The 122,172-nt window shown below is 48.4% G+C and overlaps 1 protein-coding gene across 1 annotated transcript; it reads right to left on the minus strand.

Annotated features, from left to right (window-relative positions):
* Positions 1–5,068: 5,068 nt before the first annotated feature.
* On the minus strand, positions 5,069–101,955 carry MARCHF4 (membrane associated ring-CH-type finger 4; the record flags this gene model as incomplete). Its single annotated transcript, XM_084265177.1, has 4 exons — positions 5,069–5,430; positions 25,627–25,819; positions 34,576–34,731; positions 101,482–101,955. The coding sequence occupies 4 exons, from the start codon at positions 101,953–101,955 to the stop codon at positions 5,069–5,071; spliced, it is 1,185 nt and encodes a 394-aa protein (XP_084121303.1).
* Between the last annotated feature and the right edge of the window lie 20,217 nt (positions 101,956–122,172).

The raw sequence follows: 122,172 nt of genomic DNA on the forward strand, positions 1-122,172 counted from the left end.
ACGAACAGAGATAGTTTTTGATGTTTGTGTAAACGGCACCGAAGTGTCAGATTCTGTCCTCCTCCTATCCAACGTGATAGATGTGAGATCAAAGAGTGCCTCCAGTAACTGCAGCATGTCAGACTTGCATTATTGAGGGAAATATTCCTAGAGTCATCAGCTCACTGCTGTCGAATGGAAACCAATTGACGTGTTCACTGTATCTCCTTCAACATGGAAGAAGAGGTGAAGGTCAGCGCAATAAGCTTCTACTCTTGTTTCTTTTCTCAGCCTTCAAATATGTCATTGTCCTTCAATGAAATGAATTTGCCTGTCTGGATTGATGAAAGATGTAGAAGACTCTAAAACCAGTCTTTGAGGAATCCCATGTCTGCTCAGGAGATCTTCCGGGCTGGAGTCTAGGGACAACACTGGGGATGAGGCATCTGTCAACCCTCATGTGATGGAGTTTTTGTGGCAACCAGTGACCAGCAGGCACTGAGACTGGCAAATGAGTCTCTATGACAGAAAACTGACTGATGGTTACAAAGCCTGACTATTGATACAAACCCTTAACAGTCCCTGCGTTCTCTGATGGCCCCTGGGCTAGTGCATGTGCTTGAGCCAATGCAGGCACAGAGGAAGAGAGTCTGAACTTAGCAGTGGGTATTCAGCAAGAGACTGGATGGCAAGAATTGGATGGCTGTGGGAGCTCGAGCCCAGCACAGATGTTTCAGCAGGCAAGAGTAGTACTGGCAACTGACACAGAGCAGAACACCTCTGAAGAGCATAACCAGAAAAGCATTACTAGAAAGACCTGTCAAAACTGATGGAAAATCAGGGGACTAGCAGAATTCACAAGAATGAGCAGGACCACACACACACACATACAATTTCTGATGATGGCTGAACGCAGCCCTCCACATTGACCACCCCCAACGGTGTTGGAGGACCACAAAGCCCAAGAACTGAGGGGTCTCCACAGTGATAGGACCTGGAATTTTTCTCCACTGGGAGAAACAGCTGCCAAACTTCACAAGCTTTGTTGGTGGAAGCTGATCTGACTTCTTTGTAACAAAATGCAGAGAATATTTCTTCAGGAACCCAGCAGACAAGACTAGAAGAAAGATGTGGAGAAGAGATGCCTTCTGTAGCATAGCTCTTCCCCGTCTCCTCTGTCTGCTACAGTCCCCCAATATGCAACTTATTTCGCATGTCTCAGGAGCGTACTGTCTCCATTTGCACCTTTTAAAGTCCTGCATAGTAGCACAAAGGGGATGACACAAGGAGGTTGTGGGAGAAGAGAGAACTGTGCTATGGAAGGAAGAGACCATCATCAGTATTTCTGCCATTAATAGTTTGGGGAGGAAAGAAAAAGAGAATCCAAAACCCCAAACCCCACACTAAATTTGCACTTGTTCTCTCAGGCTGGCAGCCTTGAAGTTCATAAACTCAGAAGTACCTTGTTCTGGAGTAAACTGTTCTGAAAACAGTTTCCAATGTCTTCCCCAAGTTGGCTTTGCTGGTGGCAGCCCTTCGGCTCCATGCTGGCACATGTGTGAAACTCTTTGAACAAGTTTTGACCTTCCTTTAGCCCCTCTGCCCATCAAGCCAGCTAATGACATGCTTTGTATTGCACAGAACACATACAATTGACAAATTCATAGTGTTTGTTTAAATATTAAACAGTCTAGACAGGCTTTTGAGTCTTATGCCGCTATGAAAAGGCTCAGACCACACCCATCTCTGAAATTGGGCTGCGGGATCATTTGCACAGTAAGACAGACAGTAAGACTTGTATACATTGCCATGCAACAGAAGAGACCCCGAACCGCCAGCCCTAAGTGGAAAGTTTATTTCTAAGCACAATATATGGAAAAACCAAACCAACAAACCCCACAGATATAGAAAACGTTGTAGCAAATCCCTGGTCAAGTAGGACTTCATGTCTGTCACTACCCTGCACCTCACAGCCACTGAAAATGTCATGCAATGGAGGAGAGGGCACTCAGACGACACCCTCCGCTTCGGATCGAGGAGGATCTCCAAGCAGGAGAGGGCCGATGGGACTCCCGCTGAGTGATTCGGACTGTAACAAGCGAAAGGGTAGCACTGCTCACCCCCACCACGTGCTTTGTGACTACCGGCGGTAGACTTAGCACTTCGACAGGCTTTACCCACGTGGATTCTCACAACACCCCTGTGAGGTAGGTACGTATTGTTATTCCCCCTTTGCGCGGAGGGGGGACTGAGCCAAACAGCCCAAGGCTACAGAGTCGGTGGCAGAGCTGGAGTGAGAGTTTGCAGAGTCGTGTGTGCTCGGAGTACTAGGTCACACCACTCCTTCACGGCAAGTTGTGCTTCTGACCTCATAAACTTTTAGCCTTCAGCCAAATTAAAGATTAAAGGAATTTGACACCTACATATTAACTGAGTGGAGGGCAGGGCGGGAAACAACGTAATGTCTGACAGCCATCCCTTCATCTGTGTGTGCTTCCCCCTTCCCAAAACCGCCACAATTACCCATCTCTTGGAATGAGGACGGCTTCTGGGAGAGGCACGGGGGCAAGAGGCTGCTGTGTTTGCTTGCATTGGCCAGGTTTCTCTCTACTGTGATCAGAAGCAGTTCTTCCAGAGACCATTCATTGCAACAGCTTCATTCTGGGGGTAGCTGCTTTCAGAGATGATCTGGATTGCCCCCTCCCTCCTCCCACCAAGATCCTTTCCCTCCCCTCTGCCAAAAGCACTCTTTGGTAGATAGTAAGATTGGTCAGATAAAGGTAGAGTGGCCTCAGAAACCATGCTGTTTCACATGGGTCCTCAGTAAGTCAGCTTTCTTGGCCAGTGTTTCACCTCCCACGTTCTCTGCCAGAGAAGTACCTGTTCTGTTGCATTCTGATATTCAAAGGGACACTGTCAAGTAATTGAGGTGAAAAATACAACCTGCCTTAAGATGCCAACCTCAGTCTTCCGCATTGCAGAATGGCTGGTGTGCTCAAACCCAGAGGCTGAATTTTGACAACCTCCCCAGTGCAGAAACACCCGGCCCATGATGGCCTAGCCGTGGAAGGAGCTGGTGGCTTGCCCTGACTCCAGTAAAAGCTGCAAGAGGTGCTGGTACAATGATGGAGGGCAGCTGGACACAGCCATTGTGCAACACTGCTCAGCACTTCCACAAAACGGATGCAGTTTGGCTGAAGTCCTTATCTTAATTTGAGGGGGAGATGGGTTCGAGCTTTGTCGCTAGGGGCTCATTGTTTTGGGATTGCTGAGCTGTCGTTCCTCAGTTTGCTAATTTTTGCATTTTTAGGGTTCCTGCTCTTACACTTTCGTTGTGGCAGGTGCACCAGCAAAAGGAGCTCAACCCTGCAGAGCTGGGACAGACCCTCCATGGAGCGAGGACAGCCAGCAGGAAACCAGTAACACGGATTTCCTCCTGTTGCAGAAGGACGGTGGGGAGAAGGAGGACGGGGTCGGTGAAAGGAACGGGGTGGGTGGAGAGAACGGTACGTGCCCAAATGGAAAAGGACAAAATCGGTAGGGAAAGAAATTTTATTTTCAAGCTTGTAAGAGAATATTACAAACAATGGAGAGTAAAAAAAGCCCAAACCCTAAAAACTATTTAAAAAGTACTTGACAGTGTCCCTTTAATATCCACAAATGATTCAGCCATTGTGCATTGAAAGAGAATGTTCCTGAAGAGCAACCGGTACCTTCGAGGATATATCCCAGAGAAGGAGACTTATTAGAAGTGTTACATATTTGATCAGCAACTGTGCTCCCTCTTCAGACTAACTCTCTCTTGAATGATTGAATGGAATACACTCTGTAATAAACTAACAGACTGGATGTGAAAGGCTCAGCCTACAAGACTGAGTGAGACTGTTGCAAATTGAGCAGCAGGGATACAGACACCAAAAAAAAAAAAAAAAGAAAAAAAGAAAAAAAGATGTACATCTGTAATGCATGAGTGCCTGAATCAGCAAGGTAGCAGGAACCCCCCAAGATGGGTCAGCTTCCTGTGATTTGAGTAAAGTGGAAGGAAATTAACCTGGAATGTCTGCATGGAAAATGAGGTGTGTGAGTGGCAAGATTTGGATGCTGGATTTGGGGTTATGAAGGCATAAATCACACCAGTACTTGTGCTTGAAACACCCGCGGAGCGTTTGTACAAAATTTGCCAAAAATGCCTATATGTTGAATAAAGGTCATGGAGCACCCACCCCCTCCCCCCCCCCCTCCCCCATATTCCACCCTCACAAACCCTTTGTCAGGAACATTATGAAAAAAAAAAAACCAACAGGATATTTGTTTTGATGAAATTTGGGCATGCCTGGGTTCCGTTAGATTTTTCTTGGAGGGACGATTCCACCTCCCTTTCTGTGAATCAATACTGAAAAACCCCAGACATTTCACTTCAGGTATCCTATGGTAAATCGAACAAAGCTCCAGAGTGACTCATGAAACAAAACGACCCATAGCCCTGGTTAATCACAGTCTGGAAAACAAAAATACTCCAAATATTTCATTCCCTTCCTTGTTTTTATAAATCTCACGCTGTGTGCGTGTGTGTTTGTGTGTGCGTGCGTGCGTGTGTGCGTGTGTGTGTACGGGGGGTGCGTACAGAGCGTTACCTACGCCAGGTAACAGGATTTGTAAGACATGCTAAACCGTCTGTTCCTCTGCTTCCCCAGAACTCTGCCTACTCAGTTTGTAGTCTGTATTGCACTTGTTTTGTTGGGTTTTTTTGTGATTTGTGTTGTTGGTTGTTTGTTTTTTTTTCTTTTCTTTTTGTTGTGGTTTTTTTTTGTTTGTTTGTTTGTTTTTTTGTTGTTTAAACTGGCTGGAAAACATTAACCTCTTTAGCATGAGTGTGCAGCTCTCCCTCCACCTGCTTTTTCTCCTCAGCTGGCCAGGTGCCGCCTCTTATATCTTGTGCAGTTACCGAAAAAGAAAAAAAAAAAGAGGAAAAAGAAAGAAAACAGAAAAAAAAAAGGGGAAAGAGAAAGAAAAAGGCACACCATGCTCCTCTGCTTTATGAGTTCTTTGTCTCCTCCGCTTCGTGTTAAGGCCTCCTGAATTCCTCGTCTCAGACCGTCGTGACCCTCATGACGAGCTCTCTGTTACTACTAGACTGACTCCTCTGTTCGTGAGGCCTCAGGTGGCTGAGTATATGCAGGATGGTGTAAGCACAGTGGTGGTCAGAGAGGGTGCCTGTGGCATGGCCGGCAGCCCGTGCCCCGCTGTCGGCTGGAGCGGAGTTAGTGGCTGTACCACCAGTGGAGGACGAGTGGGTGGTTTGGGAGGAGGGGCGCTGATTTGTCCTGGTCCCTGTTTTTTGTTCCTCCATGTCCTTTGTTTTGTCATAGTTCAGCACTTTCCACTGCTGATTGACCGCCTGCCACCGTTTAAAAATCCGGTAAACCGAGGGCCCTTCGTGTATTATTAGACCTGGAGGGAAGGGGGAAAGAAATAAACATAAAACAGAAACAAAACTTTAGAAAGAACCATAAACCTACCCCAGCATCCTGCCCTCAGCTCTCTGGATAGCTCAGGTCTCCTTTGGCCGGTGTTTATTCAATGATAAATCGCGTATTTTAATCACCGATGGGCAGAGCACTGGTGCTCCTGCTCTGCTGGATCCCTTTTCCCCTGAATTAAAAGGATTACAGCTTTATCTCAGCAATCAATAAACGGATTGTAAATGCAGCAGAGTGAGTTATGCTCTTACAGCAAAACAGTATCTGTTTACCAATAAATGCCCGAGGTTTTTCTATCGCTGGACTAGTTTTGCATGCTGCATAGGCATGATTCACCGAGCTAGCGGCATGTTTGGAGGGGGTGTAGCTGGATCTGACGTGCTGGTGACGTCTGCTGCACCAGCATCATGTGCGTGCACAGCCCAAGTCTCTCCCCACACACGCAGCAGCAGAGCAGACGTGTACGTGGAGGCCAGAGGCGACAATCGAGCCAAAAAAAGGGTCTGTCTGTACCTGTAAATGGTTTGTCATCCTGGGCAAAGTTTTGCTCATCTGCAGAGCAGGTACCTCATCATACGTCATTGCTCCTTTCCGAGGGAGAAAACAACTTGCTTGAAAGAAAGGGCAGATGAGCCTACACTGTGAGTGCTCCAAGGATGTCCCGCTACCCATCTACATCTGCTGATGTCCAGGGGAAGGCACTGGGCTGTGGGCCACCTGAATTCTAATGGTCTCCACATTTGAGCAGCTCAGGCCTTTCCACCCAGCAGCTACCTCACTCCCCACTGGTCTCCGTCATCCTCCCCACCCTTACAAGAAGACTGGGGATTAAATGACGTTAGAAGTTGTTTAGATGATGGCAGTACTTGAGCACAAAGCTCTGTAATCAAGCTTCCAGGCTTTGGCTAGACCCTCTGGAAGCTCTAGGACCAGCAGTGACTGCACACTGTGGTGTTCTTCCCTGCTGCGGCTGGAGGAAGCTGCAGCATCTCATGCAGACTGACAGCTGACAGACTGTAATATAATCAACAAGCTTTGTTAGAGAGTGGGATGTATGCAGAATGAGGGGTCTGAGTCTCCTTGTTTTGCAGCAATCTGTTAGGAAAGTGCCTTTGCGTCCCATGTAACTGAAGTCAGACCAGCAGCAGGACTGAGTTACCGCATTAATAGCTTCATTGTTCTCAGAAACAATGGCTTTACCATTCTTGGTCAGGGTAAGATCATCAGAAACACATCTAGGATGAGCAGCTCTCTTGCCAGACAGTTGGGAGCACATAAAAACAAGAGCAAAGAACAAAAGGCCAACAAGAATTAGAAAGCAAAACCATGCCTAAACAAGGAGGTTGCCTTGACCAGCAACGTGTGGAGAGATGATGGTCACCACAGAATAAAGTGGTTTATGGCTGTTCCTGCTGAATCAAACACTATGGCTTTACCCTCCACCCACTTTCTCCAGACCATTCTAGTTTCTGATGACAGATAATTACTTCAGTAAACCTGTGCTGTATCAAACCCAAAAGTATCTGAAGATCATCCTACCCTTAGGGCTGACCTCCCTGTTACTCACTGATGGGATGGGATGCAGCCAACTGGTTTCTTAGGGTCTGCATCTGGCTTTACAGAGTTTAAACCTTAGTTTTAGTACAGATTGAGTCTCTAGCTTTGCTGGCTTTAAGTGTAACCAGAAGCCCTGCTGACTCGACCACAGATTAGCTTCAAGGGAACCCTTATGGTCATTACAACGGGATGCTGAGCTTGTCTATTGGCTGTAGGAGAAACACCAGAGTTTAAATATGCAGATCTGGCTATTTGGGGGGAGGGAATGGCATTGGGCACAGCAGCACAAGAGAGGCCTTCCCTCTGGTTCCCACAGACCACTGAGATTGCGCAGCTTAAATCCTGTAGTGATGCCGACTTCTCATAACCAAACCCCATAATGCCACAATAGCAAAATGTGGGTTTTCCTCTCTGGTTTGAAACATGGTTGAGAATTCTGACATCTTCTGATCAAAGCCTCAATCATAAAAGGTGGGATTTAGGGAAAGCCTGCAGATCCAGCCAAGGAGACAGAGCTTTGAAGCAGGCCTGAAGTGGATCAGGCCACAACTAGGGACATTAGACATGTATTTAAATGAGCTTTCTGATCTGTAATGAATGGAATTCCACTCTGATCAATGATAGAGCCAATGTTTCCCTGAGACCACTTTAAGCCTTGGATAAAAGAGCCAAAATCGAATGTTTTCTCCTTGGCTGTAGAACATTCTCCATAGAATCAAATCCATTCTCCGAAGTATTAAACACTGAGCCAGGATTGTAAATCTATTCTTAATTACCTTATCACAAATATTTAATGCGCAGCCTGATTCAAGAGGGCTGTTTATAAAATTCTTGTTTGTTTGCCTTCTAATTATAAATGTTTATGATCTTATGCAATTAACTGTGTGATGCTGATGGATGGGTTGCTGAGTCAACTGAGCACCTGTTTTCTTAGATAATTTTGGTTTCCAAATATTTATAAAAGTACAAAATAACTTGTTTTCCTCTGTATTTACCAGGCTCTAAATTACTTATCGATTTCCCAGTGTCAAGCTCAGGAAGCTGTAAAATTAAAAAGGAACCAAGTGGAGGGGTGGGCAGGGAGGCGGAAGTAACAGTGATTCATTTGTGAGAGTAAATGCCAAGAGTAAGCAAGAGTCCATCAGTTTATATCAAGCTGCAGGACACTTAATGCTCCCATCGAAACAAATTTTGTCTGCCTGAGATAAATTAGGACTGGACTTCCTATGTTCAGGTCTGTGCGCACCCTTCCAGAAACACCCCTCCCTCGAGCATCATTCTTGTTTACAGAGGTGAAACTTTCCAATTAAAGGCCAGACTTTAATGGGAAATCCTTCAGGAAGAACTGTGTTTAACTAGAAGTGTCCAGCTAGAAGCAATTATTCTGTAAACCAAATCCTGTGTATGTGGGGAAGGCAACAGGTTGGTGCGAACTTCTCTCTTTGTACACTTCTCTCTTTCCCATGCAGAAATGTCTATATGAGAATTTCAGTTGGATTCTGATCATGGCCTAGTCCTTTTCCAGTGCTCCCAATTCTATCTCGCCCTCTTCTGCTTCATAAAATCTGTTCTCAATGGATCCTCTGTGAAAACCCTACCTTTTGGATGGAAAATCTCAGTGAGTTTCATGCAAAACATGTTGGCCCAATTGTTGCCTGTTCCATGAAATCCCTTGCTTGTCATGCTGGTGAAATGAAGCTCCTGTGGAACATGAACACTGAAGGTGTGTTGTTGTCGCTCCCATTTTGACATATAGCAGCCTGGCTGGACCAACATTAAAAGGCATTCCTTGAGCTGAAAATTGTTGAGGTCTGGGGGAAGTATTTGGGTAAGATGCATCATGTAGACTTGTATTGTTCTTATTCCACTCTTACATCTTTTTCTGGCTGTAGATGGAAACAGGGAAGCTGGATAGATGGAGCCATGGTGATTCCTATATTCTTAGTCATTTCTCCTTGCACTGGCTGTGCCATGAAAAGGTCTCCCAGATGGCTCTGGAGCGGTAGACAGCCCATATTATGTGATGGGGTCATTAACCTGACAGCAAAGTCTACAACAACAGCTTGTAATGCCTCTGCTTGCACAGCCGCATTGATGTGGCTGTGCTGCTCCCAGGACAAGTCACAGAATCTCTGGGGTAACATGGTAGGCCTAACCCAGTGCAGTGCTCCAAACAAATGCTGCTGAATATGGAACAGTACGTACAGGAAACCATCTTGACCTCTCTTCACTGTGTTCACTCTCTCCATATGTTAGCCTTTTCTGCTCTTTCTCTTGCAGCTTTGTTATTACTGAGTCCATGCAGAGGGTCAGATCATGGTCACCCATGTGCAGCTCTGTAGAGTCCAGGCAGGAGAGTCTAGTGATTGAGCTGGATGCAGGGATTACTTCCATGAGCTGAGAAGCTGCTTTCTGCTTCACAGCACAGGCAAACACCTTGGCAACAGGTTATACCAAAACTGTACACATTGCCTATGCTTATGCATATCTTATGCTTCCTTTCACTTTAGGTGCTGGGAGTGTACCCAGCACCTAACCACTGCTCTGAGGCAGAAGTACCACGGGAAGTGACTGAGCCCCAAGAAGCACAGAGCTTGGTTCCACACTGGATTTAAAGCAACAGGTAAGCAACATGAATACAGGTTGGCTAGACAAGGGCTGTGTCAGTGCAGCTGTATACCCAAGGGTGCATGCCCACAGCACCTGGGAGTGCAGGCTGACAGCTGCTAGCTCTGGGTAAAGACTTACCTCTTCCATTTACCTCCCACCCTCACTCTCATTTTCATTTCCAGAACAAGAATAACTCAATTGTTTCTTTTCCAGAAGATCAAGATGCAGTCTGCAACAGAGCTAGCAGTGGTGAAAGCAGTTTCATCTCCATGTCCTACTGATTTCCACAGATAACCCTGAGCTTCTGGACTCTCAAAATGCCAGAGCTGGAAAGGAGAGCATGACCAAAGGTGAGCATCATGGCCCAGAGGTAAGGCTCGTGTCACTGTAGGATTTCTCTGGGCCTTGCAACACCTGCCCACACATCAAGACCCATGTGGGCAGTCTCTGTGCAAGGAGCTGTTCTTGGTTCTGAGGGTGGACATGTACAGGCTGCGTGCAGGTGGCTCTTTGTCTTTTGGCAATAGTTGGGACAGAGTTGCACTGCCATCAGTGGGTATGTAGCAAGACTGGTCAAGAGAGAGGTCCTTGCTCAGCCCAATGGCTAGTAGGGCTGTTGGAAGAACATGGGCAAAACCCAGATGTAACAAGGGCAACTGCATTTGTGGCTCCGGATGGTGGGTCAGCTGGTGCACCACCATCCTGGGAGAAGTGGCTGTGAGCCTTCAATTTAAGGCAACTTTGGAGCAGCAGTTTCCCAGAAATGACAAGCAGTCACCTTCTGCACATTGTCAGCCTCTGCATCAAGTAATCTTTTCACCCAGACTCAGTCTCTAATTAACCTTCCTCTATCCCAATACTTGCCACACATTTTCTTGAAAGAGACAGGTAAATTCTTGGGGCAGTAACTGTTTTTCTTGTTTGCCAGTAAAAAGAAACCACCAAAACAAGGCTTCTGCTGACAGTGAGTGGTACATCACCCCTGCTCTGTCACTCTCATTATCTACAGGAGGAAAAATCAGAGTCCATTCCAGCCAGTTACTCTGTCCCTCTTCTCATAAAGCCCCTGTCCTGTCACCTGAGCTGTCACCTCCTGCTTCCACCCTCAGAAGCACTTTACCCTTCGATTTCCTTTCAGAACATAGTGTCACCTCAGCCAGACAGCTGCCATGCTTTAGCTTGTTTCTACTGCTTTCATTGCTGGGTGTCAGGGGAAGATTATGGCAGCTGTGATCAAAGCTTAATGCTTGCATCCACAGCAGCAGTGGCTCAGGCCAAGGCAAACCAATCCTCCTGGGAGAAAACACTTTCATTGCCGAGCTTTCCCTCTATTGACATCACTGCACACACAACCAACTGTACTGCTTCAGACAAGGGAGGGGTCTGTTTATCACAGCACCTTGCCTCCTCCAGCAGTGGCCAAAAGCATAAGGAAAAGTGTTAAAACAAATCCAGAAGAGTGAGCATATGGTACAGGACATACCTAGCTGTAGAGGGTCTCTTTAGGCTTGGCTGTGTTCCCCAACCTTGGGTTTCCAGTGTAATACAATAAAGTGTACTGACTTCTGCTCCATGCTTTGCGTTTGCTCAAGTTAGGCTGCCCCACACCCTCCTAGTCCTTCATGAGATCACTCCACTTCAAAATGCCCTTTAGAAACAACCATGGGCCTCTGCCCCACACCAGCTTCACAAGTATGTGGGAGATGACTAACTGAGCTCCCACTGGACCCTCCCAACCCACACTGTACTTTATCCTTCATCTATGATGCAGGATAATCCTTGGTGATAAACTGGGAAAAGAGAGCCAGAGGGGACCTTTTCATGCAAATATGGGCTGGAAGAGGGACACCTAGTATCTAGCATCCTCTGGTGTTGTGGCAGGGTCAGTTCCAGCTGAATACAAGAAGTTCTTTAAACAACCTAGTGTCTTTAAATCCTCCAGTGGCTGAGACTCATGGCTGCAGAGCTGTGCTCTGCAGACAATGGGGAAGAGAGTGGTCCAGGGAGTAGGGAGAGGTAGAGTCATCATTGAAAAGTTATGTTGTGGTACCAGTGGGACCACCACCAATGAGCTGGTTTGGGCGGGGAGATGTGAACATCAGAGATGATCAGGTGGGGAATCAGGTAATGCCCTCCCTCTCCTCACTTCTGTCCATCACCTCCAGCTCCTCTTCTTTTCATACCCCTCTTTCTGCAAGTGGACTCCCAGGAGGGTGCAGTCCCCAGAGCAGAGGTGCAAAATCAGCACTGTATATCCCACTTTGCTTTCGATACCCTGATGAAGGAAACTGTTATGTCACAGAATCGCTGTCTTCAGCAGTGTGACTGCTTGGCCCAGCTTGTGTTTGAGATTCTGATTTCTCCTTCCTAAGAGCAGCGCTTCGCACTTCTCTTCATTCAACTCCATCTTGCTGATTTCTCCAATTTGCCAAGATCATTTCAAATGCTGATCTGATCCTCCACAGTGTTTGCAGCCTTTCCAAGCCTGGTATCATCTGTGAATTTTCTAGCAGCACTTCCTATTTCATTATCTCAGCCATTAATAAAAATATTGAGGAGAGCAGAGTCCAAAACTTGAAATGTGTTTCCAGTTTACAGTATATCACTGACAACCACTGAGAAAGCAGTTCTCTGATTGGCTGTACACCTGCATTACAGTTATTTAATCCAGAACACTCTTCTCTGGTTTAGGAGAATCTTAAGGCAAGGCACTGAGAGCATTGCCCAAGTCATGGCCTGTCAAACTGACTGCTTACTCCTCAGCCACCAGGATAATTGTCCTTCCAAATCCGATACAGTTATACTCTCATGCTCATCAATTGCTAAAAAATTTATTCTAATATCTTTCTATGAATCAGTTAAGCTGATTTGCCCTTCATTTCCTTGATCCTCAGTTCCTACCTTCTTTAATGAGAGATTATATTTAAAGTTAGGTAGTCTGGTTGCATTTCCCCAGCTGCCTGGCGCCTCCTGCATCCTCCCCAAGTTCCTGATGATGAAATGCTCATGGGTCAGAGACTGCTCCTGCAGCTTCCTCTGAAGTTCATTAGGACATGCTGACAAGGACAGAGCTAACTCGTTTGAATATTTTTGAGTCTGTTCTTTTCTGATTCTGCCCTGGGCTCCGTTCTCCTCATTAAAATTATTTTAGTTAAGTTTTGAAGACTGAAACAAAGGCAACATTTAACTCTTGGACCCTTTTGGTATCAATTATTATTTGAGCTCGTAGACTTGCCTAGTTCTTCTCCTTACTTTGCATATGCTTACAGACACATTTCTTATTGCCTTTTGTATCTCTGGATGGCCATCCTGGGGTTCAGCTCTGACAGCTCCCAATGCCTGTGTGACTTCTAGAGACTTTTCATTATTTGCTGGCTCTTCTTTCTGCCTTTTGTGTGATTGCAGCTTCTGATTTTGCAGCCTCAGTGCTCTCTTCCCACGCTTCTGAGCTTTCCCCTGCACAGGCACAGTTTGCTGTTGTGCCTTTGGTATCATCCCCTTTGGCAGCCGTGAGCTGCTCGTGGCTCTTTTATCCTTCAGATTCCCTTCCCAAGAGACACTCCCTGCTCTGCTCCCCTGAGGCTGCTGCTGCTTTTCTGGAGTCCATTATCCTCACATCATACTTTCCTTCAGCTCAGGAATGCTTTCATCACACAGTCACTTTTCATACAAACTACTGCTACATACAGATTTTCAGGGATCCTTTGCTTTCAGATGGAATCAAATGGGAAGCACAGACTCCTTCATAACTGTTACCTCTGCTTTCCAAACCATAATGTTTGTCCTCAAGATGTTTCAAGAGCTTAGTGGACAGTCTGTTCTGCACACAGGAGAAGTAAGGGTAGGTAATGGATAACCTGGGATGTCTGGTGATGTCTTTTAGACATTTCCAGTAGGTGCAAGACACTGAAGCAGTGAGCAGGATGTCTCCAGTTCACAAGCCATCTAGAAAAGGTTTCATCGGAATAGTGCTGGAACTGCACAAGGAGGGCATGCAAGCCATGTCCAGCATTGAGTGACAAACAGCATAAACTGAAAATATATTCCTAATGATTACAGCTCAAGAGAATGTTTAGCATGTGGAAAACATAATTAGCTGATTAGAATTGGCACTTTCGTATCAACCATTCTCCATGCACATTTTTTAATATCGAAAGACTTGATTAAATAGGTACAAATGTGGGCTGTGTTTTGGCTTGGCAGAACTGGGGTGGCTGCTGTTGACCTCTGTTGACCACGGGATGACATGTGCTGTCACGGAGCCCATGGGTCTGGGGAAGGCAAAGCTCTTCTGCTCATCACCCTTTAAGTGCATGTGCTGTAATGGGGCTGCACTGGCAGGCGGCTTTCCCACGCTGTGCATGCCATACTTGACTTTCCTCAGGCCACAGGGGCCACGACTCCAGCAAAACTGAGTCTGAGCCCCTCAGGGAGTGAGACGCTGCTCAGAAAAGCTGCTCCCAGCTGTCTTGGGGAGGTATTGTATTGAAGTGTGGACGCTTCCATTTTGGGTCATTAACAGCACAAACAGGCTGGTCCCCAAGCCTTCACCTGCTGACTAACAGGCAAGCCCTGTCCTTATTGCAGCGTGTCTCTCTCTCATGCAAGGTAAGGTTCAAGGATGGCTCTGCCTCAAAGCTTCCTCAGCCTCAGGTGGGCCAGGACCACACCCGCCTCCCCCACCTCCCCAAGGCAAAAAGAGCCCTTCTCCTTCCCTGCCTCCTCCGCTCCATCTGGCAGAGCAACAGAGCAGCAGGTCCCATCTGGGCGGGTGGTTACACTACGCCCCAGGCTCTCTGCAGCCATTAACACCCGCCCCCAGACTCAGCAAGAGCCTTGCCAGGTGGGAGATGGATCCAGCACACCAGCTTCTCAGAGGGTCCCCATAGTTGCTGCCCCACCAGGCAAGTGATCATGGCAGACCACCTGCCCTGCCCCCCTGGGGCTGAGTGTGGGGAGCTGGGGAAAGAAGGGAGCTCATTTATTACTGATGGGAGTGCTTGGCCTGACAGCTGACAGTGTCTCTCTCTTCCAGGCAGCACTGTGATTTTTCAGGATGCTGCTGAGCTCTACGGCGAGAGACAATCTCCAGGTTGTGACACTGCAGCACATCAGGAGTTCATGTCACACTAGTATGTGTCGGTGATCCCTGTGTACACAGGGTGCTGCTATAGGTTCCTCTCTGAAGCAGCAGCAGCCCATCCCACATGCACAGCACTTGAAGCTGCGGGAGGAGGGATGCTTTACGCAGTGGGATGAACTGAGAAGACACGTAGGGCTGCCTATCACTGGGCTTGGGGAGCCGGTGGAAGCTGGGCACGATATGTTGTAGGACCATTTGGAGAACTTTTATGGCTGCCAGGTAGATGCCAGCTTTTCTGCGAGGTGCTACCTTCATCCCAGGGCACCTATACTCATTCATGTCTCCTGCCCACCCTGCTGTTCCTCGACAGCACATGGGCTGGACCCTGTAGAGCTGAGCTGATAAGATTCCAAATGAGGAAAGACTGGCAGTATTAAGGAGCTGACAGGAGGTGTCTAAGGGACAGGGAATTCCTTTTCATTCATCACTGTAATAGGAAAATAGCATCAGTTGTCTGCAGGATGCTGTCTGTGACAGAGGAGCTGGCCTGACCCCAGGAACCACACAAAGCAACACCATCGAGCTGGAAATGCCAGAGTATTTTCAGCTGTAAGTGTAGGAACTGCCAACCACCACAACTTTCTTCTGCCCTGCCCAGACCAGCACTTTTACATCCTGCCTCAAAACCAGGACAAAAAACCCAACCAACCAAACAGAAATCCCACAAAACAAACAAGAAATAACAGCAAAAATAGGTAAGATAAAACCCAGGGAAATCTTTGCTCAGGCAATAGATAACCTACAAACCAGAGCACTCCTGTAAACTCAGCTGGCTGTGGACAGCTACAGCAAAATGGATGTTGGGCCCTTAAGGGCTCTTGTACTCCTGTGGTATTTAATTCACGGAGCACAATAAAGCAGAGGATTAAAGGGCAGTCTCTGGCTATGCAGGCAGCAATAAATGAGACTCTTTCTGGAAAAAACAAATAAATAAATAAGGACTGGAGCTCCCCTGGCAGTCAGGCCTGGCTTCTGAGTCATACATCTCCAGCACCAATCTCCACTTGTGAGACTACCCATAACTGTGCCAGTACAGGGAGACAGGGCTTGGAGGCATTACCCATATGACCCCATGCTCTCTAAAGCTTCCCCACCTTGTTTTGTAGCTGGGATTGTATAGATCCTCCTGGTGCATTTTTCCCCAAATGTAAAACGGGGATGAGAACAGCACCCCACATCTTGAAAGGACTCGGTGCACAAGAGGTGAAAGTCACTCGTTGACTGCATGGCAGATACTCTTATGTCATTAAAGGAAGGAGTAGAAAATAATTTAAAACTGGGCTGAGCAGAGCACTGGCCAAATGCACACCCTGGTCTCTGTGTCTCTGCTTCCAGATGTTCTGTCCCAGAAGTTCACAGAGACAGAGATTCATGGGGAAGAGAGAAGCAGCACCGTTTCACTAAGCTCGTACCACTGCAGTCGGTCTTCCAAGTCCAGGTCCTGAATCTTGTTATCCTGAAGCTGATGGTACTTTGACAAAACCACTGTCAGTGCAGTGCTGCACCCTCAGCCATTTCTGGGGTATTTCTTAAAAGGCAAAGCTGGGCAACAGCTCTGTTTTTGTAGGGCTTGGAAATATGGCTTCACACTTGCTTGGAGTGAGACTTGAAGAAGTCACACTGTCCCCCAGAATGGAAGAATACATATATATTTTCAGACAGGTGAGAATGTTTCATTTGGACTTGATTTTTTTTTTTTAATGTTGTATTCCAATTCTGACACTGAATTTAAAATACTCAGCGTGAGCAGTCATCTCTAAATGCTAAATCAGAATGCTTTGTTCAATAATGATCAAAACATGACATTTGCTTATTGAAGGTAGAACTAGTGCCTCCCTCTCAGCTTTTATTAGAAAATGAAATTCTGTAAGAAAAAATGGGTACAGTTTCACAGTTTTTCATTTTCTAAGGGATGTGAATCCTGTCTGAGCCCAATCCCTCCAGACTGCTCCAGCCACCCAAGCACTCTTCTCTAACAGGAATTGGAACCTTTGGGCTTTTGTTGGTATAAAGGTATCCCTAGGACACATCACAGTGCAATGTTTGGCTGCTTTGTCCTCTACAAAGTGGACAAAATCTTTCATTGCAGACTCCAAGATATCTGTGAGACTACCAAGAGCCTTCCACCTTGGGTGCTGTAGCCTCTCCTCTCCACTCCCCCCACAGTGTCCCAGCAGGTCTCACCACACCTGAAAAGGTCTTAATCTCTCACACAGGGACACTGTTCAAAATCAAGCCAACAGGACAGGAGTCTATCATTTTTGATCCATCACTAGCTAGGATCCCTGGACAGCAAAACTTTTGCCTTCCTTCTCTGGTATAGAAGGTTCTTCCACAAGAGCTGAAGATTTTTACACATCAACACAAGAAGGACATGGACCTGTTGTAGCATGTCCAGAGGAGAGCCACAAAACTGGTCAAAGGGCTGGAGCATCATTCCTGTGAAGACAGGCTGACAGTTGGGCTTGTTCAGCTTGGAGATGAGAAGGCTCCTGGGAGACCTTATAGTGGCCTTCCAGTACCTGAAAGGTGCCAATAAGAAAGCTGGGGAAGAACTGTTCATGAGGGCATGCAGCAGTAGGACCAAAGGGTAATGGTTTTAAACTTGAAAAGGGGGGATTTAGGTTGGATATTAGGAAAAGTTTCTTCATTATAAGGGTGGTGGATCACTGAAGCAGATTGCCTAGAGATGTAGTGGAGGCCCTGCCCCTGGAGATATTCAAGGTCAGGCTTGATGGGGCTCTGAGTGATCTGATCTGGTGAAGATGCCCCTGCTTACTGCAGGGGGGTTGGACTAGATGGCCTCTAAAGGTCCCTTCCAACCTTACACATTCTGTGATTCTATGTTCTTTAGGGTCTGTGATACCCAGCTGAGTGAATGTGGATGCAGGCTGAAAGGGGCAAGTAAGAGTTCACATGTACCTACGGGCGCTATCAATGCTGAGCAAAGAGTGAAAGCAATGAAAGGAACTGAGAGTGGCTAAGTCTGCAGTAAAGGTCTGAGTAAGACCTGAGCCTTGTAGGACACAGAGAGGTCTGTGATGTGGCCATGGCTGAGCAGAGTGAATTGGCTCACAGTAAATGCCCAGCCCTTCATCTCTTCAGCACTCAGCAGGTAGTGATGGCTGACCTCTCCTCACTGTCCCCAACTGATTGTCATTCCTACGAGTTTGCTGACTGGAACTCTTCAAGAAGGCAAAGTGCTGTCTGGACTACAGGGTACTGGATCCCTGATGTTATTTAATCTTATCAAACAACTTCTGCCAAACACTGTGTGGTCATAGGGGTGTTGTGGATCCAGCTTTGCCATGGGGCAGAGCGACTCAGGCTGTGGCTGCCATCAGTGAGTCTTGGTTCAGGAAGAAAAGCACTGCTTCAAGGAATACTTGTAAGGCAAAATAAGTTTAGTAAAGCCAAGCCTTACTCCAACTGGTGAGGGAAACTGGTACTACTTGACCTGAGATCACCCATGGGCCTGTTCTCTGTACTCTTGTTTACAGACTGTTGTATCTGGGTCTGAAAGATGTCTCTGTCAGTAGGCAGCCATCCCTCCAGGACAAGAACCATCAGTCACTACTCCAAGAAGTGACTCCAGAGCTGGATTAATGTGGCCTCATGCTGATCTCTTCTTACCTCTGGCTCCCTACAGAGTTGGGACACCGTACACACCAAAAGCAGCCCCATTCAGTGGGGGATGACCCCACTGTGGCCTCACCTTGGCTAAAGAATTGTCTTCTCTTGCTGCTGCCACAATGGCGTGCCATGGACCACAGCTTCCCTCCTCCAGGAGTAACGTGTCTGCGGGGATGGCGGCTGTAGTAGGAGGAGTGACAGGACAGAAGGCAGTTGGAAAAACACAGCCTGGCACAGAGCTGAGGGCTTTTTCCATCCTTACTAGACAGCACAATTTATGCAGCTGGTGCGGGAGGTCCTACCAGCTGTCTACAAGGGAATCTCCTGCTGTGGTGTAGAAGCTGTGACAGGCAGGTGAGCACTCCTGCCTCTGCCCATGGATAGGAACTTAACCCAGGGACACCAGGCACTTGATTGCAGCATGGGATTTAGTGGCAGAGAAGCATCATCCTGATTATAATGTATCACCCGCAAAAGCACAAGATGCAGTTCACAAAGCAAAAGAATTTCTTTTCCCCCTCAGAAAATGTTAATTATGTTGCCCTCATTAAATGCTAAACACATTGATCCACTGGAGCAGAGAGAGCCATATGGTTATTCATGACAAAATACATCTCTCGAGTCCTGCTGCAACAGTGGGAAACTGTATGGAGATGGGTGTAGAGAAGGAGTGTGGAGTTGAAAGGACATGTGTGAAAGGCCAGGTGCTGCTCTGACTGTGCTGGAAGCCGAGCTCCTTCCCTGCAGAAAGGGAGGGGGGCTCAGAGCCAGGTCCAAACCCCGCAGCTCTTTGTTCAGCAGCGACGTGCTCGTTCTGCGGGAGCCGCCGGAGCCGCACTGGAGTCTCGTAGGCACGTGGAGCCTCTGCAGAAATGCCCGCTGGTGGAAGCAGCACACACGCATGCACGCCGGCTGGCCCACTCTGCTCTCTGATTGAATAATCAATGCAGCATTAGACAAAAATAGGTCCCATCTTTCAGGAACGGAGGAGCGGCGTGTCTTGGCTGTGCAGAGATCCGCTGGCCCTGGATGGCGGCCAAGAAGTCAGTCAGCAGATCAGCTGTGTGGTGCCACTGCTCCTGCCGCTGGCCCAGGTACAGGACCCTCAGTGACTGCTCCTGAGGGGCGGTCCCTGCCCAGCTGGATTGAGAGCCCCACAACACACCTTGTGGGGACGGTGCCTGGCTCCACACCCCCATTACAGCTGATCAATCAGTGATTTGCTCACTGATTTTTTTAAGCATGTGTGTTGTGGCTGAATGTATGCAAACAGGATTCAGTGGGCAAACAAAGGGAAATGGCTCTTTGTCTTTATTCCAACAGCCTGCTCCAACAACAGGGCCTGGATCTGGTTGCTCAGTTAGCTCCCAGTAGCTCCATTTGCAGGCAAAGAAAGAAGCACAAGAACAGCATTAAGCTGAAGGGCACAGGAAGACTTCTGCATACTCCTATAGGTCTCTTCCAGGTATGCCAAAGCCATACACATTTGCTGTCTGGGCTGGTCTTAGGTTTCTCTTCTGAAGACATCTGCTGAACTTCTCTGCCTTCAGAGTGTCACCGAGCAACACACGGGCTTGGTGCTTCCCCAAACTACTTCCCTAATGCTGCAGCAGTTCTTCCTGCTTTGTATCTTGGGGTCTACACAGACCTGAATGAAAACATTTGCCTCCTCTTAAGTATCAGACCCATACAGTTGAAGACCTTGAAGATACTGAATTTCTCAGTTTCTCCTTATTTTACTGGGACTTTGACTCCTAAATCCTTTGAACGCTGAGAGTCCGAGTGACCAGGCTAGAAAACACCCTGAGGCTACCTGAGCCTGGCATTTCTTCTAGGAAGCAAAGCTCATTTAAAATGAAACCACATTAGTCTTGGCAGGAAGCTTGAATTGTGACTGTCTCAAGGAAGCTCCATTAATTACTGTTCCTATTGCACTGTGAAAGATCAAATGCTGTGGATCAGTTTTAATTGGCTATTGATTTCTTATGTTATTACCGATGGTTGTGCCGAGATGCCATCAGACGTACTGGATGCTTTTGATTATTCTTGCTGGCAGCTGGGATTAAAAACAGCGGGCACACACTTCCTGATCTGTAATGGATTGCCCTGGTGTGCCAACAAAAATCGTTTGCAGGATGAATGGTCCTGCTTCGCCTGTCTCTTGTGCTATTGAGCTGCAGTGCAGTTACTGTTGTGAAGGCAAATACCCTGAGGGGCTGGCTGCCAAGGAAAGGGAGGGAAAAGCTTCAAAGAACATGAGGATTTAGTGCTTGGGAAAGTGCATGGCTGTCAGCACCGAGGCAGGGTGAGTCAGGGAGCAAGGGCAGGGTGGACATGGACAGAGAAACAGTCCCCACCAGTCAGCGATCCAAGGAGAGGCAGATCAGATTGCTATTGCTCCTGAATCGTTGGGGATAAGCCCCACATCATGCCAGCCCCTGGGACTGTGTGAACCCAAGCAGGACTGCACACACAGACCATAGCAGTGACAGCCCTGCACACACAGCCTTCCCGAGACATGCTTGGCCCTTGGAGCTGATCTGGTGATGCCTGAGCCTAGACTGTGACATTCTCTCATTAGCTGGCAGAGTTCCTCCTTGTTTAAGAGGAAATGGTTTCCTGTCCTCCTGACCCCAGATGGCACCTTAATCTACAAACGCTGACTTCCCCTAATTGCACCTTAACAGACAGAGGCAAAGCCCTCCTTTCCCTTCAAGGGCTGTCATTTAATTAACAGACAGGTATCTCTCAGGATTTACAGACCAGCTCTAAGCTGCTACTCTCCTTACTCGGTAACTCAGGGCTGTGAAGGCTCACTTCATTTATCTCTGCATTTCGATAACCGCATTGCTGCTAATCCCTCTCTATGCCAGCTTTCTGGATTTACCTCTCACAGATCCATGGAGAGACCAGTTAATCAAATGAACAGTCCTCATCTGACTTTTCATTCACTCCCTGGTTGCTGATCTCAAATGTCTGTGTTGTAGATGGCTTCATAAGACAGCAATACCTATGCTGGCACCATTACCAGTTTCTAGTTTAATCCAAGTCTCCTATCTGTCCTACAGACATGCCCAGAGATAGCACACATGAAAGAAAGAGAGACCAGAATCAAAGACATTGGGGCTGGCTGGATATCAAGAAGCATTTAGTCTGTTCCTCCTTCGCAAACTGGGATCATCTCCTCACAACCTGTTCTTGACATATGTTTTCTAACAGGTTCTTAAAAAAAAAAAAAGCAGTATTGGAGACTCCCACAAATCCCAAACAATCCTTTCCAGAGCTTCCTGCCCTCCTGTTTAAGAGCAAAGGGGAGAACAACATTGAAAGACCATCTTGCCCAGATGGACGTAGCTTCTGGTACTTGGGGCCATACCATCTGTCCTGCTGGTTGTGAGGAGCAGACTCACTCTATACTTTGGTTGTGGTTTTGTTTCCATGGTGGGTGAAGGGGTAGCAAATGGTGTCTGTACCTTACAACTGTTTTTGTGGAGCATGCTAGGACCTAGCAAAGTCCAAAGAAAACTAGTGTATTACTGCATGTGAGTGGCTGAGAGTCAAACCCAAGACCCCTTGGATTTTGATACGTGGATCAATAGTCTCTGAGTTGACATGTATTTTGACAGCTCAGCTTGGAGATGGTCTGACTAGCTCAAATGAACTAACAACAATCAAATGATCTGTGATTAGGGAGCTACATGTGCAAGTCAGCACTCAGAGAGATGTCCTCACCCTTGGCTCCACACTGGAAAGACCAGTTCTGCCATGGGATTGCCCAGGCAAATTTCTCTAGCTATCTCTGTCTTGGCCAAGTGCTACCTAAGTCCATTAATGACTTGGTAGAGAGGAGATCACACAGAACAGCTGAACAGCTGGCCAGAACCAGGACACTGTTTGGGGCTAAACCACCACAGTGTGTATTCTCTGCCTGACGATAGTCAGGATCCCTGCAGATTTGGTGTCTTCTCCAGCTTTGAGAGTCTACGGTGCCAGAGGAAGTGTCCTGCTGAGGACCTCCAGTGACAGGGTGTGTAAAGTGGCCTCCTGCACAAATGTCACTGGTTTCTCAATGGACATGAGACACCCAAGGACAACGGAAGTGGGAAATGGCAGGAACTACATAGAAGCTCTGCTTCAGCACGTCTGCTTTTTAGTAAATACCTTGTCTCTCAAACCTCTGCTCCTCTGACAGTGAAAGTAAAACCTGGGGTCAAACTGGGGGAATGAACAATCAAAATTCATACAATTAGTGTGAATCCTACAGTATAACATTCTCCCAGCTAAGGCTGCCCAGCCTGCTACCAAACAATGCACAACGTGTGTGTTACATTAGCTGGGGGGAAAAAAAGCACTATAGAGCTGAGTACATGTAATGTCCCACTCTTTCCCCATCAATGAGAATTTTTCAGTTCCTAAATCTTTCCTGCCCACCCACAGGTTGGAAAGCAAAAGGAGAAAAGGCTGGACTGTCAAGGAGGAGACACCAAAACCCACAGATAGCACCCTGGTATTTCAAGAACTGTTGCAATTATCCATGAGAAATTTTATCGTGAACTTGCAGACACGGAACTAAAGCCCAGGGAGGAGTAACAAGAGGCTTGGGGCCACACTGGCAGTCAGGAGCAGAATTTAGGCTCTCTAGAGCCAGCTTTGCCCACCTGGGAGAAGGATAGAGGGGGAATAGCTGTTCTACAGCTAGGAATTCACTGTGAGTCTTCTAGGGAGCTGGCATTGCTGCAGCCATCACAGTCAAACAAAGCTGCAGTCAGTGAGGAATTAAACCCAGTCATGGGGTTCCCTTCTGCTGGCCTGACCTGGCCTGGCCTCCCCACGGGACAGAACAACCTTTTGGCTAGCCCTAGCACAGCCCCTGAAGCCAGCAGGGCTGGAGAGAAGTCCCTCAGAGGAGAGACCTCACTGTGTTGACAGCCAGGGAGTTGCAGCTCCCCATGAAGACCTCATTTGTCATTTGGTTCATCTTGGGCAGAGAAAGAAGAGGAGGAGGCGTCAGGGAGGAGTGGGAACACCCCATCTCAGTGAGCACTGCTCAGAGCTCCCCTCTGCTGCAGACTGGCTGGGACTGCAAAGGGTATCAGTGCACAAGTTAAGCAAGGGGTGAGGGCAGAGGGCTGGCTGCACGCACGGGTGAGATTTTCCAAGGAGATGCATGCAAAGGCTCACGTAGTCCAAGACATCATCTCTCCTGGTCAAGCATGGGCAGGCTGCCTGGCAGCAGAGGCAGACACGCTGCACACAGAACAAGAGGAGGCATCTCCGGGTACTCTCTGAGGTGCTGGGCAAGAGAAGCCACCAGCAGACATGTCAACTCATTGCACCTGTAATGCTTCCCACTTGCTTTTCAGCTTGTGGGAAAGCCAGCATGCCTGCCTTGCCAGGACTGCCAGCTGCACAGGGAGGACTGTGAGACAAGGGGCAGCCCCAAGCCACGACTCTGAAACGTCCCCAGGAACAGCAAGGCGGTTTGCTTTTTTGGCTGGGAAAAATCAGAGCTTCCAGCGTAGGGCATTGAGCTTAATGGTGGCATGAGTGGAGATGCAAAGGGGATTTCAACCCTCAGAGGAAGTGGAAAGTAGAAATAGAGGCCAGACCCTTCAAAAAATGAGTAAGAAAGAAACAAAAACCCTCAAATGGGAATCTGTCTGCCCAGTTTCCCTTCAGTTCATGGCTGGCGTGGTTTGTTCTCCACCGTGTAGGAGGATTTAGCTCCTATTGACAGATGAGCTAATCGGTTCCCTCAGCTCTTGAAGCTTTATCAAAGCCAGTTAATCATGTTACTGATGTCCGCCCAGGCCAGGGCTCTCCAATCCTGTCCTCTGCCAACAAGGCAAACAAGCACACAGCACACATGCATGGGGACAATTTTTTTCTGCTCCCAATTCCACCAGCGAGGGGTTGTCACCAGTGGCAATACATGGGTGCTGCCCATCTTCCTTTCATCCCCTTTGCCACCCTCTGCTCCTGTAGAGATGTGGTAGCTCCACCAGCATCTCAAGAAGGAGCAGAGTGATCTCTACAGGCCAGGCTCACATCTCACTGTCAGCACAGTGGTGACAACAGTGGGAGGAACTGGCCTGGCTTTCGGCTGGCCCAAGTCCTATGGGAAGGAAGCTGAAGCCAAGAGTCATTTGAACCTGGATAGCAGGATGTGTGGTCCATTAACTCTGTCCCTGCCATGGGTTTGTTTTACTTCTGTACCACAAATTCACCAAGTGCTGCTGTGTGATATAGTCTGTCCTGCTCCTCCTGAGGGCTGAACTGGGGGCTGTGCTCCTTCCCCCTGCCCACACAAACACGCACCCACCACACAGGAGGACTGCCTTGTCCCATCAAGTTTCTGGGAGGCTCCTTCTGCCTTTATGCCAATGGTGGAAGGACCCAGACATGAGCTCTCTGGGACCCTCTTTGCTTCCTGGAAGGGTCACTTGAACTGATGAGATCTGGTGGCCTCTGCTTGGGTGGACACTGCTCAGGAGCATGTTTGGAGGTGGCTGGCGTTCACTGGACTGTTTTGGTAACCATTGATTTTTCAGTAGCCTGGCTGGTCAATGCCTCTGCCCGTAGGTACCATCAACTACGTCCCCCCCATTCTGCAGACCTGCACTGGGACTACAGCTCAAGCTCTCAGGCTGGGGCCAGGCTTCCAGCATCTGCTTTTCTGTTTGGGCTTGCTCAGTGTGGGGCAGCTTCATCTTCAGAGCTGCTCTGTACCAGCAACCTGACAAGGACACCAGGCTGGGCCATGACCTGGGCTGCTTGGGACTTGCAGCTCCAGGGTGGGCCAAAGAAGGGGCAATCACCTTGCAGAAAAAATGGGCTGGAGGGACAAGGAATTGCATGTGGAGAGATCCTGCCATACCCAATCATGGTACAGCCCTTAAATTAGCTATTCCAGAAAGGAAGGAGTTTCTCAGAAGCCTTACATCCCCCAGCACTCCACCCCAGACCTCCCCACCCTTTTCTTGCTCCAAAGAGAGATTTGTTCCTCTCTGGGGTTGCTGCAGGTCCATCTGCCTGCCCAGCCAAGGAGACACTCTGAGGCTGCCCAGATGAGCAGAAAGGACTGTAAAAAAGGTGCCATGAAAGCAAAGAGGAGGAAAAGCTGGGGAGGCTCAATCTAAGCCAGCTCTCCATGCAATCTCCCACTCCTCTGCACGGGTGAATGGGCAGGTGACCTTGGCCATGCCGTGAGATACGATCACCCACCTATACAGACAATGTCCATGAAGCCATACATTCCATAGCAGATCTGGAAGAGCAGGTCCTGGCGCTGCCATTTGGCTGAAGGACTGAAGGTCGACCAGATGAGCCACGAGATACTGGCGATGAGGAAGAGGGAACCCAGGATGGCCGCTGCTATCTGAACCTTCTCAATGACTGTCAGAGAGATGGCCTGCCACTGCAAGGGGAGGTAACAGGGAGAGGAGAGGGGGCAAGAGGGAAGGGAAGAAGGAAAAAGAAAAAGAGATTGGTTACTTGGGGCACATTGCTGTTTTACATCATCGTGGTGGTTTTGGAGATCTCAAAGAGCACCTATGAGCATAGGTGCTTTTACCTGGTCCACATCTGGGGTGGAGCATGGCCGTTGTTCAACAGTGCATGGCCCCATGTATCCTGATGGCATTGCTGAAGAGGCAATGGGGAGCAATCCTGCATCTCACCAGGAAAGCACAGAGACCTGAGGGAGGCAGGACAGGCTGGGGACAAGACACCAAAAATAACATCCCTTTGAAAGTAAGGTCTGTGATGGTCATCACAGACCAGGACATTCAGTTGCTACCTCAAATAGAGGCCAGGCAGCATCCTCGTCCAGGGTATCCTATTACCATGAGAAGAAGTGTCTCAGAGAGCCAGGCGTTCCTTCGGAGGCCTCCCATGAGCTGGCTCTGTGCCACCTTGTGAGATGTGACGGGATCACAGCACTAGGTAGGATCTCGCAGCAGCAATGCACATCCCACAAAACTTGTTACAAACAACACAAGTTGCTGTGGTCAGGACACCCTGCCTTTTGGTGATGACACGTTCAGGCTGTGTTCCAAGGTAAACGTCAATGCTTCTTCCTCAGAAGAAGGAGAAAATAGAAATAACTCCCCCAAATCCATTCACTGTGTCAAATAGCTTTGTATAAGCTATGGTATAAATACTGTAAGCCTGGACTCCTCTGTCATACCACATAAAACCTCCCCACTCAAATTTACACCGCTGAGAGAACTGCCCTGTGAAAACCAAGGGCAGGGCTTGCTTTCTTTAACAAGACTTGGGGACATGGCCCACAGCCCCTCCTGCAAATCAGAAATCAAACACGTAAACAGGCTGGGGACAGACAGTCTCTTCTGGCATCGAAGTATATAGGCCACCTTTAGCTGTGAGATACATGCCCTTGAAATCTCAGTGGGACTGGCAGAAGGATAAATAAAGGCGGATTGCAACCTCCTGCAGGTACAGAGGATTTGGAGGAATTGAAAAGCCTGGATTCAGCCCAAATTTAGTGTTCCTGTGAAGTGGAATCTCTGGTGAGCCCTTGGCACCGTGCACGTTAGTCAAGCATATCCTGGGACAGTAGGGTCACCCGTCAAACCTTGTCCCATCCTTCTGCAGGGCAAGAAGGGTATTCGGTTGCTGGGTCCCTCTTTAATGCCCAGGCCACCCAGGAGTTACCAGTGGCTTTTGGGAGCTAGGGAGGACTTTGAACCCTGACTAGAAGGGCAAGAAGGACAACAGTTGACTTGTACTGGTACAGGCATGCCATGGCATTGCTACCAGTCCACTCACCAAAACCTTGAACCAACTGTCCTCCCCTGCAAAGGGCTGCCTTTGGAGGGGAGCAGATGAGAGCTTCAGCCTGAGGCTGAGGCCTTCAGGTTGCAACTGGAAGGAGATTGCCTGGCTTGGCTCAGATTTGAGCTGAAGTGTCCGCCTCTGCCAGCCTTGCTCCTTGGCTTACATCCTGTGAGGGCAGACAGCCCTCAAACTGTACATCAGGGACGTGTGGCATCAGTGAGGTGGGTGGTACCAGGCTATTTCTTAGTTGGCCACAGAGTATACGGCCATAAAGCTGTGAGCTTGTTCCCTGCTGAAGCAGGACTGGGCTCAGCTCACCCCAGTCCCCCTCCTGCCACCCGCTCCAGCAGCTGGCCCAGCCAAGGGCAAACACCAATCACTGGGGACATTCACTGATCTCTTCAACAGTCCATTACCATTCTGCCATAGCCCAAACTGCTCCGTGCCTCCACCAGATCCAGCCACACCCATGACCCTTTTGTGCCCTGAAGAAACTGAGGTAGACAATAGCCCTCCTCTTAGGGTCGGACACTTGGTGGTGCCAGTTGCAAAGGGCCAAAGACAGATGTAGGGGTGCTGGAGTCTACAGGAGATGCACACCTGTGCAACGCCCCTCCTGACATAAGGCAGAGCAAAGGCCACCCAGCACCCATTGCCCCCAAGTCTGGGTTCTGAGGGTGGGATCAGCAGCTATGCTGTCCTCCCTCCAGTTTTGTTCTCAACAGCACCACATGCAGCTGTAGGACAAACCTGCAACCAGTTCCATCAGCTCAGCCCTCCAGAACTAGAAGCATGTGGCAAGAAGGGGGCTTGGGTACCTGTGTGAAGTTGCACTTTCACCCCTGCGGCTTTCCCTGGACCTCATCTCCCCTTCCACTAACTGTCAAACGCTGATGGGACAGGAGTGCAGGGCGCACGGCCTGGTGCTGCGTGCGAAGGTTTCACTGCAGGTCCCTCACGCTGACCCACGTGCGCCTGTGCCAGCCAAATCATTCTGCATCATTTCTCTCTCGAGAGGAGGTAATGGACTGGCTCCTCACCATCTGTCTGGCACACTGCAAGGTCTGTGGTGGCAACAGGTCCTTCCAAGGTAGCAATTAAAGACAGAAAAAGAAGAAGTAGCTGTTTTCTACAGCTAGCAGCCGCATACAGCTAGCACCACTGCTTTGCAGAGACACGGAGGCTTTGGTGTAGTACTGAATATACTATCAAAGGGGATGGGGCTCAGAGCACAGAGAAGTTACACCCGAGTGCAAACTTCAAACCCTTCAGTTGGGAACAAGTGAGGCTGAAACACAGGCAGAGATGCTGCCTGATGCTGCTCAGCTGGCAGCAGCTGTCGGAAAGTTCGCTGTGGTGATAATGAAGAGGCTGGAGTCCATCAGCAGTGCCAGGGGGTAGGAGACTCTCCCCTGGCATCTGGCACTAAGTGACAGTGACACACACAGCAGCAGTCCTGACTCTGTTCAGGAGGTGGCACTGGGGTGTGATTACCCTCTGGCAAGGAGGTAAATGGGTCAGGGCTGAACACAGGGGAAAATAACCAGCTTGCAGAAGAATTTAATATTTTCCAGAAGAAAAAAAGAAAAGTAAGTAATAAATGTATTTCCTCTCTGGCAACCCTGAGAACTGCAATTTAGCATCCCACATCTAACCCAAGCCACCAATAACTAGAGTCATTATTTTTCATCTGTTAATTCCATTTTGCTACACATCTTAGGGTATGGGGCTTGCACAGAGAGAAGAAAAGGGGTGAGACAGAGGATAGGGTTACCCAGTGAAAGCACAGACAGAAGGGTCTGAGAGCTGTTCTGAGGAGGAATGTGTTGGTGTATTTCAGCTGCAGCAGCTGGGCCTGAAGCATCCCTGCTCTGGTGGCCTTGGGAGTTCGCCTCAATCACAACATTGTACCCTTCAGGTTTCATAACAGCCCTTCAAACATCACCCGTTTCCCTGACCCCTCTCCACCACCATTACAGCCAGCAGACCAGGGATTTGGTGGGTGACCCTATTGTCCTTGGGTCATTGCTAGAGCTGCAAAGAAAAGTCTCAGCAGTGCTGCAGAGTCCCTTTACATTTGAAACCCCAAAAGCTCTTTGTCTGAATGCCTGGCTGCAGACACAGCCCCATCCCTCCGAATCTCCAGCTCAAATGTTCAAACTCCAGCGAGGTCACAGTGTCACACAATCCCCCCTTGCAGGAAGAGACTAAAACTGAGCCCTTCTTTCCTCCACTGATAATGACTGTAGAGTCCCAGGTAGCCGCTGAGCCGTACTGAAGTGCACCTTTAACAACTGGCAGCACACCTGGGTTGTCAATCAGGATTGTGACCTTTAGGCAAGTAGAAAGCTCTACAGATGCTCTGCCTGCGCTGAACAGGGCAGAACTAAGGGCTTGGTGGTACCAGAAAGCTTTAAAGGTTCCTGTGGGATAACAGGAGCTGCTTTGTGAGCTCTGGGCTTACAATGGCTTCAGAGCATGCCCAAGCAGCTCTCTGCAATGGCTTGCCGCCCACGTTGGAAAAAGCACTCTGTCCCTCCAGACCACTCTGAAGAAATGCCATCGTTCGCTCAGGAACTGCCTGTCTGTCCTCTGCTACCATCCCCCTTGGCCAGCTGCTTTGGCACACCACCTTTATGGGCACGTGCAAAACACCACACGCTCTCAGGCTGATTTCCCCCAGGCCTCTCTCTTTCCCCTGAATCACAAAGCTCTGCGACACAAACGCTTCAGAAACATTCCTTCCTTAGGAGCCCAGGTCTCCCATTTGCAATGACCGTGGCCAGGGGCCAAGCTGGGACCCGTGCCTGCCAGTCATGTCGCTCTTCTCTTGCACTGTTTCATAACCTACTTGGGATAAACACGTTTCCCTGTCTGCTTCAGTGCTTCGGCTCACAGGCTTGCAAGTGACCCCTCCCCGCCCCTGCTAATGCAACACAGGTTAGTTATGTTAGCATAGTATTTAAGGCCTGAGCCATATTTCCTCTTCTTCAGCACCAGCAGTCTCCAAAGTTTCCCAAGCACCACCAGCATGAGGAGATACAAGGCAGATACTTGCCTGCACACGATATCTATGTCTTACTGCAGCAGCTTGCTGGGAAGACTTGCTCACTGGAAAAGCCTTCCTACACTCCTCTGAGAGCTCCCCCATGCCTGCCTCAGGCAGTTCAGTTTATTTTTATTGCTGTATCTGACATGTCCCCTTAGTATGTATCATTAACATCCTGAGCTGTGCTAGTCAGCATTTCATTTTCAGACCCAGGATCACAAACAAGCAGAGGTTTTTCACAGAACGATGGAGTGGACCATTCCCAGCACTGCTTAGGTCTGGTTTTCCCCTTACTGTTGTCCCGAGGCCTTGGCCATCCTCCTCAATTATCTTTTGGAGGATGGCCTTGCTCTTTATAAGTCCACTAAGCAAAGTTATGCTGCTGCTGTGGTAGTTTCCCTGCTGTACATTTACAGACACTGTGGCTTATCCAGATACTGGAAAGGCAGCAGGGAAGAGGGTCCACTGGGACTGTGCAATGGAAACGTGCAGTGATGAAACCCCCTCTCCTCCCTGTGCCACAGCAGCTGGTAAGACTCAGGCTACAGTACTGGCATTCTGGACAGCCCCCATTATATGGACAAGCATGAAATCTCTCTTGCTGTGACTGCACACACTGCTTGCAGGCTGCAGCTGAAGCTCAGCGGGAACCAGCCAAGGCTCATACTCAACACACAACAACAGCAAGTTGGGACAAGCAGAGCACCCCCAGTGAACTTGTCTGAAGTGGTGAGGCACAGATTGCCCCATGAAGCTGTGGCTGACCCCTCCCAGTGTTTCAGGCCAGGTTGGATGGGGCTTTGGGCAGCCTGGGCTGGCAGGGGGTTGGAACTAGAAGATATTTGAGGCCTCTTCCAACCCAACCCATTCTATGTTTTTATGAAAATGAGAGCATCAAAATGAATGTGGATCAGGAGTGGTTACAAAGGAGTTGTATAGACAAGATCCACTGCACAGTCCCATCACAGCAGGTGATACTACTCCACTGTGTATCAGCACCAGAGTGACTGCAGTACTATCAAAGTACTGAGTCTTCAGGGAATTTTTAGTGTCATGGGCTTTGCACAAATATTGCAATGCAGAAGCACATTTAAAGCCTCCATACCCATGACTCCTGTCTTGGTGATTGGCAGACTGGAGAGCAGGAGGATGGATGGATGGATGGATGGATGGATGGATGGATGGATGGATGGATGGATGGATGGAAAAAAGCTCTGGGTCTTCTGTGTGATCACAGCTAGTGGTATATTTTTGCTCATTTTCTCACTGCCTCTTGGCAGGACACTTGCATGTGTTGTCCAACAACTTTAATCCCCCAATCTCAGCAGGTTTGCAGTATTGCTGCTTTAAGTCTTTTGCTCTTAAATTCCTGTGATCCGGAAATGCAGTGGGGGGATACACATGGTAATTTGTAGAGATTTATTCTGCCAAAATACCAGACTAAAGGCCTCTCTGGTATGAGACATCATAACAGCCTGGAGGCTGTAAGGAGTCTGTGTTAATTAGGCATGAACCGTGTTCCCCCAGCTGTAACTTCTCTGCCCACGCCACAAGTCTCCACACACATCTGGACCATGCCATGCTCCTAAGCACTCCAAAAAATGGACAACAGATGTCAAAATGGTCAGAGAAACATGCAGATCCTGTGGAATGTGTGGGTGCCGGGTGCGCTGCTCTGTTCAGACCAATTGGACCTGCTTCAGGGAGCCCAGGGCCAGCCAGCGCTTTGGGTTTGGCTTTCCAGCAGTCTGTCACATGAGAGGACACAGGGATGGGGATAGGTAGGCTATATTGTTGGTTAAAATCTAACCAAGCTCAGAGCATCATCCAAACTGGCTTCATTTGACAAGGAGGTGAGGTTTGTGTGGTCCTTGCCTGTATTACGGTTGGTCTGGAATAAACAGACAACCATGATTTCCTACAGCATTTGCCCTCTAAAACCTCTGCTTGAGAAATTCAGAGTTTTCAAACAAGAATAAAGCTGGGTAGAAGTGCCACCAGACCCTGAGCAAAAAGGCCAGGGACTACTGCTAGTCTTCCCAGCTAGACACACCGTAGCACGTTGGTATGGCACATAGTGTCAGGGCATTGAGCCACTGAGTCCTATCTAACCTCCCTTTCCCAGAATTACAGGATGGTGAGAGGCACTGAGGAATGAGGGGACCCTATTGATGGGCATGGTGGCAGGTCACTTAGTCCTCATGGGAAGTCCAGGCATGGTTCGTCAGCCACTTCCCATGGGTTTTCACATACTAGTGCTAGTGTAGCATCTGCTTCCCAGCAGTGCCTTTGTGCTGGCACCAGGCAGGGCGCCCAGGCACGGAGCTGTAACACCACACACGCTGCATTTATTCCAGACCAAGTGACTTTTCACTCCAGTTGCTTCTTCCCACTCTCCAAATCTCCTGGTGGTTCTGCGAGAAGTGCTGTAAAGTCTAAGCCAGTGATGTGAAACCTCCGAGCCCAGGGTCTGCACAGTCCTCGGGGACCCTCGCTGCTGGAGCTGAGCTCTCTAACTCAATTGCTCCTGCCACTCAGTTTTTGTGTTCATGGCAAAGGCCAGCAGACAAGGCCACTTTCTAACAGAGGAGCCCCAAAAGAGCAATCCTCTGCACAGGCTTTTGAAAGCGTGCATGGGAGGGGATCTTGTCGGTGAACAGCTCCAATAGATTTTAGCCAGGTGAGAAGGAGGAGGAAAGTCACTGACACGTTGCCCTGAGGCCCCTGAAGACACAGAGCATTTAGAGGTCATTCTTTCACACTCGTAAATCTGTACCCACAAACCTTCGACGCTGCTCAGCACTGCACCCCCGATCTGAGACAGAGGAAGCAGTTGGGCACTCATGGATCAGCCTTCCAGAAATAAACAAGCACTGCTTTGTCCACATCTCCCCTCCTGTGCTTCAATCTGCTCTGAGTTATCAGAGCCAAGGAATTAAAACACCCTGGGTCTGGGACTTGGGATGAAACTACTGATCTCTCCAGCCCGTGGAGACAATTCTGAACACGGAAAATTGAATCAGAAGCTGTCAGGACTTGCAGAGTGCTGGCATTCTTTTTCCTTCCCCCCAGCAAAACTTCCCCACGATGCCCTACTAATTTCACTACTTCATTTAAGTCTGGAATCCTGAAGGGCTGTCCCTGTTTCCTCACTGTGGTTGGTGATCTCAGGCCTGGAAAAAGACAGTCAGAGACTGCAGTTTGGAGGGGAGAGCAGGCATTTGAATTCCACCCACCCCTGTACAACCCGGCACCATCAGTCCTGTTAGAGAGCTGAGTGACCAGCAGAGACTGAAAGCCCTCCACCGGGTACTAGACAGAACAGCAGCCGTACAGACATTGCCCTGGTCTCTAAACCACAGCATGCTGCTCTAATGTCTCTCCAGACCAGATGATGCTAATTAAGCCATAGTGCCTCGATGTAATGCGCTTCCTTATGTCCGAGGCTCTAATGGTGCTCAGCAAAGGCATGCAGCAATTAGTCCATCTTCAGGTGTTGCCCCCACAACAAATCAATAGCTATTAAGGATAATTCATCCCATTTTTAACAGTCACATTCTGAATCTTGATTTTAAGTTACCAGCCTGCAGTGGGGCTTATTAATGCCAGTACTTTTGAAGTTGGAAGAGGAAGAAGGTGTGTCCTCCAGTGCCTTTCACAGCCACTTACATCAAGGTGTGCTTTACCTGTTTTGTGTACTTCTGCAAATGTCCAGCACGAAGCAGGACTGGAGAGACCAGACCATCACAGCCAGCACCCTCTGTGCTGTGCTAGGAGGTATTTGATCATGGGGGAGCAGTAAAGTGAAAAGGGTGACAGGATCACAGATGAGAGCTGTAAGAGCCCTCCACCCACCTCCTCCAACACAGAGGAGGCCTAGCAGGAGACTGGGGTTAATGGCACAACTCTAGACATGCAGGGTCTCAAGATACTGCTCTGCCACCAACTACGTGTTCTGTTGTAGCAAATCCCATCTGCCCCTGGGGACAGCGTCATGCCTGCATTCTCCAGTGGCAGAACACATCTGAAGGGCTGTGAGGTGTTACAGTACTATTATGGCAACATGGGTGTGTTCAACAGGAGGAAAACGAATGTGGGAATTGTCAAAGGACAGAAAGAGCAGCCATCCAAAGGACATCCCTGGTACCACTGAGAGAGCAGAACATGGAGCCTCTTGGACCAGCCCCTGACAACCCTTTCTAAGCGTGTCAGATGTACAGATCCTCGCAGGGAAGGAAAAGCCACACAGGTAAAATCCACTGGCTCTCAGAAACAAAAATAGAAATGAGAATAAATAGACTTTGAAATGTCTCTAGTACCTTTACCTGCAGAGGGTTCTTTGTGCTTATGGCAATGACGTGATACTTGTAGTAACACAGCTCACAGCTCCAACAGCCTCTCTCACTAATCCATTTGATCAGACATGGCTGGTGTGTGCACTTCACCGATCCATCGCATCGACATGGGCTCAGCAACTCCCCCTGAAAAAGACAGACAGCATCAGCAAGGTTCCCCTCCCTCCACAGTTCCTGAGCATGGCACGGCATGGGACAGCACGGCACGGCAGAAGCTGGTGCTGGCTAAAGAGCTCCATCCTCCACCTGTTTGCTCTTTGCTCCTTTTCATCCAGTTTGGTCTCCATCTGTTTTCCCTCTAATAATTCATGGCTTACATGAACAGAGCTTGACAGGGTTATAATGATCTCAAATACCTGGATCCTACGATATCTTATGGAAAGAGACAGCTGGGTTGATAAGAAACGTCTAATAACACTGCTGGAGGAAAAGCCAGATGAGCACAGCTCCTATTAGACACCAGAGGACCCCCACTGGACCCCAACAAGTGGACACAGCTCTGTTGGCAACCAGATGCCACTGTTTCCCAGCTCAGGCTGCTGGCTCCCTACTACTTTTTCTAGAAAGAGATGTTGATGGTGGGGATAGCTGCGAGACAGCCTCTGCTGCAGGCTGGAGTCCTGCTGAGCCTAGAGCAGCTTCTTTGAAGCCCACCAGGCAGGAGGGGGAGCACAGACATGGTGGCCCTTAGACCTTCTGTGCAGGCTGGCTCATGCCAGCTGTGGAGGTGCCGCTCCTCTCTGGGAGCTGGACTGAGCCCACCGCCATGCAGTACCTCCCCAGACTTGCCAGGCAGTGGGCATTTGCAGTGCTAGACACAGGGCTCTCCCTCCCAGTACTCCCAGGCTCGGAGGGACAAACCTGACTGTGGGGGTCAGGTGTGTGCTCTGGGTCCAGGTCTTTGTGTGCCCAGCTTCACACACCCCACCCCACCCCCAACCACTTCCTCCAGACAGGAAGGAAAAAGTCCCAAAAGTGAGTCATACTGACAGGCAGCCTGTACGGCTGGCTATTTCCACTCTAGAAGCAAGCAAGATGGAGAACAAATTGTGCCCTGGCTTGTGATACACAGACATTTATGAGTGGTGGCTGAAACACCAAACCTCCTGGCTTGTGCCCTTGTTTCTGATGTAGCTTTAAGCAGGGTATCCAGGAAACACCAATATTATTCAGATCCATCTGCTGTCGTCCTGCTCACCACAGGACTGAATTCCTCTCTGCACACACAAGCTCAGAAGCTCATTTTACAGTCTCTTGCCATTGCTCATTTAGTGAAGGACAGAGCCATTATGTTTTACTCTCCATGTTTTAGTGTTTAAAAGCCACAGCATAGACCCCAATCATGTATTTAGCCGTGCTCCAAATTTTAAAAGCTTTTAAAGGCAGAATAAGAATTCCCTATGGGAAGAGGAAGGCTGGCATTGTACTTTCAGTGTTGGGGAGAGGATATTTCCTCTTACCCCTAGATCAGCCCCATCATTACCTCTGATGGAGCACCACAGTAACAGGCCCTGGTGTCTGAGACTGATGATCATGGTAAAACACATCCATCCCAGTTGCCCTGGGTTCAGAAACCAGATGATTCTCTTGCTATCCCTGGGAGGAAACTGTCTTACCTTTCAGGGTACCACATCGGGTCTCAGGACCTGAGGAATCGAGTACCACACTGGACAAGAGTGATACTTTCTTTATGAACCTAGTGCAAATATGTTAATCATTTCACTTGCTTCAGCTAGGTGACCTAAAAACGTCATCTTCCATGCAATTTTAGCAAAACCGTAAATAACTGTTTATGTTAAAAAAGCAGGCTCAACTCCACCTGCTACTGGTTTCCATTACACACTGGAAGGGATGCAGAGGGAGATGGGGAATGAGGAGGGTTGTAGGATCTGTGAAACTTTTTCACCTGGAAAGGTGCAATAGGACAAGCCTCACCTCAGCCCCTGGCGCTTTATTTTCTCAACAGCTTCACTCCTCAGTGCGTAAGTGTGATCCCAGCACCAGGGAGGTGATGCAGAAACCTACCAGCTCTACAGTGTCCCTGCCTTTCAAACTTGCTGCACATTGGAGTCTCCCTCAGGGCTCACTCAGAAGGGTAAGTGAACAACTCACGTTTAGTCTAAGGAGAAGCTGGAGGCACCAGTCATGAGAGATCAGAAAACAGGGCGGAACAGAGAAGAAACTGAGAGCAACAACCTCCAGGTGAAGACAAAGGAGAAAAGCTGTAGCTGCAGCCTGGAATCACAGAGGTTTCTTGGGCTCAGTAACAAGCAAGTATAAAGGAATCTGAGCTTGTCTCTTCAGAGCCAAGAGATGTCCATAAGCATCTTACACTGCTGTGGGGACCCAGTCCCCTTTCCCTAATTGGGGTGCTCCAACCCAGCCAGCCCTGCTGGCTCCGGCAAGAGCTCAGGACTCAACTTTAGAGATGAATCCCCTTGCCTCTTGATTTTTGCGAATCCGGCAAAAACCTGAGTTATCACATTTTCTCCAGCCGTGTGAAATATTATATCCTTGTGTGTGGCACACAGCTATTTCTGCATACTGTGAAGCCCAATTCTGTCCACAGCAGGCATTCCTAAAACACTGCCACGTGCACACACACGCACACACACACACGCCTGTGCCAGCAGAAAAATAAACATCAGGGGCATATTAAAGGAATAATTCCCATGTACAGCGAAGGAGAAGCCTCACCACTGGCTGTACAATGAGCTCAGAGCAGTCCATCAGCTGCTATACGCACCAAGGGCTCGCTGTGCAGAGACCTCTTTCTGTAGGCTTGCAGAAGATGGCTCCGCACAACATATTCTCCAGTGCTTCAGACAGCAGCATACCCACCAGTTTCCTTTGGGGCCTGCTCTCCAAAGACCCTGAGAAGAGTCTACTTCCCAATGCTTATTTCTTCAGTTTTCCTTTGTAGAGTTACAATCCGTCATTCGGATCAGCCTAAGCAGCAGCTCTGTTTTACCAGCAACTAGCAGAGGAATGCTCCATGGCTGCAAGCTTCATCCTCACCTTGCTCAGTACCATCTTGTGGGCTTATGACTCGGGGCACCTCCAGTTCTTTTGGTTTGGGATTTTTTTTTGTTGTTGTTATTTAAGTCTAAATTAGGGTTCATATCAACAGTGGAACACCAGAGTTAACAAAAAGGGAAGGGTGGATGGTGGGTCTGGCTTCACCCATAATCCTCTCAACATATGGATGAAATGCTCTTCCCTATATATTACTACCCTTCCCTACTTCTGGGAAGATTAATATATTAAGCAAGTATATATAATATTCTTCCCTATTTCTGGCTGTGATGGGGAGCTTGTCCCTAGGAGGAGCAGGGGCAAGGCCAGGCTGAATGGGCTTTACCCCAAGAAGACCAATACTGCTTGAAGCAAACCCGGAGTGTGGGTCTGTCCTCTCCTTACGAATTCCCAATCCATGCCCATTGCAATACGTCAAAGTGGTTAATGATTATCTGGGCCCTGGTATTTTAAGCCTACTGGGAGGAGTTCTGAGAAAGGATGAGGAGAAAATTTATTGCCAGCACATGGTCTAATGCTTGGTGTAATCAGGGAGAAAAGAACGATGTCAGGAGCAGTGTCACCCCTGTTACACGCTGGTGCAGGGCTTTGCCCAGAGATTTTTATCTGTCATTTATCAGTGCTGGGAGCCCATCCACACACTGCTACCAAAGCTGCAGCTGCTCACCCAGCAGCAGGCAGTCATGGGACGTGTTTCCCAGGCCTGTCCTTTTAACTGTAAAAATAACTATGGCAAATTTGCCCACCCAGTCTCCTTTGAAAATAGCAGGGCTGAGGACAATGGTGTCATTGGGCCAGGACATGGTCTTCTGGGATCTCCCAGGTCCAGTTGTGCTGACCTACGTCTGCTTCCTGGGCTGCTCCTCAACACCAGCTCAGATGGAAAGAGCCACATCAGCAACATCCAGCTACCACAACCATTAAAGCAAATAGTCTGAAAACCAGTGCACGCCGGACAGCACACCAGGATGGCTGATGGTGATCTCAACACCTGCAGTTCTTCTTCAGCTGTGTGTTTTCCCTTGTCGGGTGTAAAAAGCAGCATCAGTCATTAGCATCACTGGCAGGACAAATGCCCCAGGTCAGAGCAGGGCAGTGAGAAGAAGCTGAAAGAGTCATCCACACTGCGAGGGCTACCATCTCTCTGTGTGTATGCACATGCAGCTGCCACTGCTCACAGGAGTAGCTGCACACATGCATCTGACTGCTAGCATTTATCTGAGTTTGTCTTGTTTGGAAAAGGAAACCAGGAATATTTAATTTTGGGTCTTCAACTGAGTCTCCTAAATACACTTAAATCTCCACATTGAATTTAAATGCGATGGGAAGTTTTATTATGGCAAATAAATGCCAAATGATTTCTATATTAGGAACATAATTACAGAGGAATTAAGTCCGACGGCAAAGAGAAACCCATTGTTACAGACCTGGAAAACTTCAGTGAACATCACTAATGATCATTCTGTCTTCACACACACAGAATTGCCCCTCCATTCTTTTAAACTAAACACACATGTTACTCTCAGCGTCTGAGATGCTTCCCGTGAGTACCCTCCTGTGTGTGAGCACTGTGCCAGCCAGCAACAGGCAACAAGGACACACAGTAACCACCTATGAACACGGAAGGGAATGAAATTCCCCAGCATTTCAGGAGATTGATTCAAAGTGTAGACCCAGCAAGGAGTGAGTAGGCTTACATCTCCCACAGTGTTGGGAGAGCACAGGACACAGTTATGCATGGGATCTGTGGTGGGGTGGCATCTGTCCCGGTGCTCTAGCAGAGCCATGCACTGGCCCCCATCTCTGTGTCATCAACAACTTGCCAAGAGACTGTCCTTGGGCAGAGGGCAGTTCCCTAAAACCTATGGAACCTGTGGAATTATAAAAAGAAGTCACCCAGACTTCTTGCAGCCCCTTTCCCATGCCCAGGTGCCACCAGTGCTAGCATGCCACCTCCATGATGGGGAATGGCTCATCCCACAGCTCCCCTGCAAGGCCAGCATCCCTGTATCATGCAAAAGCAGTGTGCCCCATGCCAGGAAAGATCCCTGTATCCTGGGGCAGGCCACAAGCACCCTCAACCCCAGCAGCAAGAGAAAACGCAGCCCCATAAAGGACTGGAGAAAAACTCAGCTCTGGACAATTATTTCTGCTGCCCAGCCATGGCTCTAAGGCTGCAGCTGCCTGGCTGGGTTTTGGTGTGTCATCTTGGCCTGGGAGCTCCCTGGGGCAGGACCACATCTCTAAGGGGCTGTGGCATGGTAGAGGTGTGGGTCCCTCTCTGGGGCTCCTCATCCCCATGGCAGTATGAGTTAGCAGCCCTAGCTGCGCTGGAGGCTCTGAGATTGAAGGGTGGGAGGCAGGCTCAGCTCTGCTTTTTCATGGTTTTCTGCCCTTTTCAATGGGTATTAGCTGTTCTGGCAGCCATGCTAACAGGGCACTTACCTATGACAAGGCGATGACTAATCTAGCAACAAAACACTGGCATCCCTCTGCCTACAGCCCGGGTGCAAGCAGAAAGGCGGCTCAGCTTTGATGCACCCAGCGAAACTAGCACACACCCCTCTGGAACCGCCGGTGCTATTTCGGCAGTGTCTGGACATGTGGGTGCTGAGAAGGAGAGGGATACCTCTCACCGGGTCCTGAGCTGAGACCCAATGTTTGTTCCAGAGTGAGCCCTGTCTGAAAAGCCATCACGTCTGCAGAGCTCCCCGTCCTCTGAAAACAGCACAAATTGCCTTTCCGCCCACGGAGGCTGCGGCGGCAGCACCTGTGAGGAGCACCGAGGCTGCCACGCTGCTCAGGCTTTCCTGCACCTCTCTGATTAAAACATGAAATGCTGCAGCCACAGCTGCGGGGAGAGCAGAGCGGGACCTGCTCCTCAGCATCCTTCTGCAGGGCAACTCGTCCCACCACAAGTGATGTGACTTTCTGGCTGAGCAGCTGATGCCCACAGCCTCCGGCTTTACCACGGCCAAGGGGAGTTTTAAGTGGTTTCTGCTCCTTTCCATCTCCAGTGTTCTGTGCTCATCACTGGTGCTGGGAAAGACAGATGGATGGAGAGACAGTGATGATGGTGGCAGCTCAGAATTCAGGAGCAGGATGGAGAAGGGGGAAGGAAGGGAGACTTTCCTGAGCCCTACCAATCCCCACAGGGACTCTGTCATGGCAGAGCTAAGTGACCATCACCCCATCTGGCCTGCTCACCAGGGCATAAGTGAGGTTTGCCCATGTATTAAGCCAAAAGATGTTCTTTTTGTTTAAAGCAGGTGACACAGGAAAGTCAGCCATGTCAGAGGCAGACAGCAGGAAAACCCCTGTGTCCAACAACAGGGCAGGGATTTGAGGGAGAAGCACAGACCCCCACCCACAGTGCTGCCCATGTGCCCCCTGTGGGATCCCCACTGCTTACTAACAGGGGTGGGTGCCATGTCAAAAAAGCCTGAGGTCAACCTTTCCCATAAGGTAAGTGAGGGTGCAATGGACTCAGCCGGGCAGGAGGGATGGGTTTCCTCTGCACTGAGAGAACTGATGTTCTCAGCCCTGTGAGGGAGCAGAAATAAGGATGGCTTTTTTCCCTCCCTTTAATTGCAAAAACCTTCAAGAGCACTGCAGAGCAGGAGGGTGGGCAAGGGACAAGTAAAAACATGGAATAAAAACCTCAGGAAGAAGAGAAGGAAAGAGGCAGATGCTTGCAAAGTCCTCGGTGCAGAAAGCCCAGCGCATTAGAGAGCCTTCGCTGCGGTGACTCATCCTCGGAGCACTCTGGAGCCCTGGCTCTGCCCTTGCTCCTTCCCCGATTTCCAGGGGAAGGTGATTGAATGCAGCTCCACGGAGCTTAATGTGAGCTGTCAGGGAGCTGGGGCACGTTTGCGCAATGCCTCGGAAACAGAAAAGCCAGGCAGGAATGTTGTGGAGTTTAATGTGAAGTAACTGGACGTGGCCCAGCACCATCCCATGGAAAGAGAAAGAAAAAACCAAGGACTTAACCTGGGCTGGGGCTGTTTCAGTATTTAGCTGTGACTTGCCTGTGCATTTGCCCACAGGCCAGCACAACCCACCAGCTCTGGGTGAAGCCTTGCCACCATCGGTAAGGCCAAAGGGAGCTGGTACAGGTAGGACCCTGTGTCCCGTGGCTTAACGTTGTGAGTAACAAAGAACTACAGGGTATTTTTTGTCAGTGGGCCATGGAGGATTTTAACACCTGGTTTCAGGCCAGCGAAAGGTGAAGAACAGAGATCCCTATGATGTAAATCCTACCTGGAGAGAGCATGGAAAGGGATGCTAGGGGTTGGTTGGCTCCCACCTGGGACAGCCACTGCTGGGGGACTGAGAGGGAGGACAGACCTTACGGGTCCCTTTGGCTGAGAGAGGATGCTGAGCTCCATCTCTGCATGTCTGTTTTGCCAACAGATGGGGCCTTCTGGGAAGAGATTGCCCTAAACAGAAATCCTGACCCATCAGTTATCCTGAGAGCTAATAACACAGCAAGCACAGGGACCTGCAAGCACTCCTGCCATGTTGTTGCTGCCACCACTGATCCCAAGAAGCTGGGACTGATCCTGCCCCATGCCCAGCAGACTTCATCTGCAGCATGAAGCATTTTGGTCCCCTCTGCAAGGATGGGAGGAGCCCCTTTACAGCTCTACCATCATGTTCTCTCAGCATCAGCCCTTCTGGGTAACCAAACTCCACCCAAATTGTTTTCCTAAAGCCATAGAACACCTTTCCTAGGGATGAAAAACTGTTCAGTAGAAACAGCAACTGGTGGACTGACGTTGCAAAGGACCACACCAGTGCCCCCACACACCACCATCGAAATGACACCTACAAATAGCCCCATCCCACTTCTCTGATACAGGGGAAGCAGACACCAGGCTTCCCAGCTGCACACAGATGCATTTGCAAAACTCAGCCATGGCACACCTGCACTGCTGCATGCCCTGGCTCCACACTCCCTTGCAAGCTCCTGGCCAGTCTTAGCTTTGTCACCAAGAGACAAGTAGAATCAGTTTTCAAAAACCTGTTCTACCAGAACAAAGTCAAACCTTGTCTGAAACATGGAATAACAAAGGAATTTCAGGAATTACTTACCAACATCCCAAGGAGCAGAGAGCTTACAATATAAAGATGACATTGGGATTTATTTGCTTTTCTCCCTACAGAAAGATTTCCACAAGAAAAATAACTTTGCTTAGGTGTTCTAGAGCCCACTTCATCCTAATGCCATTGAACATGTTTTTGATTAGCTGATTTAAGTAATTCTTACTAAATGTTGCTCAGTTGCAAGGAATCAAAAGGCAAGCATCTCAAATATCACCTGCTGTGCCTCATCAGGTGTGATAATAGCACCGATTAAGTGAAGAGCCTTCAGTGCATAGAAATCATAGTGCTGTGCATGTGAAATCAAGATACCTGAATACTCCTGAGCACTTGGGTGTTAAACCAAGTTCAACTCCAGACTTGTCCTGAATACAGAGCAGGAGCTGTCTCAGCATCCCAGAGAAGTGGTGTCCTAGTCTGTAGCTCTTGGGCTTTTACCCAAAGTACCAAGGCTTTAAACTTCTGGAGATTTACTGTGGACCACATTCATTTTGTGAGCTACAACAGTCTAGTCTCTCCTGAAAGAGAAATCCACTGTTGTTACACTCTTGTTCTTCTTAATTAAAAAAATAAAAGTATTTCAGACACAACTTAGATTTATTCAGTGTGAGATACAAGACTCAGCTCAATTTGGCTCCCTAGGATGCTGAGGTAAATCTGATGCGACTCCATGAAGCCAAACAGCTTTTCAGCACAAATCAAGTGCCTTTAAGTTATGGCTTGTTGTAATAAATAAATTTTCAAGCAATTAAAGAGGTTTTCCATTAGATTTTTTTGCGTACAAATGGCTTTTTCTAATGAAAAAGCCTCAGCTAAATAGAATTCTTCTAAATATACCGCTTCTTTTTCATGAAAAAAAAAAGAAGACAGCAATTATTCCTTATTATCTCTAGTCCTTGGGGACCTTCACCTTTCTACTTCTTCAGTACTCATCAGATCCATCAATATGTATTTTAAAAGTTCAAAGTATAAAGTTAATGCTTTCAGCATGCAAGTACCATATAATGCAATTCTTATCAGAGATGTGCTCATAATTCAGCAAATTGAACTTTGCAGCTACTTCCCTGGGAAGCTGTTCGTAAAGATATTCAGCTAATGGGCATTTCAGAAAACATTATGCCATCAGCTGCTGAGGAGCAGTCATGGAAAATCCACAGAAATGGATGTTGGTTTGACTCTCCAGATGATAGATCCCACTTTTAAAGACAGTGAAACAAACAGAGCAATAGACATTTTTTTTTCCTTTTTTTCCCCCTGAGAAAGCTGAAGAAACCCTTCAACATAAGAGATGAGAAGATCTTTATTCTGTAATATTTGCCTCATCTTCCCACTTCCTTCACAAACAAGAAAATGGCCAGGCACTGCTGGCAGCCTTACAGGAGTGAGATGCTCCTTCCAAAAGTGCAACAACTGCTCAAGAGCTGCTTTGTGCTGGTGCTATCAGCTCATCAGTGCGGGTGAGAGGAAAATAACAGTACTGCAGGATTCGGGGGGGTCCCATTTACCATAAGACCCCCAGCCAGGACCGAGGGCAGCAGGATGGGGAAATGGGGGAGCTGTCTGGATGTTCAATAAGTAGAATCCAGTAAGAAGGTGCAGACAGAAACGTTTCCAGTACTCAAAGGCAGCATCTCCCAGCTGTGTGCCAAGATGGGGGAGTTCAGCAGGAGGGGCCACCCCAAGAGGTCTGGATGGGGATGTTATGCTGTTGCTTTTCCTCCTCCTCTCAGGCTGGTCAGGATCAGCCGCTTGGAGATAGAAACCTTTCAAAGCCATCTGTGTTTCCAAAGCCGTTCCTGTCTCCTGTCTAGTGGAGCATCACTGGGATGGGGGTGGCTGCTGCCCTCAGGTGTGCTGAGGTGAAGGCTGCTGCCGGGGCTGAGGGCAGCCTGGCCTGGGGTTGAAAGCAGAGGCAGAGAAGGAGCAGTGAAGTGTGAGACAGCACATCTCACACAGGGCTGCCACGGCGGCCAGGGAGCTGCGAGGTAAAATAATGAGCGCAGTTTGTTTACTTTTAGCTTCGATAACGCTGCAGGACTTGGATGTTTCATTAAGACGTGGCCTGATCCACTTTTCCTTTCTGCCTCCCAGACTCGAGGAGAAGAATATGCAATTACAAAGTTCACTCATGTAGAGCCCTTCAATTACCGGGTAACTCCGTTACGGCTTTTCCAAACGTTACAAGACTTGTGCAGTAGGACATGACATCTGAAGTAATTCATTTTTCATCTGCCGATTAGCAGAAATTAAAATGGTTCTCAGAACATCCCAATTTATGTGAGATCAAGCTCCTTATTACTACAGAGTGTCTTAGTGGGGAAGGCATTCTTTTTAACGTCTCAGGCAACCCTGCAAGCAGAGATGCTGAACAAAAATCTATGAAGGAGGCGGTGGAGGGGAGAATAGAAGCCCTCGGGGACTGTGGGTGGTAGAGCTCTAGAGCCCTGCCTTCCAATCCTGCCATAAGGTCACTTAAATATTTGGCGGAAAGTCAAAATGCTCGCTGGCACAAGCGTGAGCTGGAGGCAGAGGCACGTCCTTTGGATATGATGCAGTTGCAGAGTGAGGCTGAACTGCCCTTACTGGCAGTGAGCTAAAAACCAGCCATAAATCTAAAGCGTTTCTTCAGCAGGTATCTGCGGAGCTGGCAGCTAGAGGAGCTGCCTGCGGGATGCCTTCGTGCAGTGATGATGGATGCCGTGCAGGAACCCCATCAGGCCCAACCAGCCACCGCTGGCAGCACCTCTGCAATGAAATCTGGGGAAAGACCCCCGGGGTTGTGGTGGGAGATGTCTGCAGGGCCATGTCAGGGGACTGCGCATTCGACGGGAGAACCAGCAGCAGCATGGAGCAGCCAGAGCAAGGGATGGGATAAGGAAGGGGATAAGAGCAGGGAGTCTCAAACCACTTGGCCACGGCAAGAGTGGTCACATCGCCTCTTCACTTTCTTTCTACTTTCAAGGCATCCTGGGTGCTGAAAAAGTACGTGAAGTCTCCCGGGGAAAAGCTGGGATTAGGAGGTGGGTGCACCATCCTCCCCATCACTGCGGGAGTGTGGTCCAGAGCTCATAAACCTATAGGCCCACTTGTCGAAGCGCAGCAAAAATAAACCACGGGAAAGGAGAACAGGCAGCTTAATCCCCAAATCCCTTTGCCTTGCGTGACAACTTTCCAGCCGAGAGCAGCTCAAGAGGCTGGAGCCGAAGGTACCGGCGGCACTGGCTGCACTGTTCCTGGGGGAACTGCACAACATTAATTCTCATTTTCCAATGCTGCCCTGGCCAAAGGCCTCCTGTATAAGAAGCTGCAGGAATCCATGTGTTTCAGTCTTTGCCTGTATATACCTCCCGGTGAAAAGCCTTGTTGTGTTTTCCCACCCAGCTGGGGAATCCAGCTCTCCCTTTTGCAGGCAGAGCATAAAACAGAGAAAAAAAGGCAGAAATAAATGTAGGAATAGCCACAGCATCAGCAAAGTGGGCTACAGAGCCTGTTTTCTGTTTTTTCCTTCAGCCTTCGTCTTGCACATGAGCAGTGTCAGGTTTATTGTCCGTGAGAGTGAAATACACACAGAGAGATGTGTATATATAAACAGGGCCAGGGCTCTGAGGTTTTGGCACTGTCAGCATAAAGATACTAAGCATTACATGGGGCTGATTTATTATCTGACTCTGCAATAACCTTTTGAAGATATACTGATTGGCAATTTGCATATTAACAAATACATCAACGCTGAGGCAATGTCAGATGTTATGCACGGCTATGTTCCACTCCAGAGGCAGCTGAATTTCAAACAGTGGCCAAATCCTTTGTATCCCTCAGGACAAAATATGCCCTACTGAAATAGGAATTGTTACCCTCTCCGCTGTTGGTCTTCAATTCGCTTTGTCAAACTGCTCCACCTGCTCCCTCCCCATGGGATTTCTGTATCAGATACAGAGCTGGTTCCAGCCACACAAAGTTCCTCCTTCACTTCATGCTGCAAGAGGGTCACCAGCTGGGCCATCAGAGTGAGAAGTGAACCGAGGGATGCTGTTCTCATCCCTTTGCCCTGGGTGTCACGGGTGGAAAGTGGCCAGGGCTGGAAGTCCCAAGAGCTGAGACCTTTTAGTACAGCGCTTTGGGGCTTCTGGATGTCCGGAAGATTTTAAGGGGTTTTTGAAAGATCCCGGTTTTTTTTCTTGCCTTTGCAGAACTGGGGTTGATGAGCACAGAAATGATCACTATTCACAGATGTGTATTACCTGGAAGAAGTCCCACTAATTGCTGAGATTTGTGTTCAGGGCAGGGTAGTGTGTAATCAGCTACTCATCTGCTCTTTGGTGCTGAACGCTGAGAAGTTGTGTCTGCAGAGCCGAAGGCATTCAGGCAAGACTAAAGAAACTCATTACCCAGCCATCACCCTTTCACAGAGATGCTCTGGGAATGGGAAATATCTGCAGCAGCTGCTGGCACTCCTCACGGGCTGCAGTGCACTGGGAAGCACATCCATCTGAGATGGGCACAGGCAGAGCCCATCCCCTCCCTGCTCTCCCTCCTGCAACTCTACCAGTGGCGTAATGTTGCGTTTGGGGCAACCTCTGTGCTGACATCATTGCTCTGTGCATTGGGGACTCTCATCCATTGCACATGGCCAATTGGAGACTTCATCTATCTGCACTTGTCAGGGGCTTTGAGATCTTGAACAAACAATGCTATCAAAGTGCAACTGATTAAATGTGGCTGGACACCCGCCTGTGTGGACACTGATCTTTGCTGGCATGCCTTTGCTGCTCTGGCAGTTGGAGCGTGTCCCAGCCTTGAGCACTGGGGCAGCTTATGTCTACTTTGGGGGAAGGTCCCATCCCTCGCTGTAGCCCTGTCCACTGCAGGGGTGCTTAAGTGGAAGGTGTCCTTCAGAGCCCTCTGCCAGCACTCTGTGAAAGCAAACTGAGCCTCTGAGGGAGAAGAAATTACCCCAGTACTACACATCCACCTAGTAGGGGGCTTCTCTTATTCAGTATGTTTACACACTAATCCTCAGCCTGACTTCTGTGTCCTTGCTGAAAGGAATGGACAGAGGAAGATGATTTTTTTTTAAATTAATTTCCAAAACGAGTACCTCCAGCTGCCGTTCAAGCCTCGTGACGTTCTGGTGCTCAGTGAGGTCCCTGGCTCCAGGGATGGCAGAGCAGGGCTGAGGTGCCTTGGCAGAGACACTGTGCCTGCATCCATGGCTCCTGCCCAAGCCACATTTGCCTTCATCTCTTGTATTCACGCATTTCCACAGGCAGGATAATTCACTCTGAGATTTTTTTTGAGGGGCAGTGACCGGGAAATGAAACTGCCGGTGCCTGCTGGCAAGGGTACTCGCAATCACCCTGAGAAGTTGGAGAACTTCTGACAGCCCCAGGGCCTGGTGGGTGGAAACACTCCTTCTGTGTCCTCCAGATCCTCTCCTCGTGCTTGGCCACCATCCCCCATCTCTGCCAGCAGCCAGGGAGCTGAGCGGGATCTCTGGGTGGGACCCGCATCCTGGGCTTCACAGGACCTCCAACAATTTTGCCCTCCTGCTGATGGGAGGAGACCAACAGGGTTGTTTTTTTTTTTAATTTTTAATTTAATTTATTTTCTTTAATTTCTTTGGAGATGTTGGAGATGAAAGTCTGCCTGGTAACAGTGCTAACAAACAAGAGCACACAGGGGGCAGGTCTCGAAACATGCTCTGCTGCACTGCCACGTGTTTCTGGGCTGGATATATTACAGACAGAGAGCACAGTGCCCAGGTCTCTCCTGACTAGCTTGATTTCTGCTTAAATTCACTGCTAATAGGAAAACAAATGAAAAAAAGAAATCCAAGCCTGCAACTATTTGATCTGCCCATTGTTACTGGGGGGAGCTCACCTCCCTCTGTACCCGATTAGACTGTAAGGAATCAGGGAGATAAGCTGAGTAAGAGTTCCCCCAAGGTAAGGCAGCAATACGGGCACATTTGTCACCACAGGCATGATTTTATTTGCAGGGTCTGCAGGTAACTCAAAAACAGGAAGGCAGCGCTCAGCGCTTGGGTTGGAGCACGTGGAAGGGAAGGCAGAGGGGAAGCGGTCACCTTGGCGTAACGTGATGAAAGGGAGCGAGGTGTGAAGCTGCAAAGGCAAACAGAGCCGCGGAGAGCGGCGGTGCGAGGAGTAAACACAGGCCGGCAGCACGCGCCAGGCCCTGCCTGCACGCTGGCCACAGCTGATCGCAGCACAGCGAGGGGACGTTTGTTATTTGGTTTTCCCCATGGGGCAGGGATAAAATGCTACTCGGATGGAATGTGTTAAAGTCACGCTGCCAAGAGGCTGCCAGCAGAGCCAGCCCTGCCTTGACCCGGCTGATGCTTTGCCTACCTGCTTCAGGCCTTGAGAACAGGGGCAAGGGACCTCAGGGCTGACTACCTATTCATAGTCCTGGGGCACAAGCCCCTCAGAGCAGGGCTCTGCACTGTCCCCAGCCTCATACAGACCCTTGTGCATTTTTTTCTGGAAGCAAAATTAGTATTTTCCTCACAGTGACTATGAAACAAGCTCAGCCACACCGACAGCTGCTCAAACCTGCCCCACTGACTCTGTCTGCTCTTTACATGGCCTCTCTGCATACACCAATTTCCACTTTTGCACCCCAGACTGTCAGGAGAAGATCGGAATAGACGGCTGCTTACAGTATGTCATGTTCACCTGCACTGTTCTCTCAAGAGAAACATTATTTGGCACAGTCTTGAGGGGTGGTGGGGGCAGATGCAGAGAGTGAGAGCCTATGAGGGAAACAGCATTATCCAGCGTCGGCATGGGTGGACCCACGCTTTTTGCACATTGATACTCGGTTACAAAGTTTGTCACACATAGAAAAGCTTCCCTGTTCCCACTGGGCAGGGGGGAAGGATCCTAAAGCACCCAGGCGTATGGAACAGTCCTATTAAAGCCTCTCTTCTTAACCATTAATATTGAATTAAAACTAAAAGCATCCTGAATAAAGTAGAAAACATTTCCACAGCTCAGACCTCCTCAGCAGTGACTGCATAGCACCACAGCTGGCCTGCAGCTGCTCCAGCACTGCACCTCTCCAAAAAGCAGCCCAGGACTACTCCAGACCAAATCCTCTCTTTAATTTGGTTATTAAAGGCGCTTGTGGAAAGCAATTGGGACCATCACTGCAGTTCTGCCTTTCATTATCGGACCTACCTGGGTACCCTTTAAGAGCAGAGAGCAAGGCTAGTTTAGAGCTTGGATAAAATAGCAGTGCCCTAGGTTGGGGAGACTTGCTGCCTGGGGGTAGTTCCAGGATCCCCAGGACTGGAGTCTCTACCTCTGAACTGCTGCCCAGAGCAGCTGTGAGAAGGTACTTTTAAAGGCAGAAATGGGGTTGGGTGCAGGTTACATAGGAGCTTTTGCTGTCTTGTTTGTGGGGCTTCTGGTAGCTGGGTGGCTGTGTGTGTGGTCAGCTCTGCTGCAGAGTAGTAGGAGGCTGTGCTCCCTTTCAGGCAGCAATGTTATAGGCTTGATTTGGCCTCAGTGGGTTGTGATATGTTATTCTGAGTGGTAGAGTGACAATCCTAATGTATACCTCCCTCCTAAAAGGGTTAGTTTACTGGTTTTGCCATCCCAAGGAGAACAGGTGCCATCAGTTTTTTCAGCCTCTGCTTCCCCTGCTTGTTTCTGGACACAGGGTGCCAGCATGTGCTTTGTGAGCCAATGCCCAGGCACGTGTCTTAAGTGTTTAATAACAAAATACGAATCAACTTCATTCCTAAACCACAGCTATTGTCATGGGGAATATGGCCACCTGGCTTGTTTTGTTCTTCCCAGAAAGCTTGAGATAATTTTTTGGCTAAAAATCAGTTTTCTGTCAATGAGCTACTATCTTTCTCAGGTTTAAGGCCCACAATGACAGGGCGGCTCACCCCAGTTTTGGTTTGTGCTCAGCATCCTTTCCTCTTTCTAACCCTCCACTACCTCCTGGGGGCTGCCCAGCCTCACCTGTTTCTGTACAGCCCGATTAATCCAGACCCTCTGCATCAGGCCTGTGGCTGACACAGACTTCTCTGTGGCCCAGTCCAGCTTTCTACCTGCATTAGCTCAGCTGATGAAAGCAGTTACTGCTCCCCACAAGCCTTGCTGCGGTCTACAGGACTGCACAGAGAACTGCATCTCCTTGCCCTCGCCGCGGGCTCACAGCAGCACGCTGTCACAACGCAGAAGCCTTTCAGGGTAGGTGTTCACTGCTTTCCTGTGGCTTTGCTCTAACTCTGTGCTTTGGTGAGCTGTGAGGTGGTTGCTGGCAGCACTGACACTGCTGCGCTACGACAAACCTGTGATGAGGATTGCTCAGCTCCAGCCAGCTCTGCAAATGCCAGGGGTGGTCTCTGGGACCATCAGTCCATCCTGCATAATGTTTGCTGGGCTTTTTTTATTCCAAGCGTGGTGGGATCAGATGTTGAGATGTTGGGAGGATGAGACTCCAGAAAACAATTATGAAATCTGTACCCCAAAGACCTCCACTTCTTCTGCCTGATTCTGTGCTTTTTCTTTACACTTAAAGAAAACTCTTAGCCTGTGTTATCTGCGAGACAAGCACTGCCAGCAGCAGGCTGGAGATGCTGTTGAGTTCTTCGGGATGATTTTCCTTAGGGCAAAGACTTCTTTTTTTTTTATTTTCTTCTGAATGGCTCGTTAGATCCTATTTAGGTGGAAACAGTACTTATTGCACTTGGGAAATACTCGGAGCTGTCTGCCAGCCAAGCACAAGCTACCTGGAACTATTTTGGAGGATGCTCCTCTGCAATTTAACAGTAATTGTAACAAGATCACCCAGGTGCATTAGCAAACTGGGAGCTTTGCTGAGTGATAATATTAAATGAGCAATAAGCTGTTTACCAATTTGAGGTTTACTTGTTCCCTCGTGTGCCTGTAAGTTTGGAGCTGGTTGCTTGCAGTGACTGTACCTGATTTGAAGGTTGCTTGTCCAGATTCAGATTCACAAAACCCAGAGGGGGCTTAGCACAGGGGAATACACATGTTAGAAGTTTGCAAAAAGCTGGAGAGGAACAGGAAGCCCCACTGTGCATATAGCCCAATGAAAGCTACATGATCAGGGAGGGACAGGGATTATTTACCAAAGTTCAAGGGGAAACAATGGGAGAACGTGGACAAGGGTCTACCTTAGCCTGGATGATGCTCTCCTGGGCTGGGAAGGGTCCCCCTCTCACACTGAGTCTGTTCCAGCCTTTGAATGTCACAAACCACAACAGCCAGAGGGATGAAAAAAGCTTAAAAGCATTCAGGGGAGGTTCTTCCAGAAAGAGATCACAGTGGGGTTTGACTTTAGAGGGAGTTTTTGGTGCAGAGATTTCTACTGCCTTCCACAGTATCTCCTTAGGTGGAGAAGTGGGAGCTTGCAGACCATGGGAGCAGATCTGGGCTATGGGCAGAGGCCCTCATGCTAGTGGCCAGTCATACATCTTCCCTTGCTAGCTGAGGCAAATGCCTTGCTGTTAAACAACTGGAGCCTGCTTTGAACAGACAGATGTAAGATTGAAGAGATTGCTTCAGCAGCCAGTTTCAGCCTCCTGTTATTGCATGCCATATAAATTTGCTCACAAACATGCTCTGTTCCATTATAAATTCAATCTGGTGCCCCAGAACTAGAAAGCTCCTCCAAAACTTCCCTACTTGGGCACTTAGGTGGAAATGCTAAGCAAGTTTCTAAATTAATTCTAACTCTATATTAAATGTCCCTGTAGCAAAATAATTTGTGGGGCTTGAACAGCTCTTTCCCTTCCTCAGAGCTGCTCCTCTTGTGGATTTACAGGGATAAATGAGGTCCCCTGTCAGCTGATTCTTTTTCTTGGACTCCCAAGCTCCTGCTCATGAGACCACCTTGCTGTGGTTATGTGTACAACTGTTTTCTGTGTTGCTTCTGAGTTCAAAATGTCCCCTTTAAGCATGGGCAGGCTGCTCCTCATGCTATCCTGACCCTTTCTGTAAGCAGACACAGAGGTATCAATACTGCACAAGACCTGGGGGGTGATTCTGTTTTCTACCACATTACAGGATCATGTTTGTCTCTCTCAGCCCAGAGTGCTCCTGTCATTCAAAATCACTGTGTGTTCAGCAACAGCACCAGGTCTGTTACGGGTACCAAACTTCCTCAAGGAGCTCAGATATCTCCTCTCTGTTCTAGGGACAGAGATGTCAGGCACAAAGGAAGCATCTTCCCACTTCCAATGCGTGCAGGACTAAGCAGAGAGTGCAGGAATATTATTTGTACCACAAGGTGTATGCTGGAGCTTTGTGAGACCAGCCTCTTTGAGGTGGAAGCCTCACAAGTTTCTCAAATTTCTATTTGTGCATTAGGGACTGAGATTTTGTAATAGGATACCCCATCTTTGGCACCACTCCACACTAGATCAGCTCCAGAACTGCTCAAATACTGCCTGGGACTAAACACCATGTTGCTCCCTCACACCCTGCCAACTTTAGGGTCAGGGTGAGGATCTTCTGAGCTGCTGCTACTACAGCCAAGGGATCTTTAAATGACAGAAAGCCCTGGCTGCAAAAAGCCAAAAAAAACATGGAGGAAAAGCATGAAGGGGCACAGCAGCAGAAGCCCAAATGAGCTCAAGGTTTCCCTCAGCAAAGCAGAAGCTCTCAGTGTCTCTCTTGTCTGCATTTCCCCCTGAGACCTGGGGTGCAGCAAGCACTTTCATGCAGTGATGCCTTAAGCTGTGGCGTTGGGAGGGGAAGAATCACCCCACCGGCAGTAATGCTGGGAGGACTTCTACTTCTCTCCAATGGCAGAATTCCTTTGTTTCCTGCTCATTGGTTCAAATGTTGCACTGTCCAAACAATTCATTACAAAAGGGAATTAAATAAACAGCTCCTTTCATTTTCCACAATAATTGTTTTATTCCCGGGAAACCTTTTTTGCTGCACTGTAATTTAATGGGCAGAAGACAAATGTACCCATTAACTAACTGTTTCTAAATTTACTCACTTGGTGCAACAAAAGGGAGCTTAACCTTGCAATGATGGGATTTGAATGACAAGTACTTCTGAGAGGCAGGTCAGGGTATGAGGCCAAATAAGGACCCTCCTGGGGAAACTTGCTGCCTATTCCTTTACATCCCTCCAGCTGTTCCTGCACATGGGGCAGAGCACTGAACTGGAGATGGAGGTTCAGACCTCTAAAATATGCTCAGTGCCATTCAGTACAAGACAGTCCTTCTCTCAGGTGGGCTTAGGCTGGCCATGGCAGTAGCAGTGTCCTACCACAACTTCAGGCTCACAGGATGCACAGGAGGAAACCCTTCTGTCTGTTACTTTCTGCTGTGATCTTTTGAAGGATGTGGTTATTTTCAGACCTCATCCTGTGAAGCCAGTGGGAGGTTGCAGGCACAGATCTCAGAACTTTCTGGACCCTTCTGGTGCATCAACATCAGCAATGATGCTCAACTGGAAAGGCAACAAGGTGGGGAATGTTTCCTAGCACTTTTTCTCCCTCTGCTTTTGCAAAGAAAGGGCACAATTCCCAAGGTGACACTTGAAATCCTCCATGGTTTGGGTGGTTTGGCCTTTGGGTTTCAGTGCAGCACATGCATCCTAGCCTGTGGATGTGGCTGGTAGTGGGCTAACAGATAGGCTAACTGTGCTTACTCTGGAGTCAAACATCTCCTGTGTCCACAGCAAGGGAAAGCCCTGGATCATGGTGATGCCTGCATCAGCTTCAGTGCCTGGGTTGGATGAATCACCCAGTCAGCTCCACATATGCATCAAAAAGAAGGAAAAATCCAAAGAGCTGCCACTAAAACCAGTTCATTCAGGCCCTCAGCCAACATCCCTGATGTCCTGAATCTTCTGGGACATAAGGCAGGGAATGGAAAAAAAAAAATCCATCTTTTTAACATGTGATTCACAGAAAGTTTTATGCTTTTTCTTATCCCTGCTGCCATGGCTTCTGAGAGTATGAAGGCACTCTAGGGATGCATACAAAGATTTAAGACTTAATCCCTTCAATTTCAGACATTTTAAAAAATATGAATGCACCAAAAGAGCAACTGCCTCTCCCAGGTCTAAGATGTTGGTAGTATGTGAAAGGAAGGTCAGAAAGGACAAAAGAAGATGCAATTCTGCTCCCTGGCAAATTCAACAGCAAAAATCTTATTGACTCTGCTGAAATTGGGACCTTGAAGAAAGTGTCTCCTGCTGAAACGCTCTGAGGATATTTTAAAACCAGATTAATAAATAATTGGACCATCTGCATCAGAGTCCATAAGCAGAGTGACACATGGAGGGTGTCTGTAAATGGAACAGATTCAAATGCGCAGAGTAAAATACACAGAGGAACAGATTTTTTTTTCTATAATAGACATAATTATTGCCAATTTGGGTCTGTATTGCAAGCACAATGAGAGGCACTGCCTGAGAGATGGGCTGATTTCTCCTAAGAGCTGAGCAGACAAATAGTAAAAGATTGCTCCTGCCCTGTAGGGGCGACCATCGTATTAGTAAGACAGACCAGGGTCAGGAGCAATACCAAGGAAATGGTTTGCCTGAGGCCATGCAGCAGATCAGCTTCCCATTTTTTAGAGTCCAGATGGGTTCCTTTGCTTTTTGACAGAAGATGTTATTGCCTCTAAAGCCTCCAATATCTGTTGAATCTCCTCTTCCTGCCCCGCATCACTACTGGTGCTATTTGCCCTGGACCAGGCAACTGGTTTTTAATTACTATTCCTCATGGGGTTGTAACAGTGGTTGGGGCCAATGTTTCATGGCAACAGTCTTCATAAGAACAAGGTCATATCAGAAGTTCACTGAAAGAGGTCACTTCTGGACCACTGAGTTTAATAACTCCTAATCCTTTCAGGTGCTGCTCAGCTGAAGGTACTGTGTGGGAACATCTTCCCTTTGCTGCCTTTCAACCTGTTGTAACTGGGCACCCTTTGGTTCCCGAATTGGAAGCAGCAGCCCACGATTAGTTGTTCCCTGTTCTTGTCCTCCACTCTGTTCTGGAATTCATTGATTTCCACCCTGTAATCCCCACTATCATAGGGATCAGTCACTGAGCCAAGGTGAGCTACTTATTTAGCTTCTTCCTTATCTAGAAATGTAGCAAAGGAAAGTGGTGTATTTTGGATGGGGGGGTGGGGGGAGGGAGGGAGGAATTTTGACATTCCATTTGCATACCTATAGATAGCAGCAATGTCAGCCTTTTTTAAAACCTGAAATGGAGAGGAGCCTTGAGAAAGGCACTGGCAGCAAGAGAGACACTTTGACTCCGAGACACTGAGGGTGGGATTTGTCACTTCTAACATGCGGTACTCCCATGCAGACACCTCTACCCGAGGTTGTCTCCCTGGGCTCCTGGTTTAGGGCTAGACAACACAAGAGAGAGAGGTTTGTTTTGGGTGAGATGATGCCTGCCCTACAGCTCATGGTCTCTAATGGAGGCTGATGTGGACACACCTGCTTTTTAATGTGACAGCACTGATGTTAAGGAAGCCTCTTGGGCTTGGTTTCTAGATGTTTCTGGAGCTAAGTGGGGTGCATTGTGCTCACCTGGAAGTTTCCCTTCTCTGATCTCAGTGGCAGAAATTCTGTCTCAAGAAATCTGAGATGTGATATTTTTAGGCTTTTTCCTGCACAATCAGGCTGACTAGAATTTAAATTTTTTATAAATGCAAAAATATTTTTGATCAGTTGACATCTCGTTTACACTAATTGTCTTTGAATATAATTAGCTTTTATAGGGATAACTTTTCTCATTTTTAAATTGTAGTTGAAATTACATTATATGTATACAGAAGGAGAGACAGACTTTCTGTTTTAGATGACTTCAGTATATCTTTACTGTGAATAATGACCTTTATATTTGGGGAGAACAAGGAAGAACATCATTTAAATCTCAAGTTATTTTGGTGCTCTCATGAGCAAAAGAAAAAAGCAGACACTAAATATGTTAAATACAAAAGCCTAGAAAAGGGCCCTTACTGTGGTAGCAATGGGGTCCATCTCCAGTGATAAACATATAAAGGAGTAGAGTGTCCCCTTGAAAAAAGGGAAGGTCCTACCTGGATTGTAGATAATGCTGCCAAGAACAGCCAGCCCCCTGCCAATATAGGATCCAAAAGATGGGACAATGCCAGGGCTACACCCATGAGTGGACAAGGGTGACAGGACAGACAAACTACACAAAATCTGCCACATGTCTCTCCAGACACTGCTCTGTGAACAAGGCAAAACTGTGACCAAGGACCTCACCCAGGCAGGCAGTTACAGGTGATGGGAACCAGAAAATGTGGGAGAGCAGGAAGAAGAGAAGACAGCAGGTGTTGCCATGTGGATCACATCATTTTGCTTTCCTCTGCTTTCTCTAATGTGGTTGTGAGTGTCCAAGGAAAATGCATGAAAAGAGAGGAACCAAAGGGGTCATTTTGGCCTGGATGGACCTGTCCACACTGCACTCTCAGGAGAACCCATGATCCCTGCTCTCATCTGAGGCAGTCTAGGGCCAGTCCCCGCTGGCAACAACAGCTGTTTGACCACATCTCTACACTCAGTTCCACCAGCCCTCACCATGTAAAAGCACAAGTGGAGTTTCCCAGACCCTTTGCCTGATGGGGTGGCAAGGTGACATTTGTGAAACAGATGGCTGCCTTTTATGTTTCACAGTCTTGTAGTCTTAACTCTGAAGGGCAAGAGGTTGATTTTCATGAGAAACCTTCACCCCAAACCACCTGTGGAAATTCCTGACTGTGGGTTGGAGTGAGGTGGCTGCCAGAGCCTCTGTGGAAGATCTGGGACAGGAAACATGGACAGCAACTCTGGCTTGCCACTTCTGTCAGGTTTGATAATGGTTTAATCCTTGTGCAATGCCTCCTCTCTGTATCCAAGCATCCAACGAATGTAAAGCAGAAGTAAAAGAATTGCCTTATTAAAATCTGGTCACAGAGCAGGAGATAATACCCTTGCCTGTGTCAGATCCAAAGTCACACAAGCCCCAGCAAGGAAGGGAAATGATAGATGGAGTAAAATGTACCCCCTGTCCCTCAGACACCCCCTGCTCCTTTGCAGTCCCATCAGCGGCTGCCGTCAGCACGTAACGTCTCCAGCAGTAATGAATGACTGACAGTGCTGCACGAATCCCTGCTGGAGAGCTGTCAGTCAGGGGCTCCCAGGAGGAAATGCAAGAGGAACCTGATTGAAGAAATAACCCCTGATGCAGATCTCCAGTGACTCCCCTCCCCACCCTCATCAGCAGATCCAGACGCACCCCTGAGGGCTGATGTCTCGTGCAGACGCGATCCTGGCTCCTTCTCTCCCTGGCTCAGCACAGACACATACACTCTTTTGGCTTTAGCACTCTCTTAACTCCTGGCTGAAGGCTTGTTCCCTTGCTTCTGGCCTCTCCTTGGGCATGGCTCATGCTGAAAAGCCACCTACTGCTTGCTCCCCTTTCACTAAAACTCATGACTCTCCCAAAAGCTCCTTGTCTCCAACCCAGCCTTGCCAACACCTAGCTGTGACCACGTTTTGGCATCTCCCTCCTTCAAAACCACCCCACCCAGGGCTCAGGACATGAAACAAGGGCATTCACTGACCAGGATTTAGACCAGTGAACTAGAAAGGGAAAAGGCATTTATTTTTCCTGCCTCCCATCCCCTGAGCACACGGATGCTGTGACTGTTCTGAGTTTTCAGAAAGGAAGCAACATCTGACCGCTCTGGGGATAAATTCCTGGAGAAGTCAGGCAGCACTTAATTTTCAGATCTGAAAAATTGAAGGGACACAACAGAAATCCAGATCTTAGAGAAATCCATTCAAAGAGCCTCTGAAAAGGCCTCCTCCCCCAAGATTTAGCATGAAGAAAAACCCCAAAGCTTTTAAATGCATGGAACCCTAGAGACCTACGCTGGGCCGAAAATATGTATGGCTGGAGCTAATCCTAACCAAAGTAGCCCAAAAGCTGCTGAGTTCAGGTCTGAAACCCTCCCCAGAGAGCTGCCCACATTAAATCTGTCTGACTGTCGGGCTTCAGCCTCTTGCAGGGATGGCAAACTCCTCCCTCGCAATAGGTGCGGGGGTTTGATTTAGCAGGGGGTGGCAGGCAGGTGCAGACATCCCCAGCCTGGCATCAGGCAGCTGGGTCACAGCTGCCTACGGAGACTGGTCCAGCACTGTCCTCGTGATGTCTCCTCCTGCTTTCAGACCACCCCCGTAGCAGCACTGATTCAACACCCAGGAGCCCTGAGCACCCGATATCTGGGTACTGAGGGTGCGTGCCTCTTGGCACTCCTGTGGGCAGGCAGAGGAGGGTCAGGAGAGCAAGAGACACAAATTGTTTCTTCTTCCTCCCAAATTTGCACACTGTAGTGATGGTTTCAGGTCGGCTCTGAGTGATTCACCAAGGTCCCACACCATGTATGTGGCAAAATGTGGTCTCTACCCCATTTCCTCTTTAAACGAGAACCATAAACGACTTCTTACTTCTCCTGAGCAACCCACGGATTTTGGTGTGGGCCAAGCAATAGATTTTCCGACAATTCCACAGAAGAATAGATGTTAACACAGGACAACCAGCTCCAAAACTGGCCATTGCAGAGCTAGGAGCAAGCAATATAATTTAAAATCAATTTCTTTGTGTGCCATAAACCAGATTCAGCCTGTGGTAATGGGACCACGATGCAGAGCATGCAGATGAGATCATTAGTCCTCACACAAAGGGGGACTTGTGTGGTGCTTCGGACACTGGAGCTGAAATGGTGCAGACCTCTAGTTAGGGGCTGGCTTTCCAGCTTGGCAGGTTTTCATCAGCCCCAAGGTCAGCCGGACAATCTGACAAGCCACCCACAGCAGCATCCCCCAGTCCCAAAATGGCTCAGAGAAGAGCCCAGACAACTGCCTTGGACTGCAGCATCCCTTCAGAGGAGTGGTGGAAAGAGAACATGCACTTGGTGGAAAATATGGTGTACTGTGACTGTAAATACTATGTGAATTATTAATTTGCTCTTTACAAACTTCAATATTTTTCTATTCAATTATTCTCTATAGATAGAGCAAAGGGCTGCTTTGATTTTTAAATAATACACAAATTATTTTTTGCACATATTTACAGGAAGAATTTTTGCACATCTTTTTCCTTGAATAGATTTTGAATTATTTGTTGCATGTTTTATTAAAGCATCTGTTCAATAATTAAGGAGGGTATATAATTATACGTAAGGCTACCAAATGATTCGTATTGCAGTATTTATTAACACCATATTGAAAGTATAACCCCTCTCATATGAGTTGGTTTTCAGGATTACTTCATAGCACTTTACAGGGTTGGTGAGCCACTGCCCCTAATTTACTGCTGGGGAAACTGAGGCACGGGAAGGACAGATGCCTCAGGGGACTAAATGTGGATTTAAGAGTCAGACTGAAGACCCAGGGCAGATCTCCAGCCATCAAACACCTCCAGACATATTTTTCAATCCCCTACGATACCCTCAACCACACACCTTCTCTGAACAAAGCAATAATCTCCCTGGCAAAAGGAGTGTGGATAACTAAAATCCTTATTACTCTTGCCAGCGTTCAGGAGGCAGTTATCGACCTCAGCATTCAAAGAGACAGGTCCCAGATCCTCTGCAGAGATGACATTTAAACACAAATGGTCTTAAAAGTAATTCAGGAAAACCTGCTGACTCAGGAAAAAAAAAAGAGTGTTTCATGTTTAGGCTGAACCCAATCACACACGCTGTGATGTAATTTATTGTCCATAACACACAACTCATTTCAGGCCCTCCAAGCTGTGAAATGCATAAATCAGCAAGAGGGTGACTTTGAACGCTGTTAGTGAAGCATGGTGGAAAAAGCCTTCAGTCAAAGGGACAGAGGGTTTGGAGTTATTCTATTCCTTGCCAGCCATCAGGAAATGAGCCCACAAGGGAGTGGGTTTCTTCTTAAACGCAGGAATCCCAGCCCAGCTTTCCACATATTCCTTATTCGCAGCAGCATCCCCCAGGCACACAGTTGGGCTGGACAGGGGTAGGAATCTAGCTGGAAGTGTAAACCTGTTACAACTGATTTTGCCCAAGGGAACGTTTGGTCCCAACTCTTCCTTAAACACCATCCCAGCTCCTCAGCTGAGGGCTATGAATCGGGTTGCCTTGTAAATATGCCATAAGAGGTCCAGGATGAAATGGTGCAGGAGGAAAATATGCATGGAATGATGAGGAGTACTGGCTGTGGGCAGAGATTTTACAGACCAGCCTGGCAGGAAGGTGGGCACCTCAGGAGCTGGAGGAGGTTTGTTTTCCAGCTTCCCTGGGCAAAAGGGGATTAACCCCCATGCTGAGCTGCTCACTTGTTCATTTTTTTCATGTGAGGCCTTCGTGTTGCATGAGCTTTGTTCTGTCCTTGCTGTGAATTTCAGAATCAACACATAACAAAGTATGTCTCCTAAATTTAGGTCACCCTCTGCCCTTGGCATCCCCCAAATACTACATTGCCTTGGTACAGATATGGACATAAAGATCTTGGTAACTGCTGATCTGAAAGACACATTTTTTGCTCTCATCTACAGTCTGTGTCTTTCACAGAAATTAAAGGAAACCGATTCTGTGCCATCTCCCGTACCAGCAGGACTTGTTCTTTTTCAGAGACAATCTCAGCTTTCTCTGTGGTGGTAGTTTCTAGCTCTGTTGTATCTGGACCTTCTCATGGATGATCCACCTCCTTGAGCACTGGCTGGGCTCATTTCATAGCCCTTTTTCTCAGTATGTATTTCCAAGGGGTCTGCAATCCCACTGGCTGAGAGATCTATTCATGCAGAGGTCACAGCTCTGGTGTACTGGACAATGTAGAGACTGGCTTGACCCTATTTTCAACAGGAGACCTGGTGATATGAAGGTCTATATTTATGGGGAACCTAATCCTGTTTTCTTTCCTGGAAAGGTGAGACCATTTTGGACTATACTTATGCAGTAGTGAGAGACCAATTAACGGGAAGCTCCACTGCTTTCTGACAGACAAAGAAAAGCAGCAGATCCCACCTGAATGTGCTTGCTCCCACAATGCTGACGTTGGAGCTGGTCTAAACCACCACGATGCTGTGGAGCATGGGGGCCCAGCTGGATTCGAACCTGCCACCTCATGAGAGTACCATAAAACCAGCCTCAGGACTGCGAACTAACAGGTAAAATTCAGCTTCTGTTGTTAATGGTGTGAGGTGAAGCTTGTAGGAACAGTGGCCAGATCACCTCTCCCAGGCTTCTCAGTTTATTTACCCAGCCTGTGCTTCCCACAACAGCCAGGCTGGGGACAACGCACCATTGCTTAAGATGCCATTTACCCAGGTAATGATGCAGAGCCTGAGTCTCCTCCTGCCTGCTAAGAAGCAGCTGAGCCCATGGCTATGGGGTGCAGGACAGCCAGGCGTGAGTGCCAGCCACATGCAGGGCCCAAGAGTTCATGTCACAGCCAACTCCAGAGAGATCCCAACATAGAAACCCTCCAAAACCCCAGCCCTGCTTGGCACTGATCTCCCAGTAATGGGAAGCCCAAATGTACATGCTACAGATGAAGTGGCAGCATTCAATTACTGATGCCTCTTGTCTCAGGATTATGGTGTTACTAATTAATCACCCCAAGCACACCCCAAAGACCTTCCCTTTGAGGCAGGGACCTCACAGTAGCACATTGCTACTGTGCCCTGCAGAGAGGGCAGAGAGAGAGGCGGGTAGATGCCTGGGGCACTAGACCTAGCCCTGTCCAAGGAGCCCTTTTCTTCCCCACACTGTCACTCTGCCTATGTAGAGTTCCCTGCATATCACTCGATCTTACTCCACTGAGTAGGCAAACCTAATGTCATCACTGTAGAGGAACCACCAAAGCACGTATCTCTGCTGAGCCATAGTGATCAAAACAGGGTTTCTCACCTCCTCTCTGAGCTTCTCCTCCCCTCTCCTCAGTAAGAAGCTCAGCAAAGAAGTGGTTATCACTGCTCGGGTGCAATCCTGCTGTGCTTAGCAGGACATAACTTGGAGCTCTGAAGCTCTGATAGCAATGACAATGTTTGGTTTGGACGTGGTTTCCATTCCCCACCTGGGACCACTTAGGTTTCCTCTCTGAGCTGCTATAACAACTCCTCCCCTACAACGATGCCACTCTCAAGCAGTGCTGCTCCTTCCTTCCCCACCCCAAAGAGATGCTGTGGTGTGCTGGATAAAGTGCTGCAGCTCACAAAGCTGTGCCTCCACCACCAGTTGGGAACGCTTATAATTACAGTTCCCATTATTGTAAATTGTGTACGCAGTCCTGTAAAACATGACACTTTAATCCTATTAATTGCTGTGTTTAGAATTCTTGCCAGCAATTTACCCTCCCCCACCCCCAAACACCCAACACCCAAAAAAGAAATTGTTCAGTCAAATCTGTAGCATGACACCACAGCCTCCAGAGAGCCCAGGCTGCTGCAGCCGGCTTCAGGGCTCAGGACCAGCTGTCCCAAGGCTTGGTCCACATGGGGTTGGAGGGTGCTTCTCCCAGCTGCCAGCAAGGTTTGCTCTTCCTGTGAGATTACTATGGCCAAGGCTCTGAGAAAGCCCAGCCTCACGGATGCCAGCTGCTCCCCCACTTCCCAGCCCTGCTCAGCCTCACCCTTCCCCAGAGGGTGTTTGAGCTTAATTAGTTCAACCCCTGAGCTCAGACCCCCCCTTTCTGGACCCAGATGCTCAGCTCTGCCTTGTGGCTGACTTGCACTCCAGACTCTGCAGGCTGCCAGGAAAGAGTGCACTAGCTTGCCAGGAACATAAAGCAGGGGTCCAGCACTCCCCAAATGACCTGAAAGCTCTCTGAGTGTGCTTCACAGGCACAGGTCGATTAGTGCCTATCTCCTCCCCAAATTTCAGCTTTCTTCCTAGGAGTAATCCCTGTCCTTCAGCACGCCTGTTCCCCAAGTTTCCAGTGTCTGGCCCTGTTTGAGCTGTTGTGTCTTTGGTGACAGTCACCTTCTTCCTCCCACCACAAGTCCCATCAGCAGCTGGAGCGTAAGTGTTGTCCTTGCACTTTGGAGCCCTTTAAGCAGAAGATAATGTAGCAGATGAAAAAGGTCTGTATGTAGCAGGGACTGAGTGGGTTTAAAATACTAATAGTTTTTCTGTCTGGAGCAAAACCCTTTGGGTTTTGCAAATGATGGTGAAGCTCTGATCATGTCATGATGTGGGAAGACAAAGAAACTACATCCAGTCAGAAATGGAAGTGAAGGAAGATGGTGAGGCTCCAGGGAGGGGACAGGGGCATCCTGCTTGTCTTTGTCTTCCCCAATGCATGGGACATCTCACTGGGTTCAGAAGGGAGGAAAGGGAACACCAGGACCTCAGCCCCCCTTCAGTGAGCTGTTCCCCACCGAAACAAGAAAGAGCAGAGTGAAGCACACAAAGACGTGACATGGAGACCTTCCCCAGAGCCAGGTGCTAGCACAACAGCCCCAAGTGCTGCATCTGACTCCTTTCTAATCCCTCACCAAGCAGACTTTCATCATACTCATAATTAGGGATAATAATTTAAAGAGATAGTTGAATACCCAAATCTGCTAATCCTTTAGTGGAGCCTCTTTCCTTTAATCTCTCTCTGTTTCACTAACACATGAAAATGTAGCCAGGCACCCACTGCCCTCATTAGAGGGAATCTTTACCTTCCTCCTCTCGGCCTCAGAGGCATGCCAGAGATGAACAGAAGGCACAAAGGCAGCCCTCTGACCGCTTGAGACATGCGGGAACTTTGAAAACCATCAGCCTGGGCTTGTTTCAAGACCGATGTCGCAACAGAGGCCAGTTGTCATGGTAACAGGTTATGAGCTATCAAAAAACCATCCATGAAACAGATATCACAAGAGGAGATGGCAACTGGTGTGGGGGAAGAATGGACACACAGCGGGGAAGGGGATGCCAAAGGGTAGCTTTGCACCTGGATGTGGGAGAAAGTGGGAGAGACCTGTTTTCCACATAGGAGAGGCTGCAAAAATCCATGATGCTCCTTTGGTTCCCATGAAGGTGCCAACAGGCAGCAGATCAAGATGGCTTTTGAGCACATAAGAAAGGAGATGCAGGTGCACAGTCTCCTGATTTCCCCAGCCATGGAGGTCAGGGCAAGGAGGTTCCCACAGTGCCTTTTCCCTGGTCAGACTGGAGAACTTCATAGGGTAGAACAAAGCAATGGATGCCCAAGAAATAGGAGATGTGAGTCAAGAGCCTCCAACCCTCCTGACTAAATAGTGTGGAGCCCTCCATTTGGAGGTTTATCAAAGCCTGCAGCCTGTTGTTTGGGAACTGGGGCTGTGAGGGGGATGAAGGCTCCCCACAAGGAGGGATACTTGTCTAAGTATCCCTCTCCATCTGAGCAGACAAACATCCTCTCCTTTGCGATCATTTCTTCTGGTACAATGTGCCACCCTCTTCTTCCCATGACAAAGCTTGGTTTACCACCAATGTGGGGCTTTTACCTATCTCCTCCAGCCCTTTTGTTAGTGCCCTGCCCACCATGCTCCTGTGAAGGGCAGCATGGACCCCCACTGTTGGGATCAATAACACCAGTGCCAGCACGTGCTGGGGTAGAGCTGATGCACTTGCTGGGCTAGGAGAAGCAATCACAATTGGGAAGCCATTATTAATTAATCAGATACGCCATGTAATAGCGTTGTTCACAATCAATATATTAGATAGGGATGATGAAGATGCTGCACAATCTCTGAGAGCAAATACATCCACACAGTCATCAAGGATGCCCATGTTCTTTGCCCGATCCACCTGGGTTAATGCTGGCATCAACCTCTCTTTTTGCCTCTGCTCCTGGGATCCTGATGATCTCCCCTCCCCTGCCTGCTCCTGGGCTCACCCTTCCAGTTTGCCTCCCTCCCTCTTCCCTGCACCCTGCCAGTATTCCTTGTTTTTCTCCAGTGACGTAATTTGGAGAGCTGCTCAGAGAGGCACCCGTCTCATCCACACACGCCTCCATCTCCAGGGCTGGCGAAGGCTTTGGGAAAGGCTGGGAATGAGACCTCGATGTGCTGTTGTGTAGGTGGGCAGCGAGGGCTGCGCTGCTCCTCTCAGAGGCTCCCTGCTCCACCAGAAAAGCACGTTAGCCTTCGCCAGAGCCGAGTAGAGACTTCCTAAAAACGCAACGCATTCCCACCGTTCATCTCAATTGCTCTTCCCATGTCTTCCTGAAGAGCAAACTCCATCTTCTCTTCTGGTGTCCCTCATCCCAGGAGCAAGAATTCTCTGCTGGAAAGGCATCTGCACTTGGGTAAAGGGTCCTTCCAGAAAAAACACTCCTCCCTTCCTACGCACGCAGCCACAACCCCCCTGCACAAGCTGGAAGGGTAATGCGTTTTCTCTGGCAGCTGCCACCGCAGAAGAGGCATCTTTGAGATAACAAGACTTCATTTCAAACAGGAGTAGTTTTCATGGCAAGCCCAGTGAATAAATGTAAGGTGTCTGTCCTTGCTGCGAGCCCTCCTCTCCCTAACACACACAGAACAGAAACCCCCAGACGTACCAAAAACTTTCATGGAGATAATGACCAGCTCGGGTTTAAAAACATAAGATTACATCTTAATCTAAATTCATTCCATTAAAAGCAGATGAGAGGATATAAAAAAATGCTTTTGGAGGCTAAATAATAATAACAAAAATAACCCCCCCCCCCCCAACAAATTGGCAGAAGAGCCTAGTGAGTCATTTAATGCTCCCCATGCAGCCAGCAGGAGCTGGGTAATCTAAGTCTCCCCGCAGCATGGTCTCGGGGCAGGTCACTCAGGGAGGGTCTGTTCAAACCCACCATGTTTTTGCCTGTGAAGAACTAAAGGCCCTTTCCCAGTCCTACACAGAGGACCATGTTTGAGCTGGAGGGAAGGTTTTCTACCTGCACGGGAGCCATGATGAAGTGGGCTGGGATCCAGTTTCTGACTGTGACCAAAGGAGCCTGTGCAGCAGGTCTGCTGTGCCCCAGGAAGGCAGTGCTAGCAGGGCAGGAGCAGGGCTGGAGACTCCCAGCTGGGTCTCTGTGATCTCCTTCCTACCATGCATGAAGGCTGAAGGAATAATTACATACAACACTTGCTGTAGGGCTGATCATGGCTGGTGACCTCATCCAAGTGAAGCAAAAATGCACAGTGTCCGCTCTGGAACCGAGCAGCAAGCATGGCCAGACTCCTCACTCAGCTGCAACCCCTGCTGCAAGGTGCCTGGAGATACATCTAGGTGCAGGGGTCTGCCACATCGTACAAGGCAACAGGAAACTGCTCCCCATAGAGACCAGCCACCCCAATGGCTGGCTCAGCCCCTACCTGCCATGTTTGTGTAATGTCTCCAGAAAGCCCAAGTTACTTGTTTACAGGGGACCTCACTGTTACTCACTGCCATGGAAGAAATACAGCCTCTGGAAGCCCTTTGAACATCAGCCAGAAAAGTGGCTAAACGAAAGGCCCTCTCAGTCCTGAGCCAGCCCTTGGACATGCCTAGAAGTGGGTGCTCGGGGTACCAAAACCAGGCAGAGTACAAAGTGGGTGTTCTTTTGACACAGCTTCCCAGGCTGTGCTGCTGAGCGTTCAGTCAACCATCAGCCCCTGCAAAATTACTGGAAAGGCACCATTTACATAAGATAAAGCATTGTGGCTGTGGAGAAGCAGTGCTACCTCTACTTAGCACAGGATGACATGGGAGTAGGGATATGTCCTGCAATGAATCTGCAGCAGAGTGGGACAGTGTGTCCTCACATACCTGTCTGATACTCAGCAAGGAGGAGATGAAGAGCTTGCGGGGTACCATCAAGACCACTACCTTGTGGTCAAGACCACAAGGGAGCTTGCATCTCATCTCTCTTCTGTCTACAAAGCTGAGATGAAGCTGAGATAAGGTCTTGGTGCCTGTGTTTGCTGTGCCCTTGTTTATGAGAGCAGGAGCTAGGCCAGAGCAAATCTCAGCTCCTCTGTATGTGTCCTTGCAGCACATCTGGCTACTTAGGTGGGGTGAAGTGTGTGGAGATCTATACCTTTCCTGAATTTAATACTCTGTGTGCAAAGGAAGCTTCACTCTGATTAAGATCTAGGATAACACTTCTTTAACTAGATGTAGATTACAAAGATGAACTGTCTGATTTACAGTTCTAGTTTTTGATCAGGGAGAAGAAACCAGAGATGATGAAATAGTCATAAGTTCGAAGTTATTTTTATTTTCGCTGGTGGATGAGTCTCAAATGACTAGAACAAACAAACACAGCTGATTAATCAGCTGTATGTATAGAATTGTATACCTAATGTTGGACTCTCAAATCCTCTCTCCCAGACAAAACTTCATGCTACTTTCTTCCTACCTGTAGCTACCTTATGTATTATTTTTGGCAGATGTGTGCTATGTGTGTGAAGAACGGTAGGGTTACAGACTCTGGGAGATAAAATGGTGAGTGATATACGTGAGACTTTTCTGAACTGACTGTTGTTGTAGGGGAGACTTTGAACTTTATCAAGTCACATCACAAGCCAGCATACATCACTCTTTCTCACCATGGTCTCCTACCACCAGCAGAGCTAGAATAGCCCAGCATTCCTAGTCCAGACTTTGCCTTCTTGGGTTAACACATGGTTGGTGTCTTCCTCTCATCTAATGGAGTCTCCGTGCCTGTGGCCATCCCAGAAACCCTCTTCTACCCAGGCCATGGTCATGATTTTCCTGCCTCTGAACAGCTGCAACACTGGAAGTCCTAGCTGTTATTCCCTGTACTTCATTTCATGTCATCTCTATTCCCCAGAATAATCCAAAGATGAGACTGTCAATCTCCTCTCCATGGCCAATGCCTCTGAACCTCATGTCATCAGAAGATCTCATTGGCACATTCCTGTAATACCCTACCAAGCCACTCTTGTCCTTCAATTAGGTTTTCCCTGCCCCTCAGGAAACCTGGCAAACAAAAACCACCATGCCAGCAGCCATGACTAGAGCTATACTAGCAGTGCAGGGACTGCAGTTCTGGTGCATATTCTGGAAGTGTCCAGAGATGGAGAAAGCTGGAGAGACTGCAACTCTCTGTTATACATAATGTTGTTTTCCCTTCCTTTTTTCTTGTATTTTCTTTTTATACCTTGTGTTTTTCCAACTTTCTCATGTTCTTTGTTTCTAAGGTGCAAAATGGAACATGAATCCATACATTTCTACACTATGAACACCTATGATTGCTGCATGGAAAAGAATCTTTGTGTGGGAGATTTCCTCAGGGCTGAACAGGGCTTCTGTATTCTTAGTGGGTTTAGTGTTCACAGGTCTCCTGGGGCTTGAAGGACCCGTGACCTTAAGTATGTGTGGTCTTGTGCCTCTTGTGGAAGCCCAGGGGGACACAGGGAGAACATTTTAACCACCACAGGGGCAGTGATTTCCAAGGATCAGCACTCTGATTCACAATTCCTGCCCAGACAGCTAATAATCTCCCTGCTTACTAAGAAACTCAGCCAGTGTTAAGTTACATATTTGACTGACTGTGGCAAACGCATTTAGTTGGGATTTATAACCAAACAGGCAGGCGGCTCCTTAAACTCTTTCTTAGCTTTCATAAGGATTAATTATTTTTAGTCTGAACATTGTAACTTTATGCTCCCTAAGACCCCTCACTCCTGCTGTACTAAGAGGACAGCGAGGGAATTGGGCCCCAGTTATGAACGTAGTATTTGCACAACTCCACAATTAACATGTACCTTTGTATCTTGCTCAGCTTCACGCACTAGGAATCCAGTTGCTCTGGAAAGTCCAGTTGCTCTGGAAAGTCCAGTGTTATCTGAAGGCATCAAATTTACAGCTCAAGGTACAACTCCCTACTTGACATAGGGGGAGGAGGTGTGTGTATGTCAGTAGTCAAGTGGAAATGTGGCAGATTAGGGCCCAAAGCAGTGAGTTTGGACGCCACTTGTTTGGATGCCTTTTTGCCAGGACACTGTCATTTGGATGCCCTTTCCAAAAGCATTGTGAGAACTTTCATGCATACCAGTGGGAACAGGCACTACTATCCTGACTGAAAGCAAGGTTCTGGAGACAAACACAAGCACTAACATCACACTGGGGACCAAAGGCAGGTGAGAAATATCTCCTTAACTCAGTAACACTGCTCCAGGCAGTCCAGTGGGTCCAGACTGCAAGGGTTCCCAAGCAGCAGGCAGACCCATTCTGGTGACATCTGGATTGCTTCCAACAATGATTCCTCTTTCTACCTCCCCTGAAGCCTGGAGCTGTTTTCTGCTGAGTCTTCTCCCTCACTAAACCTTTCTGTGTCATCTTGAGGACTTCTGAGTCTTGAGGACTCTTCAGTCCTTGACACAGTCTGGGCAGCTGGACATCACTTTCCTGACTCTTCACAAACCAGAAGAGCACAGGAAAGGCTTTGGGAACCTGGCACTGAATGATCCTAGTGCATTAAACTGAATCAGCTAGTGAGGGGTTCATCACAGACAACATCACAGACAGCACGCAAAGATAGGGGATTGGACATCTTTCAGTCCCCAGCTCAGACGCCTATCCCACCCACTGCTCCGGGTGGCAGCAATGACAGCATGTTCTCAGACTGCCAGGATGAGAAACCGTGTGCATTTACACTTGAGGGAGGAACATGTGATTGAGGAGTGAGGCTTGGCCAGAAATCCAGAGGCAGAGATCCTCCTCAAGACTTGGCATGTCTGGTGAGGTAGGACATGTCCTGGCTTTAGGGCACTTCTGCTGTACTGTTATTCAGGACCCAGTGTTGGCAATGTAGGAGCTCATGGAAGTAGTGATGGGAACAGTTATGTGAAGCTGATCAAACTTCCAAACTTCCACTAAGTTTTGAGCTGAAGCTTTGGATCAATTCTTATTCCTTCCAGATTGCTTCACTCGTTCCTCCTGGGCACTCTTGATCAAATCACAAAAATGCTGAGCAGATTCTTACAACATACTTTCTAATAAGTCCTTTAGGAAAGCAGAGTTGACAGCATCTTACAGTTTTTTCTTCTTTCTTCTTTTTTAAAACTAGCTTCACAGCCTCTGCCAACTGCAAGGATGCCAAGTATGATCAGGCTGTGGATGGCACCATTCGTTTGTGTCAATCCTCTTCATGCTAGATGAGCAGACAGGACATATGTGCCTATCCTTAACAAAGTGTACATAAGAAATAAACAGGAGATTTCTGCAAATCAGTAAACTTCCAAATGCAAGATTAACCCAAGGACTGCCAGATGCAGAACTGTGAGTCCATGTTTGGGAAAATCTGTGTCTCTGGTGAGTGGAGAGAGAAGCTTTATTTATCTTAATGAAGAAAAGGTGAAGACATGATGCCGCTGCAATCTGTTAATCTCCACTGGGAGAAGGTTTTTAACAGTGAAGGGATTTTTAATCCAGTAGACAGGTAGAATTAAATCCAGTGGATGGAAGATGAAGGTGGGCAGATGCAGTCTAGAAATAAAGTGCATACTTTTTGAGATGGTGAAAGCAATTAGCTATTAAAGAAACTATGCAGAGATGCACTAGGTCACTCAACTGGGTCTGAAATGAGGGGAACCTGCTAGAATTTCACAGCACAGAGAAACCAGGATAGCTGTTCTATAAAAGGCCCACTTTAAAAAAATACATTGATTTATCTTTGCTTCCTAAAGGCTTCTGTAGTTCTGTTTAATGGCTGTTGCCTTCCAGCCATGAGTTGTGCATCATGTGGTTGCACACATTCTCCACAGGAGAACGTTAATCAGGCTCTTAATCACTTCCATACTTCTCCTCTCTTGCTTCAGTTTTCAAGTGTCCTGTGGTAACTGTGACCTCTGCCCCATGCCTATAAGTGACCAGAATAACCTGCCCCCTCTTGCAGCCCACCCCCGTGTTCTCTTCTCACAGTATTTTCTCCCCAGATCTCTTGGGTGCAGACATTTCCTGCCTCTTCCCTGGGTCTGCTCAGAGGCTGCAAATGCATCTCAACCTGTCCAGAACACCTGGCTTCCAGTTTGGAAAGTGTTTCTTCCCATTTTCCTGCTTGCTGGGGCGTGAAGAGGATCTCTGTGCAGCTCAGGTTCACGCTGGGTCCCAGATGCCTCTCCAGCCCCCACCTGGGTGCAGCTGCTCTGGCCCAGCCACTACACTGAGTAACTGAAGAAGTTCCCACAAGCTACATGGTCTTGCTGGCATCCATCTGGTGACCAAAGGGCCACATGAGCATTGCCAAGAGGACCTTCCCTCCTAGTTACCACAGCTGTGGCAATGACATGTCCCACAGGTGTTTCCCTTCTCACTGGCACACGGAGCACCTGCCACAGACCTTCTTCTCCAAACCCTTTGAGATACTTTGGCAGTCCAGCCATTCCCCAGGGCAGGATGCTCCTGTGCAGTAATGCCTGCAGAAGAGCGTGCACCAGTTCCTGCCCTGCCCCAGCTTTCCCAGTAACCGCCAATGGTCTGTCCAGTTCTCTAGCTCAGACTCGGGGACATCCACAGGATCTCAGCATGGAGGCATTCAAGCCAGAGCAATCTTTTGGATTATCCCAGCACACTCTTTGACTCGCACATATCAGGTACAACCCATCATTTCAGCAGCTCCATACACCGCTGAATTTCATTCTTCCATCTCTTCTACAGTCTGAGGTACCTCACCTCTGCCCTCTCATCACTGCCACCTCTATAGTGCAGCATCTGCCCCCATCATGACTTTCCTCATGCCATCAGACACCACTGAGTCCCACCAGGTTTTACTCTTCCCATTTTTAGCATGGTTTGTAATGGGAAGGGGACTTATGAGATCACATTGCTGGTAACTTGTGGGTCTGTGTATACCACCCAAAAACTCATTCTTAAGTCATTGGCCACTTACAGCCAAATCTGGCAAGGATTGGAGGGCTCCAAGACAATAAATTTGCTTCTGTTTCTTGAGAATAGGGGAATGCATAGAAGAGAGAAACCCTATTAAAAACCACCAATGTAGAAAAATCAATGGACTGAGTTACATTCCTTATTAGACTCGAGTGGATTATCCACAAAATGGAGAGAGCACAAAGTGTCAGAAATGCCCTGGTATCCTGGAAATTGCTTCAGTTCACATGATTAAACACCAGAGAATTTGACTGCAAGGCACAGAGGGAAGCAGTCTTGATCAGTCTCGAGCCACTCTTTTCTTCAAGACCTGCACTGAAGAGCCAGGGTCTTTTCCTCCTGGAAACCACAGAGCCAGGACCAGGGTGCCAGCACTTGAGACAGTGTTTGCTGAGGTGGAGGACCTTGCCATCCTGAAGACATCTAAATCGCAGGAAGAGCGCATTTTCCAGTTTCCTCTGGAGTTCTCTCCCTGCCTGCAAAGCTGTATTTCACCCCAGGTGACCGCGGGTGTGCTGAGGAGTAAAGCCAGAGAATTCACCAAAAGAGAGACTGGGAGTTTTCCCTCTACAGGGGTCCTGTCAGCGTTTGGGGGGGTTACTATGTGAGGAAACTGTCTGCCAAGAGCAGAGGGAAATCCAGGGGCTGGGGATTCCTGCCTTGTGCAAAGCCTTGTGCAAAGCCACTCCAGTGGGTGCTTTCGAGGCAGAGCTGAAGCGCTGAATGGGTCCAACAAGAGCTCATACAGCTGCTGGCACTTACACGTCATTCAAACGGCCATTGCTCTGACACGAGATCAGGTGTGACTGTACCGTACCCCCAGCCTGACTGGGATGCAGCGAGCATGCAGTGCTCCAAGACACACAGCTCCCACTGCGTGCAAACATGCTCTGCACAGCTTGGGCTGTCACTGGGGCCCTGTTCTTCCATAGCGACCTGGTATTACATGTGGCTGTGACGTGGCTTCTGGCCACACGCTGGCCCTGCTGAAGGCCGATTCTTGGACTCCTTGGATTCACCTGGATGCCAAGTAATTCCCTTGTCTTGCCTGCTCCTGGGATGCCCCTGTCTATACTGTCATGCTTTCCCAGTGCTGCCCCAAGGGTGTTCAGCTGTGCAAAGCCAGGGCATGCCACACAGAAAAGCAGGGCCAGACACTCAGCAGGTGATGTTCTTGGAGGAAGAGAGGAACCTAAGCAGGTGTGAGGGCAAGAAAACACGAGTGCTGGGCATTACCACACAGACCTCATTTCTTCTGCCTCCCTCCCTCAGCACAAGACCCTGTCCCCAGACTCCAACACTGACACTTCTACCCTGCGCTCGAGCAGACCCAGAACAGATACCGCAATGCCCTTATCTCCCAATCCTTCAGACAAGCTCTGCCCAGGGGCCAATAAATCTGCTTGTGCTGATGCTGACACCTATTAACAGCGTAGCTTGGTCACTGCTGGTGTATAAACACAGTGGGGACCGCATCGGCAGCCAAAGCTGCTGTGCAGGAGGGGTCAGCGTGTGAGTCTGCACCAATGTGCAATTTGCTGGCACATGAAAACTTGCTCTGCCCATGCAGAGAGCAGCTGAGCTCCAGGGCTTGCTGCGTGAACCAGAAACCACCCAGCTGCCTTTAGTTCTGCTCAAAGCCTAAATTCCCTTCTATTGAAGACTGCTGTGATCTCCAGATACAGCCAGAGCTTTTGTCTCAGCCTGCAGAGACGGTAGCTATACCTGGGAGAGGCACTGGTGCACAGCCTGCACGTGGAGCCACCAGAAAGAGCCCTGGGAGTCCCTGCAGCAGCGAGACAGCAGCCCTGCTTCATCTCCAGGGCCTGAGAACTCCCTTGTCAGTCTCCACTCTGCACCCTCCTGTGCAGAGAAAGGGCATCAGAACGTGGCGGTGGCTACGTAGGCAGAGGAGGAGGAACGGCTGGTAAGCAGAGCGCTGAGGCTCCCTGCAGCACGGGGAGGAACGGGAGAGGGGTGTGCTGGGAGATACACAGGAGTGACTTTCAAAGGGAAACTGGCAGGGTACCGTGCATGGTTTTCCAGTTCTTCCCAGGCTCCCTCATCGCTCAGTGACACTTTCAGAGACACGTTTCTGCACCCAGTGCTGCTGCCTTTCATGTTTCCCCAGGCAGCTGCAGTGGGGACAGGCGGGAAGGAGAGACACAACCATGTCAGGCTGCTGGGCCCCAGCTCAGTGCCCTGGGCAGGAGGAGTGGGGAGAGAAGGAGCTCTCTTTTTAGCTCTGCTGATGAAACTCCAGCTGGCTTTATTTCCCATTATATTGCTGCTCTGAAATGCCAGGCTGCACATGTGAATTTGCTACCGCAGGGTTACTCCTCCAGAAGAGGTTGCTACACAAATGCATTTATTTTAATGAGAAAACAAGCAGTATGGAAGGACTTGTTCAGAAACCCAGGGAGATGCAGAAGCTTGTCAAAGAGGGAGAAGGCATGAAGATGACATGAATGAGTGCTCGCCATCCCCAGTTGGGTTTTAGGACCCACGTGCTGGGCTATGTCTGCTTTTTCAGACCAGAAGCAGGGTCTTCAGGGTGGAATGGACAACCTGGGCCCCAGTTACAGTTTTTTTAAGACACCTTGGCATAACCAGCTGTAAGTGAATCAAGTGCCATCAAAAAAGAGGCATGAATGCACTTGTGGGCACCCGTACTTACTTGATGATAATAGTATGAATAAAGCTCCAGGTCACAACCAAGAGTCACTTAATGCCAAGGAGCTTATTATCTATTGGACAAAGAGGGTCATTAAAGGGAAGGGCTGGCAAGCTACAGAGAGTGAAAATCTGCATTTCCTGAAGCTGAACTTCCTAAAAAGACCCATATCTAAAGGCAGCACTTTCTCCTTTGCCAGCCCTTGTAGGCTGGGATGTAAAGTAGAGGATGAGGGTGAGTCATTACAACCTTTTCTTCCCCGTTAGCAGATAAGGAAACTGAGGCACAGGCAGCCAATTAAATTGAGATAATCAGTGCATTTCTGAGAGCTTATGTGAAGACACCCAAACTTCTTTTCCAGGCCATAAACATCTGTAGTTAATGACAAAATGTTAATTACTGGCAATCAGCTAATGAGGGTAAAAGCTGAACTAATTTTCTGCTGCCTGAAATGCTACTCTAGACCGTGTTTTGCCCATCAGCTGAAATGCTATTTAAAAAGAGGATGAAAAGGAAAAGAAAAAAAAAAAAAAAGTATTTTGGCACCTCTCTCTGCCTCCCCTGCCAGACCAGATTAGTGTGGGGGGAAACTCTCTGGTGCAGACAAGCCCTCGTGCATTTTCCCGTGTCAGGCGGTGAATCAGCTAAGAGCGGAACGCTGGGCTCAGGGGCCCTGCTGCCCAGCCCTGCCTCCAGCTGAGATCAGCTCAAACAATTTGATGCAAGGGTGGAAATCCTGGTTCGTCCTTATGCTCAGTAGAGGCTGAGCAACTCTGCTCCCCATAGAGGGACAGGGACAATCTGCTGCCCCTCTTTTTGTCCATCTAGGGGTTCTGCCCTACTCATCTATGGGCAGGTCTCCGTCATACCCTTCTTGCATTTTAAAGCAGGAGCTGCAGTTGACACTTCTGAAGCAGTTTAGTGCTGCTGTGCATGAGTAACCAGCGGCTATTCTGGAGGAGGCTGTGTGATACTGCTGGGCAGAATGATTCATCTCTATGTCACAGACATGGTGGCAATAGCCCTGCAACAAAAGGCAGAGCCATGGGGTAATTTGTCATTATGATGACTATCAGCCTGGGACTGATCAGCCTGGGTGGTCACATCTCCAAGGTGTGCAATAAAACCTCTCCATGGCACCAGGGACGGAAAGTCACCAACCTGGAGGCATTGAGGATCTGGCCCTAGCAGGGAACCTGAATCAGTGCATTGTAAAAAGCAGGTTTTGAGTTATGGCAATGTTTAATAAAGACTTCAAAGTAAGCTAGGTGGTTGGGGATTAGCTGTCAGTGTTGCCTACGACACAGTAAAACCAATTTCAACTGGCACTGTGCTTTACCCTGTCCTGCCACAGCAAGTTCACAGTAGCTCCATGCTCTGGGACCAGAAATGCCAGCCTGCATCTCATGCAGGATAAGAAGCTAAAGACTTCTGATCCTCTGGCCCAGCTGCCAGGGGCAGCTACCTCTGAAAATTACTACTGTCAGATACTCACTTTTAAATCTGGTATTTCAGATCGGTCCCAAGCCCTCACTAACAGCCCACATGCCAGGGATTTGTCTGTGGCCCTGTTCCTCTGGACACATCAAACCAGGCTTCCCATGCAGCACATCCCTGCTGCTGTCCCGCGAGCCCTTCTCCGTACCCCTCGGGGAGCCCAGGCTGGCACCCAAGTAGCTGCTCTGCTCCCTGCCACACACCTCCAGCCTGGCAGGGGCCCTCAGGCACTAATGCCATCAGATGTGTTTTCCGTCCAGCTAAGAGCCAAAGAAAACCCTCCTGATTAAGCCCATTCCCAGCTCTTTGATAAAGCTCACCTCGTTGCAGGCTCACCTGCCCACCGCTGCGATGCTGTCAATCAACTTCTACCCCTGGTGCAATTAATCCCATCTCCCTGTGCAGCCCCAGCTCACTGGGAGGAGGGAGAGCTATCACGTGCCATGCTCCGACGGGCTTAGCACCCCACTACATACACAAATGCCCGCACACTAGCAGAGTGACCAGCAGTGATTTGAAACCAACTGCAGGAATGGGAAATGAGCGGGTTTCCTCACAGACAAGGCCACCCTAAGTCGGGTTTAGGCAGTGACAGGTCAAAGCAAACGTGAGCTGCTCCTGTGCAGCACAATGTGCGCTCGCTGTAACACACATCAACCTCTCACCCCAGTCAGGGCTGCGTCCACCCCACAGCTCCCCTGGGCGGGGGTGACCTGAGCTCTCATGTTCTCACGTGGGGCATCTGTAGCTTGTTTGCCAAGCCAGCAGCCGTTGCTGCATTCCCATTAAAAGCTATCTGCCCTGCACAGGACTCAGGTGGAGAGCTGGCTGGGCACCACAAAGTAGGGGACAGTGAGTACATTTGGTATTTAGCTCTGCAGAGACTGTCCCTTCCCTTGGCACTAAGGCCGGGGGTCCAGCTGCGCGCGCTGAGCCAGAGCAGGAGGGATACATCCTGCCACGTGGCATTTCTGGGGGTGGCTGTGCCAGCCCTGAGCTCGGGGAGCTACGGGGAGCCCAGGGACGGCTCAGCTGCTTGGTATGAGGTTTTCACCTCATCTTCAAGGGACTTGGCAGCTTTGGGAAGGAACCACAGGGCAAATAGTAGAATATGCATTTAATAAAAATACAGAGCCGTTTTCCACGTGCTCTCGCCCAAGGCTATCCAGGTGGAAACTGCAGGAGCAAGCAGCAGGCAGCTAGGAAGGAAAGGGGAAAATAATCTTTGATAGGAAAAAAGAAAATCACTTTGGGCCACAGCAGAGATGGTGACATCGCAAGTGAAAATCACAGGTGCTTGCTCCCACCCCGTGAATATGTGCAGAGCTCACCTGGGTGGTGGGTGATGGGTGTCTCTGCACCCAGCACTCACTTGCAGGAGGCTTAAAGTCCAGTTTGCTACAGAACCTGGGTCTGGGAGCCAGCAAGGTCCTCACACCAACACCCAATTCCTCTCTATCATGTGCAAGATTCTTCCAGCCAATACCAAAGCTCCACAAATCCACCACATTTCCCAGGAATGCTACCACCCTCTGGGCTGATGCCATGGGAAAATATTTCCAGACTGCTGCAGCCAACAGCTCCCTGGGTGACTGCAATGGGAAAAATTCTACAGGCCACTTTTGCTTATGATATTCAGGCTACATTTTACAAACAGGCTGTCTCCAGTTCGGCTCAGTGAGAGCCAACGAGCTGTGTGACTGGTGTGTCAGCATTGCTGCACCTCTCGCACCTCCTGCATGAGCACAACATGGCTGGTGCACGCAAGGCTGCAAGATCAAGTCGATAACTGCTATTGTTATTATCTTTATTAATCAATAATATGCTTATTTCCTCTTGCAGGGCTTCCCAGCACATCTTTTCTTATTTATCCTGTTTTATTTATGTCCCGAGCTTGCAATTAGACCTGTGTGAGCTGCCACTGGCATTGACCCCAGCTGCTGAAACCCAGCCGTGCTCTCTCAGGCACATCCCTTTCAGGGCAGGGATGGTTTGACCAACTTCCATCAGCCTGCCGGAGAGGAGGGGGCCTTGAAGAGCCTGAGCCACCAGCCACCAGCTCCTCCCGGCATCTCTGTCGGAGCTGAAAGGGCTGTGAGTACCCAACATCCCTCCAGGGAGACACACAGACATCTGCTGCAGCTGTACGAATATATAACATGAGGCAAGGTTAATAGCGGCTATCTCAGGCACGTGCGCGTGTGGCTCCTCTCCTCATACTGTCTGAGGGCTATGTAATCGTCGATGTCTTTAACTCCACTGTCTCCCCAGGGAGCAGGGACACGATGGTGTTCCCAGCGCCCAGCCGGGAGCTGGCACGTGGGCAGAGACTTGCTGGAGGGCACACAGAAGGTCTCTGGTTGTGAACTGCAGGCTTCCAGGTGCCAGGCAAGAGGTCTCACCCTGGAACCATCCTCCCTTCCCATCCGCCCTTATGCCCCATGTTGGCTTGACATCCATCATCTTTCTAATGCAACCTGCTGGCCCTACTCTGCCCGGCAGCACCCCTTCAAAGCCCACAGCACATTCCTGAGCTAAGCCACATCTGAGCAGTGAGCAGCAACCTCGCCACGAGAGAGCTCTTGCTTTTGGAGAGAATAAAACTCGTTCCACCTAATTGCTCCTGGCAGCGCACTCTGCCGTAACGAAGGTGGGAGCAGAGAGGCAGGGGAAGGCAGCGCTACTCCTTTGCAGGGAGCCTCAAAATCCACCCTTTTGTGCTGAAAGCATAACGAAGGCGAAGCCAGGCTCGCTCCTTCGAGGTGCTCGCGCTGCAGAGAGGCGCGCCTGCTTTGAGCCAAAATCCGCCTTGCACAGATACCCAGCTCTGAGCCCTGGGAGGAGGCTTGTCTCGCTTTATTTTTAATGCTATGAAAAGCCTAAAATACAACACAAGTGAGAATTTACATCGCAGAGAGGCTTTTTCGTAGACCCTTTGGGCTCCGTTCCATGCACCCAGCGGGCTTTGCAATAGTTAATTTTGCCTCCCAGCTCCCAGGAGGGAGGGAGGGATGGAGGGAGGGAGGTGTTACTATTTGCGGTTTGCAAATAGGGTGGTGAGGTGGATGGCTGAGAAATGAAGTCTGTGGCCTGACGGTGCTTCTCGAAAGCATTAACACACTTTCTTCCTTCTCACCCACTGGCACACTGACATTTCACACTTCTGCTCGGGTCTGGCTCTCCAGAGACCTCATCACTGGTCCCCAAAGCCTCTCCTTTCACTGCAGCCTGAGTTAGAGTCAAAGCCTGTGCTGAAATCGGGAAAATGGCTCCCCTGCAAACCTGGTCTGGTACCAACCTCCCCGCAGAAGCCAGGAAAGCTGCCCCTGTCCAGGGACACACAGGCTGGTTGTGAACCTGACCCAAACCCAGAGAGCACAGGAGAACAGGAGGGAAATTTTAACAGAGGAAATTAATAGTAATTTAAGGAACATTAATCAACTGTTTCACACTTCAGAGTGTACTGTGGAGGCTGAAGGTCTGACTTTATTTAAATAAAGGACTTTGTGCACACAAACCCAAATGTGCCTCAAGTAGCCTAGATGTGTGGGCAGGCTAGAAATCAGTGGAGATTTCCTGGCCATCCCTGGCACAGGGATGCTCAGGGTCTGTCCCCAGCAGGTGTGGGAGGGAAACAGCTCTCTGCCTGCTGGGACTGGGTACGCTCAGGAGATGCAGGGGTTGCCTGTGATGGACAGAGCTGGCCAGGGTAGCCCAGGCTGCCTTTCCAGAGCTGTCCTCTTCGCCCAGCTCCATCACTGGAGTAGGATGCATTTTGGCATCCCTTCCTCCTTGGCAGAACAGGAACACATTTAAAAACTTTCCCCTGCTCCCCTGAGGGAAGCAAACAAACAGCTTTTCGAAGCATGTTCAGCTGACCACACTCGCACCTTTTGGTAGCTGAACCTCACAGACAGACACCAGCATCCGCAGGCAAACAGGGCGTGTATTTTCCTTTGAAAGAAGGTGCTACAGTGAGGCAGGGATATATCTCTCTTTTTTTCTTTCTTTGAACATCACAAATGAACTCCATTAAGCAGTGACTGAGCAGACGGCACTAAAAACAAACACCAAATTAAGCACGCCCACTCTACGGGGAGAGGTTCTGCCTGCCTTCTCCTCCCACGCTCCTGCCAGAGAGAAAGGTGAAGATGAAAGGGGGGACATGGGAGGACCATTTCAGGAAGCTGGGCTGAGAGAGCTGCTGGGAGAGAGGGAGATGTGCCAGAGTGGAAAGAGCTTTGTGAGGGCAGTCATAAGTGTGATGAGTTGGCAGTACTGAGCTTGGAAAGACTCTAGGAAACAGAGATGTACAAGGGGTGCTTCCAAGCATGGCTCTAAGGCGATAGTCACTGAGGATGGCAGACTGAGATGCCCTAGCAAGCCAGACTGTGGAATAATAGTGAGGGTAAAGGGCTTGATGACCTGGGCAGCAGAGGTCTGATGTTACACTGGAGGTACCTGAGATAACCTGCTCTAAACCAAAGAAGTGTTTTCTGGTTCCCGGTTGCTTTTCCCTCCTTGCTCCCTGATGGAGAAAGCGCAGCAGCAGTGCTGGGATGGGCATAGGCACACAGCTTGTCCAGGTGCTACAGGGTTACAGGTGACACAGGCGTGGAGGAGCTTGTTTCCATCTCTGCTGGGAAGGAGGGAATTGGGAGAGAGAGACTCCAAACCCAGCCTCATGCTCACCAGAGGGTGGTCTCACGATGAGAGCTAAGCACATCTCAGAGTGTGGCTCCATTACCAGTCCCACTCTGTTACGGTCCCCAAGGAAGACAGAAGGGACCTTTCATCCAGGTCTAAGCACCAGGTCTGAAGAAGAGAGTAGGGAAAAGGCAGGAGAGACATACTTGGAAATGAGGAGAAAACTAAGCAATGAATTGTCAGCTGGGGGCCATGGGGTGGAGAGAAGAAGGACTATTTGGCAGATTGGGCGCTATACAGGGGAACAGGGCAGGGGCCGTGGTAGAGGTACAGGTAGAGGAGGTGGTGGGCACAGAGCAGGACTATCCAGCCCTTTCCAGCTCCAATTTTCACTGGTTCTACATGAATTTGATCTTAAAATTGCAGCATCAACCCCCCACCAACCTGAGTGGGAGGTATAGGCACCTCCTGGGCACTGGTGATGCACTGACTGCTGCCGCCGGTTCAGGAGGCCATGACTCTGCAGTGCTCATTAGGACAGGCTCTCATGCTGGGCCAGCTCAAGTGTTTAAAGGTCAGTAAGACAGAAGTCGGGACACCACTGAGAGAGATGGTGGCAGGCACATTTGCATCTGAAGGCAGGCAAGTGGGTGGGTGCACATCTCTGCATGTGTAAAAGATCTTCTCCCCCCTAGTACCCTTTTCCAGAAAGAGAAGTCTAAATCCTATGAGCAGTGACATTGCAAACTCTTCTCAGTCCCCTCACCCTGTGTTTTTCATGGATTTCTTTAGTCCAACCACCTGCTACCACAGCAAAGCTACCTCTGAGGTTGCTCAGGGCTTTGTTTACCTGAACTTAGAAGAATTGAGGACTGAGATCCTACCATGTATCTGGGTCCTTGTCTCAGGGCTGCACTGCTCTCACTGTGAAAGTCTGTTTCTGTATATCCGATGAGCACATCCCTTGCTGCAACTTGTGCCACTGCCTCTTGTCCTTCCCTGTGCCCCTCTGGCTCTGTGGTCTCTTTAATCTGACTTTAGGTGGCAGAAGGCAGCAGATTTCCCCTTCCGGCTTCTCACTGCCAGGCTGAACAAGTCCAGCTCCCTCCACCTCTCTGCACCTATCATGGGCTCCTGCCCCTTGACCATCCTTACTCTCAGGAAGGGTCTGTAGATTAGATTTTGCCTTCTTTCAGTGACACCCTCCACCTCTCCTTCAACTTCAGTGCCACCTGTCTTTCTGTCCCCTTTCTGTCCCTATTGCTTCTGGCTCAATTGCTGAGCTGGGAGACACTGGGCTGGGAGGACAGTTTCTGAACTGACTTTAGTTTGATTTTTGCTCACTGCAGATGCATTTCACATCTTGTTCCACACAGCCTTTCCATGGAACAACTCATTTGTGCCAGCCCAACCATCCCCACTCCTCATCCAGCTCAGCCCTGTCACCTCTCCAAAGCACCCAGCACAGTTCCAGGCTTCATTAGCTGAGTGGGGGGGTTTTGCTAATATCATTCCCTAAGTGGCCCGGTGCATACACAATCCTAGCAGAGCAAAGGCACCCCAGATCTTCCCCCTCAGTGTTACAAGCTGGTACCTCTGACCTCAACTAGGGTTAGATGAGGTACTTAGGGATATGGTTTAGCATAGGACAGGAACAGTTGGACTCGATGATCTTAAAGGTCTTTTCCAGCTCTGTAATTCTGTGATTCTGTGAGGGTGTGCATCTCAGGACAGATGCACAGTAACATCTATCTCCTCCTTATGATCTGGCCCAACTCCCTCTCTAAAGGGGATCCCTGACCTAGAAGTTTCAAGGAGAAACTCTATTATAAATATCCAGACATGCCAGTGTCAGAGGGAGATGCTTCCCTTTTAATCCTTCCCAACAGTATTAACTAGACAAATCAGGAAGAAATTAATTAAGCACAAGAAAAACCAAGCTGAATACCTGGGAAAATGTCTTGACATTGAATCACCTTATGATAATCTCTTAGGGACTCAAGGGAGGCTGTGTTACTCCTGGCATTTGAAAACAAATGTGGAAAAGCAACAGAGAAAGCAATGGGAGCATTGTGCCAATGCTGGAAGGTACAAACTAGAAAGGAAACTGCTGGAAGAAGGATAGATTCAGCCAACTCAGATTTTAAAAAATCCCAATAATGCAAATTCCTTAAATACGAACCAAGCCTATGAATAAGATAAATCTCTTAGTCACTTTGCCAGTGATATCCTTCTAATCTCATCCTTCCTCAACGAGGCTGCTCAGAGAGTGAAACACTTTGCATAAAAGGGTTTGCTGCTCAGAGCAATCACTCATGCCTCCCACTCCAACCCCTGGATTAGAGAAGTCCCCTGGATTAAGGCTGTTACTATTTTGAGTCCAGGGTGAAGCAGCTAAGCAAGGGCTCAAGGGAACTTTCAAGAAATTGCAAGGGACAGAGAAAGAGGAAGAAAAAGAGAGGCAAACGAGAGGCTACCACCATCTCATGGAAAACATGTCCCACATTGGTCTTGAACTGTACTTGAAGTGCTTTTCAAGTAGAAATGACCCAATAATAAGGATTATCAACATACCTGTGGGAAGGTAACAGTAGCTGAAGGGCCAAGCTGACTTAAAAATATATTACATTGACTCAGTGGTGACGTTTCCAGAGATGCTGAGTGCCTTGCTCCCCAGCAGACATCTCTGGCTGCTGAGTGGGACCAGCAGCTTGACATTCAGAGCCAAGGTCTGCTGAGTTGTCCCTCCCAAACGAGAGATTGGAAATGACCTGCACAAGGTTAAAAAGTGAGCTGGGAACCAGATACAGATCTGTTGAGCTCCGATGCCCCAGAAGCACGTTGGAGCCATTTACCTCCAAATGAGCAGAGCCTCAACATCACCAGCTCAGATTTCAGACAGACTTCAGGTTACTTTATGGGGGTGAAAATATCATTCTGGAACCCAAAAGGAAGAAAACTATGGCCATTCATCCAAATTACACCTGGGACCACTGACAGCCATTTGCCTTTAGCTTACTGTTCCCTCACACGAGACCTGTTCTCAGTACTACTTAGGTAGCATATACTGTAATATAAAGTATGTAATCCCTTAAAATACAAGAGCTTTCCTTATAATCCACGCACATATAAACCCTGAAAAGTATTTCATACATTTTTATCACACCAACGTGGAACAGTTTTAACGTTTCTGACAGACACATGAATTTTCAGAAGTGCCTGTCACACATTTACTATGTCAGTCCCCAAGAATTTCTCCCTCTCACTATTTCTCTGTGCAGACCTTCTCTGCCAATGCTCTCCCCTCCCCACAGGAGATTTTCCAGTAGCAGTGCCAGCTGTAAACTGGAAAAGAGAAAATCTTGACTCCTCAGAAGCCAGAGGAGTTTTGCTGTTAGCAACATCAGACCGGACTTTCAGTGTTTTGCTGGGAGAATGTTGTCCTTGTGGAGTTTCGGCCCAGCTTCTCTTGGCTTCAGTTAATTAAAACAGAGTATGTCTTGCACAGCTTTTGAACCCCATGAGAGATATACGGGGCTGAAGGCTGTCTGTCACATCCTGCACGTCCCCTGTGCCAAGACCGTACTTTTCTGTTTGACTCTAAATCGTTCATCTTGATTAGATGTAAGACAATTATTATTGGGGTTCAGTCAGTCATTTTTCTCTCAGTAATTAGTAGTTGTCAGTTCAACTCAGCCCAGTGCTGGTGTAACTCAGTGACTTCAAGGCTGTGCTTAAGATCTCTTTTCTCCCACACAGCAGCTCACCACAAACAGTATCGCTTTTCCTGCCGTGTCCACCGGAACAGTGCTGCACCACGATTGTCTCAAGAGCTCCCAGCCAGGCCGGTGACAAGGAACACTTGCTGTCTGAGCACAGAAGGGACCGCCCGACAGGAGAACTTGGCCAAGAAAAGGCAGCTCCCCTCCTTGACCCCATTACATTGCTATATGCTTCAAATCCTGGCTGCGTCTGTCTCGCTATAAAAATGTCAGACTGTCTCTAACACTTATTTTTGCTCACCGCTTCAGCGTGGCCTTATTTGGCAACTTCTCCCATCTGTTTACTACTCTTCAACGCCATGCGTGCATTTCCGAATTGCTCTTTACTTACAATAACAAGAATACTCAACATATGCAGAGCACCTAGCTTTGGAGTGCTATAGTCGAGCAACGATACCCTGCAACTCCCCTAGGAGGACGTGAAGATTTCCAGTCCTGCTTTATGGCAGCATGGATGGGCCCTATATACCAGTACGGGTGAATCCAGGTCCAGACGGACCCTATCTAGGTGTAGCAGCTACATGTAAACTGGTTATTAGTGTTCCCATATAATCGATGGAGGTCTAGTCAAAGTTGACAGCAGAGTCCCAGGAGTGAGTCAGCTGAGCAAATGTAGGTGTCTAGTTCTCCAGCTCCACTGACTGTATTGACTAGGGGCATGATTACCTACTTCGAGATGTTTTCCGCTAAGAAATCATTGTGTGGGCATGAGTCAAGCTCTTGATTTTTCACTGCCTAGACACCCAGTCCACATGCAGACACCTACGTTGCAACACTCACATTGAGGTGTCTGCAATCTGGAGCTGTGCCTCACCTTACTGATGCACCCCGGATCGCGGCTTGATTACAAGGATCGGAGGAGAAGCTGCGAGCCTTGGGTTGCTGCTCATCCTCCTTTGTCTGCTTGAACTGGAAGAGGAATCTCCTCTAGTCGAGCTGTCACCATGGTGGGGCTACCTTAAATGTGTCTGCTTAGTGGTCCCACCTGGGTTGAGACCTGTTTGTTGTCCAGTGACTGAGCTGCCCCCTTGACTCTGAAACCTGGGGTTTGCTAGTACTGATCTCCAGGGTAACACTCATCTGAGAGCACTGTGTTTGCTGCCCAGTTCCCCACACCCTTCAGCCCACCTTTTTCATCTAGCCAAAAGGCAAACCCTGGCTCCACAGAAAGCAGAGGTTCCTCTCCCCAAGCACTCATAGGGCCAGGCTATCTGGTTTTCCTTCGTAACACGGTGTGCTGTTTGCTTAGAGATCTTCTCACGTAGGTTAAATACTGCCCTGACTGGGAAGTTTTCTTTAACATTTGTGTTGTCCAGCATGGGCTTGCTATTTTTGCACAGTCATAGCACTGGTATTCCAGTGTCAGAAAGTGCTCAAGCCTCAACCAGCCTAAATTCTTAACAGTCATTGCATCTTGCATCTTTCTAGGTCAGCCTGCTTTCTTGACCTGGTGACCTTCATAACTGACCAGCCAGATGGATCTTTTTCAGTGGATAGACAGAGAGCACCAGTGTGGGGATTGAAAAACCAAAAGACACACAGGCCTAACCCGTGGGACACTGCGATTCAGCCCAGTTGTGATACACTGCAAATCACTGCGCTGCACTGGATGTGTCACACACACGCTGCAAGGACACAGTGCTGACCTGTGAGTACAAATGTGCCAGTAACAGCGAAGAGTAGTCGCTTTCCAAAGGACCTCTTTCTCCACAGGAATGTCCCTGCCTGGGGGAGCTCTTGGTTGGTGTGTTTTGTCTCCAACCCTGCAGTGAGGTCAGCAGAGACAGCTGTTTCTCCTGACAGTGCCTTGCAGCGGTCTGAGGCTCTGCTGCATCTGCACAGCAGCCCAGATGTGCACCATGGCACCAAGCTGTCCTCTGCAGGAAAAGCTGACCCATGAGTGACCATTTAATCTGCTTCTCTATCCAATTTGGCTCAGCTGTGTGGCATCTGCCTTCCACCCCACAGCCATGAGGATGCTCACGGCCAATCCCTGCCTAATAGCGAGGCCTGGGATCAGCACAACAGCTGTCTGCTGCTTGGAGATTGTGGGGATCCTTGGAAGACAGAGGGGTCAGGGAGTATGTCAGTGAGAACCCAGGTTCCTGACCTCCATGGTTCTCCAACCATCTCATCAAAGCCCCGGAGGATGTGCAGTCTGGGAGTGGGGCAAGGCACTGAAGATATCTACCTCCAGTGGTGCTGTGCCCATTTCAGGAGGGAAGAAAACCAGCTCAAAACAATGTAGACACAAGGATTTAAAAGGAAACAGATTGAAGACAGACATGTGAGTGCAGTTGTGTCCTAGCAGCTACGTCATATGCATTTACAGGTATATATATACATCTGAACGCCAAAGATCCTTCCCTTCACCCTGACAGAATATAAATCATTGGAAAGGCTATTCATCCTGCAGCCCACTGGTTAATTCTGCAGTTAATTTGACTACCAAACAGTGTCGACTAGGAGGACTCATGGGTTTTATCTCACGTTAAGGAACCAAATACCACAGGGCAGTCAGAAAAAGGGGTGCATATTTGTCCTAGATACAGTTAAGGAAGGCTGAATTGCAGAGATCCAGGTGGTTTTCCTGATCTCCATGTGTTCCTACAGCCTCTTTTTGACCCATCAGTATCTCCAGCATACAAATAACTAAGTGCCTTAGGGGCATTTACCTAGGGGTAGAGACCTTGACCGGTGCTGATGGCTGGTGAGTGTATGAAAATGCAAAACAGCTGTCAGTGGAAGTGAGTTTTGAACTCCAGGTTGTTTCATTTCCAGCTGAGCAAATTTTCTATTATTTTACAGGATACAGAGAGAGCATACTCTCTTGTGCCTAAGCACCACTCCGTGTCTCTGCAATACAACAGAACAAATAGCGTAATCAGGCCAAAATGCAGAGCATGCTGAAAAACTGGGAACATTCAGGATGTAGTTAGAGAAGGTGAAAACCTCCCCTGTAGCCTAGCAGGGCTGGTGTTGCTGCTCCGATCATAGCGCTTCGGGACAGGGGATTACCTGGTGAGAACGGACAGAATTAAGTTCCCCCACTGGAGAGACGTCACCTGGAGAGGGATGAAGTTATAAATCCTATGGAAGGAGTGGGGAAAAGGTAGAACTGGGAGTAATGCAAAGCAGCAAGGAGCAGATGAACACCACTGTGCTCTTTTGGTGGCAGTGGGATTGCCTGCAGGAGTGGATGACTGAAGCTCCATCAAATTAAAGAAGCAGAGCATGTGTCTTCCAGCTTCTTCTCTACCAAGACCTCCCCCTGCACCTTCTGTTTCGTCACAGAAACCTGATCTCAGCGGTCTCCCCACATCCATTACAGGGAGAAATAACTGGATCCAAACCAAACAGAAAACAGAGCCATGCTGTGGTAGCAAATCTGCCAGCTTCAGAGGAGATCGCAACATTTGCCCCGTGTGTTTCTGATCCTCCCAGGCACACAGGGAGCAGCTGGGTTACAACATCCACACACACATTTGTACGCCTTGCATTTGCAAATAATCCCTGACGTGGAGCCTCTCAGACTGCTCTGTGGAAATTCATAAGCCTATAGCTGTCTCCACATTCCCCTTGGCATACCACAGCAATACCAACCTCTGAAGAGGCCCAGCAGCTTAGTTCACTTTCCCATTGGCAGACACACTTTGGCTGTCTCTGACTGAAGTTCCTCCTCTCCTTAAGTGTCACGGAATTACTTCTGATATCCTCGCCACTGTGCACGCTCACTGAACTACAACTGCTCCCCGATCAGTTGGCTCTTCCCTCCAGTTGGGTTTGCTATGGTGATCAAGTGATACATGGGGTTCTGCAGGCTTGGGGAAGAGGTGCTGCCATCAGCCACCTGCCAAAGATGCTGGTCCAAGCTTTTGGGCTGTCTTACATCAATGTTCTCCATGCCTGTGTCACCTGAAGGGCAAACACTGTAATTTGGCTAGGTGCAACTGCCCTGCTGTGAAGAGAATGACTAAAACAACAGATCCTGGACTGTGATCAGAGGAGAAGATTCCAAAACTTTTATTGTGCGGTTCCTTGGTTTTCCTCAACATATAGTTTTCTGAAACACCCGAGTACTGCATTCAGACTTGCTAAGCTCAGCCTCTGCCAGCAGTTTTCTTACTTTTTTTTTAACAGATTGGAGAACAAAGACAACAGCAAACCCAGAAGTTCTCATAGCAGTGGAGCCAAACAAAGACCAGGTTACCCTGATTTGCACCTGGGGGGTAAGGTGGCTTCTTTGGTGTCTAGTAGGGATGCACCTCTTAAGAGAGTTCCCCTCCATGGCATCACAAACCCAATGTACTTGGGTACATATTTTCATGAAACTCATAAAAGCTTAACAAACCTGCAGCTTTTATTTATCAAAGGTGGATGCATTTGGCAAAGAACTTTACATGTCGCTGTGTGTATCTCATGGACTTGTAAATGGAATGTACATGGGTAAGTTAGAAAAGCAATCTGGAAAGACAGAAAATAGTATTTTTCATTTTTATTAAAATACAACTTGGGACAGGTTTTGAACAGCTTTCCACACAAATTAACTGAAAGCAGAAAGCAAAAATAGTCTGTGGAAGGGAGAATGACTGTGAGCTTCCAGAAAGCGGCAATTGTAACAGAATGCTTTTGTTTGTTATAGAGACTAATGGCTGTTTTGGTAGTCATTAGCGTATAATAAATTCCTGATATACTGCATATTTTTTAAGATTCCTAATTTTTCAAGATCTGCTTTTGCAAAGTTGAAAACCTTAGTTACATATCTCTTTTTGCTTATCCTTCTGCTCAATTTAACCAGAAATAGTTCTTGCTCAATCCAGCTTTTCCACAATGAGTATTTCTATGTAAGACTCGTGTTTGAAATAGAACCACCTCTTGGAGGTTTAGTGATTATTGGATCAAGAAGTGCCTTGGCTATGACAAACAGAAATATCTGAACCCTTTTTATTATTAGTGACGTTTGTTCTCATTCTTCAGTCTGGGGCTAGGTGGCTGTTTTCCCTCAGTATTTATCTGACTACCATTACAAAAATCTCAGCCCCTGTCCAAATCCACCCTAGGGAGCTAGAGCTGACATTTAATCCTAACTTTTGCACTCCTAAAATCTCTGTAAAGGCTAAGGAAAGATCTTACTGCTCTTATCAACCACCTCATGGAAAGGTACAGCTGAGAGAGCCAGACTCTTCTCGAAGGCGCATGGTTATAGGACAAGAGGCAACAGACACAATTTGGAGCACAAGAAATTCTGATTAGAAATCAGAAAAAAAAAATCACCATGAGGGAGGTCAAATGTTGGACCAGGGGTCTAGAGAGATGAATAGAATAACCATTCTTGAAGGTATCCAGCTCTCAGATGAGCAAGGTCCAGAGCAAACTGATCTAGGTTGAGTAGGAGTTGGACAAGCTGACCTCCACAGATCCCTGCATCCTAAATTATTCTGGGGTTGTGTGACTTTCTTTGACCCAAGATACAACACTCAGAATTGCCATCTTCCCCTGACACTTGCATCATATGCCTGAGCACACCTCCAAACATATGCAGCTCTTTGCTGGTTACACCATGGAAAAGGTTAAGAAATCTCTTGACTAGCTGCAGGATGGGAAGGCCAGGGGATCTCGTGCAAATTTCCTCATGTCTGCACAAAGGAGAAGAAATAAATCCATGAAGACTGGTCAAGAGAGAGCCAGTGGCAGTTGGGATGGGTCATGGCAGCTTAGCAAACTGGATCTTAAGTAGAAGTCCTCACTGCACGCCATGGGGGCTATAGAAGTGTTTTTCTTAGAAATGACATCGCCATCCTGCCTAAGAAGAAAATTTTCCAAACGTGGGTTAAATGTGGGTGACAGCACTTCTGCTTTCATGTGTCAGAGGAGGCTATGAACTGGTTTTTGCGACCAGCTGAATCCCATACATGTTTTCCCAGACAGAAAGTTTATTGGTTTCCATCTGATATGGAATAAAACTGTCTTCAAACACAGAACTTTTTCCATGGGCAAAATCTCCTTTGCCAGCCAGCCCAAGAGTTTCTGAAGCTGGTTTCTAAGGATGCACAGAGTACATGGTCCTTGCTGTGACAAAATATAAAAGTTCATATGCAAAGACATTTTCAGTTCTCTGTTTCCCCAGATTTTCTCCTTGGGCACTGCAACAGTTTCCCGTTGTTGGAGATTTTAAAATCAAGATGGGATATTTTCTCTACCAGTCCTTGCACACCTTCAAGCATGAATTTCATTGAGGGAACTTATTTCATTGCTATCATAGAGAGGTTCAGACTAGACTAGCCCAGCCCAATAACCCCCTCTGGCCCTAGATCTTGTAAGAATTCACCTCTCTTGAACATTAAGGAAATGTTGGCTTTTTATGTCCTAAACTGTGAACTCTTTAGGGCAAGAAAAGCCTTTGCTTCACTTCTTGATGCAATGCTTGACATACTGATATCCTCTAAAGGTTACCACAGTATTAAAATAAAAAATGGTCTAGGGGCCAGAAGCACCCGTAACTTTACTTCTGCCTCTTGTGGAAACCCTCTCTTTAATTACTTAACTGCTATTTCTCTCTGATATATTTTATTATTACCTACTTTTCTTGAATGCTCATCTGATCTTTCTTAATGTTCTTTTAATATCACTTGGGATGGGATAATAATCTGTCTGTACTTCTCCAGCACCTTTAATCCTGACAGGTCCTAGTGTGCTTAACAAGCAGAAAAGGAGAGGGAAAATGCTTCATTCATCAGACAGAACAAGGTCATGCAGGATGTCAAGACAGGCTAAGAAGGAGACCTGGCACAACTAAAAGTGCTGGGGTGTTCTGAGAGGCTAGTTCAGCCCATGGTCCTGTACTTGCAGAAAATGCAAACCATCCTTAGAGCATCAGTTCACCATGAAATTGCCAGGATAGGTGCTGATATGATGTCGGTGAAATGTCAGCAGGATTCCTGTGTGCCAGTGCTGTATTCAGTCTTCATTATATCCATCCACAGAGCTTTCCTGGCTCTCACAAAGACTGGGAATTGGAGTGAAAAACTGCACAGGATCTACCTGGGTAAGGACAGGGAACACTGAAGGGAGCAGAGATGCATATGGAAGTTCTCAGGGAAACCACTTCCTCTGTCAAGATACCAGTCAAAGGAATGATCTTCAAACCTTGGTTTTGGCTCAACTGAAGCAGGGCAATGCCCGTACTAGGAAAGTGGAAAAGAAGGGTCACAGGAATGAAGGCGAGAAATGAGGATCTGAGCAAGTGTTATGTGCAACCCAAAAGAAAGCAAATGAAAATCTGAACACAACATGAAGGCACAACTGGAAAGTGAGGGGAAAGAAGCTCCAACTGAGGGTAGGGTTAATGCCCTGAGTGACAGTGCTAGCACAAGAAGATAAAAGACATGGAGGAAAATGCTGCATACAAGAAACCTGTGCTGGTGCCAGAACATTCAGCAGATGCTATTTGAGATAGAAGGGGATCTGGGGTTGGCCTGGAGCAAATCAAGCCTGCAGAGGCAGCCTTAAGGGCTGATACAATGGAGGACGTGGACAAGCTGGAGAAAGATGGAAAGGCCAAGGAGAAGAAATGTGAGCCACCCCATCAATGATAAAGTGATAGGAGAAGCAAAAGAGAAATATGTGGTGGGGGCAACATTTCAGGCAGGACTTGGCTGGAGGCCTGCATCTGTCAGGAAAGGTCATATTCAGCCTTACTGAGAGTGGCTTTAACTGGGGGCAGAGACCAGACACCTGAACTGAAGTAACAAGGACCCATTCTCTCCTCCTCCTCCACATGGCTATCAGTGAGTGGTGACAGGACCAGCCCCAGCCACAACTGTCACCTCTGGCACGGGATCCCTAAAGAACAGCACAGCTCCCCCTCCAACCTCTTCCTCGCAGCTTTCACCATGAATCATGGCAGAAGAGTTCACATCATTAATGACATGGAAGATTCAATAGAGTTCTGTAGGACCACCTGGCAGGGGCTGCTGCTGAGGAGAAGAGGACTTGGGGAGTAGGGCTGAGTACAGCCCCTCCATAAGGCAGGAATGCCAACTGCACAGAACAAGGTTGGAGGAGGACTGGCCAGGAAGCAGTCCTGAAGGGCATGGAGATTATATGGGTAACTCATGAGTGGAGTAATAATCAATAATCTTCTGCTATCCCATAAATAAATGATTAAATAACTAAATAAAGAGGGCAAGCACCGCCCTGGAATGGATGGCATCTGTTATCTGTTAAACAGGATTCAAAACCTTTCTGCACCACTCAGCACTGACAAGGCCACTGCTGGAGAACCGTTTCCAATTTTAGATAGTGCATTTAACACGAAATATGGACCATTTGGTGACAGTCCAGAGGATGATACCAAGGATGATTAGAGGTCTAGAAAACATGTCATATGAGCAAAGGTTGAACTGGGATCATTTGTCAGGGAGTGTCATAGCTTCAGTTGTTACTTGAACTTGTAAAGTCTTCACAGGATGAATTTTTGCTATATTTATTTATTTTTGCTATTTATTGGATACCTTCAACGACTTACTGCTTGGAATAAAGGAAATGGTGAAAACAATCTGCTGTCCTCCTAATGGGCAGGGCAAGAAGAAATAGGCTGCAGCAGTAAAGATAGAGTGTACAACTATCATCACCCTTAAGAATTGGTTAGATCAGCCTCTGTCACGATTTTGGATGGGCGGGCTAATTGATCTCTTGAGAACTGGGCACTGGTACATGGATTAATTAACAGAAGCTAAGCCCACAGAGCACCAGAGATCACGACAGTAGTCACAGGGAATGACTCAGAGAGGCTGCAGCTATGGGACCGTCTGCAACTAGTCAGGGCAATCACCTCCAAATGCCCAACGTGCTGTGAACTTTAAAGGTGCTTCTTGCATGGATCTCTTAGCTAATGACACACACTTTTTACATGGAAAAGGTGACCTCGTGGCCTTACCTTAAATGTAAACACACTGTCAATCAAGCAACTCGTGGTAAACTTCTGCTAAGAGTGACATGGCACAACGGGACCACACAAAGACAGTAGCAGTCTTCTGCCTCCCAAAACTGGTAGAATATCAAGTTCATTTTCTCTCTCCCATTCTGCAAAGTTGTCTCCTATGTGGACCAGCTGGTCTAAAATGTCTGTGACTCCGTGGTAAAAAGTATGGCTGACAGTCCTATTCTCCAGCCATAATGGAAGTTCCCTACAAGGTTCTTCTACAGAGGAGACAAAACTTTCTCAGGAATCCATCCAAGACTGAATGACCCCATCCCCCATGGAGTTTACACAGTTTTCCCCGAAAACACAACCGGGTTTCCCCAACAAACACAAGACACCAGATTCAGTAAAGAATAGCACACGTAAAACATATTTTTGCTTATTATTCTCCCATTCTGTACCACCCCCTCCCTCACTCCCATGCTGGGAAGCAAATTGAACTCGTGTGACTGCTATGAGTGATGCAACCAATAGGTGTTTGGATAAGATGGTTCACAGGCCACAGAAGACGCTGTGCAGAGTACAGCCAGTCAGGAGGGGTGGGACCAACACTACTCGTTGACTTTTGTCAAGAAGAGAAGCAAGAGGAGGTGAGAGAAAACCATCAGAGAGTGTAAAGAAGAAATGCCACGACAGAAGAAAAGATGTGTGAGGATTTCAGGATTTGGGTCCTGTCACTGGAACCATTCTGCCCACCAACATTTTGCTTCATGTCATCGCTTTTCACAGAGGGGCGTGGGGACAGCCCATTTATTATCTACATAGGTTTCCAGGTTTTACTGGGGTTTTTTCCTCACCAGAGGAAAGGCATCACTCATCACCCTCCACTGACAACAATGTATTCTGTTCTACTGTAACCAGTGATAAATCAGAAAAGGATAAAAGGTTGGTTGCGAAAAGCTGGGGCAAGCTAAGAAAGTCTTCAGCTTCAAGCAATTCATTTTAGGCAAGTAACCCTGATTAACAAAGGAAAAAAAGAAAGATAAAAAGTTAAAAAGCTATTCTGTGAGTATTATTTGAGTCTGGTTTCCCATGGTAACCATATCATGTTGAGGGGTTGGGTTTTTTTTCCCTTTTTTTTCTAATGGGAAACACATTCTTTTGCTCCAGCTGAAGCTCTGTCCTGCACGGTCTTTACAGTGTGTAGTGCAGCCAATGCTATCATCTCTTCCACAACAGGCCATTTCTAGGTTTCCTTTTCCTCATCCAGTGAGTTTTCATGAAACTTGCAGGAATTTAATGCCTTTCAGATCTCTAGTCTCTGCCAAATCCGGCTGAAATCGGCCAAGAGGTTTAGAGGAGGGCTGACGAGCATAAACTCTAACAGCTAACACTGTCACAGGGCTTTATTCCTTTAGCAATCAGCTAATAAAAGAGATGGGGTGGCCACAGATACAGACCAATAACGATTATAGTCTATCTTATTATCTTACTCCAGGCTTAGGGCGTGATGAAATCATGTGCAGCAGGCACGTAGGGCCACAGCATCACAGATTTTTGGCACAACCATCTATCTGACTTCTGGGCTGGGCCAACCTTGAATGGAAAAATACCAATTTTGAGCAAAAGACTGCCACAGAGGAGGCCCTTGCTGAGAATGAATTTTTGCTTGAAAGACAACTTGAATGCACTTCAGTTTTGTACGAACAGAGCCCTTCCAGGAGCAAGTGTTGCCTTTGTGGAAGTAACAGTGACTCTACAGATGCAAACAATGGAGCTACATGCTTTTGCATTGCTTGTTCTGTCACTAACTGACATCAGCCACTGTTAATCATGGCCTGAAATGTGTATTTAAGAAACAGTGACACAAACACAGACGAGTTCCTTCATGAAGCTTTTTACATGGGGAAAAAGTGAAAGAAAAGAAAAACTGTTCCTCAGGCTAGCTAGTGGCACTGAAATAAATGGGTCAGGCATCAGAGTTTCAGCAGGCACAAAAGGTGAAAACCCTGTCTCCTGGAGCAATTAAAAGTCAATGGGATTAGTGGCCTTCACTATTATTTATAGAAACCCTGCTGCGTGCACAACATTATTGAAATACAGGGGTCGAGTCCCTGCTACTGGATGCCTACCCTTTTGCTGTTGAAGTTAATGGGAGCTTTGCCAATCAACTCTGTGGCAACAGAGTCTAAATCTAAAATAGATGACATCCTGGGCACCATTCAGTTGATGGCTCAAGCAAAGCTTTTGCCAAAGCCAAAAATGTTCTGCCTGCACAGCACAGATTTCATCCTGGGACAGATGAAACAGGAAAGTTAGCTACAGAGGTGTTAAGATTCAAAGATGGGAAGGCAGGGAGGTGGACAGAATGTCACAGGAATCATCTTCCCTTCCTTTCTCTCATAAATTACGGATTGAAATCTAAAGGCTCCACCCTGGTATCTCTTAGTCTTCAGTTTTAGCAGGACTGACTGTTTTCCAATGACTGTTTTCCTTCTAACTCCAAGAAAATAAATCCTGTGGGAATACACCTACAAAAAGTACATGGATGAGAAGCCTGAACTGCCATTATGTGATTCAACATGTTTGAAATCAGTGTCCTGATGGTCTAGCCAGTTTGGACAGATCCCACCAAGCACCAGCATGCCCCTTCCCAAGTTTCCCTGGCTTTGGATATGCTTGTGATGCTGGCTGCACAGTTGCTCCCTCTTCCACTCGTTCATTATCACGCTCACGCCCTGAATTCGGCCTCAGGCTGCCACTCTTCCTCTTTGTCTCACTCCAGAAAAGAAGTACCTGATTCTCCTCAATCTTACAAGGTTGTAAATCAGAAATGAAGGATCCCAGTGACTTCCTCCACTCCTCTGTGTTGTTGAGAGGCCAATCTGTAGACTAGTGATATTTCCTGGCTTAGTTCATACCTCCTCAGCAGACGACACTACCAGGCAGGAAGCTAATGAGGCCTTTGCCTCTCTCTGTACTTGTAACAGGAATGGGCTGAGATTCTGACTCATTATTTCAAGCAACACATGCTGATGAGCAGCTTATTCAATGGTACTAACCATTCACTGATCCTACATAGGGTGCCCAAGAATGGTGTGCTCATCCAGACCAAGGAATATAGGGCCACCTTGGCTCTAGATGGGTCCTGAGCATGGCAGGTACCTACGTGCTGAACATTACACACATTACACACACATGAAATCCAGACACGCACCTGGAGTGGCAGATCTCACCAGACATGCACAAGGGGCTGGTCTCCAGCCCCACATCTCACCAGCTCCTCTTCAGTGTTACCCTGAGCTCTAGATTGTCTTCAGACCTGAGTATCTCTACTTGTGATGACTCTAGATAACCTTAATAACGAGATGGCTTTACAATCTTTTATTAAACTTAGTCAAGCTCTTTGTCCAGCTAGTGTCCTGCAACAAGGAGCTCTACAGCCTAATGACATATCATATGGAAATGCATGTCCTAACATCCATTGTATGTTGCCTTCCCTTCCAATTTCCTTGAAGGCCTTCATGTTCTCATATTAATAAGCTGGTGTCCCTAAGGTATGGAGGGGACTTTGGTGGGAAGAATAGTCTATTTTCAAACATTTCTATTGAATATCGAGCTAAGTCCAAGTGAGCAGCCTGCAGGCAAAAGAGTCCACAGTCTGTTCTCTCTGATCCTCTTTAGACAACCAGTCCTATCTGCATTGACTTTTCAAATCTCCATCTTTACAGTATTTTTTCCCCGGAACAGAGACACAGAAACACAGACAGAAACTGACAGGTAAGAAGAGATGCATGCATGCTCTAACTGACAATCTAACAAGCAATCCTTGAGACAGACTGATTTGCAAATAATCTCAGTTTCATTTAGGAACCCTTTTCTATTTATTTTCAGCACAGCCAGCACCAACTCTGAGCTCCCCAACACCACCATACTGCTAACTCCTTGTGACACAGGCAAACAGTTTCTCTGCTGATGTGAAGGGACTTTTCACCCATGTCTTTTCCTGCCGCTCCCCATGACTTGCTTGCAACTTGGATCCAAACCAAGCACTGTGAAACACTTGTGAGAGCAAAGCTCATCTTAGTTTCTTTCTCTTGCAGAACATTGTCAGAGATCCAGGAAAGCGAGCAAAATTCTGCAAACACTGAACATTAACCAAAACAGGAGAAAATGCTCCAGCATCTTTCTTTCTCACTTTCTCCCCGGTGCTTTGCTGTTCAATCCAGGGTCTCTGAATTAGCTGACACAATGGTGCAGGACGCTCTCTCAGTGAAACCTTTGATAACACCAAGCAAGCCCCTGAAAGGCAATGCCATTACCAAGCAAAGAGTTCAGCCCATCAGCTTTCATGATGTTAAGCCCTTTCAACTGCAAGACCTAAGCACAACTTGCTCTTCATGCCCTCAAAGCAGGAGCCCAAATGCTGGTCATCAGATCCGCTCTCTCTCATCTGCATCCCCGCTTTCTCTAGAGTAACATGCAAGAACAGCTTCACATAATGAGCTTTATTCCTTCCTACAGTCCTCAGCACATTTTTAAATGAAAGAATCAGCTTACCCATAAAGGGCACAAACAAACACGAGGAGCTTTAGATACAAGCAATTCAGCAGCCTGAAGTATCGTGCGTCTTGGGCAATCATAAATTTAAAGTGAAAATCCCTACCGATTTTGTTTTGCATTAGATATTAAATAAAACCTACTTGCAAAGACAGATTAGTAAGAAACCTTTTTGGCTGTTGGTTTGGTTTTTGGGGTTTTTTTTAAATCAAAACAGGATTAAAACATCTTTTGGAGGCTCGCTGTCATTTTATCTGGGTAAATAAGCTTAGAGCGCCTAACAGTCAAATTATAATGAAGGCTTTTGTTCTTGGTACTGTGATGCAGCCCTGCAAATTTGCCCACAGCTGCAGCAGTTTCAGATGGTTTTGACAGGTAAATAAAACACTGTTTATATCTGTCATTGTTACTAATCTGCACAGTAAAGAACTAGCAATTATATTTTGTTTCCAAGTGGATAAATTTTCATGATGATCTTGGCAGGGGTGGTATAGAATAATGTGCATCCATGACTTCTATAGTTGTGAGGGTCCAGAACATGAAGGGTCCTTGCTCAGTTGTGGAGTTGGAAAAGGAATCGGAAGTAAAGGCTAAACCAGTAATAACCACCATGGTAAAAAAGAACAAGGAATTCAGGATTTAGCCCTGTTAGAGTTTTATTGGTGTAAGGGACACATAAACCAAACTGCCAGTCTTGACATCAGCTGTGCTGATTCAGCTCTTGGTTATCCCTGAACCATGCTTCTAGGAAGCTGTGTCAGGATCTGGCCACACTTTAAAACCCCACACTTTGGGCCTGCCATTAATGACTTGTGCTTCCCAGCTGCTGCAGGGCAAAGGGTTTCAGACACTCCCCAAGACACGCTGGTGGAAAAAAATTATTTGCAGGATAAGGTACTGCTCAAGGACAAGTGGCAGGATCCAGCTGTAAGTGTCTTATTATGTTGGTCAGAAACTGTGAGAAGCAAAAAAGAGAAATCCTGGTGAAACTCTGTTAGATGCCAGTCACGTCTGCTCAGCTTCTCACTCAGGTAGGCTGGCAGATGGTCAGCAAATAGTCTCACTTTTACAATGCAACCTACATAGGTTTTCAGTGCAAAAATTAGCATCCAATTATTTTCAAGCATTACTGTTCTCCAAGGAAGCAAGTTACCTCTATTTTAATTCTGCTTAGGCTCTATTTGCTCAGACACGTAAGCCAATCTTGCAGGCACTACGTCTGGTGTACACAGGCAGAATGGCAAGCCAGGGAAGAGTACTAGAAATGTGGAATAATGCAAATTCCCAGGCAGGGAGTTGCATGGCTTCCAACTTTTAGAAGAAAAGGGAAGGAGACAGTCAAATGAAGAAGGCATACAGCATCTCCAAAAAGAAGGCTTTCCCCCACTCCCCATCTAAACGCCTATAGTGAAAATTGTGTCTCACAGCTATCAGACAGCTGCAGAAACCATGTGGGAAGGCTACAGTCCACTGAGTGCGAAGCTCTCACCTACAGGACCCTTGGTATGACACATGCAGCAGGGCTGTGAATATTCAGACGAGTTGGTGGCAGACTTTCCTTCTCCCAAAGAATAGAAGCCCACCTCCCTGTCCCCATTGCCACCATCCTCCGGCAGAGACAAGGCAAGGCACGATCACTGCACTACAGATGTGGGCACTATCCTTGGGACAGGCAGGATGCGTGCCAGAGTGTGGCCACTCTCAGATGAGTAGTGGCTTTCCTTAGCAGAGCACACAGATCCATGAAGGGGAAAGACGACACCGGACAAAGATGTTTTTCCTCAAGATATATCACCTTATGTGCCAGGATCTCTGGCTAAAAATGGAAACAGGTATCAGCCAAGTCAAACTCTGCAACCCTTCCTTGTGCAAGGATCCCTTATTATCCCAGGTAACTGGACTATCCTAAGTTGTAAAGATAATCTGCATATGTGGGCTTGATCCCACAAGCAGAGGTCTGTAGCCTTCCTTGGAGCCTGCAGCTGTGTTGTGTTAGGTACAAATGCTGCTGTGTGTACTACTGTAAGGAAGCTGCCATCAGCTGCTTTTATTTGTCATTAGATAGGGAGAGTACTGCCCCAGGGTGGCACCTTATGTTCTAGTGAAGTTGAATTTGTTTCATTCCCCCATGTACAGGCGGGAAGCTTCACTGGCCCAACCTCAGCCTGTAGGGTCTCACGGCTGCAAGTTCACCAGGCACAATTGCAGCCAGAGGTGTTCCTCCTCCAGCTACTGCACCTGGGAGCATGGGACTGATGGCAAACCTGCAGAGCTCCTACTAGCCATCCCCTGGGAACCACCGATGAGGTGGAGCTGTCTCCTGCCACGTGTTTATACAGACTGAAGTTGTATTTTTAAAAGCAAACGGCACATTAAGCATGTCCTTTGCGTCGCTTCTGGGAAAATCACAACTGGGTACCCATGAGGTGACAAAAAGCCCCGCATGCCAGGATGCGCTCTGCTCCACGAAGGAGCTCCCCCAGTCCCTCAGCTGCATGGCTCTGAGGCCAGGCGTGGGTGCCCGGGGCAAGGCTTCCAGGCAGCAGAGAGGGATGAAGCAGGCCTCAGCCCCACGCATCCCTGGGAAACACCACCAAGGTGCAAAATCCTGGAGCCCAGTGCGTGAGCAGGGAGTGGGGTCCCGTCCCAGGCGGCAGGACACCCCTGTGGGCAGCAGGCCCCAGTTCCTGCAGGCTGGACCACCGCTGCCACCAGCAGAACTGTCTCCCACGACAGCCCACGGTTGTACCCCCCCCGCCCCATCACCCAGCGCCCACGGCGGGCTCACCTGCTCGGGCCCCTGGAAGCAGATCCTGCAGAGCGGGGTGCGGATGCCGCTGTCGACACTGCTGCCCAGCGAGTAGCGGTCCTCGGCCTTGCCCTTGCCGAAGTCATCCGAGGAGGTGCTGCTGGGCAGGGAGGCGGGCGGCTCCCCGGCGGGGCTGCCCCACTCCTCGGCGGCCGGGCTGCCCGCGCCGCCGCCGCCCGCCGCCGCCGCCCGCCAACCGGGCCCGCGCCCCCCGGGCGGTGCGGCCCCCGCCGGGCCGCCCGCCGCCGCCTCTGCGCCGCCGGGCATGGGGAGCGGCGGCGGCGGGGAGGGCGGCGGCGGCGCGGGGGGTCTCCGCAGCAGGAAGACCTTCAGGTCATTGAAGAGCATGCGGCAGCGGCACTTGAGGAGGCCTTGGTTTCGCAACATCTGTCTCGGACGGAGGAGCCCACAGCAGCAGTAGCAGAAAATGCCCGCGCCGGGTGGTATTAACATGTGCCTTTCCTTGGCAGGCGGGCACGGGGTGGGAAAGAAAAGGGCAGGAGCCGGGCGCCCCGCGGCCGGGGGGGCTCCGCTGCGGCCTCAGTGCCCAGGAGGAGGCGGAGGGGGGTTGGGGGGGGGGGGGGATGCTGCGCTGTCCGGCGGGGAAAGGACAAAAGCAGAGCCGGAGGGCGAGAGGGTGCAATCCCCGGCAGCCGGCTGAAATCCGGCGAGGGTGGCAATTAGATTAAAAAACAACCAGCCAACAACAACAACAAAAAAAAATCCCACAAAAAAACCCCACCCCGACTCTGCGCTCCGGTGGGATTCTTACAGCCCCCCTCCACAAGTTTGTTTAGAAACCGGCGGGAGGAGGAAATGGATCTCCCACGCCCGAGGGTCCGGGGGCGCGGGCGGCGGGCTCGGCAGAGAACCCCCGGTCGGCTCTCGCAACTCCTAAGCCTGTAAAAAAGAAGGGTCCGCGTCTCCGGTGGGTGTGGGGAGGAGGGAGAATATGGTTCTCTCGACAGTATTTGGCATCTCAAGTAATTTTCCTTTTTTTCTTCTTTTTTTTTTTAATTATTTTTTTTTTCAATTAAAAAATAACCCCCGATCACATGAGACCCGGTGTGCACCCAGACAAAATAGCAGCCGGTCTGGCTATCAAAATGCAAAATCGGTAGCTGATTATCAAAATTGCCTCTTTGACAAAAAAAAAAAAAGACCTTCACATTGTTTGTGGGAAAACACCCTACGTTTCCAACACTGTACTCCCAGGTGGCTTCAGATTTTACCGTTGCCTTTAAAAGATTTCATTGTAAATATTAAAAGTCCTGAAAGAGATAATTAGCATTCAGTGAGCTTGATCCCAGGTGCACTGAGATAAAGATATTTATATATATAATATATATCATATATATCATATATATTTTTATATATATTTATATATTCTGACCTTCTCTATTCCAGCAGCTGTCTGGACCACACCAAAAAAAAAAAAAAAGAAGAGAAAAATCAGAGCGAAATTGGTGAGGGAAGGCGACTGTATTATTCCCTAAGCTGTTACCATCCTGGACCAAAAAAAAAAAAAAAAACCAAAAAAACCCCCGTCGAAATCGGATCTATTCTTCGCATGTAATTGACCGGGGAAACGTGGATCTTACATGGTCACGTTTCCTTTCCTCCTTTCACAAAACAGGAACGTCATCAAACGCATTGGCAGCTTGTACAGACCATTGTGGATGGCGAGGCGGCCAGGGCTCTATCAGCAGTTGCAGGGACCTCCTTTTGATGCATTGGACGAGGCTCCTTCTTTCTCTCCACCACCGTCCCCACCTTCATTTTCCTCCCCTTCTGTCCTCCTCCTCTGACTGTTGTTCTCTCTCACAGGCATTGACATTCAACCATCGCAAGTCTGTCGCACTCTGGCTGGCAGGGGAAAGAGAAGAGAAGAAAAAAAAAAAAAAATCGGAGCAGATAATTCTTTTCTTCCTCCTAAAAGGCTGGGATGGAGCACAATGCGCCAGACACACGGGGCAGCATGGCTTATTTTTCGTGCGGCTCCTACCGCTTTGGCAACATCGAGCTGGTGTGTGCGTGTGTGCTTCTCTCCCTCAGCAGCAGCAGCAGCCTCCTCTCCGCTCTCCCATCCGGCTTGCCGTGATGATGTTGCTGTTGCTATCTCCCTTGGATGCAATGGGGAAGGCAGATTGTTTGCAGTGCGAGCGGGGATGTGCAGGAAGGGAGGGGTGGAACGTGGCCGCGCTCTGCTCACTCCCCCGGCTTAAAAAAAAAAAGAAAAAGAAAAAAAAGAAAAAAGAAGAAGCAGCAGCAAAAAGGCGGGGTGAGGGGGGAAGAATCAAAGGGAGAAATGGGGCCCTTCCCAACCTTTGATGCCCCGGGCTGCCGGCTGCCTGCAAGAGCCCACGCCGGGGAGGAAGGAAGGAGGGGCGGGGAAAGGGCTGGGCGGCCGCTGCGGCTTCAGCACCACGAGCCGCGGACAGCTCCGCCGGGCTCGGGCGGGGCGCGGCGGCTCCGCGCCGCGCTGCGCGGCCCCGGCCCTGTTCTGTTCCCTTCCTCCCCGGTCCTCCGCCGCCGCCGGGCAGCCCCGGGGCGGCCCGCAGCCGGCCCTGCCGAGCGCGGGCGCTGCAGGAGGCGGCCCCGCCGCCTCAAGGAGCCGGAAGGCGCCGGAACCGCTGCGCTCCGGCGCGTTCGCAGGCTGCCTTTCACCGCCCGCCGGCCGCTGCAGGGACCGGCGGAAGCACGGGAACTTTGAGGGGCGGGTGGCAGCGATGGCGGGCTGGGTGAATCCTGGGGCAGCGGTGCCTGCGTTACCGGGTCCCAGCAGGAAGCCAAAATCCCACTAACAAACTTTTCCCAAGCAGATTAATTAGTCGCAGAGGATTTCATGGTTTAATAGCTATGATAATCAATATCTTTTCATTTCACTCCAGCAGCGTTTCCTCGCTGATAGATTTGTTTTGTTTCAGCGGCATATATCTCAGTAGAAATATAGGTTCCTTGTAGCCCAGTGAAGGGTAAATATGACTGAACACTATTGCTCAATTAGAGATTGGCTCAAAGTACCCAACGGCAGCCAAAGCTGGTGGTTTGTACCCTCTGCAGCCTGTTTGAAAATTCCAAGGAGTGGCAGCTGGGCTCCATCAGCTGCAAACATCAGCAGAGGCAGCTCTGTTCACACTGTCCTGCTGTGTGCGTCCTTGGAGCCCCATCCAGCCTCCGAATACAAGGGGAAAGTTAGCTCTCCTCTTGGACTTTGTCTTTGCCATCCCAGCTGGAACAGCTGACGGAGGTGTTGGGTTTGATGTGTACCAAAGGTATTAACAATACGGGTGAGCTGAAGGCTTCTGGTCTACACAGTCTGGCTAATGTCAGTGCAGTGCCTCAGCTGAGGAACCAGGGAACACCCGCCAGATGGGACGCACTTTCTGGTGACATAGACCTGGGCCTGGGTGCTCCATCATGTCAATGCCATTGAAATTTCAAGCTCCTTAATTCTGTTTCTCCACAGGGTTTCCTCAGACTCCTGCTTCAGTAGGGTACAGCATCCACCAGTGCACAGGCTGGGTTCTCTAACTGGTCTTGTGCATTAGGTCTTTGTTGGCAGTGGTCCAGGCGTTAGAGCTGAGGCAGACAATCTAATGTCACTCAAAAGTTGTGCTGGGCCCTAGACAACCATTTGAAATTGTCTCCCTTAGAATAAGACGTGACGTGCATAAAACGCTGTGCCATGATCAGCAGAGGAATCTATGTTGTTACCTAATTAAAAAGGGAGCAAAACTGATTATTCGCTACAGGAAAATGAAACCAGCACATGCAATTAATTTCCAGCAAATAAATTACACATTGGGATGCTCTAAAGCTAAAACATTCATCACTGCAGCCTGCCATTTCTCAGAAAAGCTGGGCAGATTTGCCAGTGTGGCTCTCTACAACATATTTAAGGCTTCTCAGAATTTCACATGTGTCTAATGGGGTCATTAGAGAAATAATAATGGAAAGAGCATTTTAGGGACTTCCTGAGCATGAGACAGGATGGCTAGAGGCTGAGTCTCCGTGCCCATGCTCCAGGATGACTTTCCACCCCCCTGCTTTTTATTGCCCTCATCTTCTTGTCTTGATGTCGCCAACATTTTTAGAGTAGTTCCATCAATAATGGGATTGCAGAAAAATGTATTGTTGTCATCCTTTGCTTGTGTAAAGCATCTTTCATCCTTCCCTCCTGCCCATGCCTGGTTTTACAGAAAGGATATGCTCAGGCTAGAGGAGATCTTTGTATTATACTCTGGGTTTTAATGTATGGGCTGTGTGCCCAGAGAGTTGAATGGCTGATAAATGTGACAAAATAAATAAAACAAATAATAAATCGGAGGTACTCCATATGCTTCCCAGAGGTGAGTGGGTACTATTATTCCTCTTTTGGTAAATGGGACAGCAGCCAATGTTTTCACACTTGGATGCTGCATTCAGGTCCCTTGTTACGGATCAAGGTGCCTTCCTTAAAATGCTCACACCGGAAAGAGCTGGCCCAAGACACATTGGTGTGATCCCAGTGAGAGCAGGGGGCTGTCAGGAGGCCAATGCAGCCTTCCTGACTTTGCTCCACAGGAAGCAAAATGCAGCAAATGACAGGCAACACCTTCTCCTTTTGCACAAGGGCCTGTCTGTGGGAGTTTTGATTCTGTGTCACTTGAACTCACTAATAATTTTTAGGTTAACAGAGGGAGGAAACATAGAGGGCACATTAGCTCTGGCACACGCTACCCCTGCCCTCCTCAGGTACAGAAAGGGGAAGAAAAAAACGGAGCCAACAGCTGAGAGCAGAGAACTGTTTCCTCTTGATTGGTTATATCTGATCTACTGACAGGGAAATCAGAAGGGCAGATGCCCAGGCATCTCAGCACAGCCCTGCATGCCTATTTGTTACAGATCCCACGTCAAGATGGAATCAGGTGTCAGGCTGCATCTCAGTCTTGTAGCAGATATTCTAACTCTGGTCTTCCCATTGGGCTTTAGCTCAACAAGGAGGGAAAAAGTCTTGCTGTTTATGTGTCTCCTGTTCACCCCTCTGTACAAGCCATCGCTTAGCGCAGAGGGGTGGAGGAAGAAAGGGTGGGTACAGCTGCAGCAGTACTTGATCTGCCTACGTGGCAGTCTTGTATAAAATATTAGACTTTTTTTTTTTAAAATGTTGTCAGGTCAGAGATTTAACAAATGGAAGAGAGAGCGAGAGGGCAAATGCAAGCAGGGACGCTCTGCGTGGACTGCAGCTGAACAGCTTGAACACAGCGTAACGGTCACTGTGAACAAGTATGTAGAGACAGACAATATAAATGCTGATGTGGACAGCCATGATCAGAGTGTCAGAAAGCTGCAGAGAAACATCCCTTTGTGTTTCCCATCTCTCAGGAAGTAAACAGTTACCTAAACCCATTTTCATGCCCACCTACTCGGTCAATAGCTGCACTGCGCCTCCTGCTCCACTTACGGCTCCTTAATGGTGCAGAGGAGCTTTGATTGCTGTGGCGTGGGCCCCGTCCCTCTGGCAAACCATTACTTAAATCCAATCCATCGAAGGTTCCTACTGCTCTCTCAGTGATGGGGAGCTGCTCATCAGCTGAGTACCCTCTGATTGCTTGTCACAGCCAGACTTCCTGGTTCTTTTTCCCAGATGGAGATATTAAATAAATCTCAAGTGATGTAATTACCATAACTCAGTTGACGAAGCTTGTGGGCAGACACAGCCGGGGGCTGGAGGGAGCTCTGTCACATTTTCTTTGGTCTTTCTTACTTTCTGGGCAGTTGTGAATGTGCTGATGCAAAGGATGCTGCTGCTGGGAAGCTGGGCTCAGCAGGTAGGGCTCACGCATACTCCAAGCACGTAGAAATAATCAATGTATTGATTGGAATGATCTTCTGAAAGGAGATCAGAAATAATTTCTGCACTGCTGTGCCTTGGGCTGGGGCAAAAGGAATGGTGCTCTGCACACAGGGCGTCCCTGTGCTGTTGCTTCCTCCCCAAGCAGGGACTGAACTTCCACCCACCCTCCTGCAAGGATCATGGTCTGCCTCTGAGTTGATACAGGGAAAACTATTATACTTCCATGGCAGTTTGCTCTCTGCTAAGGGTAGAGAAAGAACTGTTGTTTTCATTAAAAAGTCAGGCATGTCCTGCAACAGGAGCCCAAACAAAGGAGTACACCTGCACATCTTTTTCCTGTGTTTTAGGAAGAAATCCAGGTATTTGTTTCACTGAGCTTCCTCTACGAGCAGTCCTGAGGCCGGTCAATGTGCAGGAGTATGTGAGAGAGACAGCACAGTGGCTGATGAGGACAGCCCCCACCTTTCCTCCTTCAGGATTTGGATTTCAAATTCAAACTTGTGAAGCCACAGCACTTCTCTTCAGGACTAGACAATCCCAAACATAGAGCTTTCCTGGTAACAAGTCCTACACTAACTCCTACAAAAGGAATTCCTTGTCCCCTTGGGTGACTAGTCAGAACTGTGACTTGAATAGAGCAGCTGCAATAGATGGTGCATTTCAGGATATCTTCACAAGGCATTTAGCCAAATGCTGAATGGTTTTAACCATCCAGGAATGTAGTAATTGTCCTTAAATCCCAAACCTAAAAGGACATGGAATTTAGGCATTAAAAAAAAAGGGGGGGAATGTATATAATCACAGGTCCCTTGGATATTTCCAGTACTCTCCTGAGTCAAGTCAAATTTGTTTCAAGTCTCTAATTGCATTCTCAAATGTATGTTATTTTAGCAACATGCAGCAGTCCTAGAACTAGCTCTCACTTGTCTGACATGGGATTTAGAGAGAAAACAGTGTTGTTAAACAAACCTATTAGGGGATGATCCTGAGAGATGCGCTGTGCTCCCCAAAACAGGCTGAACTGAGATGATCTAGCATGTCATCAGGCATTTGCTTAGCTACCAGGATTCATGATTAGGCACAGCAATACTGAAGATATTCCCCTCAGGACCATCAGGATTACACTGTGGTACAACATTGCCATACTCAGCTTAAGAAAAAAGGAGCAACTTTTATGGGAAAACTGAATTCCTGTCCTCAAGAGGACCCATTCATGGCACAAAGGGGTCATGTATGGTGACACCATGCCAGGATGTCCAGGAGATGGGTCACTTTGAATCCTGTGCCGAGCTGAGATCCCTCTTGAGCTGCAACTCTGCTTCAGTAAAATAAACATTTGAACATTTGAGACTGTTTCCTCAAATTCTTACAAATCCGTATCTTAGGATTTAACATCTTAGGCTGCCCGGATAACTTCCACAGCTACAGCAGCTTGTTTCTGGATCAGCAGGCAAATATATACGTGCTGCATAAATACAATGCAGGCAGTGAAGTCACTTACAAGTCAGATAATCCTCTTAGTTTCATCAGTAGTGGATGAGTGTCCATGTTGGCAGAAGCCATGCTGTCCAGACATGAGGAGAAGACCATTTCATGAGTCTCCTCTGTGACCCTGATTGCATATATAAAGGGAGAGGTGACTGGAGACCAGAGAAAGGCACACAGTGAAGAACATTGTAGGAGGACATCCTCATTTCTCCCTGTGCTGAAGAAGCACCCATCACCTGCACCAGCTCCACATCATTTTCAGAACAGGAGTGGACCTGCCTGGAAACGTCAGGTACAAAACACTGGCTAACCCATAGACAGTTACGATACTCTCTTGCCTCCCTCTTGCTCTGAATATGCTCCAGTGCCCATCAGAAATACAGGAATGCTCACAACTGTCACCAATAAGTGTGCAGAGATTTTGCTGGCAGGTATGGCTCTCCTTGATGATTTCTCCCCACACCTTTGCACAAAGGACAGGCGCATTGCCTGTCCATGGATCAACCAGTGTCTGTCAATAAAAGAACTGATGGCTCCATCAGGAAGAGATAAGGTGTTAAGCATGGATTTAAAAGCAAGGCTGTCAGAGACAGAGAGCACTGCTGGCAGAGAGAAATGGAAGGGCGGTGAGTGGGAAAAGATAATGGATCTACACCAGTGGAAACAGGAGTTGATTGCCATTGCACTTCTAAGGAGGTTCCCCAAGTATGGACATCAAAGAATGGAAACCTTGTTCTGAAAGGGAGGTCTTGGCCTTGAGCGTGGCCCAGACGGAGCATTTGAAAGGGACCTTGATCATTGCATTGACTCACTCTCCCAGGGCCTCAGGAGCACATGAAGCGAGTGTTACGTCCAAGTGATGGCCTAGATCTACTGCTTCCTAATGGACTTTATGTTAATTAAAGGGAGGTTTCAAAACCATATACATTTCCTTGGCAAGATAATTAATTGATTTAGAAGTTTATGTAATTAAAGGGGTTTGTAATTACATTTTATGGTGGTGGGGGGGCATTTTAGGGATGGATACTGCGAGGTGCTGAACACTTCCACAAAGGTGCTGAGCACCCGCATTTCCCAGTGGGCTGAACCTTCACTGCTGATGAGCTGGAAATCCTCTCTGGTCCGTGGGGTCATGCAGCTCTTAATGACTTGATCCCACTAGACTGAAGTATTCAGTCTCACAGTTCCCAAAAGAAAATCCTCAAAAGCACTTGCTTCTGAGCCAGTGTCTGCATGTAGGCAGCAATTCCCTGCTTCTGAAGGAGCTTTTCCTTCCTAACAGGCTTTATCTCTCTCTGGCAATATTTTTTAACCCTTGGGTCAGATGCAGGTGACTGTGGTGATGAGCTGGCTCCGATACAGCCCTTTCCATCTATCTCAGATTAATGTGGTTTCTCTAGATATTTCTCCCAGACAAACACTTGCTCTCACTCAAGAAGAGGGAGAAAACATGAGCCATCAACCTCAGGAAACAATTCCCTAACTGTGTCACCCCTGAACTCATATCCCTGCCTCCCTGCCCTGCCCTGTAAGGTTATGGATTAACTCCCAGCCCTGAAAGCTCTTAAGCTAGGAGGGAAGAGCTACAAGCCCATTGATTTGCACAGGGAAACTGAGTCAGGTGCAGGAGAATTCCCTCATTCGAGTCAGGAGAGAAGTGCTACTTGGGGACCTATTTTACCTCATAGAAAGACTCTCTTCTGACAGCAATTTACACATCTCTGTGTGATGTGCAAATAAGCACACACACAATATATATCTCTTTTTCTTCCTTCTCTTTGTGACTGAATAATCACACAATCTTTGTTCCATGCTGCTGTTTATTGCCCCCTGGAAACGGGATGACAACAGCCCACAGCTCTTCCACAGCAACTCGCAAAGGTCTCCCGAGCAGAGAATTACGCCCGTTGGAGGCAATAAACAGCAGGAACGATAGAGTGACTAAGCACCAAAATCCTGCATTTGTGTAGGAACTAGCAATGAGAAGGAGGAAAGGATGCCCTGGAGGATAGACAGTGCCTTAGGAAAAATAATTCCAGTATGTTCGAAAAAGGAAGGTTTCCACACATAAGAAACAGGCCAAATTTGAGCCTCATCCCACCTTGAACCTGCCTGTGGTCTGGTGCAAGGCTCCCATGTCAGGCACAGAAGCCAGGAAAGCTGGCAGCATGGTGCCCCAGATTCTCCCCACCTGCCCATGGAGGAGCAGGGATGGATATTCACACCTGGTGTGGCATCACTGGAGGAGCTGGTGGGTGTCCATGGTTTCACCTGGTCCCAACCATCACCCCACCCCAGCACAGTGCCCATGTCGGGGTCTCTGCCCAGGGTCCCTGCACAGGAAGGTGCATGGGGCAAGGTGAGCAAGGTGTTGTGGTACCCATGGTAACTCTGGAAATGGGCTGGGGCCTGATGAGACCCGGAGGAAAATCACAAGCTGGCAGGACAGCAGGAATGACTGTGCTTATGTATATCATAATAATGAGATGCCGCTGCTGACATATGCTAAATGAAGCCCACGGCTGGAGTCCTGGTCATCCACGCAAAAGGGAGAGTGGGCAGACCAACAATCTCTTCCTTGGGATGGTGCTTTTTCAGTTACATGGTAGCACTGCGCAGAGAGGAAGTTTCCTCTGGACACATCAGTGTACTGGAAAATTGGAAAATCACAGGAGAATTGGCCCAGAGCAGCCTGAGATAGATCCTTCTGCCATCCCTGATATGGTTTGAGTGTGTGATATCAGGAGAGCTTCCAGAGGGAGATGGTGTCTCTTTTGTCAGAAGCCATCATGTGTTGAAACGCTGCTGCTGAGTTCACCCCTGCCTGACCCTGATGCCCTTTGGGGACCCTCCATTTAGGTAAATAAGGATCAAAACCATGAAGGATAACAGCACAGGGAACTGCCCACCTAGTGTCTTTTCTCTAAGGCAGAGCTGCTCCAGCAATGGCCTTGGCAATACATGCTCCCATGAAATTGCTGTCCCAATGGAATCCTGATGTAGACAGGAAAAAAATCTGATCTTTTTTCTCTTCCCTGACCACCCCCTTCCTACATTTTTCTTTTCAATTCATTTTTATGTTCAGTGGTATAAATTTTCCAGGTCAGTGCTAAATCCTTTGGTTGTGTGGTCTTTACATACCAGCAGACTTCTACGGAGAGATGAGAGGAGACCAAGTGCAAACCCATCCATCCTACTGACACTTTTATTTATCTATTTTCTTTCCCTACCTGCCATGGCTCAACTCCCTCTGTGTGTCTCTGTGTGCGTGTATGTGTGAAAGAGGGATGGGGAAATGGGATGGGAGCCACTGAAGATATCTCTGCTTGCAACCGTGGCTCTCCTCTTTCCTTCCTAGTACCCTGCTATCCATCCCTCCTGCGGTCATCTCACCTTGCTTCCAACCCTTTGCTCATGTTCTGCTTTGTGGCAAAAAGGAGACTAATGTATCAAATAAAAATAACACAGGGGTTTTTAGTGCTGACGCAAGGTGCCAGGGTGACAGTCAGGAGGTTGGAGCCATCTGCCAAGCCCAGACTCAACAATGGTGGCAAAGCTGCCCTGCTGACAGGAGCATCAAGGGCTCCCAAGCGAAAAGCACCAGTGTCCACAGCTTGAGCTGAGCTCTGTGGCTGAGAGCAGAGACAGATGCACATCATCTGTGGAACAGGCAGAGAGGGGGAATCTTAACACACACTATTAATATTTCATGGTCCCTACGTCCAGCAGCCAAGCTGAGAGGAGAGACAGGAGTTGGTTCTTCTATGTTCGCATTTAACCATGCCCTTCCCACTGACTGTGCAAGCCAAAGCTGATCACAGCCCACAGTGGAGTTCTTTGCTCACTAGGCCTGGGTCAGGACCCAGATGTTTTCATTTAGTCTGTATCAGCTGGAACAATTTCTTCTCTACTCTGACCCAAGATGGTTCTGAACTATCAACTACAGGCAAGGCAAGGTATGGCAGCTGTTACCTCTTAAATCATACAGATAATCAGCATCTAAAGTATTTAAATTCTCCAGCAATTCTCCTTCTAGGAACTAAACCTCAAGAACTCATGACCCACTGGGTATTTGCAAAGTGGCATGCAATCAGAACGCACTTCTTTTATAGCAGTGGTGTTATCACATGGTGAGCTTGTTCCTGGAATGAGCATTGCTTAGGAGTTGTCAATACTTGAATCTGATTTATACAAGCTGTGTTCTCTCTCTCTCCCACTTCCCTCAAATAAACACTAATAAGTTCTCAACCTGGACAAATCCCAGGTAGTGGGATCACTACCTGGCAATATATCAGCTTTGTTGCTGAAATCAAGGATGGAGCAGGGACAACTGAAAATGTTTCTCCTGTTTGTTTTTAATTCTGCTTGCAGATAGCTTGGTGCATGTCTCAAGAATGACTGTCCTATAGGAATACACTTCCTTTCTTATATTACTGTGCACCAATTTAGTAATTAATGAAAGTCTGGAAAATCTATTAAAAAAGTTGGTTGCATCCACAGGGAACATTAATACCACATGGTGCTGTGGCCATGAATAAAACCTGACAGCATGTGCAAATTCAGAGGGAACTACCTGTTCTGCTGTTAAGAGATCAAGTTCAGACGCTGCATCTAATGATTTTCAAGACCTGGTCTTTAACTTGTCTGTGGACTGGAAAATATTTGCAGGGTATATGGGGGTTAGTCTTTGTCCTCCAGGAATCAGTTGTCACTTTACAACCATATGATGTATTAGACATCGCTAGACATGAATGTCACTGCTTTTAGCCTCAAATTCTGCCAGCATGATATTGTGCCGTGATGCAGTCACAGTCAGCATCTTGATTTGATTTGTGCATTGCTTCACAATTCGCTCCAGGAGGGCTTCGGGTCCAATTCTGCAAATGAGAGAAGTCATCCCCACCACTGCTTACTGACCTCAGCCCATCGCATCCAGCGAGCCACATTCTCGGAGCACGGGGCAGCACTAGCCATCCTGGCAAAACCATATGGAAATGGTGGCCATTTCCAAACTCAACCTCAGAGGCAGTGTTTGATTGTGTTACAGTGAATCCAGATGGACAACAGGGAAAGAAACAAGGGACTTGCTGAAAAAACAGCTGCTGCTTCTGAGCTTGGATTTTCCAGGTCAATACACGTCAAAATTTTCTCCATTCAGAGAAGGGAAAACCTCAGCCTTCTACACTCAGTCTGAAATCTAGCTCCTGCAAGATAATTTTAAAAGGATTGTTGCCTGTTAAAAAGACCCACTCCCAAACCACTCTTCTGCACTGTATTTTGATTCAAGTCTGTCCCATGGCAATGAGCAAAGCTTCATCTCATCACCATCCCCTCTAGACAGTGTGAGAGTCCAAATACCCAAGGTGAGGTTTGTAGCACAGACATCTGTTTTCTAGGACCTGCATCAAGATTTATAGACTCATTTCACATATACCAGTGAACAGCTGTCCAAGAGCAATAGATTTCAGCCCTCATCAACCTAAATTAAATGCAGGCTAAGAAGTTACTGGCAGAAGATTCCTGATTCACCAATGACTTCTGAAGCATTTCTGTCCTCAGCAATAGCATTATCTCAAATTAATACATTAAGTCATTAATCCAGAAAATTTTTCTATCAGCAAATACATATATGTATACACACAGATGTATACATGTGTAAACTCACTGTGCATACTGTCAGTGCATGCGTGCACCCTCCCATGACAGCTCCAGACAACTCTTGCACTCCTCCTCATTCCTAAAACAAGAGCCATGGAACAACCATGGAGTCTGAATGATGGAAAATGTCAAATAGGCCATGAGCAATAACTCTTGTTACAACATATGGTCAGCAAGTGAAATATGTTGCCTCAAGATATCACCATGATCAAACTGCATTTTAGAGTGGGCAACTATGTGATAATCCCATGGTTCATCACCTAAAATATGGATCTGCTCCTTCATACAGACACAAGAAAGGATTCAGTGGACAACCATTCTGAGTGGGATGTGTAGTTCCTTTATTCTTGTACAATGAAGCTAAATTTCTTCATCTTTTATTGTTGGAACCCTTGTGGTTGGTTGGGTTTGGTTTTGGGTTTTTTCTTGTGGTTTTTCTTCCTTGTGGGGTTTTTTGGTTTGGGGTTTTTTTTGTCCTTTTTACTGGACATAAATATTCCAAACAACCCTATCTTCTCAAGTTCCAGAAATTACAACTGAGTTTAGGCAAACTTTTGCAGCCCTCAAACCATGAGCAAACTTTCTGTGGATCCTACATGAACCTTTCACAGGGTGAGGCAAGACCCGTTCTCATGATGTTACGCATTTCCTATATGAAATGCAAGTTTGTAATTGAATTTGGACATATTTGAACTACATTACAGACAGTAAACCCTCTGCTTGTTGTACAATGTGTAATGTCTGTGTTTAGTTATAGCCCCACTGGGGAAAGGACAACTCTTTTTTATTCACCTGTAAAGAACCCTGCTTGCCTGTGCCACCGTAGGAATAAAAAACTATTAATTGCACTACCAGTCCCTTGAGCTATTAATGCCACGTCCTTCTCCCTCCACACCCTATATTAAGCCTTTTAAAGCCGAAAGCGGCTGTAAATCTCTCTAAATGCCAGAGGACCATTTTGCTAAAACATTATCCATCTTAACATCATGTCAGATTTCTGAATGAGGATGACTTCTTCATTGGGAACGGGCCTATAAGTTATACTGCTTCTTATTTCCTGAAGCACTGGAATTGTGCTGCTCCCTAATGTTATTTTATTAAGACGCGATTTGTCATCATATTGCTGAAAACAAGATAAAATGCAGGCTAATTAAATTCCTTATTTAACTTGATGAGCATCTGCTTTCTGTAGTCACATTCTTTTAAACAGAACCTTTGTGGCTGTTCCTCAGGATCTGGCTATCACGATTTTTACTGTGATCAAAATGGGCAAATATCCCCCCCCCCTAAATAAAGGCTCATGCATTCCCATTGCCTGTGACCCCTGTTATCTGTAACGAGAGATGTACAGCACCACCCAGGCAGACTGCAGCAACACCTCGCTAGCACACTCACTGCCCTGACACTTCAAGAGCACTCCCCGTTGTGGAATAATTGCTATCCCAAGGAGCCCAGTGGAAGTCACCAAGACAAGCTGGTTGCAAAATACCACAGCTGACAGCGAGTGTTTTCTAGATCAGGCTGCTATACAAAACACAACAAACAAATCACCTTGTGACTCCCCCCTTCTGTAGCAGATGAGACTCCCAACATAAAGGAAAATCATCTCTGTTGAAGGAGGAGGTTTAACAAGCTTAAGCACACACTTCAAGTTAAGCGTGTGTTTAAGTGTGCTGCTCGCCAAGGCCAGATTCTGGCTCACTTTCTGCATACATGGAGGTTTCTAAGATGAAAGCACCCTTCTTACATCATTGGTTAAATGAAGACTGATGCAGAAGTCACCCCTGTGCTGAGGCCATATTCCTAATTAAACAGTGGTCCTATGCCGCTCCTGTCTAAATTACAGCAGAGGATGGCAAACAGTGGCATCAGAACCCACTGTATGCTCAGGGCTTTTAGGAAAGTCTTGGGCATGCCAGAGTCCTGGGTGTGTCTCTTGGAAACCCCCCTGGCATCAGAGTTTGCATCCCACAGAAGTCCAGAGCTGCTACATCAACTCCTCTTGGTCTGGAGTATTCTTTGAGATGCTCCAAGGAGAGATGCTGCTCCTGCGCAAGGGCAAAGGACCATTAATATTACATTGATGTTAATTATTTAACACCAGTGACCTCTGATGTTCCTGCTTAAAGGATTCCTCTTTATCTCTGGTTCTCTCATACACCAGGAAGAGAAAGGGCAGAGAATTGTGGCCAGCTTTAACAAACAGAATCTCGAAACTTGGCTTCACATCAATACTAAGGCCATAGGATTAGCTGCTTATTCTGAGCTTGAAAACCAGGCCAGTAATTTAAGCTCTGGAATAGAGCTGGGAATGCAACTTGGGCTTGTTTAGCCTGGTTTCCTAAGGAAATGAAGATTATACAGTTAAACTCACCGTGTGTTCACACAAGCCTTTCCTTCTAACTTCACACCCTTCTGCCAGTTCAAACTTGTTTCACCAACATAAAATTCTGCTCAGCTTCTGGACAAAAACCTGAAGTTGTATAGAGCAGAGGGATGTGCTCTGTCCTGATCTTAAGCATATTCTAAGACACCTGAGAGTCCATACTGCTCATGTCCTCACCCCAGCTGGATCACAGCACAAGTTGTGTTAAATGCTGGTGACACAGAAGCTTGGAAACACTGTTTGCATCTCAATTTAGGACATGGTGGGTTTTTCCTCTTTTAAATCTTTGCTCTGGGTGCCAATGAACTGCCCACCACACCTGGGCTGCATTGCATAAAAAGATCAAGAGTCAGCTCAGCTTTACAGCAGCACCGTGAGTGTGGCAGCAGCCTGGCAGCGAAGAGGAGCCCATGTGCTGTGCAGACCATTGCTCTGGACTGGAGCTGTGGAGAGGAACCCAGCCAAGAAGGACAGAAGGCAGAAAAGAGACCCTGCAATCTGTTGGAGGGGTTGTACTATAAACAAGAGCAGGAAGGCTTCAGCGTGCCAGGGAAGAGCAAGCTGTGTAGATAAAAGAGGCTGCTTCAAAACAGTGGACGGTGACTAATTTTCCTTGCACTGGGTGGCCAAAGAGCAGGGAAAAAGAAGTGGTCCTTACTGAGCTGGCAGTCAGAGTAGGGGAGTCAACCTTCCCATGCTAGAGACGCTCACAGGAAAGCCTCTGCAGGCCCTCTTTCAGCAGTTTCAAGGGCAGCTGGATTCAGCAAACTCCAATTTTTATCTCTGGTGCTATAAAGATGCTCAGGGAAAGGGCCTGATTCAGAGTCAACTTGAGGTAGCAGCTAGGCTGCCACAGGGGCCAGAAGGCCACAGTCCTCGGTGTGTCTTTATAGCAGAGTGGGGTAGCAGCTGGCTAAGAAAAGAAATTCAATCAGAGCTGGTACAAGGGGGGTGCAGGGTCAGCATTGCCCCAAACTCAAGTACGCCCTGGACCTCTGAGCCCAGTGCTCTGGCTCCCCATTAGGAAGCTTAGATCCCACTAAGGACCTTGAACAAGAGCAGAGCAAGTATGACTCTGCAGCTTACAGAGGACAGGTGCTGTAAAAAGTATTTAGATCAGACACTAGCAGCTCACAAGAAAGGATTTATCCAACGAGATGCAGGTCTGCCAGTCCAGGGGCCTTCTCTGACTCTCCTGCCCCAAGACCTTCTCTGAAAAGCTGACCTGCATGTCCCCAGTCCTACCACTTGACTTGTTTTAGTTGGGAAGGAACTGCTAAAGCTTATGAGCATGAGATTAATTTATTTTAGAAGGTGCAACTACAAGTTCTGCACTGCTGGTGAAGGACTGGCACATTTGGGTTCTGGTAATGGTGTCTGTGAACTCAGTGTAGGCAACCAAACCGCTCCAAGAAGCTGGGGCATCTGAGGTCTGTGAGCCTGGGCTGATTTCCAGTTATCTGCTTGATGGCCTTGCAACACACAGCAGCTCTGCATGCAACTCAGCCCAAGCAGAGAGTGCGGGCTTGCCACACATCCAGGATGAAGGCAGACAGCCCTGTCCATTTGGAGAACCACCATGGTGTGTTGGCAAGGCGGTGGAGTAGGGTGAATACACTCAATATGACAGATCCCCTAAGAGCAGCTCAAACCTCAGAGGATGATCCATGAGATTCCAGAATAGCTCAAGTCTTGGGTCACTTGTATTTTGGATGTTAGCAGCTGCTTATACAAGATGTACAACGCAGGAAGTTCTGTCTCCTCATTTGGGAGCCAGCAGTCAGGACCAGCCAGCCCAGCCCACAAGAGCATGTTTAGATCACGATCCCAGTGGTGGAAAGATACTGCACCAAGAACCCCATTTCCGTATGTTTCCCACTGGTGGGAGTGTTTCTTCAGAAGGGGGTGAACCATTTCCTCTGCAGCAGAGCTGGGGTGTGCTAACCCTCCCAGTCCTCTCAGGATTTTAATGCTGCATCTCTGCTCCCTGACCCAGTATGTGGAGGGCGAGTCCAAGCCACTGCTGGAAGCATGTTCTAACTGAAAGGACACCTGGAGTGCTACCAGCAAACTGCTCACAAACGGCCTCTCATTTTGTAGGTCTGTTCTCTGCATGGCTGGGCTGTTCCTTGTGCCTCACTGAAGTTGTGCCATATGGAGCAAATGCTTCAACGTCTGTCTGTGTGTCTGCCTGACCGTGCAACCCAAGGGCTCTCTGCAAACGATGCTCTGCTCTCATCATTTCCAGGAGCTGGGCCCAGTACCTGATAAGGACTTTTCTCCACTTTTCCCAAGTTTATTTTTCCCCCAAATCTCCCAAGGCGTAAGGAGCCATGACCAGAGACTTGGAACTGGAGAGCTGCTGGAGGGGTGAGAAGGTGGCTGGAAACAGTTGCAGGGTTATACTCTGCCTGTTCTCTCTCTCTCTCTCTCTTTCCCATATGTGACACTGGGATCTGGTTTAGCTTTGGGCAGTTAAAAGTGTGACAAGGAGGAGGAAAAAAAAGGTCTCTCACCCGTTCCTTTCTCTCTCTGCTGCGAAGCCAGATGGAGTCTGCTGGCTTGCAGGGGAAGAAAGGCCAAGGGCAGAGGATCTGAACGGGGACCATGGGGCTGAGCATCCTTTCCTAGCAAAACTGCTCTGCAGCAAGGGGGCTCGGAATCTGGAAAAAGGTTTGACTTTTCTTTTCATGAGAGAAGCTGAGGCAAAACCCTGGATCTGGACTCCTCCTCAGCCCTGTGGTTTCCTGTAAAAGTGGTGTGTTTGCGAGCGCCTGTGTGCATGTGCCGTGTGTGTGTGTGATTCCCAGGTGAGTAACAGCACTCCAGGGTTGTGCTGTGTGCCGAGTCACACCTCGTTCTTGCTGCCTGCCTTGTTTTTCTCAGGCTGACGAGCTCCTGACTAATGGCAGTCACTGCTGCTCTAATCAGGAAGCAATTTAAGGATAACCTTTGCTAATTAACCAGCAGAGAGAAGAATGAATAAACTGTGAAACAGCCAGCTGGCTTCAGTGTCCCCAGCCAAAGGGTCTGTCAAGTGGGAGAAAATGGCATCTAAGGACAGGGATTGTGGCTCCAGGCTGGCCACTGGGCAGGGCAGTGAATGTCAGAGATGGGAGGGGGTTATGGTCTGGGTCCTGCACTCAGTGCACAACAACCCCATGCAGTGCTACAGGCTTGGGGAAGAGTGTCTGAAAAGATGCCTGGAAGAAAAGGATCCTGGGGTGTTGGTCTATAGCTGGCTCAGTATGAGCCCAGGTGGCCAACAGCATCCTGGTTGTATCAGAAATAGTGTGACCAGCAGGAAAAAGGAAGCAATGTATTGCTTTGGTCACACATAAGGGAATCACAGCTATCAAGGAAGGGTGTATAAACAAGGCTCATGTATAACTAAACCCTGGGAGAGCGTTTTATTCAGAACTATGAGTAATTACCTAAGCATGAAGGTGTTCACATAATCATAGAATGACACCAAGTTGGAAGGGACCTCAGAAGACCTTCTGGTCCAACCTCCAGTGTGCAAGGGAGCCTAGGTGAGATTATCTAGCACCCTGACAAGTCGCATCTTGAAAACCTCCACCATGTCCTCAGGGCCTGGTATGAACCTCTGAGGAACCCCACTTGTGGCAACTGCCAGTCTGAGCAAAACCCATCAATAACCATCTTCTGTGGGTGCCAGCAAGACAGTTCCTACTCATCTCACAGACCACCCCTCCAGTCTGTATCTGTCCTGTTCATGAAGGAGGTGCCTGTGGGAAACAGGGTCGAACACTTTGCTAAAGTCCAGGTAAACAACATTCCCTGCTCTCCCCACGTCGACAGAAAACATTACTTTGTTGTACAAGGTGATCAATGGCATGATTTGTCTTTAGTAGATCTGTGCTGGCTTTCCCCATCACCTGCTTCATTTGGTTTGTGATAGCTTCTATGAAGACTGTCTGGAATGCTTTCCCAAGACTGGAATATGGCTAATGGGCCCCTAGCTGCCTGGGTCCTCTGTTGCACCCCTCTCACAGCTAGCTCTGACTCCGACATTTGTCTTCTTCCAGTCACGGGGGTCATGCCCTCATTGCCACCATTTTTCAAAGATTACAGACAGTGGCCTTGCACCAATGTCACCCACTGCTCTTAACACCCTAGGCAAAGTCCCTCTTCGCGGCTGACAACACTGTTTTCCCTCTTTCCACGCATTATCTCCATTTATTATTCCCCATTTAGAAGTCACACACCTTGGCCTACCAGGCCCTGCACGCCAGAGGCAGCCGGTGAGCAAGCCCTGCCCCAGCCCTGCCCCAGCTGTGCAGGACTAGGCTCTCTGAGGCAAAGCCTCAGCCCACAGCCAGCACCAGTCTCCGCACCTCGCATGTGGACCTGCGCCAAACCCCTGCGAGAGGGCAGCTTCCAGCCCACCCGGCTCACACAGCGACAACCAAGCGCTTCCTTGGTCGCCTAAGATGGCGCCGCAAGGGGGAAACTACATTTCCCAGCGTGCTGAGCGCCCCGCGCGCCGTTACTTAGTTCCCGGCATGCTGCGCGCGGCCGGCAGCTTGGTGCCGCCGGGCCGCCTCGCGGGGTCTGCCGGGAGTTGTAGTGTGCGCGGCTGCGCGCCCTTCGGCGGCTGCCCGGCCTCTGCCAGCCGGTGGGTGCCCGGGCCTGGGCGGGAAGCGCGGCTGGGCCGGGGCTGAGCTCAGGGTGGGGTGGGACTGGGCCGCGGCCCCTGGGCTGCGGTGGGGTGCGGTAGTGCTGGGGCTCCTGCCGGGGAACGGCTGGTCCTTGAGGAGGGCGGGGGACACCGGCCCGCGGGTTGGGGGCTGGGCTCGCAGTGGAGTTTGGGCCAAGAGAGGCTGGTGCCTGGGTGAGGAGCGAGACGAGCCTCGGTCCTTACAGGGTGGTGAGGAAAGAAGGTCTCCGAGTGCTGGGTGAGGCGGGCAGCCCTCAGAGTGTGGGGCGGCGGGCAGATGGAGTGAAGCTAGCTCCGGGGAGATGTGGTGGGAGACAGGTCCTGGCTTTCCTCGGGAAGGCCTTGAACCTGTGAGTGGACCTTTCTCAAGGCAGGAACTGATTCTGCCCTTTGGGGTTCAGTATGTAACTGTTAGGTGCTGGGAGATGCCCAAGAACTGGAAAGTGGTCAGGAAGGGTGGGGTGTTGTCCCATCGTTGCTCTTAGGTGCCAGAAGTATGAAGCACTTTGATGCAAAATTGCAGAGGTATGTTGCTGTGCCTGCATTTGCCTTTGCAGGGCTGGTTCTGCACTGCAGGTTGTCCCTCTGCTTGGCTACTTTATCAGTTCCACTAGGATT

The sequence above is a fragment of the Gallinula chloropus genome (genome assembly GCF_964237585.1).
Source record: "Gallinula chloropus genome assembly, chromosome: 5".
Classification (NCBI taxonomy): Eukaryota; Metazoa; Chordata; class Aves; order Gruiformes; family Rallidae; genus Gallinula; species Gallinula chloropus.